The sequence below is a fragment of the Symphodus melops genome (assembly GCF_947650265.1).
Source record: "Symphodus melops genome assembly, chromosome: 18".
Classification (NCBI taxonomy): domain Eukaryota; kingdom Metazoa; phylum Chordata; class Actinopteri; order Labriformes; family Labridae; genus Symphodus; species Symphodus melops.
In genome coordinates, this window is record NC_136708.1 from 16,446,170 (window position 1) to 16,577,267 (window position 131,098).

At 40.0% G+C, this 131,098-nt stretch overlaps 8 protein-coding genes across 14 annotated transcripts in view; 5 read left to right on the forward strand and 3 right to left on the reverse strand.

Annotated features, from left to right (window-relative positions):
- The first annotated feature begins 8,273 nt into the window (after nucleotides 1-8,273).
- Nucleotides 8,274-73,922, forward strand: ripor2 (RHO family interacting cell polarization regulator 2). Of its 3 annotated transcripts, none has more exons than XM_079367692.1 (22): nucleotides 8,274-8,368; nucleotides 48,341-48,461; nucleotides 53,086-53,241; nucleotides 53,524-53,602; nucleotides 54,102-54,125; nucleotides 54,474-54,527; nucleotides 61,885-62,034; nucleotides 62,428-62,491; nucleotides 62,767-62,810; nucleotides 63,077-63,202; nucleotides 63,434-63,582; nucleotides 63,892-64,021; nucleotides 65,887-66,633; nucleotides 66,874-67,055; nucleotides 67,306-67,468; nucleotides 67,623-67,755; nucleotides 67,935-68,096; nucleotides 68,683-68,856; nucleotides 69,253-69,455; nucleotides 69,611-69,694; nucleotides 70,507-70,597; nucleotides 70,902-73,922. In XM_079367692.1, exons 1-22 carry the CDS (start codon nucleotides 8,308-8,310, stop codon nucleotides 71,000-71,002), a joined length of 3,198 nt encoding a protein of 1,065 aa, XP_079223818.1. In that variant the 5' UTR covers nucleotides 8,274-8,307; the 3' UTR covers nucleotides 71,003-73,922. The 3 variants fall into 3 exon arrangements, with proteins under 3 accessions (XP_079223818.1, XP_079223817.1, XP_079223819.1); XM_079367691.1 differs by lacking the exon at nucleotides 8,274-8,368 and adding an exon at nucleotides 13,485-13,833; XM_079367693.1 differs by lacking the exon at nucleotides 8,274-8,368 and adding an exon at nucleotides 27,865-28,167.
- Nucleotides 73,923-74,160: 238 nt separating this feature from the next.
- Nucleotides 74,161-77,396, reverse strand: gmnn (geminin DNA replication inhibitor). Its single transcript, XM_079367716.1, has 7 exons — nucleotides 77,299-77,396; nucleotides 76,868-76,938; nucleotides 75,865-75,966; nucleotides 75,554-75,707; nucleotides 75,385-75,467; nucleotides 74,983-75,093; nucleotides 74,161-74,853 (listed from the first exon to the last, which is right to left on the reverse strand). The coding sequence occupies exons 2-7, from the start codon at nucleotides 76,922-76,924 to the stop codon at nucleotides 74,677-74,679; spliced, it is 684 nt and encodes a 227-aa protein (XP_079223842.1). The 5' UTR covers nucleotides 76,925-76,938; nucleotides 77,299-77,396; the 3' UTR covers nucleotides 74,161-74,676.
- Nucleotides 77,397-77,423: 27 nt separating this feature from the next.
- Nucleotides 77,424-81,529, forward strand: cUnh6orf62 (chromosome Un C6orf62 homolog). Its single transcript, XM_079367712.1, has 5 exons — nucleotides 77,424-79,052; nucleotides 79,165-79,341; nucleotides 79,443-79,568; nucleotides 79,959-80,093; nucleotides 80,187-81,529. The coding sequence occupies exons 1-5, from the start codon at nucleotides 78,924-78,926 to the stop codon at nucleotides 80,310-80,312; spliced, it is 693 nt and encodes a 230-aa protein (XP_079223838.1). The 5' UTR covers nucleotides 77,424-78,923; the 3' UTR covers nucleotides 80,313-81,529.
- Nucleotides 81,183-82,915, reverse strand: acot13 (acyl-CoA thioesterase 13). Its single transcript, XM_079367719.1, has 3 exons — nucleotides 82,745-82,915; nucleotides 82,439-82,623; nucleotides 81,183-81,971 (listed from the first exon to the last, which is right to left on the reverse strand). The coding sequence occupies exons 1-3, from the start codon at nucleotides 82,826-82,828 to the stop codon at nucleotides 81,812-81,814; spliced, it is 429 nt and encodes a 142-aa protein (XP_079223845.1). The 5' UTR covers nucleotides 82,829-82,915; the 3' UTR covers nucleotides 81,183-81,811.
- Nucleotides 82,916-83,219: 304 nt separating this feature from the next.
- tdp2b (tyrosyl-DNA phosphodiesterase 2b) lies at nucleotides 83,220-85,269 on the forward strand (the record flags this gene model as incomplete). 2 transcript variants are annotated; one of them, XM_079367705.1, is made up of 7 exons in its annotated part: nucleotides 83,220-83,366; nucleotides 83,556-83,677; nucleotides 83,772-83,921; nucleotides 84,027-84,118; nucleotides 84,264-84,382; nucleotides 84,469-84,639; nucleotides 84,746-85,269. In XM_079367705.1, 7 exons carry the CDS (start codon nucleotides 83,220-83,222, stop codon nucleotides 85,025-85,027), a joined length of 1,083 nt encoding a protein of 360 aa, XP_079223831.1. In that variant the 3' UTR covers nucleotides 85,028-85,269. The 2 variants fall into 2 exon arrangements, with proteins under 2 accessions (XP_079223831.1, XP_079223832.1); XM_079367706.1 differs by lacking the exon at nucleotides 83,220-83,366 and adding an exon at nucleotides 83,414-83,434.
- A 1,067-nt stretch (nucleotides 85,270-86,336) lies between these two features.
- LOC306839643 (tyrosyl-DNA phosphodiesterase 2-like) lies at nucleotides 86,337-90,143 on the forward strand. Its single transcript, XM_079368448.1, has 8 exons — nucleotides 86,337-86,470; nucleotides 86,654-86,770; nucleotides 86,875-87,018; nucleotides 87,136-87,227; nucleotides 87,554-87,672; nucleotides 87,758-87,928; nucleotides 88,127-88,410; nucleotides 89,693-90,143. The coding sequence occupies exons 2-7, from the start codon at nucleotides 86,685-86,687 to the stop codon at nucleotides 88,406-88,408; spliced, it is 894 nt and encodes a 297-aa protein (XP_079224574.1). The 5' UTR covers nucleotides 86,337-86,470; nucleotides 86,654-86,684; the 3' UTR covers nucleotides 88,409-88,410; nucleotides 89,693-90,143.
- A 2,357-nt stretch (nucleotides 90,144-92,500) lies between these two features.
- Nucleotides 92,501-105,391, reverse strand: tmem64 (transmembrane protein 64). Of its 3 annotated transcripts, none has more exons than XM_079367642.1 (4): nucleotides 105,110-105,391; nucleotides 103,794-104,942; nucleotides 96,666-96,821; nucleotides 92,501-95,614 (listed from the first exon to the last, which is right to left on the reverse strand). In XM_079367642.1, the coding sequence occupies exons 2-4, from the start codon at nucleotides 104,502-104,504 to the stop codon at nucleotides 95,423-95,425; spliced, it is 1,059 nt and encodes a 352-aa protein (XP_079223768.1). In that variant the 5' UTR covers nucleotides 104,505-104,942; nucleotides 105,110-105,391; the 3' UTR covers nucleotides 92,501-95,422. The 3 variants fall into 3 exon arrangements, with proteins under 3 accessions (XP_079223768.1, XP_079223767.1, XP_079223766.1); XM_079367641.1 differs by having other exon boundaries at nucleotides 105,049-105,391; XM_079367640.1 differs by having other exon boundaries at nucleotides 103,794-105,391.
- A 1,988-nt stretch (nucleotides 105,392-107,379) lies between these two features.
- The window catches only part of necab1 (N-terminal EF-hand calcium binding protein 1), a 27,133-nt gene continuing 3,414 nt past the window's right edge, over nucleotides 107,380-131,098 (forward strand). The window contains exons 1-10 of one of the 2 annotated variants that reach the window (XM_079367709.1): nucleotides 107,380-107,397; nucleotides 107,523-107,679; nucleotides 109,713-109,737; nucleotides 112,148-112,256; nucleotides 116,078-116,103; nucleotides 116,383-116,480; nucleotides 123,594-123,730; nucleotides 126,709-126,830; nucleotides 128,386-128,462; nucleotides 129,482-129,529. In XM_079367709.1, the coding sequence (XP_079223835.1) occupies nucleotides 107,590-107,679; nucleotides 109,713-109,737; nucleotides 112,148-112,256; nucleotides 116,078-116,103; nucleotides 116,383-116,480; nucleotides 123,594-123,730; nucleotides 126,709-126,830; nucleotides 128,386-128,462; nucleotides 129,482-129,529 (732 nt within the window). In that variant the 5' untranslated portion in view covers nucleotides 107,380-107,397; nucleotides 107,523-107,589. Of the gene's footprint in view, nucleotides 107,398-107,471; nucleotides 107,680-109,712; nucleotides 109,738-112,147; nucleotides 112,257-116,077; nucleotides 116,104-116,382; nucleotides 116,481-123,593; nucleotides 123,731-126,708; nucleotides 126,831-128,385; nucleotides 128,463-129,481; nucleotides 129,530-131,098 lie in introns of those variants that run through there. The other variant, XM_079367708.1, reaches the window with a different exon arrangement.

Consider the following 131,098-nt stretch of genomic DNA (forward strand, 5'->3'; position numbering starts at 1 on the left):
TTCCCATGGGACATCCACACAGACGTCGGTCAGTTGACTCTGTATGCGATCAGACTTAATCAATGAATCTTTTATTGCATCTGTGCTGATTTTGTCGGATCAGATTGTAGGCAGAAGGGATTACAGCACTCGGGGAGCTGTGCCTAATGTGTCTAGTGTTTTTGTCATTTGGATCTATTGCTTACCAACAGCACACTTTCTTTGCTCTTTTTAAGTGGATACTAACACACAGGAAGAATGTGTGTGTTAAGTGTGTTCCAGCGTTGTGCATTAGGAGTATGGATCGATTGAAGTGCTCACTGGCTGCCGTTGTCTTAATGTTGCTGACTTTAAAGGATCTTGAAGCTTCTACTTTGAACCAAATGCACTTCTGCCCTCATCCTGTCAGCCTAGTTCATGAGGACGTTTGAGGTGAAGATGCTGAGAAGGAAATGAGGAAGAAAAGGAAAATGTTTCTTAACATACTGAAGCATTTCAGATCCTCCGTGGGGGAGAACATGTTTGATAAAACCTTGTGTTTTTCACTTATTGACTGAAATAGTAGGGATGGGGGAGCACATGGTGCCTTTGAACAATTAAGATGTTATGACAGGGACAAGACTTAAAATGCTGATGCTTTGAAGAGAGCGTGACATAAGTAAGAATGCTTTTGGTTGATTGTGTAATAGAGGCTGTAAAAGTTGTCAACCATTTCTCTCTTGAGCAAGGGGAAGGGGGTATTACTTCCCTAAATTGAAAACATTGTAAATGGCTCAGAAGTGATGTCAAAATTAGATAAGAATTGAAATGTGATAAACACATTCACTGTTGCTTTTTGCTGTGCTCATAGGGAATTAACATTGGGCGTTAGTAATAAAGCATATTGCTTTATTTATTGCAAAGATATATAAAGAGGATTTATTAATTCCCTACACAATAAATGTTCACATGTCGTCCCTGTTTTAATTCAAATTTCAAAACATATTCCTGCACACATTTTAGGCTTTGTAATCTCCAGTGGAAAGAAAAACATAACTAAAAACTACAGACAAAATCCTTCCCCCATGTCAAGGGAGCAATTTCATGATAACTTCTTAAATTTTAATGGAACTTTTTTTTTTCACAAATAAACTTTAAATGCTTTGAAGCTGAAATAGTAGTTTTATTGAAACCGGAAATTTAAAGAAGCCACAGATGAAAGTCGTCCTTTTTAATATCCAGAAATCCTTTTATTGCACCCTAACCTGTTTACAGGGAGCAGTAATGTTCCTCTGAGTGTTTTTTAGGCTGACATTTACCAGCGTTCATAAAACCTTTTAATTGTGCTTGTGCAAAAAGAAAAAAAATCTTTACCTACACAGGACTGATTTTATTGTTTAATTTTCAGTTTCTTCTGTGATTATCCCCATGTCTAACATTTTTGATTAAACCTTAACACAGCTGTTTTTTTTATTTTCCTTACAGGACATTTAACTCTTCGCATTTTATGGCAATCCTCTGTGGATGCCTCCAAACAAGTCGTTTCTGAAGCCATGAATATGAACTTAGTCTAACTTGTTTTGTGTTATCAATGCAGTTCCTCTCCAATGTTTCAGTTTTCTCTCTTAATCCTGTTTCTGTTTGTGTTCCTGTGTTGTGGTAAGCGCTGTGTTTCCTCCACATGCCCAACTAACTTCCTTTTCACCTTTCAACCTGACCCAATTGTCTGTCCAGTAACCACACGATAGCCTTATGCCACATCCACAATCTACTCCACAAAGTTAGCAAATCAAAAAATGTGTACACAAACTTTTTAGACGTTAGAAACATGAGACATACAAAACTGGCTCATACAACCAATTTAGTTAAAAGTTAAAACCAAATATGTGATTATTTTTGAAAGCAAGATTTTGTTTTCTAATATATTGTCTATTAAAAATATATATACAGTGTATATATATATATATATATATATATATATATATATATATGTATGTATGTATAAATAACTTTTTTCATAGAGCACCTTTAAAAAAAGTGCTTTGACAAACAGCAAAGGCAAAAACAAGAACGATGTAAACTAAATCATACATACATTTACTACCTGTCTTAAAATGTAGCAAATGTCACTTTTATATTTCTCAATAAAAATGGATGTTCCCGTGATTCACCACTAGAGGGCCTCCTGAGTTTAATAATGTAATGACAGTGTGTATAAACGCACCACCAACATAAAGGGCACATGTCCAGTACAAACTGGATATTCCTCCACTTATCTCTGAGGGAAGTGAAGCAACATCACAAATTGCACTTCTGCTCGGCTCCACTATTTTGGTTGCGCATGTGTAAAATGTGTTGTTCCTGTTTTTGCCACCAGCGGAGGACAAATTGCTACTCCAAGGATCATCTGTCTGAGTTTACGAATACTGCACAGGCTGAAAAAAGAGAGAGACAAACGCTTTATTGTCAAATGATGAACAAAAACACAAGCAGAGCTACCTCCAGTTAATTATCTGGCATTATGTTGTTTTCCACCTTTCAATGAGATGAAGCCATTATTGGTGTGAATGAAGTGTAACACTCCACCTAATTGCTTTATTCCGTCTATGACCTGCCTGACTACGCCACATTTTTCTTCTCCTTTCCTCTGTTGATGTCACCTCCTTCTTTCCTGCACCTCTTTGCCCCTCACCTCTGCCCTCGATGCATTTGCTTTATTGCTTTCTTTCTTCTTCATCTATCATCTCCTCGCCCCTCACTTATCGTCCTCTTGCCCCTGCGACCTCCCTCCCCTCTCTCCAAGCCTTCCCAATTTCACCCCCCCCCCCCCACCCTCCAGATCTTTATTATCCCCATACCTCTCCTCCTCTCTCCTCTCTGTTCTCTGCAACCAGATTTGTAATGGTGCTCTCTTTCTGCAAATCTTCCCACTCCATAGCAACGCGCCTCCTCACTACTCTGCTGCCACTGATGCAGGAGGCAGCGTTGGGATGTGAAACTACATCAGAGGAGATTACACATTGCCTCTGCTCATTTTCCACTTGTCAGCTGTAGCTTGAAATGATTTCTCTCTGTCCTGTCTCATGGCTCACTCACACCTCCTTTTTCTCCCATCCCTTTAAATCCATCACAAACATTCTTTCTTTCTTTCTCTCCTGCTTTTTTTGTGTGTCTCTCTAATCCTGAAAAGTATTCAATTCACAAGCTTTCACTGTACATGTGAGTGTGAAGTCATGTTGGCTCTTTCTCTGTAATTTCAACACAATAAAGTCAACAAGCAGGGCTGCTGCGTGGGCTGCTTGTGCACACAGATAGAAAGACTAATGGAAAAGATGAAGAGTGAGAGACGGGGAGGAGAGAACGAAATAAAACACAGCCTATATTCCCACAGAAGCAGCGCACGTGTATTACTTTATTTCTGCTCTCTGATTTCCATCTCATGTTTGGCAGGAAGTCTTCTATGTATGACAATTTAGTAGTCACTGATACTGATGCACATGTGTTCAAAATGAAGATAGATAGATAGATAGATAGATAGATAGATAGATAGATAGATAGATAGATAGATAGATAGATAGATACTTTATTGATCCCGAGGGAAATTCAAGGCATCCAATTCAAGGCATGGAAATATGAGATGTACTCATGTTTCCATTGTACGTATATAAAGTGTGCATAAAGCAATGCAGATTCAAGTTTAAATTAAAGTTCTTCTTTAAGAAGCTCAGCACAAACACTTACCTGGTTTCCTTCCTAATGTGATGCAGTTTTTAACAGACTTTTTTTAATATATAAAATCTTACAGAAAAAAAACGTAATTATCTAAATTTACCATCGACATTTTAGGAGATCAGTTGCTCAAGCAAGCTAAGGCGGCGTTCGGCCTTGTTGATTTAAATGGAGCATGTCGAACAGTGAAACCTCACCATGCAGCCTCCAGGGTGCTGCACTGTAGCCCAGCCTGACAGCCAGACTCTCTGGATAATAGAGCAAATAGGATGTTGTTGTTGCTGTTACAATCCAGGTGTGATTACAAACAAAGTTCAGGTTGACCTTGTCTTCAGGATGATGAAAACACGGTCAAAGCAAGGACTCTCAGATACGCTCTTAAATACGCACGTATGCATCTACTGTTCAATGAGCAGCAGAGGTTGTTTCTGTCCTTCAGCAGCAGGAACAACTATTTGGACTGGACAAATCTCCTCTTTGTGTTCTTGTAATCTGTTGTCTCTGTCTCCTTTTCTTTTCAGTGTGTGTCTATTTTTGGCAGGTCTTCAAAAATGTTGCAATCAAACTCCAAACATACTGCAATGACAACAATACAGCACCCCATGTCTATTTTGTTGAATAGGATAAGGCTGACTGACCACACTTTGTGCAAGTTTCAGGGTCTCAAGGCCAAGGCTGAAATATTTGGCATCTTCTGAGTATATGGCAAATCTCGCTCATGAGCTCATGGTTCCCATGTCTCTGGCTCTGCACTTGGTTGCCAGTTTGTTCTTTGTGTTTCTCAGTAGAACTCCTGGGTTTTCATGGTGGTCAGGATGTGGCTTTATTGAGTGTCCATTCCCCGCAGAGGGATGCCAGGCCAGCATCATTGTGTGAGTGTGTGTTCTTGTGTGCGAGAGAGCGAGATGCTGGCCTCGTTTTTAAGTCATGCTGGCATCACAGATGACAAACATTCAGATGCTGATGAACCGGAAAGAAGGTCTCGTTACGACTCACTAATGCTGTGGCCGAGTGTCAGCAAACACACAGCGGATGTCATCAGTGGCTCGGAAGGAGTTGTGTAAAATCTGACAAAATATCCCTGAGGATTTCTTGTGATGCCATGATTGGAGTCACAACTTCTCCTCTTGAGTAGCCTCATTTCTGTTAAATTAAATCTCAAAATAAAATGGAAGAAGCAAAAACAAAACACCAAACAATATGGGGATAAAACAGCAGCTATATCAAAATCATGGTTAGGGATGGGTATGAGTACATGTCGACACTATTTGTGTAACAGCCTAACCCGGCATACAGATCGAGATATAAATCGACTGTATATTGAAATCCTATATTCCTAGAATTTATCTCACAAACACTGTCTGCAAAAAATACAGAATAGCAACTTCAGTGTAGCAACAAACTTAACAAGAGGCTTTAACACAGTAATCAATTAAACGTGATACTGCAACATGAAACTTCCACATTTTGGATAAGACGTAACAGTCATAAAACTAATAGTTTTATACCTGAACCTTAAGATAAACTAATCTTTTCAAAGATTTGTATTTTGTTTTAATTGAGGCCACTGCAGAAACACTTCTCACGCAGGTATACGGAAAAGGAAGGAGCGTTGTTTGTTGTACAGGTAAAGCAGAGGTAGATATGACGTGTTATATTTCCTTGTCTCTGATTTTGCAGATTCATTGTTAGCTTTTCTTTTTCCTGGAAGTCGTCTCACGTAATTTGCCATGCTTGGTAGACAGTGCAAGACGGTGTGCATTGTTTTTATTAGACCTTGCCTCGCACCCTCCCTCTCGACTTGACTTTGCCTTGGTGTGCACGTGATTTACTTTGGGAACCGTTTCTAAAAGGGACACATTAATTGGAAGAGCTCATGACAATAACAAAACAAACGGCGACGATAGAGCGCAGTGCAATATGAGTGGCGTTAAATTTGCACATCATAGAAATACTTCCATGTTTAACCAGATTATCCACATGAGACCAAAGCAGAAGGAAAAACAAGCAGAGACAGACAACAGGCAGTCTCACTTCACATCATTGGCTAGCCCTGCTATAGCAACAAGATGAGCTTTTATGTACAGACAAGGTGAAGGTTTCCACAAGTGAATTGTGTTTGTGGAGCCGAAGGTAGCCCAAGCCACCATGACAGCGAATGAAAGCTACGGGAGTGAGAGAGTAGATGTATGAGGAAAGCACAGCAGAATTGTTCAGAGCTGCGAAGTGTCACCATCACGTCATTTCATTCACAACTGGGATTTTAAAAAACGCTGTCCTACATGAGGTAGGCTACTGTTGAGTGTCACACGGCAGAAAACACTGTAAACCACAGAGAAGTTGTGTGGGTGACTCCTTTTTTTAACAATAAAACAAAAAAAATTACCATGTATTTGAGTATCCGTTTAAAGGCATTTAGATTAGAGTAAAGCAAGAGTTCTGAAATATCCAGAAAGGCACTTAGTCTGCGTGAAAAACAAGGCAGTCATCAGCATATAACAATCATGTACAGTAATGTACAATCATTTGCAGATGTATGCACAAATATATCTGTCATTATTTCAGGCAAGGATTTGTGGTTAGGAATTAAATAAATTCCCCTTCTGAAGTTGACAAAGTGCTAATTGGCAAAAATGTCGAATGTAAGTAGGTCAAATATATAGTTGGTTTATAGTGCACGCTCATACTCCAGGGAGGAGGACAGATGTGTAGTCATGGCAGATGTCATCACTCTGGAGGGACTTGATACAAACCCAGGCAGGGTGAAAACACACTTACTTGCACACACACACGCACACACACACACACACACACACACACACACACACACACACACACACACACACACACACACACACACACACACACACACACAGAAATTCTTTAATGTTTTTTGTATGCCCTCATGCGTGATGATGAACTGTCACCACAGTTTCCAGCCCAGCGCCCACTGCCCCTGTTTCTCTGACCACCGGGGCAGAATGGCTACATGTGTAACACTTACTCTGACCAGTTCTGTCATTCTGCGACCCTAAACTACTCCTCCACCCACTTCCTAACAGTGACACCCTTTTATAGCTACTGCAGCACATGTGCACTCTACTGCAATAGGCACTCAATGTTATTTTACACACTGTTGCCCAACCATTCCTTCCTTGTCCACACCCTGTTTCTCAGAAGCTGTGTTGTGATATTCTCTCTTCCTGTTTGTTTGGGACAGTTTTAATATCTATAGAAGCGTCCAAGCTCTGCCTGAATACTTTACTTCATAAATAAATCCTGTTTGTGTTTGATTAAAGGAGTGTGAACGCCTGTCAAGCACAGAATTATACAATATACACACCCTGGTTTTCACAGCTGAAACAATAAAAGCAAGGGTCATAATTGTGGGTAATTCTGCCCATAAGCTAATATTGCATCAGCTGCAATTTTCTAGTTTTGAAAGTTAACTTCCCGTTTCTGCTCTTGCAGCAGTGGACGTAATGTATTCTGGAGAACATGGGGATGTGCTGGGTGGCGTGGGAGAGGAAGCTGTGGTTTTCAGAGCTTTTGCCCCACCCTGCTGTCACCCTGCTCATCGTGCTTTGGATTTACCCTTCAAGAAAATGTCTCTCTGTCAAATGTTAATATATTGTACAATTCACAATGAACAGCTTGAGGCAGTTTGAAGATATTGACTATCAGAGATCTTCTTGGCAAACGCAACATGCAGCTGCAGCAATTAGATGAAGGTACTTCCATTACCTACAACTTCTAAAGATGAGCATGTTTTCAATTTTGCATTTCCTCTTATTGACCTTTAGCTGAGCTCCGCCCCAAGTGGTTTCTGTTGCCACACCTGTTTTCTTTTTCATAATGAAGCACACAGTTTGGTTCTCAGGCAGATTTTTTATCACTGTAATTGATTTTTTTCCTCAGTGTTGCTAGTTGGTTGAAAACTGACTTAAAAATATTTCTGTTAAGTTTCAAATCAACAGCGTGACACATTTTCTTTTGCTTCAATAAATTTCATTTAAGTCTGTGGAAACAGACACACTAGCCTTAAAACTCTTTAAACATGGAATAGAACTTTAAGAACATTAGCTAACACATCTCCTGAAATAAATCAACACAGAAAATAAATTGATATAAATTTAAAATGTGTCCTAAGTTATAGTCGTTGGGTTTTGTTTCGCTCACCCTCCAGATTGCTTGATGGACAACCACTACAAACTTGACATTGAAGGTCAGAGACAAATGGACAGATAAAACAGTGATCTGCTGCTTCATCTGCTTGAGTGCATCAGCGGCATATTATCATTTCCCTCCAGGTGTACCCGACAGCCGCATCAGGGCAAAACATTGGCACTGCCGTCTCTGTGGTGCCAGTCTGCACAGCTGGCGCGCAGCGGCTGTATTGCCTCCATTGTCTGATGCCCTCTGTGCACCCGGGAAGGAGACAGAAAGGCAAAGAGTAAATGAGTGAGAGAAAGGGATCCGATTGTGGAACAGAGAGACAAAATACAATAGGGACAGGGAGAGACAGGGAGAGAGCATAAAAATAGAAATTGGTGACAGCTCAAAAGTAGATCTGGGCTTCACACTGACAAGAAGACGTCCACTGGGATCTCATATATTATAATGTACCGCAGAGTCAGGACATACAACCATATGAAGATGAAGCGATATCGATATTCTTACAGTAGGTATATCTATAAGTTTTTCTCAACACTTAACTTTTTGCCTTTTTATTCGCATAACTTTGGCTGTTTTCTCCCCATGCACCCTGATGCAAACAGAATATTCAAACAATTAAAGTCTTTGTGTTTGTCCAGGTGGTGATTGGATGCCGCTGAAAAACTGAGAAGTTTAGTCTAAAAACAACTTGAAACACAGAACTCATTTGCAAGTTCATTTATTCTGATGCTCTCACTAATTTTCTGCTTAAATAACTCCAGGTATTCATGAGGCGTTTTAATCAGTGGTTCACTTTGATTGCTGTATGTTTTATGCAGCGGTGTTCAATTTCAATCGTCTTATTTTGCCTATGATTTGGATTATTGCTTTTTCAGCTGCTTTCAGCCAAGCTTTGAATAAGGCTCACTGTTCTGTGCTGTGACTGTGCTGGTTTGAGCCACAATCATGATCCACTCTCTGATCTCCAGTTTGAAGAAAAGCTGGCTTGTGTGTGTGTGTGTGTGTGTGTGTGTGTGTGTGTGTGTGTGTGTGTGTGTGTGTGTGTGTGTGTGTGTGTGTGTGTGTGTGTGTGTGTGTGTGTGTGTGTGTGTGTGTGTGTGTGTGTGTCTGCATTTCATGACTCTGTGCAAGCTGGGCTACTGTATGTTCATTATGGTTGTGTCCTCCTTTACTTCACTTACTATGAAGCTGTAGTGCATCACTCACACACACACACACACAGACGCACGCACTCACGCACGCACACACACGCACACATACACACACACACATGTGCACCTCAAATGACTCAGAGAGTTCCATGGCAAATTGGATTTACCATGCAATGCCCTCATTATTGTTACCAGGGTAACCAGGCACCCTTTCACAATCATCCCATTTTGTCATCTTTCTAAGAGGGAGAAAGGAGCCCGGGTGGAGGAGACAGAGAAAAAAATAACAAGGGAAAGAAGAAAGATGTCTCTTTTTAAACATTTCTCTCTCTGGCATTAGTCTGTGGGAATGATCTAAGTTAAGTCGAACCCAACCCTCATGTAAAAAATGACATTACTAAAGTCTCTCTTTTCTCTTTTTCTTTCACCTTTGACCCATATCACTCCGTCATGTTTTGAGAGATGAGGTCAGGCTGGCTTTTCTCCCTTCTGTCTCTGCCCTTAAGCACTCAACCTACTATATCATGCTGTTGCAACACACATTTGCCTAAGTTCCTTGTACTAGGCGGAAATCCAGTTTCCTAAGACTTTGCGAAACAGTTTCCTGTTGAGTGATGGGTCCATTTTCCATGCTATATTTAAACTATCTTATCATTAACTTGCTGTTCATTGATTTATTTCTTCATTGATGTTCTGATCATTTGCTATCCTTTTTAAAATGGTCAGCAAGTATAACTACTATGGCGTCAAATGCCTTTATAAAATTCCTAGAAATCTGCTACTTGGCTTGTTTTAAAGGCCATGTCTTAATTTTAATGTCTTAGATATTTCTATTTTTTCAGTGGTGCGTCCACTGATTTCATTAACACCAGATTTTCCAGATAAAAACAGAAGATGAGCTCAGTTATCTGGTAGCCATGGAGTGAAGGCAATGTGCAAAAATCCTGTCTTTTGTCATTTGTCATTTTTCCTGTCTTAATTCATCAAAATAACTTAATTGAGTGTTTTGTCTTATGTATGTATTTTGTGTTTTACCATAAATGCTGTTGGTGAATCTGATACTCAAAGTTTTTCTGAACATTTTAGTCTGGTACCCTCACTACGTTTCATTCGAATCTTATGGCAATCAAACTTCTGTGAAAGAGGCTGCATATGTTCCTTCTATGCTAATAACTGATATTTTAGTACAAAGTAACGTGATGCATATTGTCAAGGCCTGAGCAGTGAGTGTGTAGGAGGCTGAAGCCGCCTATTCAGCCTCCTGGGACTCTCATCATCTGGCTCGATTCAGACGGCAAAGAGCTCTCTATTGTTTGACCCCATTCAAACAACACCATTGTACCAAGCGGGTCCGATTGTGCTCTCTCTTTGCAGTGCAGGAGAAACAACTGCGTGTTGTCTGCTGGGTGTTTTTTTGGCATTGTGTGAGTATTACTATATGGACGTGTGTGTGTGTGTGTGTGTGTGTGTGTGTGTGTGTGTGTGTGTATATGTGTTTGGTATTGTGTGTTTGCATCCCTGCAGCATGCGTTTGCATTTCCCGGAGCAGGGGGTTTTCTCTGCTGGTGACAACAATGTATCCAGTCATTGAAATGCAGAAGGGCAAATGCAGCCCAAACATGACCCTGTTTTCCTGCCTGTGAAGACAAATGTTTAAAAGTTGCTACTGAGGGAAAGAGAGAAAAAAGTGAAGTTGAAAGCTCGGATTTGGACCTTTCAATACCTCCATCCATCATTTTTTAAATTTTAACTCTTGGTTTGATGTCTTTTTTGGTGCATTAATCATGATACAGTCACCAGAACCTGTGATGGTTGTACAGTGAACAGATGGGAGTGGGATGAATCTGCATAAGATAGTGGGCTCTACTTTGCATTTGTCAGGGTTTTGTCTTCGTTTCTGTTTACTTGCCTGCAGACTATAGTATTCAAGTTTCTAGGATCACAGCACCAAGTCCAAATGTCCCTGCTGTCTGCTAAGAACCAAGATTATGGGCAGAGAACATAACATTTTAACAGTTTGATTAAAGAATCACTAAACACACCAACAGAGAAGCCATTATGGCCCCTTATAGAAGATTATTCTATAGTTTTGGTGGCAATATAAATGTAATTTTATTGAAAGTTGTTGATTGTAATTGCTCTTGCTGCTGTTGAACATTCATATAGTTGCGTTATACCCTTTTCCATACTGTCAACAGTGAGTTTCAACCTGCAGCGCTCCTATACTCACAGAGTGAAACACAGAAAAAGGCTGTCGGATGTGTGAATGTGATTGTGTGTCTGAACATGTGTTTTGCATTAGGCTTGAATCTATCAAGAATTAAGTTTGTGTCATGTGTGCCCAAAACTGTGCAGTCAGTCACAGCTAAAAAGCCAGAAAAGCATAAAATGTAATGAGAAGGAACTCAAACAAGCTGCTTTGGGGCCTTTTTATGTTTTAAAAAGCTACAAAAAAACAATAATTGAATGAATAGTCTGCAGTGAGTTTTCTTTTTTTGTGGCTTGTTCTTAAAGGATAATTTGCAGGAGTGTCTGGGTTGAGGTCAGAGTCCTATTCAGTGCTTCCCGTTTTAGACTCTGTCACAGTTTTGGTTCCTGCTTCAGACTAACAGGTAGCAAACAACATTATTCAACACCATGACTATTGTCTAGTTCTCACACTATCCACCTCAATTACATCAGACAAAAAGGCAATCTTCTCGTCCTATACATTTTTAAACATTGCTTTTGCTTAATCAACCCCCCCCAACCCACACACACACACACACACACACACACACACACACACACACACACACACACACACACACACACACACTTTACAGTTTCTGAAGTGTCTGGACTAGCCTCACTGAAAATGAGTTTGCCTCCAGGTTCATTCCCTTGAGCTTTGGCCTTAAAGCGAGGCAGCGTCAGAGGAGAGGAAGTCTGCAGGAAAAGTGATAATGAATTGACATGAGGCCTAGTTTCTATTCTGGTTGATATGGTGTTACGTAAATGGGATGTGACTCGGAGAAAGTGCTTGGTGAAGACATGATGTGAGATATAGTGTCTTCTTTCAATCATCGAGCAAATTACAGTAAAAAAAAAAGAAACATGAAGACGTCATCCTGCATGGAATTTAGGGGCTTGAATTGATCAACGGCATCTGTAAGGGGTCTCTTGGGGATAGTACAAAACCTTAAAAGGTCTGGAGTACTGTTTCTATATCACACCCATAAAAAGTTGGAAAGTTTTTCATTTCACACTACAAAACTTTGAAGTTGTTACATGTACCCAAAAGTCTCGAGTCATTGAACTGTCAGGCAGGTGACATGTCTCATATTTAGTGTGACTGAAACATATTTTCTGGGTTTTTGAACTGTCATTCTGTATTAAAGCTTTTTGCTAATGTCTAACATTGTACTATTGCCTGATTGATGGGCTAGCGAGATTGTAGGTTCTTACTTTTCTTTTTAATCATGTAGAAACATAGAAACAGTTTACCTCTTAACAAGAGACACACATTTAAGTTAGCTTAATGTACTTTCTAGCAAAGGTGAATGACATGTACAAATGTCACTGTGTTAGCATTGTTGGCTATACACTTTGAGCTACAGCCCACTACAGTCTAACAGAGTTGCTCGCATAACACATTTGTATTTAATCTCATGAGGCTTTTTATCCTTAAATATTTGAGATTGTTTGGCAAGAATTGTGGCTGTTTTATAGACAAACCTTTGTCAGAAAAGTTATTGAAAGCTCCAATCATCATAAAAACACATTAGACAGGCAGGTTTTTTTTAAACACCATCACAAATCTATCTTTATTTGTTGTAGGGGGAATATTTTTCTGGAAGACTTGTGGGAATGTCTTTCTAACAGCTTTAAGCGTTTTCAAACACCTTTTGAATTGATCATGCTTGGGAGGGTCATTGTTATATTTTTAAAACAAAGGTGTCAACTTTTTTCCCAAATGTAAAATCTGTGATAATAATAGAGGATAAACAAAGCCTCCAACAGTGTCCATGGAGACGTTCAGCTGCAGCACCAGACCATATAAGCACTGTGGAAAAATAGAGGGAGCAATCAGCGTGCTCCCATGATTCATAGCGAGCTGTGAAGGAATGGCAAGTATAGCTAACCTCACACCCCGCATTCCATGTTACAAACACAAGCACGCACACGCACACACAAACACACGTTTATTCACACCCTTTTTTTTCGTTCCATGCTGGCTCAAAATAATGAATCTATTTATTTCTGTTTATCACCAGCCTCTCAAGCTGACTCATGTAGAGAGCCATACTGTGCATATGGACACACACACACACACACGTACAGATGACTGACCCTCCCCGAACACACACACACACACACACACACACACACACACAAGCACACTTGTTCATACAAGTGCTCTCCAAACTGCACACTCTCACTTCAGCATTACACAGGATGTTACGAAATCAGTCCTGTTGCTGAAACTTAGCGAAGGTCGATGGGAGTCCTCCCTCACCCACACAGATACACACACTTCACCTGGCACTTACACACATCCTCCTGCTGAGAAGCTCAGTCCCTTTCCTCTGCTACTCGAGCGAGCAGCCTGCCAGTGATCGGACTGTCGCCTGAAGCGAAGAGGCCGATCCGGCGTTGATTCGATTTTACAGCCCAGTCACCTCCCTGGAAGCTCAGATTAGTTAGCCGAGGGAGAGAAGGAGAAGAAGAAAAAGAAGAAGAGGAGGAGGAGTAGTAATGATGGCTGTGACCGACATTGCAGAAGATGACCTGGATGAGATGATGCGCGAGGAAGCGGAGGATGTCTTCTCTGAGGACGGTAGGTTTGCCAAGGGTCAGTTTAAAAGTGTGAATGCAGGCATGGGTTCACTGAACAGGCTGCTGGAGGAGTGCAGCTGGAGGAGTACTGGCTGGTTTTACACTTGTGGTTGTGATCAGGGTTAAGAAGAGGGTGAAAGTGATGGCTGAAGTGTGGCCCAGAGGGATCTCTTCAGCTGTGTAGGTGTGGTTGTATTCTGCATGTTTGACTAAGCTCAGATGCAAACTGATGTTAAAAACAACCACAAAAATCGATTTATCTCAGTGGAGAGGGAAAAAAGCTTTAGTGTGCTACTTTAAGTCATGTTCATGCAACATACTGTGGTAATGAGACGGTGTAATGAATGCATGACTAATGAGACATTCTTGCTTCTTGTTTCCTTCACTGGAGCTTTCTGCAGAGTTTGTTTATTGATTTTTCAACTTTTACCCTTCTTAGAAAGCTCACAGGATCCATGCCCTCTGCCGTGTGGGCGGTCTTGTGTAAGAGGCAGATGTTTTTTAACCAAGCAGTGTGCAGCAAACATTGTACAAACAGCTGTTACAATAACCTACGTTAAGCTGGAAGAAAGAAAAAGTTGTTTTACAGACTGATTCAAGATTCAAGATGTCTATTTCAATCTTGATGAGAAATGAGGGAATGATGCTGCCAGGTTACATAACAATTGACTATTGTTCTTTTTTGCTGTTATTTTGAAGGTGTTGCTGAAAAGATAGTGTCTAAAAGAGTAGGTTGCCATTGAACATTTCCCTTAAAAACGTTGATTGCGTTCAGTAATTGTGACGCATTTGCTGAAATTTTCTGAAATTGCAGAGCCCATGGAAGTTCACGTTTCGATTCTGTGGTCGCATCAAGTATTGTAGTTGTGGTTTTATGTTTGTTTTAAGTGCTCTGAGGAGCTCTTATCTACTTTCACATTATCTGGACTACGTAAAACGCATCAGTTTTAGCCACTTTAACATCTGAAGCAAGAACCCCCGTATCAGACCCATAAGATAAAGCGTCACATTTCAAGGTAACATTAAATGGGCTAATATCGCCTCATGCAGAAACACACTGCTGTCTGTAGCTTCATAATGAATTGAGAGATGAGTGGTTTCACGTTTCTCATGTAACACTTCAAAAAAGCATATTTTCCAAAATGTCCAACTATAAACAACATTTCCCCCTCAGGCAACACACACACAAACACAACATTGAAAAAGTGGTCCACCATACACACACACACACACACACACACACACACATTCACATGCCTGGGGCTCCTCAAGTGCACAGCCATGTTTATGTGCTGAAGGTTTTGATTTCAAACGGACAGATTCCATTGTACAGATTAACACATCTCTATTTATACATGTAAAGACATATCTTCGGCACACACAGGCTCTGCCTGCTCTGCAGCAGCTTCAGTGATGATGAGTGGACAGTGAAGAGGATATTCCCACATATTGCATCATTTGGTGTGTAATGTATGTTAATGCATCCACTGACCCACTTCTGACTGAGATATACCGATGGTAATGTGACGTTCCCTTTGAACATTACAGCCAGAAGGTATGCCAACAGAGGACTCTCTGCAACAAACCAGCCAATCACAGTGCACGGATACATGCGGAGGTTGGCCATAAGGCATTGGTGTGCTTATTCACAGACACAGCTGAAGGTTGCAGAATATAGATCACTTGTATTTTCTGTTCTAATTAGCTCTTTGGATTAGTCATGGCAATTATACTGTGTGTTTTGTGTTGAGTACTCATGGGTTTCTTCCGTATTGGCCCTGAATGCAAATTTACTACCACTGGCCTATTTCCTTTTTAAATCATTAGTTTTATTATTAGCAAGGGATTTACAAATCTTTGAGCATTTCTACCACAAACTAGAAATCTGTGTTGAACTAGCATAGCTGTAAGGATTGCAAGACTATGGCATTGTATCTGATAAAGTCTTAAAGGGGGGGCTGAAAACAAAAAAGTAACCAAACCTAAGTATGAATATTTTTTGATCATTTTTTCCCCCATTGTTGCATATTATTTCTTCCAAATTAATGGATTACATTGTATGTTAAGGCCTTTAAAACATTCAGAGGTATGTGTAAAGCTAAAAACAATCTCTCAAAGGATATTCAATCTTCAGCTAAACTCAACTGCTTGCAGTCAGCGGACATGCAATCTGGTCAAGCACTCATTTAATGAATGAAAATCCATTAGATTTGTCAATATTTTGTACAAAACAGAAGTATTTGATCAATTGAAATTTTGACCTGATACCATAAATGTCTACGAAAGTTTATAGAAGTCTATCCAACACTTGTTGACATATTTTACAAAAGTTACAGAAGTAAACCTCGTAGATTATTACTTAAGTCATTAGTGTCCCAACCTGGGATCTGGTCCCCCCTTGGTAGTGTACCAAAACTGAATAGTTCATTCAAAAGCCTGTATAAAATTGAGAAAAAAAAGACAACTCTTTCCTTACAGACATTAAATGCATCATGAGGGGGGAAAAAAACCCATTAAAATAGAAAACTTAGAAATCCCTAAAACAGACAATCACTGCGAAGATTCACTATAGGTTAGAAGGCCACTGGTGTTAAATCAAGAACAATGTATCCTCTGGCAAGAACAACAGAATAGGTAGCTCCAAAAATGTGGCACATGTGGTTAATGTGTAAAATGGTAATGTGTGCTGACATCTTGCCCTTGAGAGGTCATTTGGAGCCTGTTCAATGTTTATATGTTCACCAATTTTGTAACCATTCAGTAGCGGGATGTATTAATTTAATTTTTTGTAAGAGCTGTTGTGCCTTGTATGTTTGTATACAGGTTAGGGCATATGTGTAGGTCAGAAGCTTTAAGTCTTGTTTCCTCAATTAAGATCCATTTTTCCATCCTACCCTTCCTCACAGGCATATTTTCTTGTGGTTTTTTTTACAACATCAAGTGACTCTCTCCGCAACACCCATATTAAGGCCGCCACCTAATATAACCTTTAGTGTGGGTCGCCTAGGGCCACTTGCACATATAACCTAAGGGCCATGTTTGGTCTAGTCATGCAGTAATTTTAGATGGTGATGTCAGTGTAGGAATAGCTATTTAATGCACCAAGTAAATTATGAATTGAAAGATAAAGACTGTACAGCAAGAAGAGAGGCATTTTACTTTTTAAAAATCTAACATGACTCTAATAATACTGCAGTAATAAGGAATTGTTTCGCATATCTTATGTGTGCACTCCCAGAGACAATAGGTAGTATTTGGCATTGTTACTCTTGTTATTCTTTTGCTGCTGTGCTTCTAAATTATGACCAAAGGAGCGCTACATTTAGCCTGGCAGCATTAATGACAAAGTGCTTTACAGCGCAGTTACATGGTCGCAAGCTCACTTTCTCCCTTCCCTATTTTCTGTCTCTCTTCCTCTCTCAGACTCTCAGAAAGTTCTCTTCAGGTTTTATGAATTAGCAAAAAGCCTTGGTTAGCTCTACTCAGTGGCGTTAATGTGTTTTAGCTGTAGCCCTACATCAGTCAAAGCAGATGGGTCTACTTAGGAGAAAAATAAAATGGGACTGAAAGGAAGCAGAGTGCTCTTTTAGAGTCATGAAATTGGGATACTTGTTGACAGGAATTCACCCTGTGCATTGAGAAATGTGGTTACATTGACTGATTTCAACACAAAGTTCTTTGTTCCTGATGCAGTACGTTTAGGACTTTAGGACTGTGTCTTTGGCCATTGGAGAAACAGTCGAGCAGACAGATTTGAAGGTGCAGGATTGTGATTTGAGATGTCATATTCCTTTAAGGCAAGTGAGAGAGTTATACCGAGCTATACTCGTGAAAATGGTGCTTGGAGAAAGCAACAAGCATGTGAATAATGCAACTGTACAAGTGTTAACAGATTACTGATGTTACTGGCTATAACATATATCAAAATCTACATCTTAGTTTATTTTCTTTAATATATTTAATATCATTGTGTTTCCATCTTGGTGATGGCACATTTTTATGATGCCCCATCCCGGGAAAGTGACAGTCTCAATTAATTTATCAACATATAATGACAGCTCAGTCTGGAAGCAGACATCTAAAATCTATGGAGGTGATTCTGTACTGTAAAAAAAACAGGGAGAAGACGTGCCTTTTTGTCCTTGTAATTGGCTCTCTATGAATGTGAACGACTGTTTGAACTTCTTTTACTTATAAGATGAAAACTTTTTTGACTGATTTTTAGACCTTATAAAGGCAGCGTTGTGCCTCATTTGACCATTGGAAATCAATTAGCGTGTACAGTTCTTTTTTTGTTTTTAAAAGTTTATTGACTTGTCTCAACAACCTTGCAAGTTACATGCATTTTAGATAGTTTGATCCTCTCATACGATGGGATGATACTAAACCGTCTCAGCTCGGCCCTGATGAGCCTCTGAAAGATCCCCTCTACACACCTGACCCTAACCACTCTTTTCAGAGCTTAGAGAGAGAAAAAAACAACGCTTCAATGGTTTTGTGAATTTTAATACAAATGTCCTGCTATTCTCACCTGTTAACACACTTTACCAAACATGTACTGTGTTGTCCCCCTTTCCGGAAACATCTGAAGAAAATGGCTTACCTAAATGCCACAAGGACTTCAGTAAAAGTGCACAGCAGCTTCATTAAGTCCTAAATCAACTCAATGGCTTTTTAACTTCTGCTTCCTCCTTTTAAGCAATTTAAAGGGCTTGAGTTTGCTTTGCTGGTCTACTTAAGGGGTTGGCAGAGTAGCAAACCGAATGTAAAAGAAAAGCACAAGTGTTTAGCGTATCCTGAAGGGAAAACCACAGTATTGGGGATTTAATAACAGTAAAAATAAAGTTCAGTGTAAGATCGATGAAGCCTTTGTTGGTATGAAGGGATGGTGTTTGGTGTTTAAATAAACTGGTGTTTGACTAACTGGGTCAGGTCAGAAACTTGACAGAGCTGCTTTCAGTCACAAGTGAGTGGTCCTTTAAGGAGGCCTTGAAGCACCCTTGAATACATTTATGCTCGAGAACCACATAGGAAACAATTCTTCCTTTGGCAAGCTACGTTTACTGCATGTGTTCAATCTAATCCTTTTCATTAAACACAGAGGTAGTGCTAGTTTTGGAAAAGTTGATCTATTCTGGTGCAGGATTGTTGTGTAATGTTCCAGTTGTGCAATAGGATGTATATCCACTCCACCCGGACTACCAATTAGAAGACAAACCACTAATTACAGGGCTCAACCTCTATTGTCTGGCTGTTTTTCTTCTTTTAATTTGTTTTTTTAAAAGTCCTTTGGCACAAAGGCGTGTCAATCACCAAGATTTTATGATGGGTTTCCATTCAGCTAATGTCCTTTAACAGATTTAGAGAATGTAAATAAATCCCCAGGGGGATGGGAGTACCTAACGGTGTGATATGACAGCTACCACTGAATGAGGTCAAAGCTTTAATGTTGTGTTTTCACCTGCGCTCCTTAAGCCTTTTCTCCAGACTTTGCCAGAGGGCTTTTCTTTTCTTTTCTCAGCTAAACACTGCTTGAGATTTAAGAAGCGATCAAATAAGCCAGAATTAAGGCATGCCAAAACACGAAAGCTTGTTTTCAAGGGGGCATGTCAAACACATTCATGTCATAGGTGTTTCCTGGAAGTGGTAGTCGAGGGGCAACATTCCTCTGGTACTCTAAGAAATGAGGAGCTAAAGACATTAGGAAGAACAAAGCAATCTTGGTTAAAAGTCAAAAACATAAACCATATAGGCATATTGAGTTTTGTTGAACTCTGGCTAAAAGAAGGTAACATTGAGAAGCATTAGCAAATGAGAACAAAACAACCCTTTGAACGTCTAGTTTTGCTAGATTGCCAGAACGTGTTGTTGTCAAGCTGTGGCTATCTGTCTTTAAATGAAATATATTTTACATAAACTGATGGATACTCTGCAGCAGTTCCTTTCTTCTTATTTTTCCGCTTGGTAACCCAACTGGATTACAGAAAGTTTACTCAATGTTAGGTCTACACATGCTAGTATAGTGAATAACATTAGAAAAAAACACTTGAACACTTAGTTTTGCTAGCTTGCAAAACTGAAAATGTGAAAATGTTATAGATAGCTTATTCCATGACATAAAAAATATTGAACTGAAAGTAAGAGATACATTTGGTGTGGTTTGTGTATAACTATTGTGCTGCTTTTCTGCAAGCTTTTTTATTTCAACTTGGAAGTATTGCAGGGACAAACAGTTAGCTTGGAGCCAATATGCTAAAGTTTATTCTTAGCCTAACTTTGAAACCTGCACTTATTGATACACTGTTAAAGTTAACCAGGGTTAAAGTTTCCCATTAGGGTCCGCAGTTTGTACATTTTATCCACGCGATAACATCTTGGTGTAATTGTATGGATTTTTAATTGTGTTAAAATCAAATCAGGACTGCATACGATATGAGCTCTGTGTAGAGCACTCATTAAATTATCTTGCTGATGACATGAAATCTATCTCACTTCAACAGAACACACTTTCAACTGTTGCCCGCAGGGTGAGCTAGGGAAGCACCCCCATCACACTCGTGCACACAAACGCATACACACACACACACACACACACACACACCCACACACACACACACACACACATACACACATACACACACACACACACACACACACACACACACACACACACAGGCATCGGGCATTAACATGAGCTCATGGAGAAGACGACAAGACAAGAAACCAGGTCAGATTTCACAAATCCATTCCGCTCTCACTCTCATGTCTGGACTTGCCTTCTGTGGTAAACTCAATGAAACTGTATCCTCTGAGTTAACAAAATTCACAACAAACCTCAAGATCACAGTGAGCAGAGTCCTGATACAAAAGTTGGAGAGAGGCTGTCATTTCCAGAAAAGTCACAGGATGGATACCCCATTAAATACCCATGTAGGAAGAAACTGAATTCAGTAACTTGTGGGTTATTTTGCTACACCTCGTGTGCTAAGCTCGTCTTGTAAAGACATTCTGGCTTAAAAACTCCCCAAAGCAGGAAATCAAATATTTCTGGGCAAAATAAAGTATTTGCTCTTTTCTTATAATGAAGGATGATTTGAGAGTTTAAAGGACGCATGATCTTTCAATTTTCAACAGAAGCTTTCACATTGAGTTGTAACTTTATAATGGACAATTATTTACACTTTGATGTTCTTTAATTTTCGATGTGGATTATCTTGGCTCAAGTTCAAATGGTTAGCATTATAAAAGTTGACAAAATGAACCCTCCCTGCAGCAGAGCAATAAAAACAGATCATGATTTAACAAATGTAGATCTTCATTTTCACATGACAAAAAAAGTTACTCCCACCTCTTAAAGCTGTCAAGCTTTTTTTTTAAAAATGGATTTGATTCATTTTACGAGTGGCATGATGAAGTTGAAATATCTTATTTAGTATCAGAGTTGCAGTGACATACATGACAGGTCAGTTACGAGCCAAAGAGGGCACTGCTAGAGGTTGTAAGATGATCTAAAACTGACTTGATCTACTTGCCCTACTGTAAAACACACGCACATGCATGCACACATACACACATGCAATGACCCCCTCCTTTGCAACCTCATATAAGCGGTGGCTGTCAGCCACACACTGACAGTCCTCCCACACATACACCTCCACTGTCTGGCCACAGATGTCGTCTCTGTCAGCAGTGGTACAACACGATGAAGACCAGGACAGTACTGTAGTTTGTGCATCGGTGGCACTGTGTGTCCTTTTGGGGATGGGCTCTGACCTGAGGGGACCTACTGTAACTGGAATATTACCCCTCTGCGTCTCCCTCTTCCTGCTTCTGACAGTTGGCTCCACTGACCTACTTTTGCCAAAACACACAAAATATAAATGTGATGCTGTTCAAGAGGGAGAAAACAATTAAAAGGCTTACAGAGAGGGAAACAACGCAATAATTCGGGACTCCAGGTGTATTGTTTATCATCCAGTTAGCCAGATGATGCAAGAGTCAAAATCGTTCTTTCTTACTTTGCAGAATGGTCGTAACTGTGAGTGTAAACTCCTCTCAGTTGATGCTTGAATAGAGACGTATATTTAAGATAATAGCTGCAATGTCCTGCTAACCTTTCCTTTACTGTTCCCGTTTGGTTACCATGACAATCAGTGCTGTGGGCAACACTGGGCGTGCAGGGTTTACAGTCAGTGGTTTGGAACCTCTCTCACAATGAAGTAATCTGTTTAAAACATCAAACCTTATAGACCACCCGTGAGTGTTCAAAAAGTGTAACCTGAAGTTTTGATCCTCTGCGGGTTGCTGCTTCCAAGTGTATTCATGTTTTTCTCAGTTCTTACATTACAGGCAAGCTAACCAGGCTGCCTCCTTTGTATCTGCAACACTTCTGGTCAGTCCTCACAAATAAAACACTGACGAGACTGAAATATAATGGCTTTGTTTTTCAGACTGTTAGAAATACAACTATAACAAATCATACTTAAGAAGTGCATCACTTGTATGTCGACTTAGCCTGGAATTTAAATCAGCATTGCTTTTGTTTTCAGATTATAAAGCGGATGGCAGACTCATTTAACATCCAGGAGGTACTGTAGACAAGCATTCATTTTTAGTTGTGTTTCTGTTAATGTATTTAGTTTTTTTCTGCTCTGCTTAGGTGCCCACCAAGTCCTGAGACAAAATTAACCCTCTATAATGTCATATGTAATTTCTCTTTCAAGTAGTTTGCAGAATTTTAGCTTTTTAAAACGTTTTTTTTTAGCAAATAAAAATTAGTCTGTGCAACTTTGATCTTTCAGAAACTATTCATGAAGCACATTACACATCCCCTATCTCATGTCTTTGCTTTGTGTGGTCCCCATATGACACCAGGTGATTTGATACTGTTGGCACACACCTGCAGTCTGCTGCCAGTCTATGACGTGTCTCTGAGTCCCTCAGGGGAGAGACTCTACCTGCAAAAAGCATCCTGTCATTACAGACTGAAGGAGCCACAGCATGGGGCTGAGCCACAGGGCAGCATATAGCCTGTAATGATTCACTGACTAAAATGTAACTTTGTACAGACCTCAAAGATACTTTGTTTTTTAGGAATCTTCAGGATAGTAATCAGTAAATGAAAGCTGCTGATATCAAAATGTACTTTGTGTCCAGGTTCAGGGCTAGTCCAACAATGAATTGACTGAAACAGGGCTTGTAACCCGAGAAGCATTCAGCATTTTCTACTGGTATTTACATGCCGCACACTCACCCTCTGACACACACAGACACACACACCATCAGCTGTGCCTGTACATCCTTTCGCCTTGACCCTTCGTGCTCTAGCGCTCGTTTTGCCTTTCTGATTCATCCCGGTTAAGCTGTCAGATGTTTGTCAGGCAGAGACGTGAAACATGTTCAGAGAAGAAATACATATATAAATGGCCCTGCATTAATGGAACAAAGGCTGGACGTAATGTGGCATATAGTGGATGTAAAGAGAACCAAAGGTGTTTCAATGCCACGCTATATGCCGAGCAGGAGATTGAGTGTCGTGACGTACGGCAGTCGTTACAAAAGGAGAAGAACGGCTCTGCTTGGAGGTCAGTGAGGGTTGTTTTCTTTTGTACTTTCTGCGTGAATGGGCTTAAGATTGAGGACACCTAACTCTATACATTCTGTTTATATACTGAAAATCCCATCACCTACAGTTCTGGTTTATGTGGAATAACAGATCTATCTGGGATACTTGGGTGTCTCTTATAGAAGAATATTCTCCTTGTCACTTTAAATAAAATCACATTTGTTAAGATAACACTGAGAAAGAAGCAAACTATGCTTCAATGCTATTCATTTAGATGACTATACAAATCATCTCACATACATATGCACCTTGGTACCTTACATGAAACAAACATTACCTTATATGCTAACAAGTAAAAACACTATCAGTTAAAAGGTGGTCATGTGAGTGCCTTCTTACTCTTGTGTCTGTTCTCTAGGAGTTGAGCATTTGTTCATGAAAATAAAATCTCTGCAAAACCTGCGAAAGTGAAATACAATTTGACGAGATCTTGCAACCAAAATGAGTTGTTTTCATTCAGCCTGGTTGAAATACATTATGAATCAGAGAAGCATGGTTGTAAATTAGGTGGGTCCACAGGAAAGTTGGGCATTGAAAGCACTGACAGTGGTTGCAAATGTGTTGAAGCAATCCTCTTGGATATTGTACATTTTTTGACATATAGATATAAATACATATAAACACTATTATAACACAAATCAGAGAGTGAGATGGGTGGGGGGGTGTTATATTGGATATTTAGGAGGGGTACTTACAATAGGTTTAAGATCAGAGATAGCAGGCAAGTGCAGTCCTTTGTTCATGATGATAAGAAGAAAAAGAATCTTCGCTTTATAGTTTTTCCACAGCTATTTATTACAATTTGTCTTCAAGAAGTCAATCATCATCAAGGAAAGATGAACATAAAAGATCTGACATCAAAGATTTGCTGCTGAAATATGATTGACTGTTATCTGTTCTGTTATTTTTCATTTTGTAAATGAGCCAGAGATGAATTTGTTCCTCCTGAGAAACGTCTTGAGACAATTAGAGCTGATGATACGGACTAAATGTTCAATGACCTGTTGCTGTGATTTAATTGGCAAAACCTACTGATAGCTTGTATGTACCTGAGTGCATGTGTGTTTGTGTGATAAGTGCAAGTGTGTAAGGTGCTTTCTTTATGTGTGTAGTGTGTTCGAGTGCGCTGGTTTTCCAGTAAATATAGCTGCTTGTCAGGGGCTGCTGATGACAGCCATAATTACAGGCTGAGCTGTGCAGCAGCTGAGAGTCTCAGAAGAAGAGGGGAGTGTCTGAATGTGCATGCAAGCGTGTGTGTGTGTGTGTGTTAACTTCAGCTAAAGGGCTAATGGAAACCTTGAATTCATCTTTTTTAATCATTTCATAGTTATAGGTTCAGAGGGGAGCAGAATGAAAGCTGTTTCTAATTTTCTTTTTTTTTTCTCACAAGGCATGTTTGACATACAATTGAAGTAAGACTACAGAAGATTTAACAATGATCCAATCAACGTCACAGTCAGAGAAAAACACATGGCAGAAAAAGATCTGGCATGTTTGACTTGAAGGCGTAATAAGGAAGGGTAATGTTTTCAAATGGGATTTTTTGTTGCCTTTGTTTTGACATTTTGCATAATATGAGAAAACCGATGACACTTCCCCGTCTTTGAGGCTGAATTCGGCAGCTTAGTGATGCATGTAAATATATCAATTCAATTCAATTAAAAAACTTTATTTGTCCGCAGGGGGCAATTCAAAATATTAACATCTGGAGAAGAAACAGCCAGCCTTTGTCTGTTCGTAGGTGACACAATCCAATTCCCAGCTCTTCTAAAATTCAATTTTATACAACATACATCTTGCAAGTGTATTTCAGGCAATGAAGAGTATTTTGGCCATATAACGGATGGATAGAAAAGTGATGTACAGCACGGCCTCAAGGCCTGACACTGTAGCTTCCTGGAGTCATCCATAATCTTTCACTCTTTTTTCCTCTCCAATTCTCTTGCGTTTTTACTCAGAATCTGACTTTTTCTAATTATTTACTTCCTCATTAACTTCATAAAAACAGCATGTTTCTCTCTGTGTAATGTTTGGAGGAACGTAATTGCTTGTTTTCTGAACCTCACTTATAGTTCCAACACTATATGTTTGAATTCCCTGCATGGGGCCCATTAAACGTTGACAGCAGCATACTATAAATATCGATGGCCAGCTGGCAGCTCTGGCCTGTTTTCCCTCTTGACAGAGCATTGACATTCATATTTGAGTCTGGAATATGTACTCTGAATAATGGAGACACTTTTATTTCCAGAAAATATCACCACAGTTTGTCTAATGGTTTATGTGGATGGAATTTGTTTAGTTGTAATCTTTATGATGTAAATTCTTGACTCCTTACCCCCTTCTAGCTCTGGTTCAGTGTCTTATAGTTCTGTTCCCAGCTTTAGAGCAATATCAGCCAATTTCAGTAGCTTTTATGTATACTTGAGAGCATTTTAAAGCAATTTCAAACCAATAACCCACTTAGGTATGCTTTCTCTTTGCTGTTCATCGTTTTTTTGGGGGGGTTTTTTGCAGAAAGCTATCATTATCCTCCTTTTGGTGTTTTGTCAACTAAACTGATTTCGCCCCAAATTTTCTCGCCAAAGCTGTAGTCATACTTATAAAAAGAACCAGCCAAGAAAAAACTCTGAACCTACGCTTTAACATGAATCATATCAGTGAGTCATTATGAAGTCCCTTTCTCTACTTACGTCAAACTGATGGATTAAAAGGGACAAGCCATTTTCTGCTCCCTTGGCTTCTTGGAAGGGCGAGTTGAATTGGATTTGTATGGACTCAGGGGAAGAGCGTATCCACTTATGGAGGCCAATCAAGCTGGCTGAGGCACTTGAAGACGAGTCACTCAGCGTTATACCAGCTTGTCGCAAATACATTTATTTTCTCCAGCACTTGTGTATGTACCCTGTATGTAGCTATACTGCAGATGGAGGTGTTTTTTTTTCCTTGATACTCTTCCGAGTAATTCAATTTGTGTGTCATTTACTGTCCAGGAGAAAGAAATCAATGTAAACCTTGAACCCACTCAAGGCGAATGCATTGGAAATATAATTTATAAACAAGCCTCTGTTGTTAAGCTGTGTAATGACAGATAATCACACCATCAATTTCACAGGCCAAATTAAACTCATGATCATGTGTTTAATGGGCTGCAGAGGGAGACAGTTTGTACTGTACTGCTTCAAAAGAAGCTTCAACTGCAAACTAAGTAAACATCAAAAGGTCTAAATTTAAACCCATCAGCTCTCCCTCCTAAAAATGGCCCTGCTGCTGTCCAGAGTACGAGAGCAGAGAGAAATGTTAGAGACAGTTCAGAAGGTGATGGCTGGACAAATCTGGTTCGTGGACATGAATTCACTCTGCAGGCTGTGTGGTGTGCCAAGGGAAGCAGAGAAGGAATGGCTAATGTCTGAAATAATAAACATGTATGTAAATTATCTTCAATGGAAAATAATGTTCTATAGTCTACTTATATGTGTTGTTTAAAATAGTGTGTTGATTTCCCTGAACCACAGTTAGCGTACAATTATAATAAACCACTGACATGAACATATCTACATTAATCTAAAAACATTTGATTCAATTCTAAAATCTTTATTTGTCCCGGGGGTATATTTGATATAAACAGAGAAAAAAGGCTGTATACTGTATTCCAAAGTCATTGCCTTGTTAAAACAGGGTAAAATATTTTTTTAATTATCTACCATGCTTGACCTTGCATTCCCTTTTTGTCTCCCAGATTACTATTAGGCACAAATACACACAGCACATGGAGGCTTGAGGTCATTGGCCCTGGGAGAAAATGGTAAAAAAAAAGAAAAAAGAAAAGAGAAAGTCCTTTTTGATTTCATACCTTGGTAGAGAAAATATATATTTACATTTGACATCTACAGACAAGTAAACCTTGGACGCTCTTTGGGCAAAAGGGTATTGCGGATAACAATACAGCTGTCTCCAAATTAATTGAAGGACCTAAACAGACTGCCTTTCATTCAAACTCACTATCCCCGTAGTCTGTATGCCCCTGTTGTGCGAATAATGTTTGAATGTCAAAGATGACGCTAGTATATAACTACCTTTCGATGTATTTATATATCATTTTATTTCTTTATCACATATTAAAGTGAATTAGTAACAACATGTATGTTTTATCTTTCGCAGTACTGGTATTCTTAGAGTCATACCATACCAATAAAGCCCAGATGATATGATTTTAAGAGACATACATACAGTACAAGATAGAGACACAGGGCATACCCCGAGCTTTACGCGTGCGCGCGTACACCATCACGCACGTGCAACCCATCACATAGCCTATGTACAAAGCCAACTTTGGGGGTTACAAAGCAGAGTGGCCCCGCCCTCCCTGTGACATCCTTGGTATCTTATTGGCTCTCCGTTGTTCAGGAGGAGCGCTGCAAACACAAACTGGAATGTGGATGAGGGGGATCAGTGTTTGCTCTGCGCGGCCGCTGCACTGAGCCTCACCGGGAAAGGAAAGCGACGATTATACCTCATTCACCCGGCCGGCCGCTTCTTTTTTTTATGGGACTCAGAGAGATGTACTTTTAATTTTTTTAGTGCGACCAGCAGTAACAAATCTGCGCGCAAAGCGAAAGCGCACTTTAAGTTCAATTTACGCATGGACGGAGGGGCGCAGGTAGACGGGCACAGACGCCACTGAGGAGCCAGTCGTGAAGTTTTGCAGAGGTAAGAAGCATCGTCCAGTTTAACTCTACAGGGCTATGACTGCAATTGTTGAATTTAAAAGCAAGTGGCTTATTTCGACCGACGGTGAGAGAAAGCGTGTACTCCGGGGCAGTAGGTTAGTGGATCACACAGCTCACCGAGGATGCATCTCATTGGAGGATAAACCCACACAAACAAGCGATAATCCCGATTTTTAATCGCGTTTTCGTGACATGAATTTGTGGCTGGTACAATTTTGATCTATTATAGTGCGTTTTACCAATCCTTTTTTAGGGGATGCTTCTTTGATGAGTTTGAATGTTCCATTTTCGTAATTTTATTGAGCCACAATTTGGGGAAAAAGTGACCCATAACCACTGAGTTTGTGAATTGTTTGTCGGTTTGTCCACTACATAGATGATGTGGTGTGCATTATGTCTTGCTTTCTGGTTGCTTTTTGTGTCTTGGAGACACGTGATGCTTGTTTAAATGGAGAAAATTGTGACTGTGAAGTCACTGGTGTTTATCTGTATGCACGTGGGTGTTCACTTTTACTCCTGATGCACGAGGATATCAGGTCAGTGATTTCAAAAATGCCCCTCCAGGTTTTTGTGAGGATGGAGGTCAAAGTGCATCAGTCTTTTGTCATGCACTGACACCACCCACAGCTGAACCACAGCACATAAACAGAAGAAAAATGGTCTCTTTGCAGAGCGAGCAGACTTGACTGTTCTGTCAGAAGACTGTTTGCAGATTTCTACCTGCCAGATGGCTAGCAAATCACTTCTTTTCTGCTTGTAGGCTCTAAAACACTAGAGAGAAGTGTCAATTCTTTGATATTTCAATATCAGCTCTTTTCAAAAGCCTGCCAGCTGAGCTGAGGTGATGATCTCAGCTGCATGTCGTCCTAGATCATCAAAAAGAACATTTTTATCAAGCTATCCCAAGTCCTTAACACTGGAAAATAAAATCAAAACAACAGGGAAGTCATTTGCCCGAATATGCATACAGCTTGCAGCGATGCTTTTCCCTGGCTGCTCACACTGTGTCTAAGAAAAGGAGGCTTTTTTTTCAAGGCTAAATGCTCTTTCAGTTCTTTGATATGGTTAAGTGGAAGTGCTATGCTTCCCTGCCAGCCAGTTCGGGCCCTGGTTGATCTGTTTGAAGGGGTCTTGAGACGAGGGGGTAACGTATTTGTGCCAAACCGAAGGCGGGCTGCAGGGATGCAGTAGCAGTCTGTTCCCAGACACTCTCTCTATTTCTCTTTTCACGCACACACCAGCTCTCCTTCACCTTCTCTCTACTTTACCCCAGCCAGCCTTTCATTCCCTGCATCTGCTCCCTCAGCCTTCTTTCTTCCCCTGCACTCTGTTTCAGTCTTTCTCATGCAGGGACAAGTGCGCACACACACACGCGCGCACACACACACACACGCACACACAGACTCATTTCCTCTTCTTTCTCTCCAGAGTCTCATTAAAGGAATTATGACTGTGGTTTGGAGGAGATTCAGACGCTCTTGTTGTTCTGTTGGGTTTTCCCCAAAATCTACTAAAACACAACACTGTGATGTTGGTGTCAACTGATTGGGATTTAAAGAGATGTTAGCCCAAAGACCGTCTTATTGCTGGAACTACAAATTACTTTCAAGTTTGAATAATCTGCCAGTTGTCTTTATCCGCTGACTTAAGTTTAACAAAGTGAGGACAAATGAAACCTCTTGCTGTATTGTCCAGCTAGATGCCCTAACCTCTAATATATTGTTTTTTTCTGTCAGATAAGAGAAAGAAAACATGAAAAAGCCTGCCCTTTTTTTTTTTTTTGGCATTTTGGCTGAGAATAATTAAAAAGGTTAAATGAATTATCAGGATTTCGCAGACAATTCAGACTTTGAAGTTCCAGATCAGTTGAATTTCTATGCCAATCATTTCATGTTCAGACTTTTCATAGACTTGCACATGATGACTTTTCATAGACTTGCACATGATCCACCATTCAAACTCAATCAATCCAGACAAACACGGCTGGTTAGTTTTTAGCTCATGGGATACTGGCCTGTTGCCTTTATGAACAACATTGACAAGCATTTTAAAATCCAGCAGGCTTTTAAAAAAAAACAACAACCTGAAGTTGTTTCTTGTCTAACCAGTCAGATTTCAACCTTTGTAAAGTGAATGTAAATCTTGAATGGTTTGGTGAAACTGATATTTTTCTGTGTGGCTTAAATCCGTCCTTTTCAGAAAGTCGTTTTATGGTCAGTTTCTAAGAGACAACCTGAAGACAATGGTGATGCTCAGAGTCAGTTTCATTCTATCATCTCCACCAATGCAAGCTGTATTTGCGTGACATTTGGCAAAAATCGTCTTTAATCTCGGAGGATATTTTGTAAAAACATTTAATTGTGTATCTTCACATTACACACAAATATCACTTTGTAAAATGTGTAAAAGCTGTGGTAGCCACAGGCCACATTACGTTTGTTAAAAGCTTTGTAGTTTTCTGTATTTGGGGCCTCTTTTGAAAATGTAAAATGTTTGCTAACGTGCAACTGAGCACCAGTAACACATGCATGCTAGCATGCTATGCTATGTACCGGTATATCTTTGCATGCAGATTTTAGCATTTGCCGCACGGCGCTCAATTCACTGCATGTCTGTTTTCTGATTTTAAACTCCTCAATAATTCTGTGAAGTTCTCTGGAAACACAGACATGTTAGCGGCTTTCATTTAATAACTTAATACAGAAGTTATTTGTTTTTTAAAATAATTGATTTACTAACTAACTTTTCCTTCTCCACCTCACTGGCCGAGTTGATTTAAGATGTTCATAAGTGAACCAGAAGGAGAAATACAACACCTTGGTACATTGTGTGGCGGCCTTAATAAAGACTGTAGTGCTTTATACTCTATCAAAGTCTCACACTCGGAGCACTTGACCTTTTCCTTTCCTCAAGCCCTCTTGCTTGCTTGTCTTGGAAAAGTCTCCTGCCTCTGTACGAGCGTGTGGGTAGCTGTGTGCATGTGTTTCATGCACATACATATGTTTTTCCATCTGTGAGCATATGTGTGGTTTTTTTGGGGGGGGCCCAGCTCTTACATTCTTAAAGGAGGAGTGCCTCCTTAAGGTTTTTACAGCTGATAGTTATTTGATAAGGCGTGTAAGCTGCAGAAACTCAAAGTGCTCCATGGGGACGGGGAGAGGAATGATTGAACTTTAGCCGCTGAGCTTGCACCGTGAGAGCTAAATGATGTTCACAAAAATAAAATTCAATCTCTTGCTGAAGATCCAGACTTTAAATATTACTTGACCCTTGATCTGACTCTGACAGGCTGACAATAGTTGATTTGGTGCTGAGGGGGTTTTTTTATGCTCCCTGTGGGGAAATTGGGTCATTCAGTTTATAAATATAGATGACAGTTGTTTTGATCGGTCTGTCGCAGTGCCTACAAACTGGTATTATTTTAAGAAAAGCATTTAGTTCTTAACTTTTCACACCTGCTATTGTTGAAGAAAGTCTGTTTAGATAAAGTGATTCAGAGTCAACAGTAGGAAGCCTTCATTTAGATTGCGGTTTGGTGACATGATGCCGTCCTGTCTGCTCTGAGTCACAGCTTATCTGCTCTCCAGATGATGACGATGGTCTGGTTCTGCTCGCCTGTCCCAGCATGTCTTACCCTACAATCACCCCTTCCTCAGTGAGGGTTGAGATGTGTTTTATGGGTGTCGGGAATTTTTGGTGTCAAGGAGGTGGGTTGTGGTTGTTACACTGGGGTTAAGTGGTATGTAGAGGGAGGGGCAGAGGCAGGGAGTGGAGGGGGGGATTTGGACATTGGAGACATCCCAGTATGAAGGAATGAGGAGTGGAGATGCGAGGAGGTATCTTTGGGGAGGGGAGGCCAGACAGAGCTGAGGTTTGTAGCCACTCCATGAAATGTTCATCTATCCCTTTTTGCTCCAGAGTAATTTCTCTCAAAAACTGAAAGGTCAAATACAACATGCCCATCATGGTCCTTAGAGTTAGATTCCTGGTCTTCTCAGTTCTCCCTTGACTTTTCCTGAAGTACCATCTTAAAATAACAGATCTTGTTTTAGGTCAAATATCTTAATTGTATCAATATGGCTTGATCAACAATGTATGGAATGGATGGTCTCGCAGAGGTTTATCGCCTCGATCCGCAGCTCCCCTTGGCTTTACAGACAGCTCTCCGCATGTTTCAACTATAGTTGTTTAGCTGATGTGGTTGACTGTTGTTGCTTCCATGGTGCAGCTCCATGTGACAGTCAACATATCCAGATAATCAACTCTCACTTTCTACAAGTGTGCATTTGTGTGCTTAAGTGTGTGTGTTTTTCTGCCTTTGCTGACTGCATGAGTGAGAAGCAGTGATGTATGAAAAGTGATAACCGGAACAATTATGTGTAGCTAATGGACTAATGAGTGCCCAGCTCTGTGTGTGGGGGAGGGGTCGTCAACGTGAATGGTTAGTGGTCTACCCTTGAGTCTTGCATCTTTTATTATTTTATTTTTCTAATCACTCCCCCCCCCCCACCCCCCTTTCATCCATCCATCCTGTTCTGTTTCTTACTCCAGTCTCATTCCATCTGTCTAGCCCCCCCCCCCCCCCTTTACTTTCTTCCTGGATACAGACAGAGAATTTATGAGGAGGGGTTTGAACCCATTTTGACCCCTCCCCTGTTGTCTCTGAGCAGATCAGCACTGCATTCTTGGTGTGTGTGTGTGTGTGTGTGTGTGTGTGTGTGTGTGTGTGTGTGTGTGTGTGTGTGTGTGTGTGTGTGTGTGTGTGTGTGTGTGTGTGTGTGTGTGTGTGTGTGTGTGTGTGTGTGTGTGTGTGTGTGTGTGTGTGTGTGTGTGTGTGTGTGTGTGTGTGTGTGTGTGTGTGTGTGTGTGTGTGTGTGTGTGTGTGTGTACATGCATGTGTGCGTGCTGGAGGGGTTCCCTTATAATCCTTTCCCCCAACTGGGTGACCATGCTATGCCCCCACACAACACATGCTCTTGCACTGTATGTCATCTGTGACGCATGATATTTGACACACACACACACACACACACCTCTCTCAGGGCAGCTTTGAGATGCAGCGGCGTTACGATTGCCATAAGCGTTTTAGGGTCTTAAGCTGATAAGCTGTCTGTTTTGCTATTTGGTGCGCTCTCTCTACGCAGCGTCCAGCAGCTGGACGAGACACTTTTGGTTCACTTGTCTGTGTCATGGAGGCTTTAGACCTTTCTTTGCCTGCATGGGGAAAAACAAGCAGGTATGATTCAGTGTGGGACACATCCAGCCTCGACAGTTTAACGGCTGCAGCTTCTGTCAAAGTTTTGATGGATCTCAAACAACTATCAGTGCTGCTGCTTTGTTATTTCTGTTTTTCTCTTGCTTTTGTAGTTTGTGCAAAATGTTGTTTTGATTCTTCAGTTTTCCTAAGAACATTGTGTATTGAATTTCAGCGCTACAATCAGAATTCAGTCCCAGACCACCTTTGTAGCCTTTTTTGAGAGGAGACTGTATACAGCTGTGTGATTGGATCCTTCTTTTACGTAGTCTAGTGTTTTTTTTTTTTTGAGAGGCGACGGATGTGGCTTTCCCATTACCCAGCTGCCTTGGGCTGGCTATGACACACAGCTGTGTGATGACAGAAGAGTTGAAGGAGAAGGGAGGGGAGGGCTGTGGGTGATACCAGCCCTTCATGCTGTGGGGAATCGTTGCCCCCATGACCGATCACTCTTTGAACTGAGCTCCTCCTCCTGCAAAATAAATGTTTTTAAAGGGCACAGCTGGCCAGAGGGAGGATTTTGTTGCGGGAACGATCCAAAACCAAGCTGAAAAAAGGAAGAGGATCATTTTCAGCCGATCTTCTGATTGATCCAAAGAAGATTAGTCTCCCTCATGATAAATGATCAATTCTGACTTTAAAATGACCGTCTGCACTATTCCAGAAGGGCTGAAAACAAAGACTATTATAGAAAGTCTGAGGTCAGTTGTTTGAATAACGTTTGCATTCACCAGGCAGAACGAGTCCACATTTATAAGTCTCAGATTTGCATGGATCATTTTAAAAAGTCAAGTCTCTTTGCTACTCCACCTCTTTGAAAACAAGCTCAGAGTTGATCGTAGTAGGAGGAAGAGAATGCGTTTACAGATGAGCTAATGTATTCAAATAGAATTTAAACTACGTTATCATCACAGCCGCACGTATGGCAGCTTTCAGTAGCATCTCCCGCTTCTTTTTGAAGCATTCTTTGACATAACATCTGGTGTTTCCTTGGCCACAGTAAACAAGACCGCAACAAGACAAGTCCTTTTTACAACTGTATTTTGGACATCTCTGGGTTCGATTAACTTTTGGAAATATTTAAGACGATGTCAGTATTTTTTTTTATAGATATTTGAATGTAAAACTTTGTCACATTGTAATTTGAAGTGACTAGGCATTTGAAATGGAAAAATCAGCATCTTGTCACAAGTAGTGAAAACAAAACATTAGCTACTCCCATTGCTGTGGTGCTGCAGGATAAATGTCAAATCAGAGAGGACATTTTTGTCTTTCTTTACCAGCGTTGTAAAAGGAAAGGTCAACCAAGATTTGTATTCAGTTGTTCATGCAAACAGCTGGAGCTGTCACTAATCGAGAGCGAGTTTGGCTTTGTAGCTGCATATCCCTTTTTTTTCCTTTAATATTTTGGCATAAACTGAGAACAACAAAGAAATGCTGTTTAAGAATTCTCCTGTTCCATCTGAGCTCTCATAAATATGCAGATGAGGATGTTTCTCTTTTTTTTTTTTTCTTTTTATGATCTGAAAAGATAAATGAAACTAATGCAAACCTTTAATAACCACTTGTGCGTAATTGTACTTATTTCATCAGATATGACATAGTATTGAATAAATGGATGTGCTCACAAGGCTGCAGCTTTCTGGAAACACTGTGTATATATCTGAGTGGCTCTTGACCCTTTTTTGCATGTCCTGCCCTTTCTGCCTCTCGTCTTTTCTGCCTGTCACGATCTGACACTGCTGATAAAAAAAACGTTAAAATGTCTGGCACACATCACACTGTCAGATATGTGCTTACCCTGTTAGTGAACAGATGTGTGTGAGGAGAGGCTGGATTAGTAACCATGCAGTTGAATGAGTTCATGTAATGGCCTGCTTTTTGCTCAGCACAATGGATGGCAATGTATCCATCTGTTTATCTGCTTATCTGTAGCATCCTCCACACATACAGGCCTGCTTTTTCTCTCCACCACGATTCAACCTTATTTTGTTGTTTTATTCCGACTCTCTCTCTTTCTGTTCTCTCTTTTTTTGCTGTGTCATTTCTCTTTGTGCGTAATGTCTCTCGAACTGAACAACACCCACTTCCACAGTCTAAATAATTCATGCTAATTGCTTGAACTTTTAAGTTCAACTCTCTACTTCCCTGTCTGTTGCTCCATAAGTGGCCACAGCGAGGCCTTCAAATGCACTTCGTGTCTCTTCTTTTTCTTATTCCTTGTCGAGTCTTTACCCCAAACTGTTTGATAATCTTCTCACTGAGTTGAAATATTAAAGTGCGAAACCACAGGGAAGAAAAATGAAGAGCAATCGTCCTCTCTCTCGAGTGTTTCTCCACCAGGGAGAGCTCAGTTCAGAAACAAGCACAAGTGTCTTTTTCTGCCCTTTTTCCTTTCGAGCTTGACAATTTTCTTCTCCTGTTGTGGGTTTTTCTCTTTGTGCAGCCGTTTAGAAAATTGTCATTCTGCTGGTAACATTATGGTAATGGCTTAGTCAAGGCTTCAGTGCCATGAGTGGGACAGAAATCCACCGTGACTTCTGTTTGTAAATGACACCCTCAGTGGGTAATTCGCTGCTCGTGAGGGAGAGTGTGCATTCAAGGCTCCACAATGTGATAAATATAACCAGAAAGCATTAGGACAGAAAGACATTCAGCACTTGGACTGTGGATGTAGATCATAGTATGTATGTTTGGATTCTGTCCCTGAAAAATCACACATTGTAGCATAAATGATTGTGTATTGAATTCCATAAGATTGTGAAAGCTGAAAATTTATTTTGTGCAAATAAAACCTCTTAAAAATATACATCTCAGTCTTTATTTCTGCAAATCATGGCCCCTTTGTTCTGAAGCATAAGAACAGACCTCAAAGTGCTGCCGCCCTCCCAGTTGATACGACACAGTTATGATTAGTGACAATAGCTGGCTGTTTTCCCATGGTCGCCTGATTCACACATAGCCCTACAACACTGTGAGCATGTGCTATCACAGTAGCAGCTATCAGTGAAAAGATTGTGGTCTTTTTAGTCCTAAAAATAACAAATGGAGCTGAAATAACGGGAAAATTCCTGTTTGTACTCTAACCACATTCCAACACTGCAACGTAGGTGGCCGCTCTCAATCACTGTCCAACTTAAAAATGGACAAAATAAAGAAGTGAAGCGAATGAGAAAGAAAATTGTTCTTTAGGCCCAAATGTGAGATAGTGGAGCTAGGAAAAATGAGAGTGAGGTAGGGGCGAACAAGAGGACATTGTTTCACTCTTTGAATGATTTCCATCCTGAAGATCTCAAACAGTCGATGTGTTAAGGCTCTTTGTTATTTTTGGTGTAATTGTCTTCAAAAGCAATGCAGACATACAAATGTTTCCAGCCCAGCTATGAAATGTTTGAATTAGGAAAACGTCCCCCTTTTCTTGCCTTCAATTTGATGATAGAATTGCATCAAGGGAAATCAAGGGACTCAATGTCTGCAGTGAAAGTTTCAAATGTCTTTGACTTTAGTCTGACTGCCCCTGTAATCACTACACAACCAAATACATCCGTCCACACAAGATTAGAAATTAAACTTGGATGCCAAAAACATGAATTTGCAATGTGCATTTTCATTTACAACAGTTCAACAACCAAAACCTACATATGAAATGAAAAGGGTACACTGGAGCCAATTGATGAAAGTAGAACTCAACCAATCAATGTACATCTTCATTCTCTCTGATTTTGTTTGCATAATAATAACAATGTTTGAAATGAGAGTGAATGTAGACTTCACTCGATATTCTTACCTCTTTGTTTTTCTAAATTGGCCTGTTTTTTCAAAGATGTTGGTTGCAAGTGATTGATTATGTGTCGTTGCTTCATATAACTACATTCTCTACTGGCTCTCCACAACTATGTTGTGATGCTAAGTATCATCCTGATGTCTGTGACTGTGCAGCTGTATCAGCACTGCAGGCGATGAGGTTGTCTCTAGCTAGCTGCAGAATTTAATGAATTTGTTGTCAGTGTGGAGACTCAAGTCAGCAGGAGATGCATCATGTGCTTGTGGCTTAAGCTCTTGTCTCCCAGCTGCTACTGCTGCTTTCTACTGGGGTGTCTACTAATGTATTTAATGCCATAAAATAATCTTACAGTCCATTAATGTGGATTGTACATTTACTGGTGTGGCTTACAGTTCTCACAAGTGATTACATGCTGCTGTGCTCTGCTGAAATGTCATCAGCAGCTGTCTGAGTGTTACTGCAGTCCAGACGTGTCTCACTTAATCTGGTCATCTGTACATTTAAATGCCTCTTCATGTCTTGGCTTTAATGTTCCCCTCATGCACTGTTACGTGAGGACACTGATGACCTATAATTAGAAGTGAGTGACTATGATGGTAATATAATAATATGTGAACATACTTATACACACTTGGTCAGCTATAAAGAGTAGAAGGTGTCTTTGAAGCGTGTCTAAATGTCACAGAGGTGCAGACGAAAACCCTTTTTGTTCTTATTCTCTGGATAAGGGCTGGGAATCGCAGGGTAACTCAAAGTGTGACATGCTACAATACAATACGTGATGTGGCTTCAAACATGATCAAATATCACAATACAGCGGTTTTGCAATAATGGATTTATTGCAAGACAATTTTATCATTGATTTGTCACTGTAGCTGATCAACTAAAGAATCCTGCAATTTTAGTTTTCATATCACCTCTTTTTCCTTCAACTTGGCAGGTAAATCTGTTCAGAGTGGCATTTAACAAAATCAGATATCAATTTTGGACATCAGCTGTACAATAAGTGTATAACACTATATTTCTGTATTCATATTTTGTCTCGGCCCTGCTTTGGATTATTGGAAGTTTTTTGCTATTTTGGTTAATCACAAACTTCTTATGTGTACTTACTGAATAAGATCAGACCAATTTGCTCTGTAAATCCAATATATTATTTATATTTTTGTTACTGGTGGGCACTGGTCTGACCTGTCTCGACTGTCATGTGATCGATCTAGCACAAGCCTCCTTTTACGCGCACACACGCACACAGAAAACAAATACAGACTCTGTTTGATTCTCATGATTTAGCACCCGCACAGTAGTCATGTCCTCTCTACTACCACGTCAGATGACTGAAGAGACCATCAGCTGATTCTGGTTGATATTATTTATAGCGGCTAACTAAGTTTAGTGTTGACCTGATAAAGCCTTATTTGTTTCTTAGTTAATGTTTCCCATGTGAGGGCGTCCCATGTCTCTGAAGAGTCTGATTATTTGGGTCAGCACTTCAGGCAGCTTGATTAGTTTGGGTCAGAAAAGGACCTGATGATCAGGGTGAAACGGATTTCTTACGGATATCTTCTTTCTTTCTGCCCAAAAAGTAGAAATGACTTTTTGTCTGACTCATGCCATCTTCAGTATTAGCCCACTGCTGGTAATGATCCAGCTACAACAGGCTGCTTCTACAAATAGGATATAATATGTTTGTTATTAAGTCTAAGGGTGTGTTTTTTAATAGAGCCTGATTTTGTTTTAAGCTAAGCTAACAGCCTGCTAGTTGAAGCTACATAACCCGACAGAAATTAGTGTTTTGTCTACTTAACCTATTTTTTTTTCCTGTAAAGCAATTTTATCAAACCATTCCCTTATTTCAGTTTAGTGAATTGTAAATGTATACACAGTTCAGTCGGTTTTCTTGCAAAGCAGAAAGAAATTCTGCCATTTAGCTTTGCATTTGGTCTAACGCTGGCTAATCAGTGAAATTGTATCAACTTATTTTGTCTTTGCTGTCTAACAGTTTTCATTTCCTCATAATTTCGAGTTCCTTCAGGAATTTTCCACCATTTGTGACCATTCAGAATGACGGTTACAAAGAGTCTTTGTTACCGTGTATAGAGCTCACTATGGACCACACGATTGATTCTTTTTTTCCCTGAGGTGTCATCTCTGAATACCTGCATCACTCAGGACGTGTTGACGCTGCTGCACTGCTCATTGATTCCTTTGTGTTGTCTTTGTGAGGGGAACTGCAGTATGTTGACTGCTTAGTCATAGCAGAAGAATGTTAGTTATCATCCTACAAGTGATTGAGTAAAGGTGACCACAGCCATAAAGGTGTCTCTGTTTTCAGGTTCAAAGCTAATGATGAGTTCTTGACTGTCACTAGGTCCACTTATTTTCGACGCCTTCTTTGAGGGGACCGACTGTTTTCTGGATTCTATGTTGATTTGTTAATGACACAGTATAGGCCTACTGTAAAAATGAGCTTTGAGCTTGAGACAGACTTAAAAAAACAAACAACATTTTACATTTCAGATTGTGTGGCTAAAATGCTAGCATCCTGTTTGACATATGCCTATTGACACATCAGCAGAAATGGATCACATTTGTTTTCATCCAGTGAAGTGCAATACTTACTCTTTGGCAAACTTTTCTTTTTTTTCCTTTTTTTTTTTTAATTAAAAATGGATTTATACTTGAGATGATAATGTGTTAGCTAGCTAATGCCTTGCTAGCTTTGCAGGAAGTATTGTGGTTATCTGTAAGAAAATCAAAACAATGATAAATGTTTTTCCTCTAAATACATTTGTATTTTTTCCCCAACACCAAGGATAATAAAGCTCTCTTTCCTGGAGTCATTCCACTTCATAAATATCCATAAAGGAGTAAAATCTTGACTTCAGCTTTGAAGCTACATCATTACAGTTTAATTCTGAATCAAAATTTGCATGTGCGCCGTTCTGCTGTCACCTTTTGTAAACATAACTGTTCTTCTGACTGTGAGCTTGTGTGTGTGAATCGGCAGGGCCAGATTTGTCAGAGTCACACACTTTACCTGCATGGAGTTTGGGATTTAAAACATGTTTGTTTAAAAATGGGCTTAAGGGGTAACAGGACATGTGGTGAGAGAGGGATTAAAACATGCTGCCTTTTGCCTGAAAATGTAACACATATGCTCTTCATGCAAACATGGAATTAAGCAGAAAAACATCAGTGTGTTGGACTGCACTTTCACATCTTTCAGGGGTTTTAAACAAAACTTTTATGATGTAGTTTCCTTTTGATTGTCATTTAGAGGTTTTACAAAGTCCATATCAACACAACGCATCACTAAAACAAAATCAAGTTGTATTGAGAAAATCATTGCTTTGAACACGACTACTTTAAAATAAACAGCCAGAAAGAAATAATATTGTATGATTTGGCTCAGCGATGATTTGGCAGTTTTCCTCTAGTTTGGAGCTGCCCCAGCAGTTTCTCTTCTCACTGAACCCGTTCACACAAACATGTTTTCAGTGTAACATAAGGGATAACTTGAGCAGCTCTCAGGCACACGCAGGCAACCTGCAGGGTTTGTTCTAACATGTTGGTCCGTTTCCAGATATATGTAGACAGAATAGCATCGTTTATATCTCTTCTTTTTTTACTCTGTCAGCTGAAACCTGATTGTTTGTGTTGTATAACACATCCGCTGCATCTTTTATAACCTTTTCCCTTTCAGATCCCTCATCATCTCCTCGCTTCTTAATTTTTTAATATGTACCTATTTTTATCTGCATCTCCCGTCACATCACATAGCAGAAGTTACAATTTAAAAGGAGGGGAGGGTGACAACAAAATAAAGGACACTTATAATTAAGTTTTGTTCACATTAGTTCCATCATCTATTCAAAATCCTGATGATGAAGGATTGGTGCTTTAAAAGCCATTTTTCCCCTGTAACGGAAGGCTGTGTGTGTGTGTGTGTGTCCTACTTCTTAGCAGTTGGCTCATAACCGTTGTTTTACGTAACACACTTCATCCCATTTTGTCTGCTGTTGCCATGGTGAGGCTAATTTATACAGGCATTAAGAATTAGGCTCCTGTTGTTAACATGCACAGCGGGCTGATGCTGGTTTTTACACTTAAAAACACACACACACTTGAAAATGGGCACACACACACACACACACACACACACACACACACACACACACACACACACACACACACACACACACACACACACACACACACACACACACTCAGAGGATTATTCAAGGGTAAAATGTGAGTATGTTTCTGTTCGTAGTTACCTGTGCAGCTATTTTGGGAGTTTTGGCATGACTCCATGTGTACAACACAGAAGTAAGTGGGTGCAATAATACAAAGTGCGTTTCCTGCAACAAAAGAGAAGCTGAGGATAGTTGATTTGTTTATTATGACTAAGAGGCTGAAAGTTGTGTGAAAAAATAGATTACTAAAATATTAGGTATATATTTTTTACAAGTTGCTGCCTGTTTGGTATGTTTGCGTTGTCAAATGATCTGAAAAAATGTTCTCATCCCTGTATCTGACTTGGTTTGCTGCAAACTTGTTATTAAAAGAAGAAAAGTTCCTACTATTGCAAAGATGCACTTAGAACTAAATAAATCAAGTGAGTTGATAAGGTCAGTGAGTAGATAAGTGACAAGAGAAAATACAGTGAGGATGAGAGTTACAAGTGAAGTCGTTTAGAACAATTAACACACTGAAAAAAAGGAAACAGAAAATGAGTCATTCTGCCATTCAAGACGTGTGAGGAGGTGACCTTTTGTAGGAGTGGGGAAAATGTTTCGAAAATCTGACTCACCTCAGGTATAAATGGATGAAGGCTTCAGAGGACAAAAACAGTTTGTTTGGTTGATGTTCAAATGTCTCTGTGGTTTATTTGACTGACAAAAAACAGCCAAAAGCATCAGTCAGCTTCACTGATTGTACAACAACAGGAACAAACCTGTGAAAAGCACACAAGACAAGCATTATGAAAAATCAGCCATGAGTCTTTAATGTATTGTTATACCCCTTCCAGTTGGTTATATGCCATTTTTGAGGACAGTCATGTTTGACATTTTGGGAGTAATTGACAATTTTGTCTGATTTTGTGCGAGGGTGTGTGGCTTTAACTCACCATGGTACCCAGACACAGTCTGCTCATTGAACCCTCCAGGACTTACACACAGACACGCACACACACACTCAGGGTGGGACTAATGCATTAATGCACTTGGGCCTCTGAGAGACAGAAGCAATATGAGATTACATCAGGTGTCCTGCTTTCTTATGCCAGCCCCCTTTAATAACCTCTGTCCGTGTGTGTGTGTGCGCGTGTCTGTGACTTTGTGTGTCCAAGTTACTGCTCTGGAACATAATCAATCTCTCTCACTCACACACACACGTGCGCGCGCACACACACACACCACAAAGAAGCAAACTCGCACACCTCGTTGAGCGCATTTAAGGCAGTTTAGTGTGAGCGCTCCAGAGAAGAAGGAGCAGTGAATGGACTGAGTGGCAGCTGAATTCTACATGGTGAACTGCTGGCACTGGACCAGCGCGCAATGGGAGCGGGCATTGTTGTTTTCGTTCTGAAAGACTCTTTAGACGAGATGAACGGTGACACTAAGAGGTGCAGAGGAAAGGTTTTTATGATTCAGTGGCTGAACTCAAGTCTTTGTGTGTGTGTACGTGTGTGTACGTGTGTGTGTGTGTGTCTTTATACTATGGGAACATTGATTCAAATGAGTTTGTTTTGAAGGAGCTTTCTGAGGCTGGGAAAGGTTTTGGGAAAATCCACAAGCCTGGATGTGAGTTTACGTTCAGCATTATTCTCTTGCCAAAAAGTGTCCTTCAAAAAGACAACAAAAGAAAAAGTCATTAGGGCTATCAGAATTAACTAGTTAATTGCAACCAAACAGTGATGGAAAGAATGGCACTGCTGCATCTTTGAATATGTGATATTACTTTAAAAAACTCTCAGACACAAGTTATACCCACCTTATGACATCAAACAATTCACTTTTTACCTTTTTAACTTTTTTCATTTAGTTTTTTAATTCGTATTGAGTTCCTTTTTCTGTGGTTAATCAGTATTGAAATGTAGTGATTAATTGTGTTTCGTTATCATTTTACAGCCCTAAAGAAATCATGCATTTTTTTTGTTTAAGTTTCTACTACTATCTGCTATCATACAAACAGTTATTGATGGGAAATTAAGGTTCTGTGAATATTTATTTAGCTGCATATGTCTTTCAATAATCTTTTTGCCATTATTAGAAAATCAGAAGTTATGTCAGACTGATATTTGAACGTGTGACTATTGTACAATTTTTTTTCCCTTTGTTTTTAGATATATAGTATGTCTCATTTCAGCAATATGTTTATATTAAACACATATTTGAAACCTGGAAAAGTTTTGACATTTAATGCTTGAAAGTTGACTCAAATTTCAACATCATCAGGCAAATCTGCAGGAAGCAAACTTCTGGTGTGTCAACAGTTGTTTTGCAACTGAGGAAAAGGAAGAGACTCTCTTTAGAAAGTGACATATTTATGCATCACTGGTTAGGTAAGTCCATGACAACACTGAGTGAATTCAAAACAGTCCTTGTGACATTTTAGTAATCTCACTGGTAAATGCTGAGCTTTTTTTCCTGCTTTGAATTCGGTCAGTGTTGCTATTTCACATTTACCACCCTGCATGTACCTTCTAGGAACATCAGAGCATTGAAAGGGCTTAAAACTGAAAAGGTTGAACATCTGCTGTCATTGCGTTCATAATTCAAAAAAGAAATTCTGTGAAATTCATCCTGCCCTTTTATAATAATCACCATTCACCTTTTCTAAGCTACATAAAATTGTCAGGAAGTACTAAAGTGCAGAGTCCAGCCTGTTCTGTTAATTCGAGCATTATTACGTAACAAAATGAAGCGTCATCTCCCACCCACCATTCTTTAAGAGAGTGAGTGAGTCAGACAGTCAAGAGAGACAAAATAGTGAGGCCGAAAGCTGAGCTGTTGTTGAGCACCCAGAGAGCAAAATAAAGCAGAAATGTTTCACAGCATTATTGGAGAGTTGCTGCTGTGCTGAAATGTCTTTCACCTGCTTTATATGGGATAATATGATCTTACTGATAATATCCCAGCATTATTCCATGGTGATAAGATCACGTCATCTGGAAATTTCCTGATGATCAAGTGAATGAACAACTCACATTGCATATACCTTGGCGAGAATCGATCCTCAGATCTGATTACTGTGCATCAAAGCCTCCACAGCTACTTTCCATACTCACTAGGGATTTAAAGATTAAAGTGAAAAAACAATATAAATGAGTAAAGATTCACATTGGTACTCTGGAAGATAAATCGCAACAATATCGTGAGCATCAGCAGCTGTAGAGCAGAGGCGTAGGAAGCTGCGGGGCAAGATTTTGAAATTGAGGATGTGCCACCATCTTTTATAATGGAGGTGTGGAAGCATTTTGGCTTCCCCAAGACAGAAAAGGAAAGAGGTGAGAAAATGACAGACAAGTGAAAAAACTGTGTGCAAATATTACAAGAAAACGGAGAACTACACAAATAGCAAAACGAACTTGATGCATCATTTAATCGACACCCGAATGAGAAGCTCCAATCACCTTACCTTGTCGAGAGAATTGCAGCCCCAAGATGAAAATCTAAATTTCTCCACAGTCTCATTTTCTAAAATAAATCGTGAACCCAGTATTGTGAATCGTATTGTGAGTTTAGTGAATCATTACAACCCTAATACTAGCTCTTCATTTATTCTGTCCACTTACTATAATAATAATAACACTTTATTTGTGTAGCACTTTTCTGTACAAGTAACTAAGTGCTTTACAACAGACAATAAAAGCAGAAAGAACTTATCCAAGGTCAAATTTGCATGTGATAAGCAAAGTCTGTTTACTTAATGTTGCTGACATTTTTTCTGGATATCATGTCAAGGCTGTTACTATAAATACCCCAAATCATATCAGCTGGGCCTGTTGTTAACTTTATGCTGCATTGCATGTCATGAATTTAATCGTCTTTTGAGATTTCACTCCCGTTATGGATTTAAGCTCGCTCACTCGCTCGCTCGCTCTCTCTCTCTGTGAATGGGTGTCTATGCAGGTCAGTGAGATGGAGTTGTTTGAATTTGCATTGAAGATGCTGGCTTTGGTTTAGGCTCCTTTTTAAATGCCAGCAAAGTCTCAATCATTTTAAAACTTGGTAGATAAGGCAGACAAAGGGAAATGAGAAATCAACACACCTTTTTAAACAGGATGATTTAGCAATTTAATAAGGTTTTAAGTTAAATGTGTTAGCAAAGAGTTTTCCATATACTCGTTCAGTGAAGACCCCGAAGCATTGGCATCAGTGATTGTCTTCACCTGGATGTAGTTAGTTTACTGTCCAAACTAAATGCAAAGATTTAGTAATGTATTTTCTACATTAATCTGTAGAACCAAACAAGAAATTTTTAGCTACATCAAAGCAAACAAAAAGACAAACAGAAAGATGTTTCAAACCAAATTATCCATCTGCTATCAGTGATTCATGTAGTGAGTCACTGCCATCAGAGTACTTGGTGTTAAATAGAGCTCGCTGCTATAAATAGCCTGAACAGTATCAGTGTCACTGGCCTACTGTCCCCCATCACAAAACAACACTCTAGTCTTTCCTTGGGCCCCATGTCAGGTCTTTGTTTGGCTCACTGTCCATCACACAGAGCAGAGGTGGAGGTATAAGGTTGCTAGCTTAATCTCTTGTAGCATTGCATGTGGACGAGGTTTGACGACACAAGCTTGGCCTTGCTCCCCTGAAACGGAGGTTGGTACCCCTGTTGATACAGAAAAGTGAATGGAAAAGAGGTAACTGGGGAAAACAAATAGAACATGTATAGTCACAGGGCTCTACAAACAGAGAGGAACGCGCAAAAAGAAACAAAAACGCTGTTGTAACCTGGTTTAACAATGTTGTGAAAGTGGTGTCATTGGGATTGGTGTGTCCTGTTTATGTGAGAAAGAGAAGCAGTGGCAGAGCTGAACACTGAGGCTTCACAGGCTGATTCCTCTGCTTGTTAGTAGAGTTTAATTTGATTTGACAAATCTGTCTCGCTGCTCCAGGCATTTCTGTGTTCGCCAAACTTTACTTTGAGCTCAGCAGTGAAGTGATTCAGATTAACGAGACAGAAAAGACATTTGAACTTCTTCGCTACAGTTTTTAAAGTCGTCGGATTTTTTTTAATGCTGAGTTCAGAGTGTTTGTTAGTTAAGCTGAAGTTTCTGACTTGTTTTAATTTTTCTTTACATGATATACAACTGAACATAAGACCTGCTGGCTTTGGATTTTATGGTTACACGTTTGATTTGAAAGTAAAAGTGCTACTGTGGCTGCTGACTCAAACTTTAATGATACGATTGTACTTTTTTATTTTTCTATCCATGCTTTTAAGACTGCGACATTCAATTCCAAGTCTACATCTTCTAAGGTCATTATAAAGTGTATATTTTTGTATAGTATCCTTAAACATATGTAGAAACAGCGGCAGGTAACTTGAATTTTCATTTGTCCATTTTTACCAGTTAACGTCTCCAGTGGGAGGTCTTAAATATTCTTAAATTGTTTATTTTGAACTAAGTGCCCATCACCAAGAGATATGTGCTTAAAAATCAGCACAGGTTAGTGTGCACCTTAAAGGAGCTTGTCTGTGGTTAACATTACTCTCTGTGTACAATCAGCAAGCATGTTTGAGAAATTGGAAATATCTGGCATTGAGAAATGGATTTCAATCATTAATTGTTGATCCAAATGGCATTAAAAGTTATTTGACCCATTGTTTTTCCCATACAAATATTTGAAGGGTGAGGGTTAGTCTACTTGTCAGCTGGCATTGCTTGGTGGTTTGAAAATGACTAAGTGGGGATAACCATATGACATATCTGTTTGCAGTTTTTTGTGAAACACTGAATGGATGTTGGAAATATTGTTCTGATTGCATGATAGGTGCAGCCTCTTTGACTAGGGCTGTATAATTACTGTTATGGGAACACTGAATATAGTGTCATTGATAGAAAATAAGTGTCATCAATACATACTTTGTGTGGCAGTTTATACTGTTGATTAAAGTCAAAGTTGTATACTGCAGTCGATTTGTACATCCGTGCTATGTCTATAAGTTCACTGTTTCTAAGTGTAGCTTAAATGCTGTCCTGATGCCATTAGCTCCATGATCCTAAAAACAAACGAGCCTGGTAAAACCATCATTCATTCATCTCAGTGGATTCGTCCCTGTGGATGCTTCATCCTCGCTACCTGATTATTTGACAGCTTTACGTGATCTTTAAGAGTCTATTTTCAGCTCATTCCCAAAGTGCCCACCAAAGTCATTTCACATCTCCAGCTTTAAAAAAAAAAAAGTTCAAATCTGACAGGCTGCTAAATATAAACACAGTGATAAAAGACTATTTGAGAAGCTGATTAGATAACTCACTGGACTTTTTGATTGGCTTATTTAGGATTTATTCCAGAAAAAATTGCCCTATTTTATATCACAAACATGGCCTTTTAAAGCTACAGCCGCTCTGTGGTCCGGTTCTCTGGTATGTTGAGGCTCCTGCTTGGTCCTCTTCTGCTTCTTTTAAACAGCTGTCAGTCTGATTTATTGTACGTTCAAAGGAGTAAACCTCTTCAGGTGAAAAACATGCACTGAGTAAACAGTGCAATGAATGGAAAGTGACAGGACTCGTGTTTCGTGATGGCTGCCTATGGCGGGAAAACATGAGACTGTTTCAGTTGGATTGTGTTTGCAGTTGAGTGGTGGCGGCAGGCTGGAGGAGTCCAGACGTGTTAGCACTGGCTCTGAATGCTGCTCTTCCACATCATGATGCAAGCTTTACAGACAGAGCATACTTTGTTCTACACTGCATGAAGCTCCCTGCACTCCAGTTAACCTCTCTGTTGACATGTTCAGGTTTTAATTGGGTTCAAAGGATGCTTTTGTGTGACCCATGATATCCTGCAGACCCTGAATCCTTCAGTGTTTGAATGTTATTACTAGATTTCTTTATGATGGATTTTGGTCCTTCTTATTGTCTTTCTCCAGGAGTGTCGTCCCGCGTCCCAGAGATCATGGCGGCCGGCACCCACTCCCCTGGAGGGCCCAATGGCATAATTCGAAGCCAGTCCTTTGCCGGGTTCAGCACGCTACAAGAGAGACGTTCTCGGTAAGCAGAAATATTAAGAGCTGTTAATGTATGGTCAGATGTTGGCACTCGCTTTCAAAATGACTATCAGGGTCAAGAAGCTACCTCGGGTTTTATGGATTTCATTGACTGTTTAATTCTGTATTGAATTGGAGGTGAATTATTATGACCCGTATTTCACTATGAAAGCTTCAAAGGCTTTGTCCTTGAAGCGAACGGCCCAGATTCAAATCTGACCTTTTGTTCCTTTCCTGCATGTCATTCCCCACTCTGTCTCCCGCCCTGATTTCTGAGACACTGTCCTTTTTCTATAATAAAGGCATCAAAAGCCCCCAAAAAATTAATCTTCAAACAAATAATGTGAAGATACACCAGGAGGACATTTTTGTATTAGAAAACATGACTTACACTTTTACACAGATCTAAGGTACTGCTTTGTCCAGAGGGGGCGCCAAAATGGAGAAACAAAAAGTTCCCCAACTGAGCTTTAACAATTTGTATCACTCTGACGCTCTTATGCTCAATCTAAGATTAACCCTGATGACATCACTGTAGATCTTTTCTCAGACTTTTCTATGGGGTACATTAATTCTTTTAAAATTCAGAGTTACAAAATTTGCAAGAAGTTCACCCACTGTCCTTTGCCAAAAGACTAACCCTTTAAAACAACATACTGTATAACCTCATACGCCATAGGATCTGTCTCTTGGTAACAGCTTATCTAATTAGCTGGGTTCACTCAGGGCTTACTTTTGGTTCTCACCTTGTTAATTTTGTCTTTTTTTTTAGGTGCACGTCTTGTCAGTTGTTAGGCAGAATGAGAAGTGTCTGCAAGTCTGATCAACAAAGTGATGCCACTTTTTACATGGATTATATCAGACTGAGCCATTGTCATCTTTCTGTTCAGCTCAACTCGTCCCCAGATGACATTTCAAATCTTCTAAATGAAAAGCAGTAACCATAGTAATTTCATTCACTGAAATCCTTCATACAGTACCTTGTGAGACACTGATGGGAAGGACAAAACCTGAAAAAGAAAGCTGTTTGTTTCTTTGACACAACATTTTTGACAATTTTGTCTTAGAAGTTACAAAGTCCCCTGCAGGTACCGATCATTGTCTGTCCCCTAAAGTAATCTGAAATTGTTGGCAATTGTCATCAAAACAACTTTCCGATTTCAAGTCCTACAAAGCCTTCTTCCTTGGCTCGCCTGCTTTAAGTTGCAGCTCTGATATCAGACATGGATTCAGCATCACTCGCACAGAAGGAAGGAATTAACTGCTTCAGTAATCTGGAGAAAAACTTGCTGACACTCATCGTGCCGCAGCAAACCTTTACATCCCATCAGGGAAGTAGTTCTTAAGCTGTGATCATCACTGGGTTGCATAATCATTCAGCTCAGTGGGGTTTTTTTGTTGGGGGGGGGGGGGGGGTTATTAAGAGACGTTGTAAATCGAGACAAAAAAAAGAGATTAGACGTAGCTGACATCAAGACAAAGTGGGCTCAAGGAAACATATGTATAAATATGTATGATCTTTCTACTTTTTTTATTTATTATTTTTTTTGGGCTTTTTCTGCCTTTTATTGTGAGAGAGAGAAAGTGGATAGATACGGAGAGAGAGAGAGAGAGGGGAATGACATGAGGGAAAGGGCCTCAGGCTTGAGTTCGAACCCCGCTTGAGGACTATAGCCGCCATACATGGTGACGCGAGCGCTGCCACTGCGCTACAGGCGTCCCCATGATCTTTCTTCTTTTGACGGCTGGTCATCCTCAGCAGCCCTGGCCCTTCTAAGAAACTCTTCTTTAAGAACACTCTTCTCCCTATTTTCTCCCCGCTCAGACAGTGAACAGGGTAATTGGCTGGAATGACTCGGATGTGTGGGCGACTGAAAGCGACTGACAAGTAACCATTCTCATAATGAGCGCGGTGGAAAGCTTCAGAGATCCAGCTCGTGTTAGTGAACATTGCTTTCATGCGTGTACCCATGTGTGTGCATTTTCGCATGCATGCGTACTTCACACTTTGCAGATCAGAACTCGAGTATGGAGCTGCTTTAGCATCTACGCATATGTGTGTGTTTTCCTGCCAAGAGACCCCTAACACACTACTGCTCATGTGACCCCAAGGCTACGCTCTGCTCTCATTCAGAGCTGCCCTACATTTGTGGCAGCTTAGTTTTACTTGTGCTCCTTTCGCTGGCACGCAGCAAGACGTGGCACGTTCCCACTTGTCGAGCGCTGGAATCGGTTGTCACCTCGTTGCTGCGATGACTCCAGGATCATTTCATTAAGTCGGAGGAAATTACATCTTTTTCACGTTAATCTGTAATGCCTTAAAAAAAGCTGAGTGGGTAGAGGGAGTGTGACTTTAAATGGATTGATGTATGATGAAGGTGGCTTTTCTGAGGAAAGAAGAGTGCCTTTTTCTTTATTTCAACAGAGACACGTGGAGCTGAAACCAATAATGGAATTTTCAATATACACATTTGGTAATCTGCTAATATTTTTTGTGAAGTGATATCTGTAGTGTACATGTTCTGAAATGCCAAGATGGACAGCAGGATTTTGCCATGTTTGTCTGACTGAACCATCAATTTAAGAGTTTGGCTTTTGCTCTTAACTTATTAAACGACTTATCGTTTCAAATAAAACTGACAGATAGTAAAGTAACCTTTAGTCGCAGCCCGACTGAGACTGCAAATATTGGGCCATTGAGAAATAATCATGTCCATTGAGTTTGAATATTTGTAGAGATGAAACTTTGTCACTTAATCATTATGTGTGTGTGTGTATATATATATATATATATATATATATATGTGTGTGTATGTCAATACATTTATCTTGATCTACAAATACAAAAGGAATGTGTTTATGTTCCCTTTGTAATCATTATAGGTTTTTATATGTGACATGTAGCTACTTTTTTGTGACAGTCTGACCTGAGTCTAGGCTCTGGGAGGTTTCGATGTGTTACAGTCCAGCCATTACTTTATAAATCCCAAAATAAACTGATTATTCTTATTGAAAGGACTCTTAAGTTGCAGATGTACCATTGTGTCCCATTTAGCTTAGCATGTGTCCCTTTTGTTTTGCACAAACATGTTAACTAATGCACACTGATTAAATTTGTTGGCTTCCACCCATAAATCAGTCACCCTGATGATGCTTTAATTCTGGAGGACTACAGGCAGAAGAGTGGGGGAACTCTTGAATGTCATTGATTGCTGGGAGTCTGATTTTGCCTAAGTGTGTTTGTACGTTCACTCCAGCAGAAGAGAAATGGTCAACATACACGGGCCAAACTGAGAGTGCAGTATATGAATCACGATGCACTTGTTTGCTCACAGATATGTGCGCAATATTTGTGTTTCGGCACAGCCATGTGATCGGTGTAGACTGTAGGTTTACTGCAGAGCTTATGTGGTTACTTTTGAGTGCTGTGTGCTGGTCAGACAGGTTTCTGCTGGTGGTATTTGAATGATGTGCAGGTTTACTTGTGTCAGTCTTGTGTGATTGAGTTATCACTGTGTGAACTAACCCGACAAGCCCACTCAGAATGGCAAATGAGATGAATTAATGCGGAGGCTAACCCGAGGACAATCTCAGAGTGGTATAAATTAATATATAAATGTTCTGTGATACTTCCATTTAAAATGTCTATTAGATGTTTAACTGGGAATTTTATTTTATTTTTTTCAAAAACAAAGAATCTTGTCTGCATCTGTGAATTTATATGTAATGAACCTAAAGACTGGACAATCAAGTCCCACTGAATCTAAAGTAATTATCCACTTTATATATTGTTTAACTGAGTCAGAATTCCAGGAAGTAGTATGAATTTTGATGCAAATTTCTTCTTCTTCCTGGACAAGTGCACTGCTGCTCTTCAACTCCCAGTTGTTTCCAGAAGCTTTGTTTTAAACTGTTCTCAGTTAAGTCGATGTACACATGAGGACGAAATTATTAGCCCCCCCATGAAAATTTCACTTTTATTTAAGTATTTCCCAAATGCTATTAAATAGAGCAAAGCATTTTTAACACAGCCTTTTTAAACATCCTAGTTTTATTTTGGATGATTACATTATTTTACTTTGCACAGAGAAATGAAATTATATCACAAAAACCAAAAACTACCTGGGTCAAAATTATTAGCCCCCTTAAGAACTGACCTTTTAAATGAGCCATAGAACAAAACACTGTTGTGCAATGATGTGCATTACCTTTGTACTGCTCAAAGCTTGTAAAATCAAGTTAAAATTGAGTATTATCTACCAATTTACAAACAGTATAAAAAGGTCAGTTGGGATTGAGCTGTCACTTGAGAAAGCATCATGGCAAAAACAAAAGAAATCAGTTTGGACCTGAGAAAAAGAATTGTTGATGCGCACAAAGCAGGAGAAGGATATTCAAAGTTATCACAGAATAAAACTAGGATGTTTAAAAAGGCTGTGTTAAAAATGCTTTGCTCTATTTAATAGCGTTTGGGAAATACTTAAATAAAAGTGAAATTTTCATGGGGGGGCTAATAATTTCGTCCTCATGTGTATATACTGCAGAAGTAGAAATTTCCTGCTCACAACGGACCCTCCATTACCTTTTCATAATGTGTTCTTGCTTGTGTGTTTGTGATACGTGTGTAGGTGTAACTCCTTCATGGGGAACTCTGCGGTGCAGAAGAAGCCCCAGTCCAAGCCAAAGAAGCCCCACCTGTCGGGACATAAGGGAGGCAGCAGCTCCCGAGACCCACAGCCCAAAAGACTAGAGGAGGTTTACACTGCACTCAAACAAGGCCTAGAGTGAGTCACACATACTGATGTAAACTTAAACTGTGAACAAACTGCTCTTTCCGACCTTATTTTCTTCTGTCAGGGAGTTGATGGTTTAAGTCCAGTTGTGACACTAATCTCATTCTTAATGTGTGTAGTTGCATCCCATTTTTTCAGTGTATTTACATCGCTAACATTCCTTTTAATACAAATAGTTTTTTTTTTTTTTTTTTTTTTTTTTTTTTTTGCTGTGTGCTTTTATGATAATAATAATAAAGTGTTTCATCTCTTTCAATTTGTTATGTTCCGTAGTGAGTATCTTGAAGTTCATCAAACAGAGCTGGACAAACTTATGTCTCTGATGAAGGACATGAAGAGGAACTCTCGCCTGGTGAGACACTTAAATATCAGCACAACACACAATTTAAACTCACTTTTGTCCAGCCCCACCACAATTATTTACACTTTCCCGTAACAAAAATAATGGCAGTTTTTCTCTGTCTGTGAGAATAATTGCTACTCAAATCTTGGAATTAATTTCCTTGAGGCTGCATTTTGTATGTTAGCTGTTGCTTAATATGTCAGCTGCCAAAGTGTTTGTTGTTGACCCTGTAGTTAATTTATAAATCTCAGCTCTGTACATACATTTTAGCATCACCGATTCAAACATGGTAAACCTAATTTTAGTATATTTCTGTGCGCACAATCACTCACGCATACAGTATAACACAAACACTGAGACAAGGCTGCCTCTGGAAGGTCTGTGTAATAGGATGTATTTTTGATGCCAGACATTGACAGACTGCTTAGCTTTACTTAAGCAGCCTCAGCTGTGCTTTCCATCTGTACTAACACTCTGACTGTGTGTGTTTTTTTTAAATTCTGTCTAGGGAGTGCTGTATGATCTTGACAAGGTGAGTTGATGGAGGGGAGGGTACGCTGTGACTAGCATTCAGAGTTTGATGTGTATTGAGGAAATCTTTCATGTAAAAGACGCTGAAAGGAAGAGAATAATTTCAACAAAAAAAAACTCAAGGCAGAAAATGAGGAAGGACAGAGAGGAGGAGTTAGGGGCTAAAGAGAATAAAGAATAATACAAAATGAGCTATAGGACAGAAGAAATGTAATGAATTGAAACGTTTATGAACATTAATGTCACTCAAGCTCAGACTTGGAAGCTGGCCTCATTATATTCAGCAGTCGTGACATGTTTAGAGTTTCATCTCAAGGTAATTTATTGTGCTGTGTTTTTTTTTCTGTAGCAAATCAAAACCATTGAGAGGTACATGCGGCGTCTGGAGTTTCACATGAGCAAGGTAAGACTGAAGTAGCCTGTATGTTGATAACGTCAACGCTTATTTGTCCATGTGAAATCAAACAATGTGTTTATAGATTCGTTTGGAGCCGTTGGGCGAGTTTCTTTTCTGCTGTTTTTTTGCTGCAGTTTGAAATTGTCCTGTTGAATTCACATCTACTTGCCCCCTTATGCATATCCCCTCTCCATATTCCACCAAGCTTTCTTTGAATCCAAAACTTTTAGAATTGACTTGTTTCCTTTTCTTGACAAGAGTTCAAAGAGAAGATTGATACCACTCACTCTCACATCTGTCCGTCAAACGATAGTGAGGCTCGCAGCCTGTGTTATTCAAAAATCGCTGTTCAAGACTGAAAAGGCTGTTTTGTAAACTTTGACATAACAAAGCTAAATTGTTGCATCTTATTTTCTTATAACCTGAAGTATAAAAATTAATATTCATTTGAAGTGCAGTGACGGAGCGACTTAGTAGCACACCAGGTTGTTAGCTAAGCATGAACACAGGGAACAGGGAGCTGATAATGTTGTATTTTAAGCAGATATGGGAAAAAAGTAACTTACCAGCCCCTTTATGGTTTGTACCTATTATAGCTTAAAGGTAAGCTTTACGCTATAGATACTATGATTTATAACGCTTGGATAAAGCCAAGTGAGCTGTTTCCCCCTCTTTTCAGTGTTTCCACTTAAGCTAACTGTTAGCAATAGTTATATTGTGTAAATATTCATACTTCAGACAATAAACTAGTTTATTTTCCAATATCGGAAACTCTAACCTCAACCTCTTAAAACTGATAGACTAAGGACCATTTTCTACTCACATAATGTTCTGACTTCCTGTTAAGGTTTTGGACAAAGTTTTAGTGTTACTCCTCGCCCTACTAATTTTGCCAAATTGGCTTCAGGGACAATTTTTGTTGCCATGTGGGGTGGTGTTCCTGCTCGCTCCTGGTTCCTGTGTTGATGTGTTGGGTGTGTTTCCAGCGGTGTTGATGCCAGGTAGAGAAACTTTTTTCCTCTGTCCTCTTTGTTGCTGGTTGGGAACATTAATCCCCCGCTAGGCCACAGCTGAGTGACTTTTCTTCCTCGTCCCCTTTTGTCGCCCGGGTCTTCTCGTGCTGTGCGTCAAATCAAACGTGACAGCAGGCAATCAGAACACACACACCCAAACAACAGCGCAGCTACAAAGGTAACCATAGTTACTCCAACATGGAGCCTTTGAAGTCCTTTTGAAGGGCCTCAGAGAGGGGCATGTATAGAGGGACTTTAACCCTTTATGTCCACATACTTCCTGACAGGAAATAAGACTCACCTTCAGACGTCTAGCCACAAACACATGTTCAGAACAATAAGACAGACTACACAGTGACTCTGTGGATCTTGTCTGGAGGGTAACAGTGAATCTAGGTCAGGTTTTTGAGGACTCATAAGCAACTGGCAGGGTCCTTTTTAAGTTGAAAAAAAATGAGGAGAGATGGAAGGAACAAAATAGAACATCTGATGAGAGTCAGCTGAAAATAGGCGAGGTTGTCTCCGAAACTCGCGTCTCTGCCCTCGTACTCTAACTTAACTTAGTTACAAAGAAAAAGAAACACAAGCAGATTGAAAGTTTATTCTGTCGTGTGATGTTGTACGGGATCTTTTTACTCAACATCCAACACGGACTGCTTCTGTTCTTTCAGCCCCACGTAAAAATAGACTTCAATGCTCCTGTAAATATTTGAAAGAGTGACTGATTTATTCAGGCAGGTAAAAAGCCTGAAAAGTCAAAGCGTAGCTAAAAAGTGAGTTAAATGGAGCACTGTGTGTGTTCTGTCCATGTAAGTATTACCTCGTCTTTCCATTGGCTTACTTTTCACAGATTGTTAGCTCAACACTAAATGATTAAGTAAAATCTGAAGCCTTCATTGTGTTTCATCCTGATGTAGCTGTTGAATTAAATCTCTCTTCACAGGTTGTACTTACAAATGTAGGACCTAGAATTTATGTTCTGGTTTCTGATCGTTGTACGTTTGTAGTCTGAGTAGTATTGACCATACTGATCATGTGTTAGCAGGCTTTGGTGTATGCATGAAAAACTGTCCATATATATAGAGCAAACACACACAGAATATAATCTGCAATAATGACATCCTCTGAAGATGATTTAGTTATCTCTATTGACGGATATCTGCATACAAGTCCAGCTATCAGTTTCATTTAGATCAAAATTTTGACAAAGCCAATCAGTGTTTTGATTTCCTGAGTCCCTGGTATGCATTTAAATGACCAAGTCAAGTCAACTAGCAGCTCTTTGTGCCACCCGCCCCGCTCCATAACAGCTATTAGCTTTACACACACACACACACACACACACACACACACACACACACACACACACACACACACACACACACACAGACACACACAGACACAAATGGGACAGGTCAATCTTCCAAACCTCGGTATCAGCAGATAGCTGCTGAGTGAGATCAGCTGTTCAGCATCCATGCTCAGGGAATCAGCCAACCACAAAAGCCTCAAGGTCAGGGAATTAAATCACACACACACACACACACACACACACACACACACACATAGAGCTGCCCCGCCCTTGTGTAACGCTTGACGCTATTGTGAACTGATGCATTGAACTGACAATAGGTTGGAAATTAGCCTTGAACTTTAGCACTAAAAACGTGTGTGTGTGTGTGTGTGTGTGTGTGTGTGTGTGTGTGTGCGCGTGTGTGTTGGCTGTTTAATCCAAAGAACTCAGGAATGTCAAACTTAGAGTGTTTCTGTTATAGTGCCTGTCTTGCAACAATGAGTACATCTCTCAACTTGGATATGTTGTGCCTAGTATATATTGAGGTTATCGTTATGCAAGTTGACTCTTAAAAAGAGTGAGCTTAAACTTTAGTTCACACACAATTAAAATGAACCTCAGTGGTGGAACAATAAGCAGGAAATATCCAACAATGACGTTTTGTGTGCAGAACAGATATGAAGACTAATCAATGCAGATAAATGGTGTAATTTAGTGTCCTGGAAACAAACGGTCAGGATGATAGAGAATCTTTTTACAGTTTTAAATTCAGCAGCTGTTAGCTACAGTCAGTATATACTCGTCTGTCAGTGTGTTTGCGCAGGCACAGCCGTGTCTTTTTGTGCAGGACAGCTGCCATGAGGGATGACTTAACAATCATCAATCAGCAACTTCTTAGTATGCGTGTGTGTTTTTGGGTATGCGTTTGTGACTCACATCAGCCCGCTCTTTTGTTCTTGTTCGTGCTGCCGGCTGCCTGCAGATGTCCGAGCAATAATTGGCACACGTGGAGGGAGCAGGTGGCTAAATACAACCCCTAACATGTCCTGGAAGGGATGGGATCTGTAGTGTGTGTGTTCGTCTCTGAGTGTGTGTTTGTTTGTGTGTGTGTCAGCAGGGCATCATTAAAGAGACGAGTGATAGAGATTGAAGGTGAGGTGAGTGGCTGCCAGGCCCCTCCCCTTCCTCCCCAGAGAGAGAAATAGTGTGTTAAATGTGTGCCAAAGTCAATCTAGAATGAGTGTGACTACTTAGCATATGATTATTTTAATATAGGGCCTTTTTTTTTTGTTTCCGTTCTTCCTTTGAATGGTCGTGATGCCACACACACACACACACACACACACACACACACACACACACACACACACACACACACACACACACACACACACACACACACACACATACACACACACACACTTCCCCAGAGAGGGTCTTGTGTGTTTGATGCTGTTTGATGTGGCCCGCCTGTTTTAATCTGCTTATAATCATTCTACCCCCTGGCAGAAAGTGTGTGTTTGTTAAGAAGTGTGTGTGTGTGTGTGTATGTCATTATCCTACAATCCAGGATAATGGCTGTGTCTTAAGAGGATTCCTGCCATATCCTTAAGATTCTCCGCTCATATTTAAAATCCCAGAGTTTAAAGTCAGATGTAAAGTAGATACAGATGCAATCCTTTAAAACTCTCAGTAATTCCTAACAAAAGGCACAAATGTTACCTCTGACAGCTGTGTCGGAGCACAAAAACATGTGTTATTATTTCATATTTTTGGGGGATTAGTTTACAAGAGATTTAAAAATACAAAAACAGGCTCTAAAACAGATATGTTACCCTTGATAGATGTAAACACGATGTTATCCCCACACAGGGCATAATTGATTCTCAAATAAAGATTTTCCCTTAATCCCTCACTGGCTGTCTGAGCCATGCAGGTTTTGTCATCCACTGAGCTGTAATTAATACTGAGACTGTCCATTAGAGGACTCAATTTGGAATATATTTAAATGCAATATCGCTTGCACATCTGCGAGGTCTTAATTACGAGGGTCCAGATGTTTTTTTATGGGATGAATACGAAATGAAGTTTTGGTTTTTGTGATGCAATAGCTCTTTCAATAACAACACTGGTGTAATTTTCCTAAAGCTGATGTGGGAAACTGCTGCAAAAAATGATAATAAAAAAACAAAAAGAAATAAGCTCCTTAATTTAGCTCAGGTCTGTTATGGAAATGCTATTAACAATCCCCTGATTTGACGTAGTGTTTTGAACGGTTTTTGCACATTTTATCCATCTGCCAGTATTTGAAATTCTGCCATGTCTTTGTTTTGCCTCTTTTACTTTCTTATTTTTCGGGGGTTAAAAGTACCCGAGGCAGACCAGTATGCTTGAGGCCGTCCTCTGGAGGGCGACTTGGCTGACCGTCAAGAAGACATTTCCTAGAAGGCAGAAAGAGGCGACTGTAATTGGGGTTGAAAAACAGCTTAATTAGCTGATAACGATATGATTACTGATTGCATTATGAAGAATGACGGGTATTCATCAGCGTTGCTTAGTGAAGGCCCAATTCTGTTTCTGAGCCACATCATTTCTTCCAAATCAACGACTCTTTGTCCTTGTCTTCTCATTAACATGCGCACAACATTCTTTTAATTCTTGACCTGATCAGTGTAAAAGTTCATTTGAATACATTTTTGTTTCTTTAGACTTCTGCTCAACTTTATCAACAGTCGATAAAGGATTTTGTCACCCTTGTTCATCCTTGCTTGGCAGTAAACAAATGTGGTCCAAAGCTGTCAGTTTTTGGCTCTGAAACAACTGATACTCTGAAACGGTACCAATCACAGAGCTGCGACTAACAGTTGTGGTTGGAGGGTATTTAATAGTTGGCTCGGCTCATCTGCTGCAGCCCCGCCACATAAACCACATACCACAGACAGACAGACGGGGCTGGGTCCCAGTGAGGGGGGTGTGGGTGCAGAGAGCAGGGTGGTTCATTTGAAGGGAGTTTTTGTGTGTATTTGTGCCAAGACAAGTCATGATAACATCTCCAGACTATTACCCATCCTCTAAAACAAAAAGACACCACAACACACCACTGCAACTTTTTACTCTGAATATGTTCTCATCCACCAAAGCCAACAACATGCACATGAAAACCAGTCCGCATACACAGTCTCTGAGACTCCTATCATGAACCTGTTATTAGGAGATGATGCAGACCATAAAGATACACAAACACCCAGGAAAGCTGTCAAGACGGCAGGAGCCAGAGTGGCCCATTTTCTCCCTCTTCTCCCTAATGAGAGCCATAAAAGAGCGCGAGGCATCAATATTTCAGCGTTCGCGTCAGGCAGGCAGCAATACTTCCCTTTGATGAGGCTCACCAGAGGTGTTTTGTTTTTCGCCCGACTGCCACTCTGGTAATATGTGATTTAAAGAAGCCAAAGCATTGGACTGGCAGGGCGCAACAGTTTCTTGGAGAAAATACTTTGTTTGAGTGAGAGCGAGAGTCTTTTGTCCCACTCCTGTTGTTTTAGAAGAATTGGTGGACTTTTAACTTGAGTTATAGGACTTCTATTTTTATTATAAATTGGGTCTAATTTTCACCTATTTTAGACCAGCTTGCGGCATAACGTAAGGGCTACTGCTGTTTGTTGGTCTGTCCTTTCACTACTTTGATTTCAACTAAAATGTCTTCACAATAATCAGATGGATTCACACAACATTATCCACAGACGGTCTTGACCAAGAGATATTGGCTAAAGTGTTGTTTTGTTGGTTTCCTGACCTTTCCTGTGGTGCCACAAAACATTACCATTTTACTCATCAGTATTTACTATTCAGTATTTAGTACATGTTAGCATGCATTCATGTGTTAGCAGCCCAATATTAACTAGATATTGTACTGACATTGCTCATAAACATGCTACGTGTCGCAGCATCTGCTGGTCCGCTTGGAGATTGTTAGCAAGTTTGTGTTCTAGCATTAGCGCAGCGTTGTAAATAAAACCTTACAGAGCAGCTAGCAACAACACAATGAAAAATGATGAAAAATTCACCTTGAGACGGCACATTTTATGTCCTAGAAATGTAATTATAATGCTATGATTTATATTCTTTAAGATCGAAAACAACATTACAGTGAAACAACACGCTCTAGGGTCACTGGAAAATAACTCTTTATTCAAACATGACCCAATGTCATTGAATTTAATATATTTTTTATGAAATGTCATTTTGAGACTTGACACTGTTACAGTTAAAACTATTGTTAAGTAGTCTATTACCTTTAAGCTCTCAGACTTGATCAGAATTAGTGTTTGAAAATGCCTAGAGATTTCCTACCACACATCACAGCTAATCCCCTTCTCCCAACACAGACCTCAGTAAAACCATTACCGCCGATGTTACAACACTGTTTTATCCTGATCTTTTCATTCCAGTTGAAACTCATACATTTCCAGCTCACAATAGGGCAGCAGGATGTTGATGGAGTTCTTCCCTCTCCCTGTGGGTTTTGGGTTAGATCAGCCTGGTGCTGCAAACCGAAGCCGGGCAGACGTCTCTAAATGAGCTCTAAACGCCGTCTGTTGTTACCCCGCTTTGGGAGTGTCCCACTGGGGTCGCTTACTGGAACAGCATGGGCGTCTGTGACTGGAGTGTGCAGTTTCACTGATGCAAACCAGCTGTATCTGCTCTCATTTACACCATTTTGAAAGAAATCATTCTCAAAACTGCTGCATTATTGCTCTGGTTGAAGTTCTGGTGATGGAAATGGCTGACTTCTTCAGGAGCTTTAATCTGTGTTGGGCATCCTTGGATGAATCCCAGTGAGATGTAATCACATTCAGAATAATTTAGATGGCAGTTGGAAGTTTTTCAGGACTTTTCTTACTGCCCAGGGATGTTTTGATGAAGGGCTTCAGACTTCAAAGACTCACTTCGTTTCATTAGTGCAGACGTAAGTGTGTGAGCGCTAATGACCGGGAAAGTTTGCCTGTGCACACTTGTCCTTGTGGAGCATTTATTAAAGATGTGGGTGTGCTTTCAGGTGGACGAGCTGTATGAGGCCTTTTGCATCCAGAGCCGTCTGAGGGAAGGTGCCAGTCGGATGAAGCAAGCTTTTTCTTCCTCTCCTTCAACTAAAGGCACCAAGGAGAGCATTGCAGAGGTCAACCGCCGCTACAAGGAATACACTGAGGTACAGGCATTTTTTTTAAAGTTATTTATTAACGCATGTATTTACATTGTCAAAGTCATACAAAGTAAACATCTTTTCAAAGTTTTGTATTGTATGTATTATGGAAGATTATACATTAAACTATGGATCACACAAGTTCAGATCCGTGCTAATGATGTCCGTCAACAACACTGACATGTTTAGTCACATCTCAGGGGGGGAAAAAAATAGAATCCCAGAGACACAAACAAACTGTCATCACCTGTCTTAAGAGCTATCATCACGCCTCCGTTGGAGGTCAGTGTTGAAATACTTTGTCAAAGTCCCTCATGATAACTTGATTAGTGATAGTGTTCCTGTCTTGTGCAACAAAGAGCTCTTCATGTAATCAGTCTAATCTCTGCTTGTCTCCAGAACATGAGCACGTTCGAGAGCGAGCTGGAGAACTTGCTCGGGGAATTTCACATCAAAATGAAAGGTGAGATAAGAGTTAATCCATTCAGAAACAGATTTTCAAGATAATCGTGGACCGAGTGGGAAAAGCTGTACCATGAACTGGAGTTTCCCTACATTTGATCCTGACAAGTGAAATATATTATTTAAAAGTCACTGAATTGACTATCGTGTGGAGTTTTTAGTAGCTCAATAAACGCGTATCATCCAGTTTATCACATAAGCTACAGCTTGGCCTGGCCCTTATATGCTAGTGTCCTGTCCAGATGTGTTGTAAAAGCAATGTCCTCTCTCTGGCAGGTTTGGCAGGCTTTGCTAGGCTCTGTCCTGGAGACCAATATGAGGTAAGTTTATTTGTTGTAAAACAGGGCTGCAAGAATCTTAAATTTCAAAATGTAGATTTTTTTGCACAATTCGATATTTCAGATTTGTGACAGAAAACATTTATACTTTAAGTTCAAGTAACTACTTGTGTTTTTGTTTATTCAGCCGGATGAAATGGCAGATGATCTTGACCTCGTCATTAAAAAATTTTGCTATGATGTGTATACAGTGTCTTTATATTTACGTTTTAATATTTTTTGCACTTGCATCCCATTCCTTCCTTTAGATCTTCATGCGGTACGGTCGTCAGCGGTGGAAGTTGAAGGGAAGGATTGAAGTGAACTCCAGGCAGAGTTGGGATGGAGAGGAGATGGTCTTCATGCCTCTCATCACCGACCTTATTAACATCAAGGTGATGAAAACCTCCAGAAGAAACTACCTTTATGTCCATAATATTATAGAAGTCAATTAATACAGCGCAGGGTGAAGCAAGGAACAGTGCAAACAATAGATGTACACTGTATCCAGAGCAAGATACATGCATCCTTACAATCAAATATTTACCAATTACCTGTATCCTCATTTTTAGTAGCAGTATCATGAGTGGTAAAAAAACCCCAAAACATCTTCTGTCCACAATCAGGTGACTGAGCTGAAGGGTCTGGCCACTCACATGCTGGTGGGCAGTGTGATTTGTGAAACCAAGGAGCTGTTCACTGCCATGCCTCAGGTGGTGGCTGTGGACGTCAACGACCTGGGGACCATCAAACTCAATCTGGAGGTCACCTGGTAGTAAGTAGACGTTTGTACATTCATGGAGCCCTCACTTTTTATTTCAGAATCTCATCCTCTGATTATCCTCTGATTATAGCCAGTGAACTGTACTGTAACTGTTTTTGTGAATGTGTTAGTTTTGTACTCTAGTCTAAGTCACATTATCGGTTGTTTTCTGCCCTCTTGTGGTGAAACTTGGTCATTAATAGTAACTTCTTTTTTTTTCTTTTTGTTAAACCATATGTGTGATGTCCCCCTTTAGAGGACAAGTAGGATGACTGTAACGCAGCAGTCACAATGTGCCCTTGTTTAAATTCTCCCTTCCAGTCCCTTCGATGTCGAGGACCTGACTCTTTCATCTGGAAACGTGAGCAAAGCAACTGCGCTTCAGAGACGAGTGTCTGTCTACAGCCAGGGCACACCGGAGACCCCCACCTTCCAGGACACCTCCTTCTTTGTGAGTCCAACACGGTTTAGACCTTGACTTTAATTGTGTGGTGGTAGAATTGATTTTATTCATCCAAACTCGACTAGAAAGACATCCACATTTTTGCTTTTTATAGCTATAAAAGGGTTAAATAGAGTTGAAAGTCCGTGCACACGAACCTGAATCTGCTCCCTACGATATGATTTAACCTACATTTTTTTGCTGATACACCCTGCATATATTAAGCAACGCTAGTGCTACCCCTAAACTAACCCCCACCGATTTCCCTGCTATCCTCACTCTCCTTTGCATCTCCACTTCAACTCCCCGTACCCACACTCTGTCCCACTTTGCTTGTTTATCCATCCCTCCTGTCTCTCACTCACTTGCCCTCACTCACTCAAATACCCAACACCTCGTCCTACTTGCCCTATGTGCATTGTGTTAAGAAGTGGCGGCCATATCCCGTGGAGCGCCAGCGCCCTTCCTTCCTGCACATGCTCCGTGACACCCTGCTTGAGAAGCTGAGGCGCAGTCGCTCGTTTGGTGACCTGGCCTCTCTGCGGCCAAGGCCCAAATCCAGTCTGGAGGTCTATGTGAGTCTGTTGTGGCCCCCCTGACCCTCCTTACCTGACTTGTGTGTGCCCCCTGCGTCAAAGATATGCCTCCGGATGGACTCTTCTGTGTGTGCGGACACATTTGTCCCATTGAGCGGGCTGCAGAGAAACTTTTGTGGCTCTTTGCATGTTTATTTGCATGACAGGCGTCAAGCTGTTGGTGTTCTTTTTTCTTTTTTTCTTTTCTTTCTTCTTTTTTTTTTATCTCTTTCAGTTTTATCTTGTGGTGACCACATCTCAATTTAACAGGTTCAGTCATGAGAATTAAGAAAGAAAAGTGGAGTTAGATTGGTTTTTGTGAGGCATGTCTGTCTTCTCTCGTTTCACTTTTTTTTTTTCTTTTTTTTTTTTACTTTCCATGCACTGATTTCAGACTATCCAGGGCCTTGCATAAGCATTCACCCCTTTGAGTTTTTAACATTGGTGGGCCAAAAAGGATATTAATTAATTGTTGTACTGTTAGATTAAAGTGCATAAAAATTCTTATCCGTCGGATGCGCTCATTAACCTAAGGCAGTTGGTTGCAGTGTCTTGACAGTTTAGAACGGGGGCCACAACTGGGGTTCTGAATTATGCAGTGGTGGCTTTAAGGCCACAACTGTGTCCTAAAACTAAAGCATTAACTTACCCTTTCTGTCCCCACTAATCATGCCATCTTTAATTGCTAACACTACGGTCAAATACATTTTTATTAATTCCTTTGTTGTTGTTTTTTATTCCAGAAATAAGTGGCAGCTTAGATTCCTATAATACTTATTATTGAAGAACTCAAATGATGCATTTCTGTCAAAACTACCAAAAAGAGGAAATGGTGACATGGAAATGTCACAAAAGCTACAGCATGTTACAACACGGCCTGACAAGTTTGTGTTAACTTCTGGCCTGAATTAGATCAGAAAGCTTGTAATCTTAGTTTAAATTCATTTAGCACTTTGGGGGGCTGATCATTATTTCAGGGGTCCCATGTAACCCCAGTTCTACCCCTGGAATATGCCCTGTGATTGGTCACCATGAATTGTTTAAAGGATTCCACATTGTAGCATAAAAAACCTTTAGACATCATTTTTTGCACACAAAAAAATGTGAATACTATGTAAAACCCCCCCTCTCAATAATAGAATATTTTTTGTTCGTCCAGCACATGCAACCCTGCTCTTTGCGCTGATGTAACAATATTTAGGAAGTTCAAATGGGTGAATACTTTTTGCCATACACCATTTCTAGGTTTCATTTTTGAATTCTTTAGTCACACATATTCATGCCCGTCTCTCCTTTAAGGCCACTTTACCAGACGATGTCTTCGAGAACGGTGGCTGCGGGGTGGCCGAGTGCAAGCGTCTCTCCTTCACCTTTTCCGACACTTCTGGTTCTACGCCCAGCCCGAGCCCCGCACCTAGTTCCCACTCCCGCAGCCAGTCCAACCCAGAGATCACTGTCACTCCTCCAGAAACAGAGCCACATTCTACACACATCCTCCCAAGGGAAGACTCTATTGCAGAAGAGAATTTAGAGGAGGAGGAGGAGGAGGAGGAGGAGGATGGGGAGACGGGGAGCAGAGGAAGTAGGGGCACAAGTGGCAGTCTTGCCAGCAATGAAGCTGAGGTTGCAGAGGACTCTGAGTGGGAGAGAACAGAGTCACAGAGAAATTCTGGGTCTAACTCTGGATCAGCTGCTCCGTCGCTCTGTTCTGACAGTCACCTCTCCACTGTGGCTCCTGAGGATGTTTTCTTAGACCACGCCGATGAACTCAAACCGGTGGAGTTGGACACGGAGGAGGCTGGAAGTCTGACCCGTCAGCTCGTGAAGAGGCTTACTTCTTCGGAAATTGTGTCGTCGAGTGGGAGCTCTACCGAGGGAGGAGGGGGAAGTTTGAGCTGGGCCGGAGAGGGGAGCAGGGCCTTCCTGGAGAGCAGCTTGGAGGAGGCCATCCACAGCCTGCTAATGAGGCTCGAGTCACTGACCCATCGCTGCAGCGAGCTGCAGGACCTGGAACAGGAAGTGATGCGTCTGGAGGACCTGCTCAAGGTGTCCTATTTTGCTAATTAACTGAATTCAATTAAGTTTTTTCAGAAACTACATATGCTAACATATACTGTACGTTTATATGATATGTGATTTCAAATCATTGTAAATTTTCATCTGTTATTGGAAGGTATTTCCCCAACCCCCACTTTGGGAACCAGTCGTAGTTTAATTTCTCCTGGATTTCAAATAGGAGTTTTTGATTCATTGTCTCTTCTTCCTACCGCCCTTTCTTCCTCAAAGTGTCGACTTCCGGGTCACAGGAGCCGCTCCTCCAGCCTCAGTCTGACAGTGGAGAGCGCCCTGGAGAGCTTCGACTTCCTCAACACGTCTGACTTTGATGATGAGGACACTGGAGACGATAACGCCATCCTCTGTATCCCACAGAGGTCGCCACTTTTTGATACAGACGGGGAAAGAATCGGGTGAGTGGACGACAGGGAAACGTGTTGGCAGACATGGGCACCAAATAAACCAAAATGGCTATTGTCCTTTCGAGTTGGCAGCTTTTATTTTCAAAGTGTTGGTGGGGAAATAGTTAGTCAATCATTGGTCATATATTCATTCACGAATGCACTGGCTTTTAAGTATGTGCTGTTAAAACATAGTAGAGAGAGACAGAGAGGTGTTATTCTGCCCCCCTGTGGTGACTCTGGGTATCTCTCTCTCTCTCAGTGGGCAGCATCCAGAAGCCAGAGGACATCTGAGTGAAGCCCTGACAGAGGACACAGGAGTGGGAAACAGTGTGGCAGGAAGCCCTCTGCCGCTTACCACTGGAAATGAGAACCTGGATGTAGCTATTGTCATCCACCTGCAATACTGCGATCACATCATACAGGTGAAGCCCCTCAACACAGCTTACATCATGCTGTGTAGAATAAGTTATATACCTTATTAATGGTTATAAATGACGTGTATTCATCTTTTTAAAACAAGTGAGAAGCCTACAGAATAAACAATAAAAATGTGTTTTGTTTCTCTTTCTGTTGCAGTTGTTGACCGGTGGAGTAAGTGTGTGGCAGCGTCGTAGTCTCCTTCTCAAACTCTCTGCACAGACTCAGCTGTTAGAGGAGCTGGCAGAGATCAGTGCGGACAGACTGGGAGCGATCACATCTGCTGCTGATGGTAGGCGGAAACCAGGACGCCGTATGGCTGTGTTTTTAAAACTCCGAGTTGTACCTCCTGAAACCTTCTGTGTTTCATATAGCTGTGTATTTAGAAGAATAACATGCAATAAAAGAAAACGCTTTCCGCTCTCAGGGTTTTGTAGCGTCTAACCTTGTCTTTCGTCCTCGTCTTCTCAGTCCTCCCGGGCTTGGCTGAGCGCCCACAGCTGATGACTCTGTGGTCAGAGTGCAGCGGGTCTGCAGGACTTTTCCACACCACGCTGGACCGAGTGTTCAAACATATGAACCAGCACTACACAGCACTGCTGCAGGACAGACACCCACACAGTGCTCACACAGGTTGGATCATGTTTTCTTGCTACAAATAAGCCAGAGGGCTCACTTAAAATAACATCTTTTTTTTTTTATTGGCAAAATAGAATCGTCTGTGTGTTTGAATAAGTATTAGATTTAGTTAGAAACTCATTTGATTTGTAAATTATTTTGAAAACTGTGCCTGAGGAGAAATGAGATAATTGTAGTTGCTAAGAATAAACACTCGGCACATTAAGCGAAAGAGACTGTGTGGCCAAAGCTATTTTAAGTCATGAAAGTGGTGGAAAGTGTCTAAGTACATTTACTAAAGAGCTGAATTTTTCTGAAAACGACTAAAGTGAGGAAAGAAGATCCTTCAGATGGAAATGTTGCCCTGTTTAAAATAAAGTTGCTCGTTGAGCAGACCTTCTTCATCGCTAGTCGGTATAACATTTGCTCAAGCACAAAATAAAGGTTTGTGAAATCAGAAGGTGTCTTCACTTGGATGGATTCTGAAAGCTGGATGTCATCTGTCTTACTTTGAACAAATAAAAACATACTGTATGTTCAATTTAAGATGTCCAGATATTTATAAACCATAGTAAAACAAATGTCTTTTTGTGTTGTCCAGTGATTGGCATCGTGGTGGGCGAGATGGTGGACAGGAGCGACCTGGTGTCGGCACACAGTCCTCCAGCTGCCGCTCTCTCTCAGGATGTCCTGACTGTGTTTCAGTTCCACAGCTACATCCTCCAGCATGAAGTTCAGGACATGGAGACGCACCTGCTGAACCTGGCCAGAGAGGGTAAAGCTACAGAAGAATATTTTCTGCTCAGATCTTGTTTTATAGTGCTGTAAGTGCAGATCTACACCTCTTCGCCACGGAGTCACGTTAACTTAGCAGGAGGAGAAGAGTATATAACTTAGATTTCTGAAGTGGACTCTAAGACCAAATATCATTTAATAGGTTTCTGTTGCATCATAAACAACTCAAAAAAGGCTTTGTGCAGCTCATTTCTTTATCTGTAGCACAGGTCGTGGAATAAAGGCACAGTTTGAATGAGAAATAGCTACACAATGGAGCGCTGTTACATATATTCACTTATTAAGTAAACCTTTCCCTGTTATAAAGAAAAACTCCCACATTCAATTCTCTGCATTATTTCTGTATAAAATGTTTCTGTGTTTGTGTCATTTTTAGAGTTGTTCACTGAGGCTCTACACAATGGAGACTCCTCCTGTTGTCTAGCAGAAATGGAGGAGGTGCCTGCGTCCTCTCTGTGGCCTACCAGCAGCACCCTGAGGGCCCTGGCCTCCCTGCTCACAGCAGAGGACCCTCAGGTCAACAAGGCAGCCGCCGACTACCTCTCTGCTGGAGCATCACGCAGCCACTTCAGGAACAGGGTGAGTGCTTCTAAAGAGGCGAGGGGTGTGTTTGACGGATATGTGTGTGTTTGTTTGTTGAGGGGAAAACATTTTAAACCGCTTTTGACAGATGCCCATAGTCATGTCTGAATGTTTGTGTGTGTGTGTGTGTTTGTGTGTGTGTGTGTGTGTAGGCGGTGGAGTGCTACACTCAGGCGCTGTCGGAGGCTGGAGGTCAGAGCCAGAGGGCGGCCTGTTCAGCTCTGAGCTGCTTGCAGGTCAGTGACCTCTAAAGGCAGCTACTGTTACTATGAAACTTGGAGCTGGTTTGAGGGCTCAGTAAAGCCTCATTTTTTACATATTGGGCATAACATGTCATGTGTATTTAAGAAGTGTACGCTTTTATTATTCTCATGTTTTATCAAACAAGTCCTTGTCTGTACACACATTCCTTTTGAGGTTCAGGCCAAGCCCATAGGAAGCTCCCGCACTAAGAGAAAGCCTCTCTGAAAAGTAATCTCTGCAGGACCTTAGTATAGGGATAATTCCTGGTATCATTTATATTGGTTTGTTGATGAAAAACATAGCCTTTAATATGTCATGCGAAAAAAACAATCACTAGACAGTAGGGTGTTTACAATTATTCTTTCAATTTAAATGTGGCATGAAATGCACATATTCTATTAAGATGGACAGGGAGTAGATTAATGCTTTAAATTGATTGAAAAAACATGTCCAGTCGTTCAACACTGAGAAGTAACTTAAACTATCAGCTAATGCCTAAAGGACGTCATCATTCTAATTAAAATGTATTACACACGTTACTTTTTTAGATTTAAAAAATGAGATCTAATAGCACAAATGAAGTTTGATGAAGAAAAGTTTGATGCATTTGTCAGGGCAAAGTACAAAATCTGTTTTCACTTTATCTTAATTGTTATCCTGCCAAACATATATTATATTATGTATGTCTGAAGAGCTACAACATTTCTATAAATTGCCCAGTCCTTTTTCTGTGTATGTGTGTCTCTTCTGTCTACTTTGACATGTAGCCTAGCCTTCTCACAGAGCTTTTTTTATCCGTCTGTAGGCAGTAGAAAGCATCAGGGCGGTTGTAGCACTCTGTGACTCAGCTGATGAAGAGCTTCGCCATGTCGCAATAGAAACCCTGCTCACATTTGGTGAGTTACAAAAAATATTAAAATCGTAACACTTGAAAACTTGTACTTCTTTCTTTTATTCCTGAACTGTATTGATGATATAACTGCCATAAAGTTTACAAATACTGATATGATTGATATAAATGTAGTATGTTAAGCATTACCACACAAATTTGCTTTAATTTGCCACATTTTTTTGTGTTAATCTATCCGCTATTGAAAGAGTAAAAGTAACAGCATCACACTTTGGTTGTGCCCTGAAGCAGGTCTATTTTATAAGTGCGTTATGGTATATTGCTTTACGGATAACTATTGTTTGTTGTAGGGGAGGAGGGACGTCTGGCGTACGAGCAGCTGGACACAATGCCCAGGGAGATTATCCGCCTGGGCACGCGGCGCGGAAACGCCGTTACCACTGCCTTCTGAGCCACTGTGCCACTGAAACGCATAACGTATTACATCTCAGCCCAGCCTCGGAGGACATCACTGCCCCTCAGCTTCACCCCACACACCCCACCTCACAGGGCTGTTACTGACTGATCACTTTTATATTAATCTGCTTATTTTGGCACAGACTAAACAATCTCCACATTAGATCACTGTTCTTACTTATACTGCTTCCAGACAGGAAATAACACCAAATAAACCATCTTAACCACAAAGACACACAACCTATAACCCTCCTGCACACAAACACACCCCTGATTCCCCATCTTTTCCATCCCCCTCCTCAACCTCTCCCTGCTTCCTGAGCCAGACAGACCGGCCACATTGAGTTTAACTGAATTACACAAATTTGACTTGATGACAAAGCCAATGAAAGTTTCTTTGAAAGACTTTGGACACCAGATGTTGAGCAATGCATCTTCACATTACCGTTTCCAACAAGCTATCAATCACTGCACACCACACTTATCACTTACTCAGATTATTTATCATCTTGATTGTTACACAGTTGGTGGTGTCAGGCAGTATTCTAACTTTGATCTTTGTATAATCACTGTTTATCAAGTTTTAATTCGTTTTTTGTTTTTTTTTGGCGGCGCTTTCGAAAGATTTGCACTGTTGTAAAGCATGTAAATATGGCATATTTTACACTGCTGGTGTAATATATGTGCTTGTATTTAAAATACATTTTTTTAAGTTCAGTTTTCTAGTACGTTCCATTTTTGAGTTTCAGGGATTCTTGTATGGCTGAAGGATGTGTGTTTTGTGGCAAGGAGGACCATAAATATGTTGAGAATGTTTTTGTTCGGGGAAAGTGGTGCAGTTTAAAAATCCCCCCAGTTTACGCTTGGCTATGCTAAGCTAAGCTAGTTGAGGAAAGATAAAAATACTGGTGATAGAGGACGGCACAGTACCCTCAAAACTCAGCAGTTTATATCAGAGTTTTCTCATACTTGCAGTTTGAACAAGTGCAATTTTTTGTACATATGTGACTCTTTTGCACCGAGTATTTGATAAAGTTAGCTTCGACCATCTGAGCCTTGATGTGGTTGAGCTGGCGGGCTACACAAGTTCACCCTTTTGTAAATGTGTTTTTCCTTGCAGGTACAGAGCCAGTCGAGGGCAATAATTTTGGTTGAGGATGATGGACTTTCTCATAACTGTACAGAGTTTCAGACGACCCTTTGGTAGTGTTAGCCTATATTTAGGTTAAGTGCACATTCATTGAGGTTGTGAGCTAATTGCAGGACAAGGTATTTTCTTAATGAGAAGCAGCAGAATTAAGTTTTTTGTTTGGTACATCTGTGGTCTATTTTATATCCTCACATTCTAACTGTAATGTGGGAAAATCCGACCCGAGGTAAACGCCTAAATCCAACTACTGAGTCTTTTGATAGTGCACAACGACAAAACTCACTTTTGTTCACACATCGTATTTATTATTCATCACTTTTTAAAGCTAATATTTTTTGGAGCTATACTGTAATAGTGCAGAATGCATTATGTAAATGAGTTGTGTATTTATGTTCTTTTTGGAGCAGGTCTAGTATTTGAACTGTTTGTTGAAAAAAAAAAAAAGGACTCCATGTTATTTTCTTGCAAATTATTTAATGCGTGACATAAATCGGAGTTTATTTTGAATGGATTATAATAGATAAATTATTTTGGAGAATAGTCTGATGGTATGGTAGGTTTATTATCTCATAAAAGGTCCCAAATTAATGAGACATTATATATTAGAAAATGTTACTTTATTACTTAGAGGATTTACTATAACCAAAGGAACATTTAATTTTCAAACTGATCTTTTACAAACTGCTCATAATTCACTAAGGCGAATGTATTTTCAACACACTATTTGCATTTTTGGCCGGGATACTCAGACTTATCTTTAGAAGCACAACTTAAAAGTAAGACAAACCCATAACATATGAACGCGTTACATTTGGTTCTAACTGCACAGTCCGAAAGCCATATTGATTAAAAAGTGGGAATATTTTTATGAAATGTATTTTTCTTTTGTATTATAACCTGTTAATGTGTGACGTTGTTACTAAAAGCTGCAGATGTTTGTTTTTTCCCCCTTACAGCCTTTTGGAAATGGTCCATATTTTAAATGAATTTTATTTCTTCCATGATGTGAATAGCATTAGAGTATTTTGGTTCAGTATCTATTTCATCCACTCATTCAGTGTTTCTTGAGTTAGCTACTTTTTGTTTACAAACTTGCAGATCGGTTTTAAGATGAGTTGAATTTTTGGCTCTTCAACACTGCTAACTATAAGTTGTCAGAATGTGCACATGTACACATTTAGAGACTTAATTACTGTATACATTTGCAGAAATTGATCTGTTTCAATCTCTTTGGTCAATAGCTTCTGTTTAGGTCTATTTAGTTGCATACTATTATCTGCTGTCAGTATTTCCTCTGTTCGTTAACAGCAGTTGCAATAAAGTTTATTTTTGCATAATTTAACCAGAAAAGTTTCCTTTATTACAAGTATCAAATGTCTCAATACCAATTATTCATTTGCAAGCATTTGGCCTACGATTATTTGTACACTACATTTGAAAACAAATCTTCACGGAAGCGGTACACATTGAGGGAAGGCTTAAAGAGCCAATATTTACTGAAATCATAAAATGACCTTACTGTACAAGACATTAAACAGGACATGTCCTCCTTTTCACTTTTTAAGCAGTCCCGTGGTCAAAATATAACCTCAAGCACCAGAGGTTTGTGACTTGTAGAAACCAGCTCTCAGAATGCTCCATTTCTCCAAATTGCAGTGAAACCCCCCGACTTCCCAGGTAAACATTTCTGTTGAGAGAATAAAAATGGAAGACCTGCACAAAGGTTTTGCTCTGGGCTGAAAATACAGGAGGGGACGTTTTATATTTTTTTTTAAAATAAAAGAAATTGTAACTTCACAAGTTCATAACATTTTAAACAGCATTTTTGTTGAGACCTATGCAGACTGTAAACAAATGACTGGATGAATGTTTTTGGACTGCTGTTACCGTTTTAAATACAAGTAGTCAGAGTTACTTGCTGCTTTGAATGAAAGCAGGATAGGTTTGATAACTAAATGTTTCAGGCTTTTTAAGTTTAGTATCCCCACAGACACAACAACAAATAGATCTAAGAGTTTATTTTACAGGTTTTTATGTACATGGTCACATTGTAAACCTAAACACTTGCACCTGACAGGAAAACCGTTTCAGGGCTCACAGTCTTGTATTAGAATACATAAAGTTAGGATATGAAATGATTAACAGTGACCCATTGCTTTGGCCCAGCTGCAGTTACAAAACCACATGCACAATACCAGGACCCTGTAACGTGAAAGATTTTAGCCACTGAGCTTCTGAATTTATCAGTTTTACTGAAACATTGCTTAAGGTCTTCTGCGTCTCCAAAATAATCCCTCCCGTCTTAGTTTGAACACTTTTTTTACTTCCACAATAAGCGACAAGTTCAGAACTAAAATAAAAACAGTTTGCTTTAAAAAAAAAAAAAAAAAAAAAAAAAAAAATTAAAAGTACACATCTTAAGTTAAAAGCGTTTTTGCCATTCAAGCACACTCGAGTTTAAACGTGCCAACCTATGCACGCAGTTCAAAGTTCTGTTATACACACACCAGTAGTCTCAGTCATTCCTGATCTGAGGGTTCAAGTTGTTCATGGTCTGAAGGTTCTTCTCTCTCCTCATCGCTGTCAAAGTTATCTGAATCTTCATCTTCGCTCTGAGTTGCCTCATCCTCTTCATCTGCGTCAAGGGCAATATCCCTCAATTCCTCCAGATTGTCAGGGCTCTTTCCAGTCAACCTCTAGAGGGAAAAAAAAAAAAAAAAAAAAAAAAAAATTATATATATATATATATATATACACATACACACTTCAAACTTTGTCACAAATTACACTCTGAAAATTAAGCCCATATGTTACAGGATATTCACCTCAATCATATCAGCCATGTACTGGACGTGTTGTGCCAGCTCCTGCAGCTCTTCATTTTCACACTTAAGCTTTGTTATCTGTTCTTCTTTGGCCTCAATGTCTTTGTGTAACTGATTAAAAAATTAAAAAAGCAGAACAACAAAATTGCCAACAAATTATTCTGAATCGTTATTGAAGGCTGCAAGGTCAAAATTTAACTCTTCAAGTATTCCAGATTTTAAACTTATTACAGGTTTTGCATCCAATAAGTCTACCTTAAAATTTGGTACGCTTGACCTCATGTTACTTTTAAATTCACTGCCACCTGGGCTGAGGCCAGTGAAGGCTGACTCAGTCAGTGGGAGCGTGGGAACAGCTCAGTTTACAGCTAAACATTAGCCCTCTCAGTGATTGTAACTCACCTTCTCATTCTCCTGTAGAACATTGTACAAGGCTTTCCTTCGTTCCTCGGCTACTTCTTTCCAGTATGTTGAAGGAGGGGTTTCTACAACAGCAACATCAAGTCAGGCTCAACAAAGTCCAGTTGGCTTTGGGAGTTAATTTAAACAATTTAATGAAGTCTCCACCTACCTTTGACCATAAGCTCATATGCTTCCTTGGACATGCCATCGGTTGAACACTGAGTTTCTTCAGTTTGCGTGGATTTGACTTCAGCCTTCACCCTCTTTGGGCCTCTCGTTTGTTCTGCACGCCACTGTTTGCGTTTCGGAATGACTTTACCCATCTACAGAGAAAAACTTCATGAGTGCTCTTTTTTCCCCCCCCCCAGTGTTTGGAAACAATAAGGCTTTCGAGCCCTTGTGTTCAGCAGATAACACCATACTTCCTGTGTAAAACAACATTTCAGTCAGATGAAATGACTTCCACAAGCTACTGCATACCTGAGCTGACCTTCCCAAGTCTTTGTTGACAGCAGAGAGTTGGAGGACCTGCAGAGATTGCCTGGGGGGTCCCATTGCCTTCTGAGACGGCGTAAAGAAGCTCTGGAAGACAAAAGTATAAGTATAAAGCGCTCAGTTTAGCAGAACACAAAAAGAAAAAAAAAAGTGCTTACCACCTTCCAAGATAAGCACAGTCACACGGGAAACTACAACGACCTGTGTTCTCATTCAACATCTAATCGGCTTAGCATCACTTTCTGCACTTTAGTTACACTGTTACCATGGGAGGGGTTATAGGTGAAGTGGGTAAACAACATCGCTGCCATGTGCAACAGGAACACAGGTGTGTGAAGGGAGGGGGGGGGGGGGGACTTTGCTACTTTAACATCCGTGGGAAAGTTTCTCATCCAGGCTCATTACAGACCGGCCACACGGTTCACTTTGTTAATGTTTGGCCACAGCGCCTCAAGACTGCTAGTGTGGTTCATGCCTAGATATGAAAGGTGACCTTATGGTGATTTTAAGCTGTGAGAAAGACTGTCTTTAACTACTGGATGGACAGTTTAAAATGGCACATAGAGGCGCTTTATCTTCTATTTGATGAGCACATAAGCTGTTCTGAAGGCAACAGAGTCAACCTGCAGTCAAAATAATAAATATTGACACTACAGTTCTTAAATGTTAGCCTGCTTTCATTAAAACATCAACTAAATATTGCTTTACTAAGATAAGCTTACTTCAAAGCAGAACGGAAACTGTGATAAAAGCAGCATCCATATATATATCTATATATATATCTATATATATATATATATATATATAGAGAGAGAGAGAGAGAGAGAGAGAGAGAGAGAGAGAAATTCAAGTTCAGTTCACAGAAGTCAATCACCTTGTTGATGAAATTAATTAACACAAATTAGTACAATTAAGGTGGATAGTTGTTTAATCTGTTTAGCTACTTTCATCATGAACATTTAGGTTTAGTTCTTATGAAACCACTCACCTTGATATTCTCATTAGACCTCTGCTGGTTGTCTTTTAGTTTAGCACCGAAACTCATTTTCTTCAAAGAATCTGGTGGAGAAAAGAATCCACGTGACGTCATTGTTGTGCAAAAAAAATAAAAACGTAAAAGCTTTGACTGAAACACTTGGGGGAATAAAACTACTTTATCCGAACTCAAAGTGTAATGACGATTAACCATGGGCAATACGCGGCTACACTGATATTATCAAGTGTTTTACTCAAAATGCTGCGTCATTTCATGCTAAATGAGTCTCTGGCTCCGCGTGAGAAGTTTTTTTGTTTAACACGGTTTACGCTAACATTGAGCGAAGTCAAGTGAGCACACATGTAACCATGACAATGGCGAATAGAAACTGAAAATCATCGTTAAAGACTAAAAAACAAAAGCCAAAAATTAAGCCACTTTACCGTTCGCGGGACACACCTCGTTGATTTCACTGTTCTCTTGTGTGAATCTCGCGCCAGGAGCTTAAATACACCCACTCGGTCACGTGGAACAGGATTTTTCTTTCTTTCACCCTGATGTTGTTTTTCCTCCTCGTGCGGTCACATGTCCACACACGTCACATCTTTGTAGTTGTTGACGGCGCAGCCATTTTGAGGAAGGCTGTGGTTCGACGAGCCTGTGCTGTGCTGTGCTGTGTACCCTTATTAGCTGCCCGAAAAAAACACACAAAGAAAGCAAACGGACAAACGTTGGACGACGCGCCGTTAAATATGGGCCCACCGGGAGACAGAACACGCCACATGTCGACTGAAAGAACGGAGGATTTCAGCTGGATTGTCGATTTATCTTGACATGGCATGCAGCAGGGCGAGTCGGAGGCAGTGACGACTGAAGAAAAGAAGAGAAAGAAAACAAGCGCAGCAAAACACCTCGAAACTTAAGGCGTGAGAGAAAAGGGGGGGCGTTTATTTCGCCGTTGGTTAGCTTTCGATCCCCTCAGTTGGTTTTTTGTCGATGTCGCCGTTGGCAATGTATGATTGAAGCAAATGATATCGAGCAAAAAATGCTGAGCATAAGCAAAAACAGCTAGTCAGTCCCCCCCCTGCACAGTCACTTGACTCTCGCGGCACTGGCAGTCACATTGAACCGAGCAAGAAGATGTAAACGCGTGGAAAGATGACTGTACGCTAGCTAGCCGACCACACATAGGCCTAAATTAAGCCAATCAGTCAGAAGATAAGATGTAGCTACATCCGTCGGTTCACTACTAGTTAGTGTTGGAAGTGAATGCCTAGATTAGCTTGCTAGCTCACCTTAGCTAGTGTGCTAAAAATACGCCCACATCATGACTACCAGCAGTGGCAGCGTGTCAGGCCGTGGGGCCAATTGAGTGGCAGTAACAGTTGAGGAAATGTCAAGGTACTTTCAAAGTGGTCCTCGATGTTACCTCCCGGCATCTGTATTTACCTGCCATGTCTGTCTGTATCCCCGATCTGTCTGTAACACGCACATAACGCTGTCTGCAGAGAAACAAAACACAAACAACAGCCATGGATGAGGGACTTTGAATTTTACCCAAACAACAAGAATATTCTGTCTGCTTGCTAGTCTCTGTACTTCTCAATTTCACTAGCAGAGAGGGGAGGGGGAAAAATGGGTTTTCATAACAACAGCCGTATTTTTTAAGTTATATTCACAAAAGAAACGTCTTTCATTTGTCTTTTAATCCCTCGTCAATGGCAGGTTGAAAAAAGAAGCTAATTTGGCTAAGGTCATGTCTTAAAACATGGATTTCTGATCAAGTTGTAAGGAGATGTAGTCTTAGTTTGTTAATCATTCCCCTCTTCAACACTGCCCTGTTACAAAAAAACAAAATGAAAATGACTTAGTTTGTCCTCGGATTTGTTGACCTTTTCAGTTGGTAGTTATAGTGGGTAATTCACAGATCTAGGCTAGAGTTGTTTGATGCGTTGTTTCCGCGAGGGGTAGCTGGCGTCATCCTTTAATCCAACGTACAAACAGAAAAGTAGAGTGTAGCCAAAACTATTTTTGCACGAGAGGAAGACACTACCATCAAAATCTAACCATGGGGGACCCAACTTCACGAAGAAATCAGACTAGGAATCGGCTTCGAGCTCAACTTCGGAAGAAAAGGGAGTCTTTGGCTGATCAGTTTGACTTCAAGATTTATATAGCCTTCGTTTTCAAAGAAAAGGTTAGTCAGTTCATGACACTATCTCAAAACATAGTTACTTACTCTTACTTTACTTTCAGTAAAAAACAAACAAACATCTAATCGTTGCTTTGATCTGTATTTGTGTTTACAGAAGAAGAAGTCTGCACTTTTTGAGGTTGCAGAGGTGGTGCCAGTGATGACCAACAATTATGAAGAGAACATCCTACGAGGTGTGCGGGATTCCAGCTACTCACTCGAGAGCTCGATAGAACTCCTGCAAAAAGATGTTGTGCAACTACACGCCCCCCGATACCAGTCAATGCGAAGGGTAAGCCAGTGCTAAATGTCAGGATTGTAATTGCTTCATTGAAAATGAGGACCATACCCAGCTACATTTGACATCTTACATCTGTCTCATTTTTTTTGTAGGATGTGATAGGCTGCACACAGGAGATGGACTTCATCCTTTGGCCACGCAACGACATTGAAAAGATTGTCTGTCTGCTTTTCTCCAGATGGAAGGGGGCCGATGATGAACCCTTTAGGCCTGTTCAGGTTAGAATGTGGCACTTAGACAGATTTTACAGCTCTTTAACTTTCCAGATTAAACCATTGATTGAATTGATAAAATGTTGATTCAGGGCTTTTTTAATATCTTGAGAGAGACCAACAAACTTAGAGGTTTTGAGTTTACAATAACCAAGTAGAAAGAAAAGCAACAAATCCTTTTTTTTTTTTTTTTTTTTTTTATAAATTGTAATGGATAATTTGATTGGTTTGAAAATTCCTGCAAAATACAACAAGATTGAACCAGATTATCGTTCACACTTTTATCCCTTCATGTCAAAATACTCCCCTACAGGTATCACCCTCGTCCATGCCTGTATGCACAAGCCTACATCTAACTTGTGTCATTCTAAGTTCAAGCATGTTTTTATTTTACAGGCCAAGTTTGAATTTCATCATGGAGACTATGAGAAGCAGTGCTTGCATGCTTTGGGTCGTAAAGACAAGGCTGGAATGGTTATGAACAACCCAACACAGTCTGTATTTCTCTTCATGGATAGACAGCACTTACAGGTGAGTCAGTGCCCTGAAACGAATGTTTGTGAAACCTCCAGATGTCTCATAACTCACTTTACCTGAAATGTTCTCCATGCCCTTCTCTCTCAGACTCCTAAAACCAAGGCCACAGTTTTCAAGTTGTGCAGCCTCTGCCTGTACTTGCCCCAGGACCAGCTGACCTGCTGGGGTGTGGGAGACATCGAGGATCACCTCCGCCCATACATGCCTGATTAGGGCTTCCTGCTCCACCCAGCAGCATAGGGAAAAGCCCTTCCCCTCCCTCCTGCCTAAGCCTTCAGAAGCAAATTGATGTACTCATCTTCACCCGTTTCCTTTAAAAAGATTTGAACTTGTGCTTGGATCTCTTCTCCTTTCGTTACCTCCTCGTTCTCCCCACCCTGACCTGCAGCTGATTCAGTTCTCATCCTCGTTTTTTTCCCCCTCACGCTTCCAATGTCCTCCTTTTCTCTCCACCATTTTTGGATTGCACCCCCCCCCCCTTTTTTTTTTACCCCCCTCTTCATTCCCCTTCTACTCACTCATCCGTTTTGTTTATTTGAACCTGCACGAACATTGATTTTGAGTGGTTGGTTGTTCTCTTGGAGCCGCACTGTCAACAGCACCGGTCATTGAAGGAACTCTTTATGTTGCATCAAAGCAGGAACAAACGACACACAGGTCTTCACGGTGGTTCTCAGATGGACATGTTTTTATCCTTGTTGTCATAAGAGAGGATTGTTAAAGCTTGTTTGTAATGTCAGTGGAGTTTTTAGAACAACTTAACACAATCTTTTGACCAAGGACAGGTGTGAATAGGCATTAAAACACCTGTATAAGCAAAGAATACAAGATGAACAGTATTTGTCAAATCATATGGTGTAGGTATGGCTTCTTATAAACCGCCTTAGTTTTTTTGCTGGACTTTAAAAATGTTTTTGGTGTCATTTGCTTTCCTCTGAAACATGCTAGGCAGTCACTTGCTAAAATCTTGAGTGACTTGAAAGGCATCGTGCATAAAGTTGAGACATGGCTAGATGTTTGGGAGGTCACGGTCACTGTTCAGGCCGCTCATGCACCGTTCAGTTAAGCTACTGAAATCGGATGTTTTGTTTTTGGATTTTTTTTTTTTTTTGGGACGTGGGTTGGTGAGACACTGAATGGGTGACATACTTAATGTTTAACATACCTAACCAAAGTTGCTGTAAGCTAATTGATTGTTTAATTTGACCTACTAAAAATGAAGATAAGTTGCAGCCATGCTCATGAATAAAAAATTGGATTTTGCTGGCTTTTTTAGTCAAAAAAATGAGGTACTTATAATTTAGCTCCTTGTTGATTCAGTGTGTTCAGTTGAAAGGGTTTAAGGTGTGTAACTTTTTTTTTTTTGTTTCTGTTGATTCTGAAATCAATACTGCTGAGCATATCCCAATACAGTGCAAATTCTGAAATTACTCTGGTCCATTTCTTTTTATTACACATTGCATGAAACAGTACCACTGTTATGGTGACGAGGTCAGGATTTTCTTACAACACTGCTGTTAGTTTCTTTATAACTTGACTTGACATGTAACGGTGGCAAAATTAACTGAACAACCAAGAGACACGCTTGTAGCACTGATAACAGTTTTGTTCATAAGCAGGAGTTTTTCTATATACAGGTAGAGGTCAATCTGTTGTTTTGACAGTACACATTCAAATGTGATGTACAGAAAGGCACAGACAGAGGAGAGAGTTTAGCTGCTGCCGAGGTGTTTGGTGTGTCTTCCTTGCGCTATGATCTTCCCAGTGGCCTTGTTGGTGAGGTCCACAGACGCAAACGCCAGTGTTCGCCCTTGCTTCAGAACCTGAGCAGTGATCAGTACGTCCTCTCCAATCTTGGCAGCGCTCATATACCTGTAAGACATTGACAGTTGTTTCCAGTCATAAGACATTTCTGAAGTTAATGTTCAAGCTGAACTGATTAACACTCTGAAGGTCAACGACGCAGTGAGAATAAAACAGGAATACAGAAATGTAAACTAATTATTTTAACCCTGACACAAAATCACACCAGATATTTTAAGCGTTGGCCTTAGGATAAATGAGTATATTCAACATTTTATTGCTAAGCTTGAAATCAGGACTATAGGTATATTTAAAGAAAGCTGAGATCTTCATTTTCCTGCAGGGTCTTTCTAGGTTTTAGGAAATGAGTTAGGTTTACACTTTACAACTAAAATGATCATCTTAGTGTATTAAGAGTCAGTATTTACTCATGAACAATTTGAATTAATAAATCTTATATAAAGTGTTTGACAGGTTGAATAAAGGATACGCTAAAACAGTTTATTATTATTATTTTATTTTTTAAGAAACCTCACGTTATGTTCATATCCACGCTGACTCCGGGTGCAGCTCTCTCCGTGTTCAGGATCGCCACCGTGGAGATGACGTCTACCAGGGTGGCTGTCAGCCCGCCGTGAAGCGTCCCTCCACGGTTAGTGTGTTCCTCCTCCACCCGCATTTCACACACCAGCTTACCTGGGCTGGCAGACAAAATGTTCACCTGTGGAAAAAGAAACACATCTAATGTTTGCGAGATTACAAAATATACAGGTACATTGTTGCTTTAAAGAAAAATATGTCTTATACATGTCAAATAAATCATAAACAAAGAGTATCTTTACCTTGCTAAGCACTCTGTCAAAGCCCGGAGTATCCAACATTGCCTTCACCAATTGCTTTAACGAATTTAAAGGCATTGAAGCCATATTTACCGCAAAAATTAACGTGATCAATGTCAAACTTCTGTTTACTTCTAACCGGAAGCTGCTGCGTCCATTAATCTGTCCGGAGGAAATTTAAACGTAACGTGGTCGCTAAATGCTTTTTAGAAAAATTAGTAGTATTCTCCTCGGGTTGGAAAAATATAAAGTATTACCATATATACTATACGTGTGATTTAAATATATTTTTTTAATAATGTAAAATATTTTGTTGGGAATTCCCGAGCTCACACGGAAGCTTTTTGCTGCTACACCGGAGATAACTTCCAAAAAAACCCAACACTCAAACAAATCGCAAGGCCTACCTACTTTTATCTTCTATAGCTTCCTGTATCTACTTTTCTTGTTCAATGAGTTAAAACAGTGGCTAGAAAAGATGGCATCTACGTCCGACCCTGAAAAACCAACAGTTTCTAATGTGGAAGAAAACAGAGCTCGTCTCTGCGACGAGTTTGCTTCAGTATCGGGAACAGACAGCGCTGTTGCTCAGTGCTACCTTGCTGAAAATGATTGGCAGATGGAGGTACAGTTGATGGACATTCATCCCTCTCAGCTGTGCACTGCTGAGCTCTAGGTTAATGTTTGGGTTAGGTACAGAAGTCCTTATTGCAGATGTGTGTTTAAACTGGTTACTTCCTCTTGTCAGGCAATTTGCCCAGGGACTAACTTTAAATGACTTAAATGTTTGTGAATATTCTATTTTTATTTTCAGAGAGCGTTGAACTCATTTTTCGAGGCTGACATGGAAAAAGTATTTGAAGAAGATTTCCCAGACGTCGAGTCAAGTCCCAAACCAAAGAGGCAGAAGGTTGAGGAAAAACCTCCAGCAGAATGGTTACTGGTTACTGCTCTTTCTTATGTCACAAATTCACTTTAAAGTTGTTTAATGCACTTTAAAAACTCTTAACAATCTCTTCAAAACTTCCAGTATAGATTTAACTAGAGACAGCCCAGCCTCTGCACGTAAACCCTCAGAAGAAGATGAAAACAAGCTGTCTCTGATCTCCTGGAACGTGGATGGACTCGATACAGACAACCTTGCAGAGCGAGCCAGGGGCCTTTGCTCCTTCTTAGTCTTGTAAGCTACTATTTATACACTACTATTTTTTAATGTTTTATTGGAACTTGTTAATGTACACTGCTGGCCAATATTATTTAAAAAGTAAACCTTCCCTTAATGCAGATACACTCCTGATGTGGTGTTTCTTCAGGAACTCATTCCTCCTTACATCCAGTATTTGAGGAAACGGGCTGTCAGCTACCTCATCATTGAAGGTAAAGTATAATCATTACTGTTGTTGAAGTTGGAAAGTAGAATAACACAGTTGTTGGTATTGATATGGAGACACCTTTGCTTTACCTGCTTATAGTAATACTGTGTCTGCAATTATTTTGGTTTTATTTATTATGTGCTGACCAGGTGGTGAAGAAGGTTACTTCACTGGCATGATGCTGAAGAAGTCACGAGTCAAATTAATTGAGAGTGAGATAGTATCTTACCCAACCACTCAGATGATGAGGAATCTGCTTGTAGCTCAGGTTTGCTCTCAGACAACTGTCCAAAAAACTCAGTGTTGTGTGCTTGAGTTCACATTAAACCATTTACTTTTTGTTCTTAAATTCAGGCAACTTTCAAAGGCCAGAAGTTATGTCTGATGACGTCTCATTTTGAGAGCTGCAAAGGCCACGCAGAGGAGCGGATGAAACAGCTGCGAGCTGTCATGCAGAAAATCAGAGAGACGCCTGACGATGTCACAGTCCTGTTTGGAGGAGATACCAACCTGAGGGACGCTGAGGTTATTCATTTATCTTTGTGTGTTAAAAAACCAAACATGTTATGGCTCAAAATGCAAAATAGCGCTTGCGAGAAACTACATTTCCACACTCATGTCTCTGTTTCAGGTAGCGAAGGTTGGTCTGCCCTCCACGGTCTGCGACGTGTGGGAGCGTCTTGGAAAGCAGGAGCACTGCCGCTACACGTGGGACACGAAAGCCAACAGCAACAAGACAGTTCCTTATATAAGTCGCTGTCGCTTCGATCGAGTCTACTTCCGTCCTGCTAGCAAGGACGGGGTCCCTCGCCTGGCCCCTGACCACATGGCCCTGGTAGGACTGGAGAAGCTGGACTGTGGACGCTACATCAGTGATCACTGGGGAATCTACTGTAGCTTCACAACAGAATAAAAGTACACAACCTAACAACAACCAGGGAAATGTTCACTCTGCCATCAGCTGGTCTAGTTTGTTGTATGTGTAGAGCTCTACAGTGCTGGATTCAAGTTATACTTTCTCTGCGAAAGAAGATGTTCTGACCTGATTTAAGGTTTGTTACCTTTAGATTTTATTTTGTAATGTGCCTCTTGTTTGAGTCTTGACTCAACTATTGCTCCTGTCATAATTAAAGCCAATAAATGTTCAAATACCAACGTTTGTTGTTTTGTCGGGGTGAGAGATGGTGCTGGGTGCTTCAGTGGAGGCTGAAAGTTTGATTTGATTTCGATTCTTGTGGTCACGATTGGATTCAGAATCTATTTTTGACTTAAAACGATCTGAATTCTAAGTCTGTTTTTGAATTTGTACATACTTCAGGATCTACAGTCACCTGTGAGACTGGATGAATTTCATAGTGCTCCATATAGCATTCAACTGAGTGAAAGAGCTAACCTTAGCACTGAGCAGGGAGTGACGAGGATAACATGGAAATTCTTTTAATCAGAGCAAAGACTGCCAGAGAGACACTACAAATTTGGCTCAGTGGTTTTAACAAGCAGAACAGGACACATCACAAATCTGGGAGTTATTGTGGACTATGATTTAAATTGTAACCCTCATTTTTTTTTTTTAAAAAGTCATAAGCTCATCTTTGCTTCACCTAAGAAACATAGCCAAAGTCAGAACCTTTCTTTCACAGAAAGATTCCGAAATTTTAATTCACGCTTTTATCACCAGTCATATCAATAATTGTATCTCCCTTTTAATTGATTTGCCAAAACAATTAATTAAAAAACTACAACTGGTTCAGAATGCCACAGCAAGAGTCCAAAGTCGCCTATAACAAGTGGACTTGGCAACAATAGTTAAAGTCTAATTATACTACTTACTATAACTGTAATGCCATGTTTAGTCACATTATTACTTATCCATCCAAATAATATTATTGATGGTTAATTCATACTGACTGAACAAGGCCTTGAAATATTCTGATTGATTGCATTTCCTTTCATTTTTCAGCCTAAGCTATAGTTTATATCTCTATTTTCTATCTGTTTAATCTTAGGCTCGTTCACTATGTTTTTCATCCTCTTAGTTTATTACAGTTCTCACCTTTCCTCCTCTTTGCCTGATGATCCTCAGCCTTTTTTGCTACAACAACATATAACTTGATTGATGCAGCCTTTTAACACTACGTTGCATCATTGCTCCGATTCTAAAAATAAACCTGCGACCACGTCGCGACTGTTTACTTCCTGTTTTAATGAAACGAAACTTAAAGGAAAAATACGACGGATGATAGGCTGACATCTACTTTTTATAATGCTGTGCGATTTACCCAAAGTGCCTTTGCGATCGACGTATTGGGCATCCCTGTTTTGGAAATAGAGCTACTTTACTCACAGAACACTGTTGGTAAGCTGCAACTTCATCAAGATCACAACTAACTCCCATATGTTTATTTTTGTTATATATGTTTTCCAGTCTGTGGTAAGTTCTCTGCGTGAGAAGAAATGCAAGGTGCGGCCTGTGACGTAGGTTGAAATGGGTGTCTGATTTGAGAGTCCTGTTAGACTTCTGTAAATATTTGATTTTCAGAGGAACTTGGAACTCATTCTTCGAGGCTGACATGGAAAAAGTATTTGAAGGAGATTTCCCAGGGAGCGAGTCAAGTCCCAAAAAAAAGATGCAGAAGGCAAAACCTCCAGCAGGATGGTAAGGTTACAGCTCTTCCCTGTTTCGTCACAAGTTAACTTCAAAGTTGTTTGATGAGCTTTAAACAATCTAAAATATCTTAACAATCTCTTCAAAACGTCCAGTAAAGATGGAGACGGCCCAGCCTCTGCATGTAAACCCTCAGAAGAAGACGAAAACAAGCTGACTCTGATCTCCTGGAACGTGGATGGACTCGATACAGAAAAGCTTCCAGAGCGATCCAGGGGCCTTTTCTCCTTCTTAGTCTCGTAAGCTACTATTTATACACTCCTATTTTCATAATCCACGTCATTTTCTGAACTTGAACTTGTTGATGTACACTGCTGGCCAATATTATTTAAAAAGTAAACCTTCCCTTAATGCAGATACACTCCTGATGTGGTGTTTCTTCAGGAACTCATTCCTCCTTACATCCAGTATTTGAAGAAACGGGCTGTCAGCTACCTCATCATTGAAGGTAAAGTATAATCATTATTGTTGTTGAAGTTGGAAAAGCACATGCAAATGTTACTAACTGCTCCAGTATCCGGGCACAGTGCATACTGGCTCACTGTGACACCATCAAAGCTTGAAATAGAATAACACAGCTGTTGTTATTGATATGGACACACCTTTGCTTTACCTGCTTATAGTAATATTGTGTCTGCAATTATTTGGATGGGTTTTTTTGGCACACAGTATGCTTTTGTCAAATTCAAAAAAGGTCCCACAGCTTTATTATGAGATATACTGTGACCACCTTTAGCAGTATAACTCTACCTATTCTTCACATGTGCTGACCAGGTGGTGAAGAAGGTTACTTCACTGGCATGATGCTGAAGAAGTCACGAGTTCAATTAATCGATAGTGAGATAATACCTTACCCAACCACTCGGATGATGAGGAATCTGCTTGTAGCTCAGGTTTGCTCTCAGACAGCTGTCCAAAGTTGTTTAAGTTTATGTTATCTTAGTTTTTAAACCATTTACTTTTTGTTCTTAAATTCAGGCAACTTTCAAAGGCCAGAAGTTATGTCTGATGACGTCTCATTTTGAGAGCTGCAAAGGGAACGCAGAGGAGCGGATGAAACAGCTGCGAGTTGTGATGCAGAAGATCAGAGAGGCGCCTGACGATGTCACAGTCCTGTTTGGAGGAGATACCAACCTGAGGGACGCTGAGGTTATTCATTTATCTTTGTGTGTTAAAAAAACCCAAACATGTTATGGCTCAAAATGCAAAATAACGCCTGTGACAAATGACATTCCACACTTATCTAAACCTATTATGTAAACGCTGCGGTATAGGATTGCTGCAAACAAAGTTTTGTTGTATTCTTATACAATGACAATAATCCATCTATCTGTCTCCCCGTTTTAGGTAGCGAAGGTTGGTCTGCCCTCCTTGCGCTGGGACGTGTGGGAGCGTCTTGGAGAGCAGGAGCACTGCCGCTACACGTGGGACACGAAAGCCAACAGCAACAAGACAGTTCAGTTTATGAGTCGCTGTCGCTTCGATCGAATCTACTTCAGTTCTGCTAGCAAGTACGGGCTCCCTCGCCTGGCCCCTGACCACATGGCCCTGGTAGGACTGGAGAAGCTGGACTGTGGACGCTACATCAGCGATCACTGGGGAATCTACTGTAGCTTCACAACAGAATAAAAGTAGGCCTACAGGCCTGTGGCCTCTTTCCCGCATGTCTCTCCCCACTCTCTCCCCCCTTCCGACTCTATCCACTGTCCTCTGACTCTATCAATAAAGGCAAAAAGGCCAAAAAAAAAAATCTAAAAAAAAAAAAAGAAAAAAAAGTAGGCCTACACAAGTCTCATCATATGTTGCTATCTTTAGCACATTTTCTGACCCCTCTTCTTCTACCACTAATAGTGTTCTACAGTCCAGAGCAATCAATTTAGTGAGTGAATTTGTAAGTTGATCAGACGTTGAATTACAGACATAATCTCAAAAGAGAACAATCTTGATTTTTACTTAAAAATGTTTTTTCCCCACCTGTAATATTCACTATATTTTCCACAGGTTGACTGAGGAACAGATGGGATGCCCTCTGTGCATGTAATATTGGCATTTGACCACTAGAGGGTACTACTGAGCTAAATAAAAATTTTTTCAAACAACTGACCTTTGACGATGACAAGATTTATTATTTATAATCAAAAACGTGTAAAATACTGCATTATCACAAAAAATCTACTTAATGTCAGACACCTTATCACTGTCATTTTAGCTTTAAATCTTAAATGTATCCCTACAATATGTAGTCTCCTCTTTATTGAGAAACAGTTCTGTTGACGAGTTGAGCATTTTTATAAAAAGAAACGCTGTACATTGAGATATGTTGATAATATTAAAATATGGTCAAACCCATACAGTGCACATAGGAAATGTGGTTTTAGAACATTTTACATGTGATCATATTTGTACAAATGTGATCATGGATGGAAACATGGGAAATATAAGCTGTTTTTTTTTTTGGCTAAAATTTAGAAATAAAGTTGTTGTTTTTTGCTGTTAATGGAAACTCTCTTATGGTACAACAAGTCCACAGACAGCATGATAAAGCCCATTATGGCAACATTCTATACATGTGTGTAAAAACAATACCAAACAGATTATGTATGTCGCTATGTGCCATTTCAAGATTGTCTTTTAGCAACCAGACACACTAACAAGGTGTAAAAATAACAATCAAACCTCTATAGAATACAGCTCTATTTGTATTATTAAAAACATGTTTTTTTCATGTTGAATGTCCAAGTTTCAAAAAAGGCTTTGTTGAATGATACAACAATTTAACAGCAGCACCTCTCATCTTCATCCTGCATTTTAAGAGTGTCAGTATAGGCCTTAGTTTTACTCCAAACCAGATGTGACCTCCTCTTCAGAGTCTCTGCCAAGATGCTGTCATCAGCCTCTCTCTCCTCTGCACAGCACCCTTCAAATCAAAGAGTGTGTTTTCATGTTCTGTTGGAAAAGCAGACAGCTCAGTTTTTAAAGCATGGAGTGAGGAAGGAGAGCTGACCTTAGGAGAGGACACAGATGTGACTCTTCCCTGGGAGCAGGCGTCATCACAGCAGACCCCCCCACCCTCACCATCACATCAACCCTGCTCTGATTCCCGAATAGCGCAAGGACATTTTAGGTCTGATGTGTCCACCTAAAGCCTAAAACATCACAAATAAGATTTGGTCATCTGGGTGAGATGATTTGTCCTATCAAAATCAAAATTCAACCAACTGTGCCATAAATCTTTGAGCTCTTTTTTTTTGTGTGCATGATTATTTTTGGGGAAGGTTAAGTCTTTACTTTAGAGGACAGTAGAGACGGAACCTGAGAATGAGAGAGTGGGAAATTACGTGTAAAAGTACCAAGACTCTGAGTTTAAACTGGATCACCCACTCCAAAGACTGTTGCCTCTGAACCTGGGGTGTGCAATAAAACATCTGGACTATGCAGCACCTGAACTCATTAAAGTTTTTATCATTTGACTGAAAAAGGGAAAGCTGAAACTTTTTTTTGGGGGGGGGGGGGGGGTATTATGCAACTGCAAAATATCCACAATTTAGTAGGATATATTCAGGTTAAAATTGCAGCATTTTTTGAATGTATTTAAAGCTTAACTTAAAAAAAAAATAGAATTGGCTAAAGTCCAGGATGATGTCAACTAAATCAATTCTGAAGCTGCAACCAGGGACATTTTAAGGCTTCAAAATGAAATGAACATTGATCCCATTTTGTTAGCCAAATAATTTTAAACTGAACTAAGATTATGGTAGACATTTTGTGACTGTCAAGAATATAACGTACAAAGTTCCTGGTGTCCAAAAAGGAATAAAATTGATAACACAGGATATTTAGTTTGTGCACCTAATAATATTGGAAACAAATATTATCTCTTTTGCAGAGATCAGATGATAACTTGTGCACACAAGGTAATATTACATCATACTGTGTGGATAATTTATTAATATAATCATTTAACAACATCTTTATACTAGTTATTATCCTGTGTGCACACGATCATAATTTGTTTCCACAAAATATTAACTTGTGTGCACCAGATAAATATCTAACCTTTTTGGACTTCAGTTGTCCTGTAGTTATGTTTTAAGTCAGACTTGACGACCTCAAACCGACACAAGAGACAATAAACAGATATCGGCTTCAAACTTGCAGACTATAAAATAATCCAGAGGTGCTCTATTTTTTCTCTGGATTTATACAGAGCAGTTTCTCACTACCGCATAGAGGAGGAGCAGGAAAACAGCAGCAGGTCATGGATGGTACAGATGGAGGCAACAGCTGTCTGGGCCAAGAAAATTGTCATGTGATGCATCCATCTGCCTTGAGCGGGATCCCTCTGCCAGGGGCCCATCAACGTTTCCCTCCTCCACAAATCCATAAACATCCACATCATAAGTTCCCCTGTCTCAGGCCTGCGTGGACGTTTTCCAAGATCATTTCACTCAACCTTTTACAATTTCACTTTGAGTTGTTCAAGCACCAACAGCCTTACAAATGTATTTTTGGATTTCCATCCAAAAGCGTAGCCCTCAGTGAGAACCCTGGCTTTCATTTGAGGCCCCGTCAAAGTGAATGTTCTTGGGTCTGCATGGACGTATCCATGTGCTGGCGGGGAAGCTGTGGGAGGCGGTTTGTCCTTTGAGGCAGGGTTGGATGATGATGGATCGGACACAGATCTAACCCCAGCCCGGGAGAGATTGGCGGGTTGTGTGTGAAGAGCAGCATGTGAATGTGTGTACTGCAGCTCCTGCAAGAAGAGTCTGGTTTGATTCTCTCTGATTGATGGACTCTGGCTGGGTTTGTGTGTTTTTGTTGTATTCACGCTGCAGGGAGATGACTTGAGGCAGCTTTTCTTCTCCTCGTGTGTGTTTGTAAGTTCAGAATCTATCTGGACCATGTCTGTCAGACGCCATCAACACAAATACGCCTTTCCCCCCTATGCAGACAGCTTTGCACAGGCAAGGGCAAGCGTAAGTGGCGCTCCACTCTATATCACCACTGTCACATCCATCACGACTTCCCATCAAAATCGATGTGACAAACTGCCCTAGAAGCCAGCATTATTTCTGGCCGTACAGTGCTGCTGCTGCTCCTGCTCCTGCTGCATATTTGAGGACTGACAGTTATTTAGAGGTTTGCAAGATAAGAGGAAACTGTCTGAGCGAGAACATTTTGTCTTCCATCACTCTCGAGGGGTTTGGGAATAAAGCTAGCCAGGTGCTATTTGAGATGAGGTTTTGATAGAACAAAAAAAGTCATGAAAACGGATCTTCTCAAACCAGAGTTTCCCACCGATGGACTACTATTTACTTCAGGCTGCCTTTTCCATTAAAGAGGTTTAGAAAAAGTTAAGGCAGCAAGGCAAGGGGTTTTCTTATAGTTACATAAGGTTTGCAGAGCTTTGAATTATTAAACAGAGGAGAAGAGTAAATGCAGGTTGCTACATAAAAGCAAAAGTTTGATATTTTGGGAAACCCCTTAATGTGTATGCTTTCTGTGGGCAGGTAGGATTAATCCAACTGGAATGAAGGCATTTCTAACATTTTCGTCCTAAAAAAGCCAGTTAGCTTAGCTTAGCACCAGGCTTGGTATGGTATAAGGGAATTTCTTCAACATGTTTTCAAACGTGGAAGCGATACGTTTTCCTAAATGGTTGAAATGTAGCCGTCATGTTCACAGGAAATAGCATGCAAAAAAAAAAACTGAGCAAATGTAAAAAGTCAGACAGTTTTATTTTCTCTCTCATAAATAACACTGAACAAGCATTGTACAGTGATAAATATCTATATTTATACACTGTAAAATTATCTGTATTACAAAATACAGCATTTGTGTAATGCACTTGATACAAATGGGAAGTGTTGCATTTCACAGCACCAAACGAGACCCTTAGATTGACCCTTTGACTTCATCATGTCAAACTGTGCTCCTTCACAACAGTTCAGGTGTGCAGCGACCGCCCAGATCCAGGTCTCGTGTGTCTATGAAATGTACTTCCCTTAGGAATCAGTTGTTGCATAACTATATCTAGAGTTAAGTAGAGCCCACCAAGGAAGAACCAAAGCCTTTACTGTGAAAACTGCTCATTTTTTCCACATTGTCAAGTTTGTAAATCCCAAGACCAGGATATTTTGATGTGACAGATGATTCATTAGATCAGGAATGGTTAAACATCCAGTTATTTTGTCGTACTTCAGAACAGAGAAGCTTACTGAAATTCGCATTCAAATTACTTTGGAGGGTCAGAGGTCGTTGATGTCAGACGGATGCTTGTTATCATTGTTTCTCATTAGAAACTGATGATTTTTTTTTATTAATTTTTTTTAAGTCAGATGGTGAGATTAGTGCGTTACTCAACTCCATCTACATGTACCTTTAATGAAATCTTCAAATCTAGCGGTTCCGTTCACAGACATCATTGGTGGAAATCCTCCATCAGAGGCAGCGGAAGGTAACAGGCAGATCGAACATAAACACAAACCTGGGACTACGCATACTGAACCTTACAGGGGACAGACAAGTCCAACGCAGTTTTTGTTCACTTTTTAAGAAAAAAGAAAGAACAAGTAAACACTTGGGCAAAGATCTTATCGGTAGGACTTTTTTTTTTTTTTTTATCATATTGTTTTTTGCTTTTAAACATTATTGCTAAATTCAGACAGGAAGGGGCCCTTTCAACTAAAATAAAGCATCAAAAATAATGACAGTAATTAAGAGTATTGTTTCTCAACTGGTGGGTCAGGACCCAAAAGTGAGTCGCATCAAAGCACTTTTCAACATATGTTTTGTTTTTTTACATTTTGTCCAAACTGCACAATTTTTAATTGAACAAGTCTGATTGGTTGAAAAATATGAGAAATTGTGGGTTCTGATTTTCTTGAATAAGTTAGTGGTGGGTCCTGAGGCTAGACCAGTTGAGAACCACTGCTTTAGAGGACTGACAGCATGGACTGGGTGGGGGGGGGACATTTAATCTGGCTTTGAATGGTGAAAACAAACTCGAACCAAACACGTTGTCAGCATTATTTAACAGGCGTTAGTAGAAAAGAAAATATAGGGACATAACGGTGGATATGTCACATAAGAGCCCTTATTATTCCTCAATCAGACAAGTCTGAGGAGCAGCATCACAATAATTAATGTAAAAAATAAAAAGTATTATCACATTCATCACTTAAGTGTCCGTGTTGTGTTTGATTGTCGGCTTCTGAGACACAACAGTTCCAACCTTTGTGCAACCCCCAACCCCTTCCTGGTTTTACTTCTCTGTATGAAAATAATCTGTCGTAGTGGACTGTGCAAAAGAATCTGTAAGTAGGAGAGCTTGGTTGGTATATTATTAAGAGCTTAATCAAGAAAGGATTATTCACAGGTACATTTAAAAACAAGTCATAAAAGAAGTAAGTCACATGTAGCCTCTGCTCAGGTGGGGCCAGTGTCATGGCGTCTGAGAAGTGTTCCAATTATGGCACAAAAAAAAAAAATAACACCCTCTCTGCCTCATCTAGTTCACCATTTCTATAATGCAAGTAAAAACCTCTGATAAACAGATTGGGTTATTTTGTATGCATTACTGATTAGTTTGGTTTCAGCACTGAAATATGACATTCATGCCATCTAGTCATCGTTCATTATATTGCACAGAATTGTCAAAACTACGACCCTAACCAAAAACTATGCAATAAGTAATAAGTAAAAGAAAAACTTATGTCAAAAAAATCAAAATAAGATAAAGAGATATTCTCAGGAAAAGCTCGACATCTCAGTCTGGTGTGGGAATCTCTCTGCAGCCGAACATGTGGCTGTGCTGCTGAAGAGCTGATCACGCTGCAACTTTCTACTTTCCTGGCAGAAACATTCCTGAGTTTCCTGCTGTGAAATATGCTCTCCTCTCCAGCTGCTCTTATCAAAACTGCAGAAGCGCTAAAATGAACTTCAGGCAGACACGGCCAAATCTGCTGATGTGGTGGTACGCCAGCAGAACTCATACGGTCAGAGATGCTCAGTGAGAGCCCCCCCCCCTTCTCAATAATCCAAAAATAAGACACTTAAAAGAAAATGTTCCGGACTTCACCCACACATCTTGAAAAATATCAATAATGCCCTTATTCATGTTGAGAGTTAGCACTAGACCTAGAAAGTTAATCATAGTAGAGACACATCAGATGTAGAAGAAAGGTGCATAGGCTGGCATTCTTTGACACTGAAATGGAAATGTGGTTCCTTGGTTACCTAGGAAAGCTCCAGATTGCACATTCATTGTGTTAGCAGGCAGTTTTAGCCTAGCTACTTTTTAATAACTCACTCACTCAGCCACCTCTGATATTTCTTCATATCATAATTTCATTGACATCTCCTGTAAAAGAGTAAATGTTTAGTACCTTAAGGAAAATCATTTCAAAAAACTAAACTCCCAAGACGATGTAGCACAAAACCAATTACTATCGTCACCATTTCTTCTTGGACCCGCACTTCTCCAACTTTGTACCGACCAAAGACGTTTGAACATTTGATACCTGCAATAAGAACATGTTTCAGAGACATCATCTTTACTCGGCTTGGTTCCCTTTAGCTCAGAGGTTTTTACAAGTCAGTGACCGGGCTGTAGAAATTACTGCCTGGGGTGTCAATTCCCAGTCACACCACGTTAATGCAGTTTCCAGCGCTCGCTGTCGCCCTCTTGCTGCAATAGGTGAATCCGCTGTGATTGGCGGAGGAGCCGTTCATGTGTGAACACTTCAGCTCCATCTGGCAGGCGGCGATGGCTGCGTTGAGCTCTACCTGAGCACGGTGCACGACGTAGAACATCAGGCCAATGCTTATGACGATCTGCAGAGAGAGGAAAGGAGGAGGTTGCGGTTTGTTTGGTTTGTGGTGCATAGGAGCAGAACAAAGGCAGAAACACCTACAGTGTGTTACAACAGTCACAAAATATGGTCTTATTAGAAATGGTTAAAACAGTCAAAGCTAAAGACTCGCTCCACACACACACGCATACATATATATACACACACACATACAGATACATATATATGAACACACACACACACACACACACACACACACACACACACACACACACACACACACACACACACACACACACACACACACACACACACACACACACACACACACACACACACACACACACACACACACACACACACACACACACACACACACACACACACACACACACACACACACACACACACACACACACACACACACACACACACACACACGTTAAAAAGCAGCCAGTTGACGATTGGATACACAGCATTCCCTTCTGCATGACACATGGATACCTATTAATCTTAAACCTCTGACCCCTGACTCCTCAAAAAAAAAAAAAAAAAAACATTCAAACAGCCGCCGACCTCTGAGCAGCTGAGGGTTACATTCAGCTGAACAGGTGTTGGACATGTGGTGCCAGCTGTAGATGACAAACTGTGGGAAAACCTTGATTACTTGATTTGTGGAGGTTTATGTGACTCTGCACATCGGGCATGAAGTAGACGTGGAGTCTTTGCACAAGGAGTAAGTTTGACTGTTGTGTTAAAAAGGTCTATTCTAAATGTAACGGCTGGGGAAAAATAACTGAAAAAAACGTCAAAAAAAATGTCATTGAAGACTGGTTAGTCAACAGCTGGTTGTCACCTTGCTAAGAAACACCACAACCTCTCTTTAAATGGGTAGTTACAATAAACAGATCGTTTTCCTGTTACCATCTGAAATGTCTGGTGAATTTAACAGGAATCACAGTCAGACAATTTTCCAAACACTCACACCATGATATGATGCTACTAATCACTGACTTTTAAGCCTCAACTAAGAAAAACGTGAACTCAAGTCCAACCTTAAACCATCCCCTCACCTGCAGGCTGAACACAAAGTAGCCGCTGACGCTCTGCTCGGCAATGACGTCTTCCATGGTGCGAAGCGTGGTGCCCAGGTAAGAGTTGAGAAGCTGTGTGGGCAACAGACCCACAGAGGAGGCCACCAGGTAGTTTGGCAAGGACACGTCTGTGATCTACAAAAATCATAAAGAGAAAAAAAAAAGAATGATCTTAAAACACTGGAAAAACTATAATTCACTCTTCTGCATTAAAAAAAAAAAAAAGACAAGCGATACTACTGCACCTCCCTTATTGAATGTATTTAGGTTAATCTTAAATCTTCAAGTTACACAAGCGATTATGAACTTTTCAGAACTTTCACTTTGTTTGTTCAAATACCTGAAACTAAAGCTACTTGAATGCCACGCCGTTTTGTACAATTTCTTCAGCAGAAATAAGACAAAGAAGATTAAGGTTTCAAAAAGTGTTGAAAGTTTTGAGCTCCACAAAATCATTTAAAACCCACGGCGAGAACGGAGACGTTGGAAAAAAATGAAACCAGTTCTGATACAATTTGACCCCCAACTCCAAACAAAGGTTCATTCACTTGATTATAAGTTCAAGCAAAGAAAGTAAAAACAGTCCTAGAAAGTTGACAGTTCGCTGCATATAAACCTCCACATCAGTCACGGTACACACATCATATACCTCTACCAGGGCTGCTCCATTATGATAAACACCATCACCATTCTTTTGATTAATAATGAGATCATGATGACTGAAAACCATTACTCATTGACTTTACAACCTCTGCATGACGTCGAACTTAAACCCTCTTAAAACAGAGAAAACAAGCAATAAAAATAAATGTGTGAAAAAACGAAACTTTGTAATAATAATAAATGTGTACTGTATGTCGTGGTGATGTTCTCGTGTGATCATAATCTAAAGACATCAGCACAACATGCAGCACATCAAAAGTATAATCTTTGAAAGTTGATGAATGACCCTGCGCACATTTAATGAACACCTCGAGTTATCGTCCAGATTTGTGTCGTAGAAAAACAAACGTCACTGAACATAAACCATTGTTTAGAAACCTTTTTCCTGACACTTTAAACTAACAGTTGTTAAGAGTTCTTTGGCACTTAAATCAGAGATCTACTGTGTAACACTGATCATACTGAGTGTGGGTCAACTCGATCCCACATTGACAAAACCTTCTTTAGAGGAAAAGAAGCAGCACATTGTGCCTCATCATGTTCAGGTTGGTCAAAAGACTGTTCGCACAACATGCCACTGGATGTCCAGCTAAGTGTCTCATTTCATATCTCATTACAAACACTAAATATAAACAAGAGTCTGTGTCACTGTCACACTTGATCCTTTGATTAAATGATGACATAAGTGGTGTGGTGTACTGCTGGGTTGGATGTGACCTTGGCTCCCAGTGCACTGTGACCGTGGTTGATAACGGTGAGTCGAGTGAGCCAAAGTGTTATCAGGGCTGGAGAACATTCCTGTTTGTTCCAGTCAAAGTTGTGTCTGTGCAATGCTAGATCTGAAATCCTCTCCTGCTATCACCAAACGGATAAGAGACGCGTTGCTTTAGGACACTGATGTTATGAAACTAGTTCAACAAGCTAATGTTGCTATCAAGCTGATGTACAGTATCAAGAAACGAGGCGTTCTCCTTGAGAGTTCAGCGCTGATGTGTCCACACAATGTGTCAACGCGGTCCAAGCGCCTTCAGCTGATCTCTGACACACGACATGAGAGCCGGCGAAGGCCACAAAAAAACGAGGGAATATGCTGTTGTCGTTTTTTTTTTTTTTTCTCTTTCATTCCCAAGTCGTGAAGGACATCTCCTGTGAGGTCCCTCCCTTCCCAGGCATGCAGTACATGCAGCTGTCTCATACACAGCCAGAGGGAAAGAGCTATTCAATTGGTATTTTTGTATGACTGTACAGAGAATTACCACTGAACCTCCCACTTTCTTCTGCAGGCCTGGTTATCGAAATAATCTACAAATCGAGTTAAAAAAAAACAACCAAAAAAACCCACCCATCCTCTGCTTGACCTGATTTATTCAGAACAGCAGCAACGCAGGCCTGAGTGCTCGTAAACAAAAGAAGGAAATGCGGTAAATCAACTATGTTGTACATTGTAGAACTGGTTCTGGGACGATGCATTTCCTTTTCTCAGTGCAGGTTTATACGTGAGCAATCAGTCGCCACAGAGACATGTTTGTAGTTAGCGTCTTATATGAGACAATGATTATTGTCGTGACTGCTTCGTCAACTCATCATGACAGCAGAGGAAGATGATGTCTGGATATACAGCGATTCAGAAGGTCACAATTCTGTGATTAATGTGCACATTCAAATATGGATTCTTTGTCTTCATGGTACTTCTTTTTTTTTTTTTTTTTTCAAAACCTGTCCTCCTGTTTTGCTAACTGCTGCAGTCTTTGAGTCGTTTCAGGTTACCCGCTATAATGTAGCACCATCGACTTCAGCAGAAAGAAGCGGGGGGCATGATGAAATGTAGCCTCGTCCACAGAAAGTGCTTACCAAGGGCAGAGCAGACAACACATAACTCTACCATGAGCCAACAACGACCCACCCACTATTAGCTCCAGCTTTTATTATAGATAGTAAGATCATAAAGATAGAATATCAGCAGGAAGTCATAATGAGTCTCCAGGTAGGATGAATCACGGGGTGGACAGTGAGAGGCTGGGACAGGGAGTGAATGTGGAGCAGAAGATGCAGGTGAACTCAGGGATTCAGCTCATTAGCCTGCTTCTGTCAGCGCCAGCCGGCTAAACTCCCCGAAGAAGGCCACACTTTGACGATGATGTCTCGAACTACAGAACGAGTTGCACACTGAGATTTTTTATTTTTTTTGCATCAGGAGACAATTTGCATTTGTTCTTCCACCCCTGACCTTGAATAACGCCGACGTATTGGAGCAAAGCATGGAGTAAAGCTGTTGGACATGCCCACCGCCAGTAGCAATTTCAAGGACATGCCTGCCCAGAAGCTGAAAGAGACAGCAGCTGAAATGAACCTTTTCAGACGGAGGCTAAAATTCTTTTGTTTTTGGTAGAGATGTCCTGACACGACTATGATACCAATATTCCAACCTTGAGTATTGGCCAATACCGATTTTGTAGTGTAGAATATTAAAAAAAGGCCGATCAGGTGATTACTCAAACAGAGAAGAGTAGGTATATGAAAAACTGACCCATTTAATATTAACCAATTGATTACATAAATGTTAACTCTCAACATAATATCTACAGTATTCTACAAGTAAATAAAAAAAATCTATAAATTAGAAGACCCTGAAAAATAACCTAAATAAATCCAAATGTTAAATGGAGCGCTTACATCTGAGATTTTAGATGCAGTTTTCTGGCTGATATCGGACCAATATCCAATATCACTATCGGATCGGGACACCCCTAGTTTTTGGGATATGGGATATCTCATCATGCTCCTCAATAAGGTTCTCAGACTGTCATGATTAGCTGTGGAAGTGAGTGTAATGGATCCTTTAATTCAAAACAGGAGTAGAAATAACAGTTTTTGATTTACTAATGTCAAAGCTAAAACGTGGAGACTTATTATTTCATTAAAAACTAAAAGCCATTTGAAACTTCTTTCTCGCCCTTAAGTGAACAGTCTCATGGGCATGGCGATGAGTCAAACACAAACGAGCGGCATTTTCAAAGACAAACAGCTGTCATAAGTTGAATCTAACCAGCAGGAATATGACAAATGTGACCTGCCGTGTAATGTGACCCACTTTTGTTGCACTTGTGTTTGAGATGCTTGAAAGCTGCCATCCTTCCTTTATGAAAGTGTTTGCTTTTCCTCCAGTAGATAATGACCCAGTGAGAAAACTTAAAAAAAAAGTATTTCACAAGTCTGTCAACTATCCAGCCGTTTTAATTTGATCCTTTGCAAACAGGCTGGAGCAGCAGTGACATGACGACGCTGTGTAAGTGTGTGTGCCTTTGACTTTGACACCTCATTTTCACCTCTGTATATTGGAACAGTAAGTGCAATGTTGTAACCACCACCGTTAAAGCCTGATCCTAGCATGGGGGAGGGGGGGGGGGTCTGTGTCCCAACTATGAGGCAGAAAGTATGAAACAATCAGGACAGAAGCCATTTAAGTCAGTCAGGCAAAAAAAGACCATCTGTCGGGTTTGAACATCCTGTTCAGAGAAGAAGGCTTCTTTTTTTTTTTTTTTTTTTTTACAGGTGGACAGTTACACAGTGTGGCAAATAAAGAAGCATTTTATCAATTTATAGCATTTGAAACTCCCATTTCTTAGTTTGAAAGTGTCTTTTATCACATAACAGCAGCCAGATGGAACATGCTGTAGAACGAGTTTCTCAAACCTACAATTCAAAGCACACACAGACTGAAGATGTGGAAGAATGGAGGACTGGACTTACTGGCCTCTCTCATTGACTTATCCTAATTAACCTAACAAATAAACAAGTTATCTCCGGTTTCATGATCAGCTTAACACATCAGCTTTAAAGATCCCTTCCTCGGCGAGGAGCTCACATGTCACAGGGCTGAGCCTTTTGAATTCGAGACGCTTCCCCGGTACGAGTCGTTGACACGGGCTCGGAGCCACAGTCAGCTGATTGCTGGGAGGGTCTCACCTCGCTGTTGTCAAATGACTGCGTCTCATGAAGATCAGCTGATGTGATGAAACCCTCACTTTGAACTGAAGTTGAACCGATGAATTCAGGTCTTGAAAAGTAAACAATCTACACGGGTGATGAGATCACATGATGCTAGCAAACTACAACAAGAAGGATCAATCACAATAAACATGTAGGATTATCTTGTTTCTAAATTTCTGTTGATAGTGACACTGAGGTCAACATCTATTGGAACCAGCTCGCTTACATATTGCATGTTAATTATTGAGCTTTGAAACAGTTTTATCACAAACTGTATTAAATCCCTTCTTTAGACACACATAGCATATGATTTCATACAGTTTATGACCGGTTTTTTTTTCATTCATTTCATTTAAATGAACTCAAGATCTTGCTATAAACAATCAGCTACATCAATGTCTGCTCATAAAACTATAATAGGATTTATATGATGTGAAAAAACTCTTTAAAATCTTTAAATGTACAGAAACAAGTTGTATGGACGTAACCGTAGAGTTAAGAGTGGAAAGAAAGCTCATGAGATGCCATCTTTGTGTTTTGTAAAAACAAGATGAGGGGCTCATGTCAGCTGTGTGTCAAAGTCACGCGTATTTGAATGCGGCTGTTTTTAATTATGGACGGGTGCTCACAAGGATCATAACGAGCAAATGGAACTGTTCGAAAAAGCTAAAGCAAAAACAAGAAAATCTCCATCCAGCGGAGATGTGAATCAGTCACTCTCAGAAAATGTACTGGGTTTGCAGCATGCAATTACTGTGCTTGTGAAACTCACTCACGTCATTTTCCTTTTTTCCTGCCTCGAGCCTGTGCATCAACTCCTTCATGCTCTGAGCTATAAATGCCTTTCAAGCTCCCCACTTTGTACCCACTTCTGGATGTTTGTGCTACTGCTGGTTTGCTCCTGTCAACACTATTCTGAATCTCTTCTTACCGTATATCTTTCCATAAACAGCCCAGTTTTTAAAACAAGCTTCAGTTTAGACGGGATGAAAAGCTGCTTTCTGCTGTGGCAATACTTTTAAAATGGGCACATAGCATTTTTTTTAAGCTAGTTGTGTAATGGCTTATTTGAAAGTGTTGAAATGTGTAAGGATTAATTTCGCCAGCCTAATATTTCAATTTTAATTCGTAGGAGAAATGCTAATGTGTGCGGGGAATCAATCTGACATGTGGTAGCAGTGAGGAAAATCCAGCTCAATGTAAGAGATACTGTATAATCTGGTACAATCTGGTGTGGTAAGAAAGGTTTCTTTGCAGCAGTTATGGCTTGCACTAAGTCGGAGAGCTTCACGCCTGAACTGCTTCACAACATTACGTCCACCCTCAGGTCTGTAGTCTACATTTATCACTCAATTACAGCAGTTATAACGTCTCTCACGCTGCATGCAATCCCATCTGATTTTCTGCAAATACAGTTACACATCCTTCGGGGCATTTCACATTTGGAGGTATCAATGGGTTGACTGTGGAGGGTAATCAGGGAGTATGAATTATTCATGAGATGCTTGAAGGTCAAGGGCCTCGGGTTAAGTGTGGGAGTGTAGCTGAGAGCAACTTCCTGATAATGCAGGTCACTTGACCACTGATTTTAAAAGAACCTAAAAGAAAAAAAAACCTTATCTTATCATTATTGTGTCACCATCGCGTTCAGGGAAAACATTCTTCCAAATACCCATTTTTTTTACAACCTAAACATAAGAAACTGATTCAAATGTGAAATTAATTGATGCCTTTGGGCTATAATAGAGTCAGTTTCTCGTTCTAGACGAGGAATGACTTTCAGTTCTTTGGGGATTGGTCTTCGAGTTATGTCTGCTTTTACAGCTTGGTTTGTCTTTAACATTGAAGTCAACTCATATGTCCAATGTCTGAGATTCATTACAAAGAAATGCTGAACAGCATATATTGTAATGGCGCCAGCCCGCTCCTTGAGATCGGTTTCTGGCTGTCCCCTGTGTCGTAGGTTGGCCAAGCAATAAGAAAAATAATTTCCCTTGAAAATCAAAGGTCAAAGGTTAAATTCTTGTGACTGCAAGTGAACTTTAGAACCATCCTGCAGTAGTAAGGACTTTGCCTCTTGCTCTTGTGTTGCTGAAATGTGTCCTGCTTTAACCTACATGAGCTCATCATAAAGAAAACATGACTGTTTAAAGGGGACATATCATGAAACTTTTGAGCAGATCCGCCAATTTTATTGTCTCTATAAAGGAGTGATGTCTACTGGGAAAACTCAGGGGGGCTCTTATTGCATTTAAAGAGACACACACAACAAAACGGAGCGTTCTGAGAGAGCTGATTTCAACAGGGTCACAAATCTCCTCTGGTGCTTGATTCATGTTATATTTGGACCAATATTGTTTCATTTAGAGCACAGGGGGACTATTTAAAACAGTCTAAAAGGGGCATAATACGTCTCCTTTAAATATCCATTTGTGTTCAGTGTTTTGTACTCACCGAGAAAACTGCATTTTGTAGCCCAAAAGGTATGGGGGTGAGTCTTGCTAAGGCCACAACTTTGAGTCCACTTCCTCCTTCCACCACTCTAATGACGGCGCTGAGCTGTTCGCTGTTCCCCACTTTGTTCAGCACCCAGTCAGTCAATAGTCGTTTGCACACCAGGTGTGCCACAAAGGTCCCAATCAAAACTCCAACCATAACTAGTCCCATCCCCAGCACAAAGCCGTAGAGGTAGCCAGCTGCCACATTAAGAACAATGTAGCCCCATCCACAAGGGAAGGACACGATAATCAAACCAACTATAAACAGCATGGCTCCCACAAAGCTGTCCAAGCTCTCCACCCAGAGCAGCAGGTCCTTGAGGTATTGACGCACCAGGGCGACCGAGGAGAAGCACACAGCAGTCAGGATGCACGCCAGCAGGGCGCTCTTGAAGCAGAAGGTGGTGATACAGCACGGGTGCCTGAACTCTGCGCTGTTGCTGAAGGTTGTTCCCCCTGCGGCACTGACGACCTCAGGGTCCCCATCTGATTTCCCGATGCCAGTCCCTGTCTCATCGAAGGCGCTGCAGATCAGGATGTCGATTTTGTCACACTCCTCTGTGGCAGTCCTCTGCAGCCAGCGGTTAAGCTGAATCTGCGCCTTACCCACTGCATGCTTCACAAGCTTGGTGAAAATCTGCATACTTGTGGACCCTGATATTGACATGTTGGCCCTCAGGTGAGCTCTGGGGGGCCAGCAGCAGGGCTCAGATGAACGGCCTGACCGCTGTAGACAGCTGTGAGGGGGGGGTTGAGATTTCCGGACAGTCTGATCTAATAGAAGTTCATGTCGTGCAAAAATCTGTTTATAAAGATTCAAAAGCAAAAAATCTTTCAGTAGATGGCAGTTTTAACACATTGTTGCGCAACAGTGACGTGGGACACAAAGATGAAATCCGTCACTTTCCTTTGCCATTACATTAAAAGTCCAGTGTTTATCTTGGGTAGACCAGATGAGCACATCGCCAGTCCAATGCCTTGTAAGTGCCAGTTTTGTCGTTCCTGCCCGAAATACTCGCCATACTCAGTTCCCAGTCTCTCCAGGCTCTCAGCCCAGGACGATGTCAAGTCAAAGGATGGAGAGAGAGTAGTCACCAGGACAGAGCTGCAAGTGACACAACAAGAACAACCCAGCACTCTTTTATAGACTCAGAAGGGTCAAAGTCAAAGTGGTGACCAAAAATGTCAAAACTCTCTTATTATGACTCGACCTGCATCGCCATCCAGCTAACGGCAGCACACTGGTTAGCACAAATCACAGCGAAGGCTCACCCACTCCTGTCGTGAGCTAAATAACTCTGCGTGCAGAAAGTACAGCGTTGCATTTTTTTTAGAGACTCCACCGTCGTGGCTGGCCTTTCACGTCCGCTTCTCTCGAGCAACGAAGCGACAAAAAAACACAGCAGAGAAGTCAGCAACGACTAGCTGGGTGATGTTGTTTCTTTCGCCGCCCTCCGTCCACAGTGGACGCTGCTGTTGCTGCTGCTGTCGCTGTTAAAGCTATTCATACCGACCACTGTTTGTGTCCCAGAATGCCAAGTAACCCGCGGACACGTGACTACCCCTTAGACGTTTTCAACCAATCGGAGAGCCCCAGTAGACATCGCGAGGTTTCCGCGGGGTCTCGCTACAAATTCTGTTTGTTTTGGATCAATTTAATTAAACGGGTTTATTCTGCGGTGAGTGTGCTGACAAAAGTTAATCTACCACAGACACCCGGTGCTGAGTCATTTGATTCACATACATGTTTTATTGTTGTGCCTCATCATAGAGATTTGTATACTTAAATTAAAACATACATTAGATTAATAATACATAATATAACATCATATATATATATATATATATACACAAAGCCATTAACATTTTTATAACATATTTATTGACCCTATACAAGCTACGCTATATAAGCTATGTATTAATTAAAGGTGTCAACATGTGCATTTTGGAAAATCAAAAACTGAAAGTATAATACTGAGCTAAGTAGTTTTATTAAGTTACCTACCATGGAAACATATAGGTGGACCTACAAGTAATTCTAATGTCTTTAAAAAAATAACGAACTAATGCCTCAAACACCATTTTTCCAACTAACGACATGGAATCAAATAGATGTTCATAATGTATGTTCAAAGCAGCATTGGTGGAATAATTTATTATGTCCTTTTCTTTCAAAATTTCCAAAGTCAAAATAATCTCAAAACAATAATAAATAATTCATAGATATAATGTGTTTTCTGAAGAAAAGTATTGCAACTCAGATCAATTAATGAAGGTCTCAATAGAATCATACAGACTAACCACTGTTGGAGTTTTAAATGATTACAGACGTCCCATGATTCAAACAGTTATTACTGATGTACAAACACATTTTAGTGTCTGAAGACATTCTTAAACCAATATAAGCCTGGCATTCACTTTTCATTTCCAAAGGATGAGACCCAAATATTATCAATAGAATTGGCTATAATATATAAAGCCAACTACCAAAAGAGCACAGTTGAAAGAACATTTATCAGAAAGTAGTTTTGTATGACTGATATGAGCATTTTTATGTGGGCAACTTTTGCGTTGTTAGGTGTTCATATAATCCAGAGGCTGCTCATATTGTCATTTCAAATATTTTTCTGCTGAACAAGCTGCTAAATACATACAACAACCATACCACTCTAATGTAGAAATGTAATAGCAGACAAATCAAAAATAAAATAAAAGCATCTTAAAACTGGTAATGTAGTCAATACATCAACACTTTAATGCTGGGAATGAGTTGCATAGACATCAAACATTAATGGAGCTCATGTCAAACCATGAAAATGTCTATTTGTATAAAGACATTTTTGTGGTGCTCAGAGTGCAAGTTCTTTAGTACACATTCAAGTTTTAGTATACTCTCCTACATTGTCCTATACTAATGAAAGCGTACAGTATCATGAAATTATGCCTGAAGGGAATCTCCTGCTTGGCATGCTCATCATAAATTCATAATAAGGGGAGTGAAGCAGACAATATGTGCATTCATGCATCAACCACAGCCTGCTGAATGCTTCTACAGATGTGGACTTTAGGATGATTTGAAGCAATTTAACTGAGTTTCTATGGCTCATATTCTACAAAAATAACCTTTATTAATGCAGTTATCAATTTAACAGACATCAACACAGATCAAATTATCATCTTTGCGATTGTTTAGGTGTAATGGTTTGTTAATAAAGTGGGATTTACAGATGTACTGCTAACCTGCTCCACTAGATGGAACTATTGCATAGTTTTACAATATGAACGCCTCTTTGAATTAAGTTTAAAGCGCGCGTGCGAGTTGCAAGATACAGCAAGTCGCGATACCGGCCACCAATGAGCCTGTGTATCAAGATGCTGAAATGTGAAACATTTAAATAAAATATTTAAACATAGGCTACATTTACACCTGTGACACAAACACAGGCCTACCTGTGCTACAGGTTTAGACTCAGCTTTAAACTGAGCAGTTGCTGAAGGGACAACAGAACAGTCTTCGGTATCAGTCGGAGTGCGAAAATTGACACTACAAAGAACAGGAAGTACGGTGCCTTTTCTTTCAAAACAAAAGCGCATGTCATCACAAAACATTTGGAGTGTGTCGGAAGTAGTGTGTCTTATTCTGAGGGACTTGACACTTGTCTGACAGTCGCTCTCTGATTCGTAGCTCTGATCAGATAAGAGGTTCACGCGGACACATTCCTCTGCAGTTTGCAGCTGAAGCTACATTTTGAATGATGGATTGTTCAGAGGAGGTTCAGTCTGTGTGTGAGGAGCCTGGCGCTCAGATTGAGCTCAAAAAGGGAATGTCGATCTTCATTGATGTAAGTAAAAAAATAAACATTTTTATTTCCAAACTTATTGTTCCAATTGGGTTTCATTGAAATGTAAAGCAGTGAAGTCTCATTTTGTTTTCGATTTAAAGCACAATCTTCATTTGTCAAATCAAACCAGGTTATTAAATGTCCGACTTGTAATGGGGGAAAAAGCTAAAGATAAATGTGTGGGTTTTTTTTTTTAAAGAAAAAATATAATTTACATTCCCAATAAAGTTTGTCTTATCTATAAAGGCACTGGATGACCCAAATCCAAACGCACGCTCATTATGTGTGCAGGGTATAAAGGGATCCTAAATGAATTAACTTGTTAGACTGTCCTTTAATTTAGCTACACAGTGTGAAATTTTACAAGCTGGCCATCTTTTTTGTAATGTTAGGGACCAAAACCAAATGCCAATTGAAGGAATTGTTACAAGTTGTATGTAATTTATTCTTAGTTTCGTATCGTCTGAAAAACGCATTGAGAACTTTATGCATTTAAAACGTCAACTAGTAATATTCCAAACATTATTATAACGATTTCCAGGATTAGATCTCTTAATATGATGGCAAGTTAAATATTAATAACACATCCTTCATGCACGTCAGTACATAAGGATCCTTTAATGCTTCTCTCGCCCTCTCCCTCATACCCACCAGAACCTCATCTTATTTCTCCATTCCTCCACTCACACATTGACTTCAGACATAAACCTGTTGGTTCCTTTTGTCAGTGTGCTTGAGATGCACAGAGTACAATTGGGATTGATAAAAGGGGGAACTCTTTATATACAATACAATCAAATGTCTCATTGATGTTGAACAGGTACTTTATTTTCTTGCCAGATGAAAATCACCGCCTGTCTTCAGGGCTGAGACGGTCGACATTGTTGCTTCGGTTGCTTATTGATGTCGCTCACAGAGCTTTGACTGTTTTTATAATTAAACAACACACAGGTTGACTCACACTGTTTCCTTCTTGCAGTGTTCTTGGTATTTGTGATGCTGTTTTGGTGTCTTCATTATCATTTAACAGCAGGGGAAAATCTCAAAGGACCATCATCTGTTTTAAGTCAAACATACATACATATATATAATAATATATTATTATGTCACATCAAGAGCCCTCACCACTCAATTTTCATGAAAGTCTTAACCACATGAGTACATAAAAACATAATTTGTTGTTTTAGAAGAATTTTGAGAGATACCAGCCAAAGCCCAAGTACACAATGTACATTAATTTGATACATGAGAAAGTAGCACAATCTCACACTTGAGAAGCAATTGTCTATTATTTGAACTGAGTTTGTCAAAATCATTTCAGAAGTGTAAGCTAGTCATTATAATAACAGTAACAGCTAAACCATGGTACAAGATACTGGGTTAGGTATAAACTAAAACTGCAACTGATTTGAAGTAAAGTGGTAGAAGAAGGTGATTGGGTATTTGTCTGAAGTTTTTACCAAGGAGGGTATTGTTGCTCAGTTAACTTTTTAACACCTATCATGCACACAGAATCAGAAATGCTTTATTAATCCCAGGGAGACAGAAGTATAGAGATAATTGTAAAATAAAATAAAATAGAATAGAGATACTAAATAAGCAATAAGTACCAGGTAGGACGTGCAAATGACTTAAATATTGAAATATAAAGAATATTTACAGTTACTAGTATCTACAGTGGTTATTAATGTTGACACTGCATGTTGTATTGATAGGGTTCAATGCTCATGAGTTGATTATATGTTATATGAGTTGATTAAAGCCTGTTGAAAGTCATCTTAACTGGAACCCACCCGACATCATGAGAAAGTAGGCGAAGCTATTCTGAGGCATTTGGACCCTTTTAAAGCTGATGTGGTCATCGTCACTGAGCCTTTCATCTCCTCTGGACTCTGGGACAGGACTATCAATAATTAAATGACACACTGCTTTTTAGAGTGTGATCAATCACACACACACACACACACACACACACACATTTTTACTTTGATGATGTGAAACCTTTTTGACATTGCCCTTCTTTTCTTTTCCAGATTTTACGGCGAGCTGATAAAAACGGTAAAAAACCACTCACACTCACTCCTCTGTTTTTGATATAACTTCAGCCTTTGTCTTATGTGTGAAAACAGATTTACTTTCTCAATGAAATTCTCGCTGTGACTGTCTGCTAGTACTCTGTCAGTTTCCATGGAAACTGGAAAATGACCATGCACATCGAAGTTCAATATCAAAACCCTAATGAGGCGAGAAAAAAACCCTCCAACAGAATTTATCACCTGTCCACCCTCAGTGAAGAAAATGGGTATAAATAAAAGTTATGGTGAAATATTAACATTCATGCGGTGGTATCATAACATTTGTGTTAATATTTACTGTCTTTAAAATATATGGTTTAGTTGTTCTCGATGTCCTGCTCCCCTCAGAGTTTACTCTCTAACAGAGTGTAAAGAGCTTGTAATTCAAAAAGAAAATATCACACAAGAGTTTGGGTAGCTCAATTTTATGGAAGACAGACCATGAAGTCTTATCTATTAAGTCCAAATTATTCAGTCAACACAGTTTGATAGACTGTTCCAATTTGCATGAATTTGTCTGCAGGCAACTCGTACAATACATTACATTTATACCAGGCATCATTGTATACCTGCCATAAATCACTTATGTCTTCCTTCATAGTTCCCTTTGACAATGTGGTGCATAAAGAAAGTTTATGAATATGGAAATCATGAATAATTTACACCAATATGAAGAAGTCAAACTGTTTTGCATTTACAGTTAAAATCAATCTTGTGTGTTCTTCCAGAAATCACTTAAAGCCATAGCTTAATTTCATTTTGTGAAGTGACAGAGTTGGACGAGCACATGGATACCACTCTGATGCCGGGACTGTAAACATTAGACAACTAAGCTTTTGCGTCCAGCTAGTTAGCTTAGCTTAGCATAAAGACTCAAAACATTGGTAAAACAATCAACCTCCAAACGATTCTGAAGTTCAATTGTAGACATTTTTACATCACTTAAGTTCAAGTGTCATATCTTTGACATAAACGATATTTATAGACCTGAAATTCATGGTGTCTTCACTAGTTCCCTGTGAAGGGCTACCTGACAAGAAGTAGTCTGTAAGATTTTGCGAGCAAAAATAGCTAAACTCATTCATACTGACATGGCCGTCGAATGTGCTCTTTTTGTCCAACAGTCTTGTCATCTAGTTTAAATTAATTCTATGTGTGTTTCATGCTGTTTCCTGAGCTAGTCATTTCTTAGCTAGCTCTTCAACACTGACTCATCGTGTGCCAGATTTATGTGCATGTGTTGTTCCCTTTTTTGCATCCTTCAAAAAGAGGCTCTTGCCCGTAGCATTCATAGCAACATGACAGTCACAGTGAGCATCACCTCGAGAGCAGCAGGTCAGCAGTAAACATTTAAATTTCGGCCACCTTATCCCCCCGCTAGCACAAAAGAGAGCACTGCAGCTACAGCTCTTTTAAGTTGGTTATCCAAGTATTACTGTGGGATATTCTGATTTTTGGGCCTGCTTGTTTTAAAATTGGTTATATTTTTCCTTCATTCCTTCAGGACTTCTTTCATTTGGTTTGTGCCTTTAGTTGTAGAAGCATTAAACAGCTCATTGTTTGAGATTACCATGAAGTTGACTGAATGACACAACTTGTAATGATCTTTGTTGCTGTTTGGTTAAATCAATGAGGAATATTTTACTGTTATGTTGTTATATTTCCTTGTTGATTTAAAAGGAGTCTATGATTCATACGCTTTTGTAGGTTTTCTCCTTCGCTGCCTTACCCCCCTTTGGTAAAATAACAGGCTGTATTTTAATAAGTCCAGTCAGTGCCCCAGGAGGTGGACTAAAAATCTCATTTTGAAGTTATTATGTAAATCTCCTAATGGAATGAGGAGGAATAAAATCTTTTCTCCTGATTATCTTAAAGTCTGTCTTTATTTTCATAGTATTTTCTGTAAAACATGTTGGGATCTTTCAGGGTTTCTTGTGTAGCAAACAGTTAGCTATGAAGGATTTTTGGTCAGCACCTTTCACCCCTCTTCCATCATTGCTTTTAGCTGGACTTAACATTTCGACTAGAGTTGTGGAGTTGAGAGTGTCAGCTGCACTTAAATGTCAGTATTGAATAATAGAGATGAATTAAAGCTAAATCTTGTTGAAATAATCAGCCTTTCTGCCGTAGGTTTGCATTGTGGCTCATGCTTTTTATCTCTTCACACATGTTTTAGGTTTTAACCTGCATACAGCCAAAGCAATCAAAAAATGCCTGCAGACTCTGCAACCATATAGACAATCCTTTTATAAAGACTGTGTCCAACACAACTGAATTTGGCCAAACAGATCTATGATTTATAGTTTTTCTTTTTCTATGAACCACCGCACCTCAGGGGATGTTGAAGTCCTGCCAGTGTGTTGACAAGTTTTATTTTTATGCTCTCTCCCCAGACGACGGAAAACTGTCCTTTGATGAGTTCAAAGCCTACTTCTCTGATGGAGTCTTGACAGCTGACGAGTTGAAGGAGCTCTTCCACACAATTGACACCCATAACACAGAGTAAGTCAAAAAGCTACTTTATTTTCTAAAACTTATTTTATATCTTGGAGAAGTTGCAAATCATTCCTCAACTCAGTCTTCATGCATAAATGCGAAACCTGCAGCACAGCACTACATCCAAAATATGTGACTTCATTGTGTCTCAGAGAGAACAACAGCAGACAGAAACCAAACGTTTAGCTTTCAAAAAAATCAAAATCAAATTAGCATTTATGCATGAGTTTATAAGATATCAGTATAGACACAGCTAACTTAGAAAACATAAATATCCTGCAGAATACACAAGTCAGCTTAAAGCTCCTATGCTCCTTTTAACTGGTTATGAAACAGACTAAATGTAATACTGACAACTTTTTTAAGAACTACAAAATCAAACAGAACTCAGTAACAAGACTAATTATTTATGCAGAGTTATTTTTAATGCCAAAGATTGCGGCACTGGGCTAGATGTCAGGTGGAGTAATGTACAGCACTCAGCAAAACCGCTTTATTATTCATTTATGTTATCCACAGCAGAGTTCTCAAGGAGCAGGGGCTTGTCCAGAGGGGTGACCAGGAGTTGCATAGGCCCCCCTTAAAATCTTTTCAGCCACCCCAGGTGCCACGCCAAAATCTTCCTTAACTCTGTTTGACTATTTGCCTTGCCAGAGGCGGGACTTAATGTATGTTGAAATCCACTTTTCAGGCTGTGTTGCAGCACGCAGCTCTTAGCTTTTAGTCTGCAGGTGTTTGTTTGAATTTTTTTTGCAAATTCCTTGAAGAATTAAATTTAGAAGATGTATGGTACAATGATTTTGTGTTTGCTTGAAAGGTAGATGTTATAGGTACAGAGGGGAGAAATAAATGCTGTTCATTCGGCTGTGTAGATATGAACTTTGTGCCAGCCCTGCACAAGTCAGCACCCCAGTTGGGCCACCCCTGTCCAAAAAGTCTGGGGCTGGACTAGCCCCTGTCAAGTCCTGACACATTTGACTATTGAAAAAAAAAGGATGACATTTGTTATTTGTTAAAAACAAACTGCTATCATTAGTAAAATAAAAAAAAGAGACTATATGTACCGATTTATCAACAGGGGGCGCAACAGTTGAAGCGGATTGAAAGTTCCTCACAGGAGCTTGAAGTCTCTTTGTAAATCACTAAAGCTCAGTGTGATGAGAAGTGATGACGAGCCGAGGCAGATGTGAGAAGAACAGCTCCAGGCAGGGAGCCTGCAGTGTGTCCTCTCTCAGCAGGACACAAGAGACTCCTGTCAACCCTGTCCCTTTGTTCACCTGTCAACCTGCCTCACTTTCTTATGTCCTATACCTGCAGTTTAAACACAGAGTTAAACATTTGTTTTAAGAAAAGAAAAACTGCAACTCTGATCACGCACTCATTAAAAAAAACAAACAAAAAAAAACATCAATAGACATACTATCTTTACATGGTCCACGACACTGAAGGCTAACCCCCTGATGATCCACCTATCAACATCATTAAACATCCCATGACAATATTATAGAAGGAGATAGAAGTGAGTTATCCTTTCCCACATGACACATGCAGGTGCTTGTCATTTTATGACTACTAATTCATTATTAAATCTTGAAGATATTACATGTTTTGATTTCCAGCCATAGCCTCCGGACCCAAAAACTCATAAAGGCTGGGCTGAATGTGCACAATCAATTATTTGGGTTTGATTAAAAGTCTTATTAAACCCACTGCTCAATTGGGATTAACTGCACTTTTCAGGGAAGTAAAGTTGCTTATTGGACAGCACTGACTGCTCACTTGTGTGCAGCCTTGTTCTGTATGCAGCCTACAAGACTCCCTTTCATACTTGTGGTTCCCCTTATGACTAACTAATTATTGCCTTAATATTTATTATTTAGAACATCCCCGTATGACAGCGCATGGTGATGTTGGTGATGAAGCTAAACATGCTGGGGATAACATAGGGGTCTATTTTAGGTGACATTTGTCACCTTTCTGGCCTCACTTTAACCCGACCCGCAGTAACAGGTTTCAGATACAAAGTCATTGTAAATTAAGTGAGCTCTTAGCTTAATGAACTTCTTTACAAAGTACGTGTCCTTTGTTATAAGAATTATGCAACAGCTCGCACTATTGCTCATTTTAAGAGTCTTACGTGTGTAGTGTGTGTAACCCATGTAATCTAATGTGATCCCGGTATTCTTGAGCTGAGACACTAAGGAGTAATGCTGATGGTTACAAACAACATAATATTCACCTTTACTATTAATCAGTTCAGCCTTAATATGAAATCCGCCTCGCTAATTGAAGCTTGAAACAAAGAGGTTGCTTTTATAAGTTCATTGATATCAAATGCACTAAAATACAAACTGTATATAATTTGCACTTTAGACTGACAAACATCTGTCTCTGATTTCCAAAATACACATATTTTATAATCATCAGTGCCACCAGAGCCACCAATAAGCTGCTAAACGCCATGTGCAAAAAAAAGATCTGCATCCCTCTGTGAGATATACACACTGGGAGACAGATGGTAAGGTTGTTAGCAGCTTCTCATTGAATTCTGCATTGATTAAAGCATTACTCACTAGCTTGTAAGGGTTGCCTGACATGCTTGTAGACCAGCTCCGGCTGATGTGGAAAACAAGGATTATTCAGTGAATACATGAGAGAGCAGAGAGTCTGTAAATGCAGACAGCTTTGAAGTGTCGGTACGAATAATAACAGGGGAAGACTGCAGCGTGTGCAAGTCAGCAGCATTTTAAATTTCAATAAGAACAATACATTTGCATGCTGTTTTTTAAGCAACCAAGCAATAATGTATGATACACAGGACAGATTTTTAAGAAAAGATTGATCATATTATGCAAGAAAATTTGCAATAAGTGCAATGCATCCCTTTTGAACCCTGGTAGAACTGGGCCTGCATATAGATTTGAGATTGCGCTGAGATACTATTGGCAGGCTGCACATGCTGTGCTCTTGTGCTCTTCTGTGAAGCATCTCTAAAACAAAAGTGAGCCTGCAAATCAACCAAGCAACCACCACAGTAAGAAGAAACACAATATCACACACAATATAACACCTTATTGGCTTACGTATCAACATTGAGTTAACTTTTCCTGTTAAATATCAGTATGGCTCCCAGGTCTCCCGAAATTCAATATCACACTCTACTTCAAATGTCAAAGTCAACAAGTTTCAAACAACACTAGCCAAAGCTTTTTAGTCACTTCCCCTGTTAGTCTGTTAGTGTCTAACCTTTTTTTTTTTTTACCTCGTCTGCCCTCTGTGGCTTAAAGTGTTTTCTCCTGTTTGGACCCATTGATTCCTTCTGCACTTCCTCTCATGTGGACAGCAGCTACAGCTTGCGTGGAATAGAGTTAAAACCAGTTTTTTTCCCCCAACTTCCTTATTAAGAGCTTTTTAAGAGCTGTACAAAATCTTATTCTCCACTTTGAGTTTTGACTTTGACTTCTTCACTTTAACTTTGTCTTTCTCTTCTCTATTTGTTTTTCTGTTTCTATTAGTCAGACACACTCACTCACACACACACGGATCCACAAATGCACAGACATCACAATGAGCCAAATTTCCTCAAGGGCTTCCTGTTTAGGAATTCACTTTTCAACCAATCAGTCTCTATCGTACTCAAAGAGGAGAAACTGTGACCAATGTATTCAGTTATTCATGATGATTTCTACTCTCTTTCATGTGTCATCACACACTTGTTCAGTAAATCATGACTTGTTCATGCTTAGTTCCACCAGAGATCAGTAATTATTATTTCACTCTCTTGATGCTGAAACTTTTCTTTAACCCTTTTTTTTTTTTTTTCGCAGCAATGTGGACACTGATGAACTCTGTGGTAAGTAAAGCCTTCCTATAAAAACCTTTCATACAATTACTTTGTTAGTCTCTGATCTCTCCTTGAAGAGCCCTGTAAAACACTATTTGACAATTTCCCAGCATGAGTAAAGGAGCATGTTAGTGTGGTCACATGGTGTGTGATCAAACCCCCACAGGCTGTGTGACTGAGGTGTCACGCCAATGCTGCGACAACAGAACACCTACAGCCCTGTCCGAGTGGTTTAACTCACAAACGATTTCTCCTTCTTTTCCTTCTTCTTGCCTTCCTGGTGTGTAGAGTATTTCTCGCAGCACCTCAGTGAATATGAAAACGTTCTCGGTGCCTTAGAAGACCTGAACATGTCAATACTAAAGGCCATGGATAAAACAAAGAAGGTAAGTTAACAAGTAGTAGTTTTTCAAAAAAATATCTGACACTTTTATACAAGAAGATGTTGATAAACCTGCTGTAGCCTTTTTCATACATGCTGCAAGGCCTGATCATTATTTAACCATCAATCAATCAAATGAAAAAGCATAATTTTTAACTTAACCCAACCTATACAAAAAGTACATAATGTATCCTCACTAAAATCTGTGGAACTGTTCATGTTGAAGTTTTATAAGCTATGCCATCTTCGTATTTATAACTCTCTTCATCTTGGCAAATGTGCAACGTGAAAAGTATTATTAATAATACTATTGCTTTGGCTTTCAGCTATTCCCACTCACACTTAGCAGACAATAACAACCGTGATTACTTGTGAGACAAAAGACGCAAACACTTAGAGAACAGAGAGCGCAGAACAGTTAACAAAACAACATTTCAAGAAAACAGGGAATCGATGTGTGTTGTGTTGATTTGATGTTGGATTAGGACTGTGCATGTGTTTGTGCGCAGCAGTGTGTGTGTGTGTGTGTGTGTGTGTGTGTGTGTTTGTGTGTGTGTATTTGTGTGTTCTGTTGTCAGATTTTCTCTGAAGGCTACATCTTTCTCTAGCATATACTGGAAGAAAAAAGAAAACGGCTAAAAAAAGTTAACAATTAAGACAACCCTGCTTTTGCATCTGATAGTACATTAAGGAAGTATGACAATAATAATATGAAAGTATATATCATATTATAACTTTATTGATTAAATCAGGAGGAGTGATTCTCCAGGCACTAGGAACTTTTCGATAATTGTGGTGGTCATCAGGTCATCCTTTTTTTTTAAGTTTCAAAAGGGCGTTTTTGATGTTATTGGACAGGCCACTGAAGAGATACAAGAAATGTTTAAAAGAGAGAGTGGGTGGATGACACGAAGCAAAGGGACAAGGTCAGAATTAGAACCCACCCACTTCGACAAGTATTGTTCATGGAGGCACACAACAATACGACACAACCACTAGGCTATCTGGTGTCCCCTTCATTTGTACTGAAAAACCTAATCAACAATCATTCAACATCATTTCTTGTAGAAAGTGTGTTCATTCATTCTTAGTGGACATGTGCATATAGTCAGGGGTGTGTGGAGGTGTGTGAGATGTGCTTGTCAGGACTCTAAAAGGAGGGTGTGAGATTTTGTGTTATTTAGGTTGGTGGAAAAAAAATACTAAAAAAGTAAATTTGATGAAGCTTGTTTCTAATGGCATTTACACAGTTTAATCACATTTAATTTCAATTACATCCTCATGACATACACAGCTGCACATAATAAACATCCCACTGACATCTCCTGCCGAGCAAATAATAATGACAAGACGTGCTTGATTTTACTCACAGTGTGGTTTAAACTTCACCCTGTAAATGTCTCCCAGCGTGCTCCTCTGCTGCCCAGCTGGCGTCTCTAGGTATCCTATTAGTTAGATAATCCACACTAATAAAGAACCTCTGGAACAAAACGTGTTATAAGGGAGTAAAACGGATCGTGAGAAAGCTGGAAAACAAGCACTGTTTATGATCAATGCTCAGGTAAACGAGGGAGGGAAAAAGAGGAATGGGGGATAGGAAAAGAAATGTAAACTGACAAAGGTGAAAGTAAATCATCAGTGTTGGAGCAGATTCTGAAAACAATATGAAGTGATTGGTATAAAGGATCGTGTGATTTTTACCTCTTTGTTTCTGGTCAGGTGTTCCACCTGTAAGGGGAATTGTCCAAGTCAAATTGCCTTGTTGAACACGCCGTTTGTTTATTTTAGTTTCATTGGCTCCAAATGTTCATATTTCTGTAGTCAGTCTGCAAACACCCCAATTATGAGAAAAGTCTATCCTCTCTGTCTTTTGTCTGCTCCACTTATCTGAAATGTCTGTTCAAACTGGCCATTTTGCCGTTTTTCCCTTTATGACATCACAAAGGGCAGTAACTCCTCCCCCAGCTGGGTGACACTCTTACATCTAGATGTTAGTTCTACATTCTGAGTTTACCTTCTCCCTGCAAGAAAGCCTGAGCCACTGAAGCTCCTCTAGAGGGGCGTGGTCAGACACAGCTCGTTTACATTTAAAGCTACAGGCACAGAAACAGCCTGTTCTGAGCAGGGCTCAATTAGAGGGGTTTATAGGCATGATCAGATACAGGATCAAAGTGGATTTTTTTAGCCAGAAGCTTCACAGAAATGTTTAGGGGAGCTCTGAGACTTATTTAAACTTCTAGACGAGGAATATAAGTGACCCTCAATAGTAAAACAAACAATTATCCAGTGAGATCCTTTACACCAAACACCACATATTATTTTCATTATCTGCTCCTACAATCTGTGTAGACAAAAGGTAAATAGATATACTAGAAAAATAACAGACATGGGAAAAGGACATTGGGCTAAAATTGAGTCGCTTTATTTTCTCACTTCTCCTTTCTTGCTCTCTTGTAGCTCCTCTGAAATGAATGGCACACACTGGGAAGCTCAAATCGCCACTCTGATCTGCACCGAAGCAGACTCATGTTGGCTCCTTCAGAAAAACAGAGTGTGGGAGTCATGCTGTTCAGTTGTCAGTGGGGGTATTTTTATGAGCAGACTGAGGTAACACATGATGATGTCCAATTTAAGAAGCCAACGTCTATGCCAACAAAGATAAATGGCAACAGCAAACTTTAATTTAATAAATGGTTAAACATTTAATGAATGGGAAAAGGCAGCAATGGGAACATATTTAAAGAAAAAAAACATATACTTCGTCCCAGATTATTGTAAACATGTATAAATGCATATGGATAAAGAAAAATAAAAACTAACCCTTAACCTAACCCTATCCCTTGAAATAACTTTTTTATCTCATGGAGATATAGTTTGAAACAAAAGTAGCTCTGTTATGTCAAGCACTTTCAGGAAAAAGGTAAAAATGAAATGACATTCCAGTTTCCTGTTGGTTTTTCTAAGAGTAGAATTGACGTAAATAAACGTTCGGTTTCAGAAAGGTGCTATATCGCCTTGCTTTTCACTTCAAAAAGCTCTAAGTTACCGGTCACTACTTAGGAAAAACAGGTCTGTAAAGTTCTGTTTGGTCTCAGTAATTTGGTTCAAAACCAAATAGACGTTTGAGCTCAAATAAAAACAAACAGAAGAAATGGATGAGTGATTGAACAGTGTAATAACTCTAAAATCAAATCACAACACTGCTCATGCCTCCCTGGAGCATTTGAAAAAGTGTTTACTCAGAATTCATGTTTTTTTCCTTCTACAAAACACCTGTAATATCATAATTCATGACTTTGAAACTCAGATATGAGTCATAGTTAGCACAAGTAAGGGAGAAGTAGCATATATTTCTGCGGCTCTTATCGAGTGTTAGCTGAGTGAGAAGGAGAGCAGATGCTGCGTTAGTCACAGATCAAAGCTCAGCCGGCTCTGTTCAACTGTGTACGTATTTGAGTGGGTGGTCTTTGGCTGTATAGACGTGTGTGAGGGGGCATGCATGTGTGGTTTTTGGGAGGTGTTTCTTATTGTGTGAGCGCTTACATACGCTATGCACAAACCAATTTGTGTGCACACAACAAATTCATGCATAAATGCGTAGGAGTATCTAAAACAGAGCCAGGGATGTGCAGCGTATCAGTGAGACCCTTTCATTTTACACACATAGTCCTGCCAAAGCTATTTACAGGCTTCCCATATGTAACCTCCTTATGCTCTGACCTGAAACCTGTTCCATCGGAGGTGTTTGTAACCTGCTGATGGATTACTTTACTGATTTTTGCTTTCTGTAGAGGCCTGTTAGGGATAGCATATGAGTGTATGTTTTTTCTTAACATACATAATAATAATTAAAAAAAACATAAAAAGCTCAGTAGTTAGAGATTAAAATGAATGTTTACATCTGCAACAAGAGCTGATTGCCCAACTTTTCCTAAGTTTAACTCTTAATATAGAGTCTATGTTAATTGAATAATGACAATATGCTCATCAAATAATCAAAAATGGATAAACTAGAAATAGAAATAGACATGTTAACAGTGGGGTTCAAGGAACGAGTAGTACATGTCTTTGTCAGCACACACAGGGGGTTGATGTTTTGTATAACTCATATGTTTTGATTTTCATGAATGACAGAAGTTGTAGCTCTTTTAGGGTTTTTTTCAATCAGGCTTAAGACCCGCATCAGCGATAACATCTTTGCTTGTTACTATAGATTGACGGAAAGTCCTGAATTTCTATCTGTCCATCTATATCTATCCATTTATATCCCTTCAAAGCGTGAAGTCACTGATACCTCTGTTCCACCCAGCCAGGTCCAGGCCTGGTTCAGAAGCAGTACCTAATCTAACATTAGTTTGTTGTGTTTCAACAGCCAAAGAACTACCTCGTCTGTTTCTTTGCTCTAGAGTACATCATTACTTGTTGAAAAGATGGTTTAGCTCTCCACCATCAAGAAAATGCAATTGCAGAATTTTTCCCGCTGAGCACAAACACCAACCACTCGGAGAGCACTCATTTGACCTTTTGTACAACTGAAAATGAGAGATGAAGAGACAGGATAAAAGGAATAATTTAGGTAGACCTTAAGCTGCTTTAAATTGCTGCACATTAGTCAGGTGGACACACGCTCACACACCGAAAGACGCTGATCCCAGGTAATCCATTCTCAGATGGTAGACAGGAGAATGACCTTTTTGTCCTGACTCAATCTCACTGCGTAAATGTGCACTCGTGTGTGCGTTTGTGTGCTCTTCAACGTTAGGGGATCAAACAGTCCAAAACCAGTGACTGTCCAAGGTTTTTTTTAAATGTCACCTTTTACACAGAAGATAGCACTTACAATAAGGGCTGTTTTTTTTTCTTTCTTGTGGAACAATTTAGGTTGTATTATTTCAATTATATGACACACTGTTCAGTCGTGGGTCAGGTTTGCCATTGGAGACGACTGAAGGGACTAATGATCTGCTCTGTATGCTGGTGCGGAGCTGCTGACAGTTCAGCTCTCTCACGCGAAGGCTCATGCTCAACATCCTTCAAATAAATGTGAAAGTAAATACAAATCCTGAATTCATGATAAAAAAGATGCCACATTACTTTTCAACAAATGTTGATTGCCTCAGAAAGTCACACTTAGATTACTTTATTTTTCCTGTCACACAAACAAACACATTCCTATTCATGCACTCTTCTTGTCCCCTCGGACCCTCCTTTTGTGTCAAATGAACAAACAGTCCGTGGGAGCAGGTGCAGTGTGCAAACAACAAAACTGATGTGCTGAGCATCACTCACTCCCTCCTCACACTGATTACATCCAGAAAAACAACACTTAGCCCTCCTGCTCTGGCCCATTCAGACACAGCAAATGATGCCTCTCTATCATGCCATTTACTGTGATTTATTTTACATCAGCCTCCTAGAACCAAAACAACAGCCTGCATAAAAAAAAAAAGAAGAAAAAAAAGTGGCCTTGAGCCACAAATTGTACCTAAGCTTGAAAATAAATGTATTTGTTGTTTTTGGTAGGTGGGATGATTCTATACATCCTTTTGACTTTATTAAAATAAAATATATAGTATTTTGAAATAGTTTGTATGTCCTATTAAAACTTGCGAGTATATGTATCGAATGTATTGTTCTGAGATTATTAAGGTCTCTAAAATAAATGTTCTCATTTCTAATATTGGGGTTCTTTGTATTGGCTTTTTTCTGGTGTTTTCTTAAAGGGATATTTATTTATTTTTAAAAATGGGATTTTCTGAGGTAGGCTACTTGTCAATAGTAAATGGCTTAAGGGGATGCTGTCAGCCTGGAACCTTTATTGACTTACTGGCCAAAGTGCCGTTGTTGTTTTTGTGTGATTTCAGCGGTTCACAGAGATGAGTGGAGGATTTGAAACCATTTTCTTTTGTTCTCATAAGATAAAGTCCGACTCAATTAGTGCTCGTAAAAACGTTCATTGAGAATTTCCGTTGGAGACTATGATTCACTGCTCACTCATTCAGTCCTTTTTGCTGCAATATGAGCTGTGTCTTCCCTTTTACATATAGGCTGATAGAGATATTGTGGATTCAATATTACATCATCCCACCGAGCACATTAATGGTTGTAGTTTATTTCTTCCATCTTCTCTTTAACAGTGGAAACCTATTGTTTTTGCGTAGCATTGGTTTTGTCATTGTGCAGTCAATAGAGCGTGAGCCAGTGGTTTGGCAGGGGACTCTGGATAGTGAGTGATGCAGACTTCAAGCATGTGTGAGCCGCTGGTTCCCTCTGATTCATGAAGGTGTTGAATTTGTGTTCCATGATAGTTTGCCTGCTTAGTGGGCAGATGCTCACTGTTTACACTCTAAACTAAATATCTGTATCATCTTTACTTTCATAGGATATCTGCTAACCTCGAGCACAGGTGTTTCCCCCCTTTTTCCCTGTTTTGAATCTGTTGAGTCTCCATCTGCACAAGTTTGTTCCTCTGTTTACCTCAGTCCACTAAAGTATCCTCTTGTACTATTTTTGCACCAATACACCAAGACAAATTACTTGTATGTGTAAAAGTACTTGGCAATAAAACATGATTCTGATTCTGTATCCCCAGCAAACAAGATGTCGTAGTCACTGTTGCCTCTTTCGAAGCCTGTAAAGGGAAACAGCTGATGACAGTTCTCCAAACTATAGAAATAAAATGCAAATCGTAGACTTCCCTCAATCCCTGTTTTGTTATTATAGGAACTATTATGTTTCATTTAAATGAGTTATTTGACTGTGATACAGGCATTTCCGTTAATTTTCATTTCCTTTTTTTACTCCTTTAAAATTCCTACCACTGTATATAGTTTGGTTGACAGCAGTTACATAAGAGATGTAGAATATGAATACCACTTAATCTGTCTTCTGCCTATTCCCTCTTTTCTTTCTCCCTCCTGCAGCCGTCTTATGTAATCTTTTTTTCCTAATTAATGATCTTGTTGGCATGGTTTAATTAGTTAGCTGGCGGTCTGGACACTAACGGGCTCTTGAGTGGCGTGTGGAACTTGTCTCCAGTTAACTTGTAAAACTCACCCTCTCTTTCCTCCTACGCTTACCTCACCACCCACCTCCCACTCTTTCTCCTAATTGTCAGGATTATCAGGAGTCCACCCACCTGGAGCAGTTTGTGACCCGTTTCCTGCTGAAGGAGACGACCAATCAGCTTCATTCGCTTCAAAGCTCCCTCGAGTGTGCCATGGAAACCACCGCGGAGCAGACCCGACAAGAGAAGTAAGAGCGCATTTTTTTTACACACGCACACACACACACACACGATAAGTCATCAGAGCATCGACAAATTGTATTGTACTAGGGCACACATAATTACACCTCCAGTCTAACAGTGTTGTCAAAACCACGCACACCAATTTACATCCTTCATTTGAGCTTTCTAGCTGCCTGTCCATGCCGTATTCTAGAAGTTTTCCATTATAAGCTGTTTTTTTTTTCACAATAATTACAACATTTCAGGGACCAGCTATTTGTGTGTGCTTCACTCAAGTCCCCCTACAGGCACAACAATTCATCTTCATCTTGTTATTTGCATGGATTTATATAAATGAAAATAACGTTTGTTTTGTTGAACAATTCACACATGTCCTCTTTCAGCACCAGGTGTACTATGTGCTTTGTACAAAAGTGGTACAGTACGACTTATTGTCTACTGATGGATGTTATGTTGTGCTTCTTTCAAGCAGTGAAAATCTATGATGACAATGCTTTCACAATTCACCTAGCAGTTAGGAATGATTATTCCTTAGACAACCAGTCAGTTTCCTGTACACCCTGCTCTTGGGTAGAACTAGTTTTGCCATAAAATGTTCCCTTTCCTGTCAGCTTAAGTGGAGGATTATTACCCACAAGAGACCAATCATGGCAGGGGTTTTCAACATTCAGTCAATCGAGCTTTAAGCAAATTAGAGCCCTGAACAATTTCGTTTTTGAGTCATTAATTTAAAAGGAATATTTTCCTCTCCATACTGATGTGTAACCTTATTGTCAAAGGTTGGAAATGCTGGGGTAAGATAACTCCTCTCCTCTTCTCTGAATGCTTCTCTATTGCCTCTCTTCTCATGTCATTTCAAAGTGTGACTGTCCTTTTCTCCCTGAGCATCGTCTTGTCCTCCTTCTTCTCCGAACAGAGGCTCTTAAGAAATTCCCCCGTGCATCTGAATGGAATCACTCCATCATAAGGAACATCTAGAGAGGATCAGGCTGTTTCTCTGGTGGCTTTAAATAGGTTTCTGTGATAAGTGTGAAGAGGACAAAGGGGAGCTGCTAACTGAAGATGCACGATGTATCTCAATGCTTAGCTTTAGCTGCATGGTTGTTCTTTTCATTCCAACAGTACTGTTATTTTCCTTTTGGTAGCTCCTTGTAATTTTCCCAAAAAGATGACCTCACTCTAACATTTTCATTTAATTTGCAGCTGTCAACTCAGTTCGATTCCTTACAGTAGCCTTCCTTTATCTCAGTTGAAATAAAGGCTGTGTAAGGAGCGTAACAATGTGAGGGTCTTTTCTTTGTGACTGCTCTCAGATGGTTTTCGCAATTAAAGTTGATATGTAGCATTGGTCACAGTGTGACTCAGTGGCAGAACAAGAGGGACCTGCCACAGTGCCTCCACCATACATCAAGAATATTCACAAATGAAACTGTAGCTGGTGAATTCATTAAACTGCTCTTCTCCAACCTGGATAATGAGCATACAAAAGTCTTGTATGTGATGTTGTGAAGAAATCAGCCTTTGTAACAAATAGATATATTTTGATGTCAATATTTTCAGTCTCTTTATCTCTTTTTAAGAAATGATGTACAGTTAAAGCTCAACAGCCAACTTCTGAACAAAGATTATTTTGAGATTGATGCACTCTACTTTCTGTAACTTAAAAAAAAAACAACTCTGTATGTGAGTTTTGCAGAAATGTGTTGATTGGGGGCGTGTCCAGACTTTTTGGACTGGGTTCGGAGGAGTGGCTTGAAGTTTGTTTTGCAAATTGAAACTTCAAACAGTAAGACCTAAGCCCCGCCTCTTACAGGGCAAAATTCCAATCATTGTGTTGGATTTTTGGGTGGCACTGAGGGTGGCAAAAATAAACTTCATGCACGGGCCATACCACCCCTGGACACCCCTGTGGACACGCCTCTGGTCTTGGACACCACCTTTGAACACAATAGTTCTCCTAAATACTAGCTAGGAGAACTATTGCTAGCCTGCTGCTCCGAGCCAGGCTAGCTTTCTCCATTATTCAAGTCTAATGCTAAGCTAAGCTAACTTAAATGGCTGTTGCGTTTCTATAAAACTAAATGTTACATGAAAACAAACCCCAAATAACAAAATAAGAGCTGACATTATTTAAAAGTAAAGTTCTTTAGACATGAAATTTGTGAATAAACTGCAAAGAGTTGCACATAATGTCAAATGTGTAATATTTAACTATATTCACGGTAAAGGGTGGATGATAAATAATAATAATAATAATACTTTACCAAAATAACAATATCTGTGTAAAGATTGGGAGAGAGCCTTTGCCTTAGAAAGAATTAACACAAAAACAAAGTAACGAGTGCATTCACCTGCACACACACACACACACACACACACACACACACACACACACACACACACACACGCACACACTCACAAGAACCCTGAGGTATTCTCAAAATATGGGACCAAATGAGTTGACAGCGCTGAGATAAATCGTAGGTGATGTCACCCTTGCAGCTGCGTGTACCTTGTCACTGACATTATCATCACTGTCAGACCAACACAAAATACAAACATAAAAGAAGCTCGGACAACATCAGGCTCACTTAATTCATTCTTAGGAGAGACATCTGTTCATCAGACGGCAGCATCTGTCACCTGGTGCAATCCAGATTTGGCAAAATAAAAGACAGTTGAGCGTAAATGTCAGGAAATACATAACTCATCATTTCTACACTACAATCTACTTTAACAAATTGAAAACTACATTTTATTTTTGTTCTTTGAGAATGAGCGAAACAAAATTCCACATTATTAATTGTGACCGATCTGTTATTCTGTGTTTGCAGTGCACCGCAGAAACCACAGAACAAAAGGTCAAGGCTTTTAACTGTAATGTCATGTGTCCTGCAGGAAAACAGTCACCATCATTTTCAGAGAAGGGATGCTAAACTATTGTGATGCCTGAATAATAATCCCCCCCCTGTTTTGACTCCAGGCAGGGCCCATTGAAGCCAGAGGTTTTGTCCATCCAGTGGTCTGGCCGTCGATCCAATCGGAGACTTCAGAGGAACAGCAGCCTCTCCCCAAACAACCCACTCCTCAGTCTTGTCAATTCAGGTCAGTTTTGCATCAAGGGTTCCATGTTATGATACACTTAAGTTATGTTGTAGCTGCCAGCAGCAGAAAAGCTGCACTTCCAGAGTCAGTTTGTCTCCACAGGCCATTAGAGCAGTGCACAGGTCATGTAGGTGTGAGGGAGGATCAGAAAGAGAGAGAGAGAGAGAGAGAGAGAGAGAGAGAGAGGGATTGACGAGGCAATTTGTGATTTTTTATTTTGCCAAAAAGGAGGTTGGAAATCATGTTTGGAGGTGGTTTAACTTTGCCAACTATCAGACCTTACCCTGAAATAACAATGTTCTAGATGCGTGAATACACTTCAAGTAAAAGAAGAGCCTGACTTCACACAAACTAAAATCACATAGATTCAAGCAGCAATACAGTAAGTTAATTACTTCAGCTACTTCAGATATTAGAGTGTAATAGTTTTGAAAATAATAAAATGCTTCATGATGTTGCTGACCGTCAAATTGAACATTTACAACTTTCACAGTTTGTTGAATTTACAAAGTTGTGGACCCAGGAAGACACTTTACAACAGCTGTTTGTTTATCGTTGTGCTTGTTTGGTTTTGTTATTTATGTATCTATTGTTGCGTTTAATGTAAATGCTGTTGCAAGTTTACTTGCTCCATACTTGTCCCTATCTATGCAAATAAACATTAAATAAATCAGATTAAAATGATTCCGGAGAGACTTGTGGCAAAGGCCATAGATCCAAACAACAAATGTTTTAATACACAGATACAAGGTTAATACAAGGTTGAGATGGATCTTAAAAAAGAGAGATGCCAAAGTTGCATCTTTTAGTCGAATTTTCAAGTTCAATTTTTAAAACACAGGTAATCTGCTCCTGTCTGGTGCACACTGTACGTGAACGTTGCTGAATGTCTGAAATCTCATTTCAAAATGAACTCCACACACAGAGAAACACATCTTAGCACACTCTTCACTTCAGATCCAAGCAGATCTATAACTAATGTCAGTAAAAAACTATAATACCTGCAAAAATAAAGCAACAAACCGAAACATATTAAAATGTTAGAATAACTTGAGACAACGCTCCACTTTGCACAGTTAATCTGCAGACAATAGAACCCATAGTCTTGATGCCAGCTGCATTAAATGAGCTTTAATGTGGATACATATGAACCTGTCTGAATACTGATGACTTGTGTTTTAATCACAACACAGCAGGTTTATCTTTTCTGCCTGCTCTTTTTTCGTATGTTTGAACTATTGTTTGCACACAGTTTTCTATTAGACCCCCATTATGAAACCACCTGTGGTTGCTAGGTGATATGAGGCAAAAACCACAGAGCCTGGATCGACTTCAATTGCAGTTCTCAAAGCTGTATTATTGATTGGCTTGCATGTGCCTTGCATCACATGAAAGGAAATGTTAAAATGCCTTTCGGGACACCGCCCCTATTTTAGAGTTTAAAAAAAATCAATGGAGAAAAGTGTGTTTAAAATACAGTCGATGTATGCAGCACCTTTCATCCCTTCACCTTTGTTGTTTACTCCTCCTGTCTGAAATCCATCCCCACCCCCAGGTGTTTATGATGAAGACAGCCAGTGGATGATCCAGGTCAACAGACTGCAGAAGCTTATCGACCGTCTAGAGCAAAGGGTGACTTCTTTTCTTTCAACTTCACCCCGTCTTCTCATCTTCTCCTCTTCTGTTATTTTTTATTTCCGTCTGTCTCCCTCACCATCCGAACCATCGGGCCTTTGCATCGCTCTCTCGAAATAAGCCACCGATCCTGGCGGGTGGACTCAAAATGATATCAACAAATATGTAAAACTCAAGAACACCCTCCAACGTTTTAAACACAGGGTCATGTGTACAGTTTGAGGTAAACTTTCACAGGTGAAATTTGCATATGAATGAAATCTGTTTTACAACAAGATGTTTCAACTGCCCAGATATTAGGTAACTTGAAGTTTGTGTGGGTTGATTTTGACTGACAGCTCCGTTACCCTGACCTGTTAATTTGGAAGAAACCATTTGGAAAAGTGGACGTGATGACATACTATCATGCTTGTTTGGGCTAAGAATGATACTCTCTCCCTATAGCTCCACCTATCTATCTATCTATCTATCTATCTATCTATCTATCTATCTATCTATCTATCTATCTATCTATCTATCTATCTATCTATCTATCTATCTATCTATCTATCTATCTATCTATCTATCTATCTATCTATCTATCTATCTATCTATCTATCTATCTATCTATCTATCTATCTATCTATCTATCTATCTATCTATCTATCTATCTATCTAGCTAGCTAGCTAGCTAGCTAGCTTTCTATTTCTGGGGCTCTTTTCTTTATTTTATTGGAGAGCTGCAGACGGAGAGGAAGGAAATATGGGGAGGGAGAGGTGGTGGGGGGATAGCTTCAGAATCAGGAGTTGTGCACCAAGTAGCCTCTGTCCGTGGGGCGCCAGATTCACCAATTGTTCTAAACCTGCAAGCCTGTTAGTCTTTGTTTACTTTGACTTGTTTTCACATTATACAAAAAATGGTTGAGCAATAGTTACAAACCTTGGGTTTGTTCACACATGATGGCTATTTCCACAAGACAGACAAAGATTTGTTGACTTTTTGTATCTATCATCTTTGTTTGTCATTTGTTTTGCAGGAGATTCGTCTGGAGCCTGTAGAGGAGGAGGTCTTAGAGAGCAAATCGGTTAGTTCCAATGGACTTTTCTTCTTCGTTTCATGTCTGTGACCACTCTGTGTCAGTCTGCTCTCACACGGAGGAGTAGGTTTTAGCGAGAGGCCACGGTGATAATAACCACTCAGTGGTCGCATAGCAACAGCAAGGATGAAACTTGACAGAGAAGTATTCCCTCTCTGACTGAACTGTCTGTCTTCTTCTACAGTGTTTCTTGTCAAGATACAATATTAAGTTTTTCAGACTAGACTTGTGGGCAGTAAAGAGAGCACACAATAAGGTGTGTGTGAGATACAAACAGGGTCTGTAGTATAACTGGGTGTTGTTTTTATTACCATCCAATTCCTTTTTTTGCCTTTAAATGTATAAAACGTTCATTTGCAGAGATATGACTTTAATCCCAGGACATACAGTTGTTTAAGATATGTATTAACCTGATTAACTTCATGTCCTTCAGGCTTGTGTTTGAATACAGTCTTGGTGTGTTTTACTTCTGCACTCACACAGTTTGCAGTTGTGCACGTTATCAACCTCGTAGTCCACATGCCAGTGCAGAAAGGAGACTTCTCCGATCACTCATTTCAAGGCTGAGAACGTCTGAATCGATGTCTGACTCACTGACGATCACAGCAGACAGACGCATCACTGGCAGGAGGATCTCTCTTACATCATTCTTGCTTACTTAAATACAAACACAAACACACACACACACACACACACACACAATATACATCGTAAACATTTCAATTGTCAGTAGCTTCACCGTCTTGTAGAAAAACTGCACTTCTCACATGCAAAGAAATACATAACCAGGGAGCTGCATCCGTTGACTATTTCTGTATTGATTTATCTTTAGATTTCTTTTAAAGATTTAATGTAGGACTTTTTGTACCTTTATTGCAGAGATAGGATAGTAGGATATAGATGGAAATCAGGGAGAGAGAGTGCTGGATTGAAACCCAGGCCACCCGCGTTGAGGACTCATATAGGATATGTGCAGAATCTTCAGTGTAATTATTTGTACACCAGAAGAATTGCAAAACAGCAGTAGGATTGAAACCATGCATATGAATATTAGATGATGCTGTCATGTCGCATTACTAGCACAATGGTGACGTCTCTGCTCCTGTGTGTATTAATCAATACATAATTGGTGTGTCACTGAGAATAAATGTGCAGCCAAGAGAAAACCAGTAATGATCCGCAACACATGACGGATGTGTGATAGTGTGGCACTATGTGTGTCCACGTGTTTGTGTGTGTTTCTACCAAATTAGCAACTGAGAAAACATCCTGAGGCTTTTCCGAAGTCAGATCCACAAACACACACACACACACACACACACACACACACACTCACACACACACACACACAGCATACCTCAGGGTAACAGGCAAACCCTCATTTCCTGTTGCCATCAGCCTCTCTGCCTCTGTCAACAGTTCCTCCTCACGGCAGGACATTATTAGCAGGCTATTCTATTGCCATAGTTTCACAATGTCTGTGCTCTTCAGACCTTGAGTAATGTCCCTCATCGGAAAGGAAAGACCTAAGTTTAATTTAGGATCTGCAAAAGTCAC

What these genes read in the sequence shown, in the direction of transcription:
- ripor2 (XM_079367691.1), top strand. Translation starts at nt 13,752, where the DNA reads ATGATGGCTGTGACCGACATTGCAGAAGATGACCTGGATGAGATGATG. An exon ending in TGGAGTTTCACATGAGCAAG is followed by an intron (nt 54,528 to 61,884) that starts GTAAGACTGAAG and finishes GTGTGCTTTCAG; the next exon opens with GTGGACGAGCTGTATGAGGC. An exon ending in ACAGACGGGGAAAGAATCGG is followed by an intron (nt 67,056 to 67,305) that starts GTGAGTGGACGA and finishes TCTCTCTCTCAG; the next exon opens with TGGGCAGCATCCAGAAGCCA.
- gmnn (XM_079367716.1), bottom strand. Translation starts at nt 76,924, where the DNA reads ATGAGTTTCGGTGCTAAACTAAAAGACAACCAGCAGAGGTCTAATGAG. An exon ending in ACTTGGGAAGGTCAGCTCAG is followed by an intron (nt 75,708 to 75,864) that starts GTATGCAGTAGC and finishes TTTTCTCTGTAG; the next exon opens with ATGGGTAAAGTCATTCCGAA. An exon ending in ATATGAGCTTATGGTCAAAG is followed by an intron (nt 75,468 to 75,553) that starts GTAGGTGGAGAC and finishes TTGCTGTTGTAG; the next exon opens with AAACCCCTCCTTCAACATAC.
- cUnh6orf62 (XM_079367712.1), top strand. Translation starts at nt 78,924, where the DNA reads ATGGGGGACCCAACTTCACGAAGAAATCAGACTAGGAATCGGCTTCGA. An exon ending in GATACCAGTCAATGCGAAGG is followed by an intron (nt 79,342 to 79,442) that starts GTAAGCCAGTGC and finishes TTTTTTTTGTAG; the next exon opens with GATGTGATAGGCTGCACACA. An exon ending in TGGATAGACAGCACTTACAG is followed by an intron (nt 80,094 to 80,186) that starts GTGAGTCAGTGC and finishes CTTCTCTCTCAG; the next exon opens with ACTCCTAAAACCAAGGCCAC.
- acot13 (XM_079367719.1), bottom strand. Translation starts at nt 82,828, where the DNA reads ATGGCTTCAATGCCTTTAAATTCGTTAAAGCAATTGGTGAAGGCAATG. An exon ending in TTGACAGAGTGCTTAGCAAG is followed by an intron (nt 82,624 to 82,744) that starts GTAAAGATACTC and finishes CTTTTTCCACAG; the next exon opens with GTGAACATTTTGTCTGCCAG. An exon ending in AGCGTGGATATGAACATAAC is followed by an intron (nt 81,972 to 82,438) that starts GTGAGGTTTCTT and finishes AATGTCTTACAG; the next exon opens with GTATATGAGCGCTGCCAAGA.
- LOC306839643 (XM_079368448.1), top strand. Translation starts at nt 86,685, where the DNA reads ATGGAAAAAGTATTTGAAGGAGATTTCCCAGGGAGCGAGTCAAGTCCC. An exon ending in CAGCTACCTCATCATTGAAG is followed by an intron (nt 87,228 to 87,553) that starts GTAAAGTATAAT and finishes TGTGCTGACCAG; the next exon opens with GTGGTGAAGAAGGTTACTTC. An exon ending in CCAACCTGAGGGACGCTGAG is followed by an intron (nt 87,929 to 88,126) that starts GTTATTCATTTA and finishes TCCCCGTTTTAG; the next exon opens with GTAGCGAAGGTTGGTCTGCC.
- tmem64 (XM_079367642.1), bottom strand. Translation starts at nt 104,504, where the DNA reads ATGTCAATATCAGGGTCCACAAGTATGCAGATTTTCACCAAGCTTGTG. An exon ending in TACAAAATGCAGTTTTCTCG is followed by an intron (nt 96,822 to 103,793) that starts GTGAGTACAAAA and finishes TGATTTTTGTAG; the next exon opens with ATCACAGACGTGTCCTTGCC. An exon ending in ACTTTGTGTTCAGCCTGCAG is followed by an intron (nt 95,615 to 96,665) that starts GTGAGGGGATGG and finishes CTCTCTCTGCAG; the next exon opens with ATCGTCATAAGCATTGGCCT.